Raw genomic sequence first — 144179 nt, forward strand, 5'->3', positions numbered from 1 at the left:
GGTACTGCACCCAGTGTGCTGATCACCACTGGGACCACCTTTACTGGCTTGTGACAGAGTCTTTGCAGTTCAATATTTAAATACTCATATCGTGTCAGCTTTTCCAGTTGTTTCTCTTCAATCCTGCTATCACCTAGGAATGCAACATCGACAATCCATACTTTGTTTTTTAACATGATTGTGAGGTCAGGAGTAGGCTTGGGCGGTTTCGTTCGTTAATTTCGTAATTCGTTATTAATTCGTATTTAAATTAGCTTACGATCCAATATTGAGCCATGCAGGACTACTGTGAGGAGTAATTAAAAACTGAAACAATTTTTCCAATTTATTTCGTATTGTTTCGTAATTGTTTCGTAATTGGTTCAAAATTTTTTCGAAATTGTTTCGTAATTATTTCCGTATGTCTGGTGCAGGTTTTATAGTTGTTTGTTTTATCAATGATAAAAAATAAATTATCACACCAACAGTCAACAACAGAGGGAGAGGGAAGCTTCAGAAGTTCCCCCTGTCCCATTTGGAGGGTTTTTTAGCATATTGCGCAATCGCGTCCGCCATTAACGAATCGATTCGTAATTTTACGAAATTTCGTATATTTCAAACTTTTTTAAAGGAAAATTTTGGAATTCTTTAAAAAAACAAAACGCAAGGGCACCCCTAAAAACGAAACGAGTTTAGAACCAAATTTTTCCGTTCTTACCCAAGCCTAGTCAGGAGTATTGTGCTCCAAAACTCTGTCAACCTGAATTCGGAAGTCCCAGAGGAGTTTGACGTGTTCATTTTCCATAACTTTTTCCACCTTGTGATCCCACCAGTTCTTTGTCGCAGGCAGATGGTATTTGTGGCACAAGTTCCAATGAATCATCTGAGCAATAGTGTTGTGCCTCTGATTGTAGTCTGCCTGCATGATCTTCTTGCAGCAGCTGAGGATGTGATCTATTGTTTCATCTGCTTCCTTGCAGAATCTACATTTGAGATCTGTCGCTGACTTTTCAATTCTGGCTTTGATGGCATTTGTTCTAATGGCTTGTTCTTGGGCTGCCAGAATCAGGCCTTCCGGCTCCTTTTTCAAAGTTCAAATAATAAAATAAATTATTATTATTATTATTATTATTATTATTATTATTATTACATTTCTACATAGCCACTGTCATCCTGCGATCATTTCTATTAGCTGGTTATCCAAGTTTTCATTGCATTTCAAAAACCTACAAATCCAGTTTGACCAGAGTCAAGAGAGAGGCAGGAAAAAATGTCCATGTGTGTACACCAAGCAACACCATACCACATTCAGCTCTCAGTAGTTTTGTTGTTGTTCATTCGTTCAGTCGTCTCCGACTCTTCGTGACCTCATGGACCAGCCCACGCCAGAGCTCCCTGTCGGCCGTCACCACCCCCAGCTCCTTCAAGGTCAGTCCAGTCACTTCAAGGATGCCATCCATCCATCTTGCCCTTGGTCGGCCCCTCTTCCTTTTGCCTTCCACTTTCCCCAGCATAATTGTCTTCTCTAGGCTTTGCTGTCTCCTCATGATGTGGCCAAAGTACTTCAACTTTGTCTCTAGTATCCTTCCTTCCAGTGAGCAGTCGGGCTTTATTTCCTGGAGGATGGACTGGTTGGATTGTCTCGCAGTCCAAGGCACTCTCAGAACATTCCTCCAACACCACAGTTCAAAAGCATCTATCTTCCTTCGCTCAGTCTTCCCTAAGGTCCAGCTCTCACATCCATAGGTTACTACAGGGAATACCATGGCTTTGACTAGGCGGATCTTTGTTGCCAGTCTGATGTCTCTACTCTTTACTATTTTATCGAGATTGGACATTGCTCTCCTCCCAAGAAGTAAGCGTCTTCTGATTTCCTGGCCACAGTCTGCATCTGCAGTAATCTTTGCACCTAGAAATACAAAGTCTGTCACGGCCTCCACATTTTCTCCCTCTATTTTCCAGTTGTCAATCATTCTTGTTTCCATAATCTTGGTTTTTTTGATGTTTAGCTGCAACCCAGCTTTTGCGCTTTCTTCTTTCACCTTGATTAGAAGGCTCCTCGGCTCCTCCTCGCTTTCGGCCATCAGAGTGGTGTCATCTGCATATCTGAGGTTGTTAATGTTTCTTCCAGCAATTTTCACTCCAGCCTTGCATTCATCAAGACCCGCACATCGCATGATGTGTTCTGCATACAAGTTAAAAAGGTTGGGTGAGAGTATGCAGCCTTGCCGTACGCCTTTCCCAATCTTGAACCAGTCTCAGTAGTTGTAATGGAGAAATATATTTTTCTCCTTCAGCTGGTTTTACCATCAAAAATGCTCATGATTCTCTCAGAAAGTCTTATCCATGAGTTTCATGCCTTACATAAGAAATGGCCCATAATTCCCTTAAATGATGCTTCTGGGATTCAGCATGCATAAAATGAGGTTTCTTCATGGCATATAGAATATGCTCACCACCCCTTCTCTCACCCTTTCAGCTTTTCAAAAGAGACTGCCACTGCAAAGAACAGATAGATAGCTGTCTTCCTCGATATAAATTTCTAAAAAGAGATTTAAGGCTGTGCATGTTACATTTTTGAGTGCCACTACCTGAGATAAAAAGGAAAGGGGAATTTATAGTCACGGTTGTTGAAGCTACTTCAAGAATACAAAAGACAGGAAGTCTTTTTAAAAAAAATCCCACCCTTTTACTAGCCCTCAGACTTTTCAAAAGTAGGGTTTGTTCCAAATGCCAAATACCTGAGAGCAGGCCCGTAGCGAAGGGAGGGGGGGTTAGGGGTTGAACCCCCCCCCCCCGAAATGTTTCAGATTTTTTTTAAAAAACCTGGTTTACTCATGAATTTTAACTGGTTAACCAAATCCCCATGCTAAGTCTATGAGATGCAAAAAATCAAGAGTCCCTCCAGAACTGCAAGCACTATCTCAAGCAAATATTAGCAATTTATTCACACTGTCATTACTTGCAGCAATAGCCGATGTAGTTGTTCTGGTACAGCTGTACCAGGAGCTCCAACTTTATTTGCTTTGTATTAAATGTTTGCTTGCAGTCCTAGGTTTCAGGGACTCTGCAGATAGGTGGCTTCTTTGGTTGCAGTCATAGGGCAAGTCACCTGTCCATCATTGTTAAGTTTTGGTTCCGCCCCTTGCTCAGGGCAATTGGGAAGGGAAGGGAGCCATTTTTAGTTAGTCTCAGCAAGGTAAGCTTATGTATAGGATGTGTGCAAGCTTCCCCTGTACAAAAGCTTCAACCCTTAAGACCTTCCGGGGAAGAAAGGTCTTAAGAGTCTCCAAAGAATTTCAACAGCCCTAAAGACCAAAGAACTCCAGCTGGAGAACATCTACTGCCTTGCTGGTAGGTCCACTCGGCGTTCAAGACGCAGTTTAACCCGGTAGCGGAGCCCACATCAGTAAGGGTTAGATTACAGTCAGCCTGGGAGAAGTTACAAAGGGGATTTTCCTTTAAAGAAGAAGTTATTGAAGACAGTTGCCTGTTCTTCGTGGGTAAGATTAGGAATTCACCAGTTGCCTAAAAGCTTGGAATCATTTGCTTAACTTTACTGAAGACAAGAGAAGTTTCTGTTTGATTGTTCATTAATAAAAAACTTTGTTGTACTTCTCAAGCCATCTAAAGACTGTTTGTGGTGGAAACCTCTGAGAACTTCTCTTTAGCCCCTGGCTTCCCGCTGGGCAAAGGTTGCACATCCTGTTCTAAAGACAATTATTTACAGGCCCAGCGTGCGACAGAACAGTAGTGAAGCAACCAAGTTTGGGGGGGGGGGGGATGTTGAATGCTCTCATTAAGGAGGCCAGACTTGGTGGAGGTGGTTGACAAGGGCAGAGCTGCAGGCTATTAAAGGCTGCTCTGCCCCCTGCTGTGCTCTTTGCTTCAGCGTGAGCTAGGAGGCAGGTTTCAACCCCCTCCGTGAAATTTTCAGCCCCCCCCCCCCGAAAATTTCAACCCCTCCCGAAATTTTTTTCTGGCTACGGCCCTGCCTGAGAGCTAGCCAAACTACATTTGCTTATTGCTGCCACTTTTATTTTGAAAGGGAAACACAGCCACATATTTCCTTTCAAAATTAAAATAATGGTTTTAAAGAAACAACATGAACACAGATTTTTTAAAAAGAATCGTGTGTTGATCATCTTTTGATGTAGGCAAGATGGAACAAACCAGTGGAAATATGAGTCAAAAAGTGGTGAAGCACAATGTGGGGAAAATATGGTGAAGGTTGGAATTCTATTCAACTAGGACTGGATTGACAATGCCATATCTTCTTACTTACTTACTTACTTAGGCAATCCCTCGTAGTCTGAGAATGATGGTCCTCCAAGTTCGGTGTCCTGGCGGTGGGTTCATAGGTGACTGTGGAGCCCTATTCTTGATCTGCATCTTCTTCCACAGTGAGGGCATTGGTTTCCAGGTGGAAGGCGGTCTCGGACGGGGTTGGCTTGACACGCCTTCCTCTTGGCACATTTCTCTCTTTCACCCTCCATTCATGCCTCTTCAAATTCTGCAGCACTGCTGGTCACAGCTGATCTCCAGGGCCAGGGCTTCCCAGTTCTCAGTGTCTATGCCAGAGTTTTTAAGGGTGGCTTTGAGCCCATTTTTAAATCTCTTTTCTTGTCCACCAACATTCTGTTTTCCATTCTTGAGTTCGGAGTAGAGCAACTGCTTTGGGAGATGGTGGCTGGGCATCCGGACAACGTGGCCGGTCCAGCGGAGTTGATGGCGGATGGCCATCACTTCAATGCTGGCGGTCTTTGCTTCTTCCAGCACGCTGCCATTTGTCTGCCTGTCTTCCCAAGAGATTTGCAGGATTTTCCAGAGGTAGAGGTGATTAATTGTTCCAGGAGTTGCATGTGACGTCTGTAGACAGTCCACGTTTCACAGGCATATAGCAGGGTTGGGAGGACTATAGCTTTATAGACAAGCACCTTGGTATCCCTACGGATGTCTCGGTCCTCAAACACTCTCTGCTTCATTCGGAAAATTGCTACACTCGCAGAGCTCAGGCGGTGTTGTATTTCAGTGTCGATGTTGACTTTGGTGGAGAGGTGGCTGCCAAGGTAGCGGAAATGATCAACATTTTCTAATGTTACACTATTAAGCTGTATCGCTGGCATCGGAGAGGGGTTGGCTGGTGTCTGCTGGAACAGCACTTTGGTTTTCTTGATGTTCAATGACAGGCCGAGCTTCTCATATGCTTCTGCAAAGGTGTTTAGAGTGACTTATAGATCTTATTTGGAATGCACACAGACGACGTTGTCGTCAGCGTACTGGAGTTCTATAACAGATGTTGTTGTAACCTTGGTTTTGGCTTTCAGTCTGCTGAGGTTAAACAGCTTGCCATCTGTCCGATAGATGATTTCCACTCCGGTGGGAAGCTTCCCATCTACAAGATGAAGTATCATAGCAATGAAAATGGAGAATAAAGTTGGGGCAATAACACATCCCTGTTTGACACCTGATTTCACCTTAAATGGGTCACTTTGGGAGCCATTGCTGTCCAAAACTGTAAGGCCATATCATCAGGATTATGAAAAGAGATAATCCACATTATCTGCTTTGAACTGGATTATATGTGTCTGTCTACACTGGGTTATCTGAGTCCATACTGCCATATATTTATTTATTCAAAACTTTTTTATCCCGATTTTCTCTACCTCCGTAGAGGGACTCAGACCGGCTAACAGCAAGGATTCAAGGCTAACAATACGATCTAAAACATCATAACATCAACAATAGATTAAAATACATATAGAATAAAATACATAAAAGCCAGTTCATCAAGATAAAATCATGTCCCACTCAGTCCGCATATGTAGCCAATAACTTTAGTCAATTGCCAGTCTCCGCCATAATTCTGAGAATGCCTTGTTCCGTAGCCAGGATTTCACTAGCTTCCTGAAGGTCAGGAGGGAGGGGGCAGATCTGATCTCAATTGGGAGAGAGTTCCATAGCGGGGGGGGGGGCACCACTGAAAAGGCCCTGTCTCTCGTCCCCACCAGATGCAATCGTGAGAGTGGTGGGACCAAGAGCAGGCCCCCTTCAGACGATCTTAACAGCCTTGATGGTTCATAGGGGAGAATACGTTCGGATAGGTAAACTGGGCCGGAACCGTATACCAGTTCAAAGCAGATAAAAGTGGGATTTTATCTGCTTTGGGGGCTGGATTCCTTCACCTCCCAGAACACATTCTGCATGGATAAGTTTAATATTCTAGATCAGGAGTGAATTCTATATAAGTTGGAGCTTCTCTGCTTTCCTATTTTACAGCAGTTTCAGGAAATTTCAGCAGTTGATCAAATGCAACAGGTCCAGCATTTCAGTAATACGAAGATACAAAGTGGTGTCAGAGCTGTAGCTATTGATAATCTGCCTGTTAGGCATCTGATTCAGCTACAAAGCCCTCTTATGAGTCAAAAGAATGAACTATAGAGGTTTAAGGGGAAGCAGAAGCGGCTCATCTTATCTGGCATAACTTTTCCTTATTAAAGCTCACAACCTTGTGCTTTTATCAGTCTCCAGAAAGCACAAGATCCTTGAGGCATGCTGCTAATAATAATAATAATGAATACCTTTTTTAGTTTTTCCCACCAATTAGAGCCGTGGTGAAGGAATTCTGTCTCATGGGCTTCACACAGTCCACAGTGATCCTCCATCTAGCTTCAGCCTTTTTACTGATCTAATCAGTGGTAGGAGATAAGAAATCCTTTAAGTTTAGCTCTGGGGAATAGAGCTCCGCTTTGCCTGAGAAACTGGTGCATTGGAGTTTACTTCTGATCAGACATGCATAGAGTTGAACTGCACTTTGTATGGCTGTTGAAAAGAAAAACCCACCTTAATTAAGAATTACATCTGCCATTTTCCATTCTTGCAGAAGCCTAGAAATCTTCCTAGCTTTGGAATTCAGACTGTGGACCAAAAAGAGTTAGGGGAAAGTGCTTTACTTACTTCCTGGTTGTCCGAGTAAGATTGTCCTCCAAGTTCAGTGTACTGGCGGAGCGTACGTAGGTGAATGTGGAGCCCTATTCTTGCCCTGCATGTTCTCCCGCAGTGAGGGTATCAGTTTCCAGGTGGAAGGCAGTCCTGGTCGGGGTTGGCTTGACATGCCTTCCTCTTGGCACGTTTCTCTCTTTCACCCTCCATTTGTGCCTCTTCAAATTCTACAGCACTGCTGATCACAGCTGACCTCCTTCTGGAGCACTCAAGGGCCAGGGCTTCCCAGTTCTCAGTGTCAATGCCAAGTTTTTAAGGTTGGTTTTGAGCCCATCTTTGAATCTCTTTTCCTGCCCACCAACATTCCATTTTCCATTCTTGAGTTTGGAGTAGAGCAACTGCTTTGGGAGACGGTGGTTGGGCATCTAGACAACACGGCCAGTCCAGCAGAATTGATGGCGGAGGACCATCGCTTCAATGTTGCTGGTCTTTGCTTTTTCCAGCATGCTGACATTTGTCCGCCTGTCTTCCCAAGAGATTTGCAGGATTTTTCGGAGGCAACGCTGATGTTGCATGTGACTTCTGTTCCAGGAGTTGCACGTGATGTCTGTAGATCAGTGGTTCTCAACCTGGGGTCCCCAGATGTTTTTGGCCTTCAACTCCCAGAAATCCTAACAGCTGGTAAACTGGCTGGGATTTCTGAGAGTTGTAGGCCAAAAACATCTGGGGACCCCAGGTTGAGAATCACTGCTGTAGATAGTCCACGTTTTGCAGGCATATAGCAGGGTTGGGAGGACAATAGCTTTATAAACAAGCATCTTGGTATCCATACGGATGTCCCGGTCCTCAACCACTCTTTGCTTCATTCGAAAAAATGCTGCTCTCACAGAGCTCAGGCAGTGTTGTATTTCACTGTCAATGTTAACTTTTTTTAATGTTACACCATTAAGCTGTTTCTCTGGCATTGGAGAGGGATTGGCTGGTGACTACTGGAAGAGCACTTTGGTTTTCTCAATGTTCAATGGTAGTCCGAGCTTCTCGTATGCTTCTGCAACGATGTTTAGAGTGGCTTGTAGATCTTCTTCTGAATGCACACAGATTACGTTGTCATCAGTATATTGGAGTTCTATAACAGATGTTGCTGTAACCTTGATTTTGGCTTTCAGTCTGCTGAGGTTAAATAGCTTGCCATCTGTCCGATAGATTATTTCCATTCTTGTGGGAAGCTTCCCATCAATAAAATGAAGTATCAAAGCGATGAAGATAGAAAATAAGGTTTGGGCAATAACACATCCCTGTTTGACACCTGATTCCACCTTAAACAAAATCAGCCTCTGTACATGGCATTCATTGACCTTGCAAAGGCATTCAACACGGTAAATCGCAGTGCTCTCTGGACCTTCGTCCAAAAAAACTGGGTGCCCTAACAAATTTGTGAACATCCTGCATCTCCTCCATGATGACATGATGGTAATAGTCTTGGACAGAAATGGCTCCCAAAGAGGAAAGTGCATTTGTGTATCAAAGACTGATGAGTGTTTTTAGCCATTTTCAGGCAATGACTAGTTGATATAACATGGAGCTACCCTGTAGAACAAATGCAATTTAACACCACATTAACTGCTATGGCTCAATGCTATGGATACATGGGAACTACAGTTTTACCAGATTTTTAGTCTTCTTTCTCAAAGAGTGCTAGTGTATCACCAAACTACAAATCCTAGGATGCCATAACATTGAGACACAACATCTAAAGTGGAGTCAAAAGGGGCAGTAATTCTATAGTGTAGGTGCAACCATAGTAACTGGAAATAAAACTTAGCTCTAGTTCCTGTGCACCGACAAACTACAGAGCCTTCTTCACGAAAACATGTCCAGAGAATGGAAGAAACCTTCGGAACACTTTCTGAAGAAATTAAGAAATGTGCTTCCTTTAAAAAACAATGGGAGCAGTAAGAGAGGCTCTACTAGGTTTGAGGATTAGACTACATGTCTGGAGGCCAGGGTTTGGTTCCCCCTCTCAGTGATGAAGCCTACTGGGTGACCTTGGTTGAGTCACACACTCTCAGCCTCAGAAGGTCCTGTGGTAGTTTTGTTTTGGGATCCCCAAAATTCACAGAATTGCAATTCATAAAAACTTTTAACATTTCCAGCCTATGGATATACTACAGTCCTGATGTGATTACTGCTGTGATTACTGCTGTTGTCACTGTTCAATAGGACACAGTAACCATTATTATTGTTGTTATTATTTTTTACTGACACAAAAACACAGTATGTCACAGCAAATGAGATATAAATGCTGAATTTCACATCACAAAATGACAAGTCAAAGACTTCCCAAGCATCTAGGACTATGTGATGTATTTTTGAAAGATGTGTGCAGATCCAAGTAAAGTGGCCTTTTGCAATTGACAGATCGTGGTTTTGTGAATGTTTAATGTTTCCAAATGCCAGCTGAGATGTTATTATTATTGTTGTTGTTTTTGTTATTGTTATTGTTATTATTATTATTATTATTATTATTATTATTAGATACATAACAATATTAATACATAGCAGACAAGATCACTGTGCTGGCTTTTGTATTTCATCTCATGTCAGACACTTCCCAAGTGTCTAGGACTGTGTGATGTATCAGCGAATAATGGGTGTGGATCCAAGTAGGGTGGCCTTTTGCAGCTGACAGGTGGTAATTTTGTCAGCTATTGTTTTTAAGTGCAGGCCAAGGTCTAATAATAATAATTGCTGTGACATACTGTGTTTTTGTGTCAGTAAAAAATAATAACAACAATAATAATGGTTACTGTGTCCTATTGAACAGTGTGCCAATCACCACTGGAACCAACTTTACTGGCTTGTGCCAGAGTCTTTGCAGTTCTATCTTTAAATACTCATATCATGTAAGCTTTTCCAGTTGCTTCAATCCTGCTGTCACCTGGGATTGCATCATTGACAATCCATACTTGGTTTTTTTCCCTATGATCATGAGGTCAGGAGTATTGTGCTCCAAAACTCTGTCAGTCTGAATTTGGAAGTCCCAGAGTAGTTTGACGTGTTCATTTTCCATAACTTTTTCAGGTTTGTGATCCTACCAGTTCTTTGTCACAGGCAGATGGTATTTGTGGCACAAGTTTCATTGGATCATTTGGGCAACGGTGTTATGCCTCTTCTTGTAGTCCATCTGTGTGATCTTCTTGCCGCTGCTGAGTATGGGAGCCATCTTTTTGTCTGCTTCCTTGCAGAGTCTACACTTGGAATCTGTTGTCGACTTTTCAGTGACTTTGATGACATTGGTTGTAATGACTTGTTCTTAGGTTGCAAGAATCAGGCCCTCAGTCTTCTTTTTCAAATTTCCATTTGCGAGCCACATCTATGTTTTTCCCTTGTCAATTTTGTTCTCAATTTTTCCCAGGAACTGTCCATGATTATTGTTGTTGTTATTGTTGTTGTTATTTGAAACACAATAAGATGAATCCACAGCAGACAAGATCACTCTGCTGGCTTTGTTGTTGTTGTTGTTGTTTATACCCTGCTTTATCTCCCCCAAAGGAGACTCAAAGCAGCTTAACATAAAAGCATTAGCATACAATTTCAAATCTACAAATATGCAAACATTAAAACAGAATTAAATATACAGTATTAAACATTCACAGTTAAAATCCATTGAAACAGATTCAAAGTTTAAAAACACAGGACCCCCTGACTTGATTTTAAAAACCTTCATCTTTAAACCAAGCTATCGCAAAGTTAAGTGTCCTTAGACCCTTGGATTTCGGTGAACTTTAATCATACATTATTTGACGGTGGGCAAGGGCTCTGGGGGTCAGTCCTCAAAGACTCTATTATTTATCCCAGAAAAAAGAGCCCGAATCTATTTCCTGCCTGGACTCATATTAATGCTTTCTGAATCTGCTGCATCATCAGATTTATGTTTTAAGCATTCATGTGTAGCATCATGTAATTTTTACTTTTATTTATTTATTTATGCATTGCTTTCAGAAAACAAATTTATTAAAGGAATCTTTCTGACGGCTCAAATTAAATAATGTGGCATTAACAAATAAAGTTTTATATCTCAGGGTGCCGCAAGAAAGGGATCGCTGTAATACAAATAGCTATTTAATGCTATAACAGAAGGGGACAAAGTCCATTTTTCATCAGCTTACGACAGCCATTTGTTATCTTCTCCGTGGCCTCCCCATCGCAAATCATCCCGGTCCCCTGGAGCAAAAATATCACAAATGTAAAGCAATATAATGTCATCTGTTCCCTGAGATATGTAATAATGCATTTCTCAGACAAACAACCTCCCCCGGCTTTCTCAGCAGCACCATGTAAAGAGCTGTATCAGGTTCTTGCCCAACTCTCTCACCAAATTCATAATCCATCTCTATTGTGCTTATTTCAGGATAGTTCTGATCTAGGAAAAGAAAAGGTGGACAGAAGGAGGAGCTGAAAAAAATTACTCAGCTCAATTGGAGATAGAGGAGACTGTGGCTGCCGACCAGAGGCTTGAAATACTTGAGTTGTTTGATTCTTTCCAATCAATAGGTTAAGTTTAGCTGTTGTCACCTCTGTGGACCCAGAGCTTATATACCTTTTCTTCAAGGATCTCTCTTCTATTTCACTTCACCTCCTGAGACCTTTTAAATCACAAAACTATAGCACAGGGTGAGGCAGTATAACTTCCTTTTTTAAAAATGCATGCCATTCAGTCGGTTGAAGACGTAGCAGAGCGCTAGTGGTCTCGTTCGAAAGGCGGGAGTATAAAGTTTTGTCGTTCAGTTGCCATCATGCGTTGGAACAGTGAGGAGCGTGCTTTTGCCGTTGAGGCCTACTTTTCGAGCCTGTGAAGGAGGTGTGAGCATGAGCAGGGCCTCTCAAGATGATTGAAGAGATCGTGTGGGTTCATACACAGAAATGCGGTCACGCAGGTAGGCGGGTCGCAAACCGTTCAGGGCTTTGTAGGTGAGAACATGCACCTTGAATTGGGACCGGAAGATGAACGGCAGCCAGTGGAGCTCCTTAAACAGGAGGGTTGATCGCTCCCTGCAAGAAGCACCAGTTAGTAACCTGGCTGCCACCTGTTGTACCAGTTGAAATTAGAAGGGTTTGGGAGTTGTAGTTCACCTACATCTAGAGAGCACTGTGGACTGAAACAATGATGGGTCTGGACCAAACTTGGCACGAATATTCCATATGCCCAAATATGAACAGTTTGGGGGAAATAGATCTTGACATTTGGGAGTTGTCGTTACTGGGATTTATAGTTCACCTACAATCAAAGAGCATTCTGAACCTCACTAACGACTGAATTGGGGTAAACTTCCCACACAGAACCCCCATGCCCAACAGAAAATACTTAAGGCCACCCAGTCCAACTCCCTTCACCACAGCAAAAAAACATAATCAAAGCCCTCCTGACAAAGAGCCATCCAGCCATAGGTATAGATAGATAGTAGGCCTGGGTAACAACGGAAAAAAATGTTTCTAAAATCGATTTGTATTTGGGGGTTTTTTTTGTTTCGATATTTAAAATAATTACAAAATTTTCCTTTTAAAAAGTTCGATATTTACGAAATTTCGTAAATGGTAAAAAATTAACGAATTGATTTCCGAAACAATAACGAATTGATTCGTTAATGGCGGACGCGACCGCGAAATACGCTAAAAAACCTCTAAAACCTTCTGAAGCTTCCCTCTCCCTCTGTTGTTGACTGTTGGTGTGATATTATAATTTTTTTTCACTAATTAAACCATAAAACTGGCCCAGACATGCGGAAATAATAACGAAACGACCTCAAAACAATAACGAAATGAATACAATATCGAAATACGAAGCATTTACAAAACGTTTTTGAAAATTTGTTTTTTTTAATAATTGCTCCAGAATGGTTCGTTGTCGTTTTGTAATTGAAAAAATTAACGAATTATTAACGAATTACGAATTAACGAAACGAAACCGCCCAGCCCTAATAGATAGATATTATTGACACACACACACACATGATAGATGTGAAAGGGACCCTTAAACAAGGACAATTATATGTTGCATGTTCCAGAGTAGGCCAACCAGACAATCTCCACATCAACACAAGCATTACAAAAATTACATATATTAGAAACCAACATTTTCTCTTTATTTTCCAGATCACCAGACTGGGCCACAGCACCGCGTGGCAGGGGACGGCTAAACAAAAATGTAAATAATATACAAGAGTCTTGTATTGACAAAATGTTTGCAATTCAGGATTGATTCTGTAAGCCTCTATGTGTTTTCTGTGAAAGAAAAAAAAACCAGAAAATTATGTGCAATTTTTTGCACAGAATAAATCTCAAATTGCAAATAGTCTGCTAAAACCACAATTTTTGAAAATTTTCATGAAACAGGAAGAAAATTGCTAAAAGTTGTTTCTTCCTTTGAGAAACCATCAGCGAAGAATCACGTCCCTTGATGGAACCAAGGCAGTTAAAGTGAAATCATAGCATTTTACATATGTACTATGAAAGAGTCCTTATTCAAATAAATGAATATGATTCAGTCGAATCATAAGATGCTGTGATATACTAATTCTGGCTATTTCTTCATTCAGCTGAGTATTGCTTTACTCTGATTTGTAGTGACTGTTCAAGGTCTCAGGCAGAGGAATTGTACATTATTTGTTACCTGATCCTTTAAACTGGGGATGGCAGGGACTCCAACTTTTGCCGTGAAAAAACATGTGCTTTACCACTAACCGAGGGTTCCATTCCCCATAAGGTCCACCTAACATTTTTGAAATTTTAGATACATGCTAGACATGTTAAACTATTTCGGCTAATTGGCTCATATAGTAGGGGGTATTGACGTTTATAAGCTCTTATTAAAGGACAATTATTACAATACACTCATAGGCATGGGAATTACTTCCACGTATTCAAGCCTAAAGGTGCCAAGTAAGGACTAGCTCATACCCTGAGTTTTAGGAACAAAACATGAGACCAGTAAATGAAACCTGGTGATGTCATTAATATGGCATTTTTAGAAAGGTCATATTGCAAAATAATGTTAGATGGGACATGTACAAGGGGGAATCTTTGATGTCATAAAGGAGAATATCTTAAGGTTTCAGCACAATTGCATTGAGTATGCCATTTAGATAAAAAGCAACAAGTCTAAATGAGAAATATCTACCTAGCTAGTAGGGTTGGGCGGTTTCGTTCGCTAATTTCGTAATTCGTTATTAATTCGTATTTAAATTAGCTTACGATCCAATATTGAGCCATGCAGGAGTAATTAAAAATCGAAACGAATTTTTTCAATTTATTTCGTAATTGTTTCGTAATTGTTTCGAAATCGTTTCGTAATTGTTTCGTAATTATTTCCTTATGTCTGGTGCAAGTTTTAGGGTTGTTGTTTGTTTTATCAGTGATAAAAAATAAATTATCACACCAACAGTCAACAACAGTGGGAGAGGGAAGCTTCAGAAGTTCCCCCTGTCCCATTTGGAGGGTTTTTTAGCATATTGCGCAATTGCGTCCGCCATTAACGAATCGATTCGTAATTGTTTCGAAATCGTTTCGTAATTGTTTCGTAATTTTACGAAATTTCGTATATTTCAAACTTTTTTAAAGGAAAATTTTGGAATTCTTTTAAAAAACAAAACGCAAAAAAACCCTAAAAACGAATTGAGTTTAGAAACAAATTTTTCCGTGGTTACCCAGCCCTACTAGCTACTACACACTCACTCTTGCACACTTTTCCAGACAGTGCTCTTGTCTTGAGATTTCGCCTTCTTAAGACTGGAGAACTGAGTCCAGGCCCAGAAATCTGGGTACCTTATTCAAGCTCCACAGTAACATCTATATACATAATATCTATATAGAGAAGAGAAATAAATATTAATACAGTGCACATTAGGCTTGTTTGATCCACACAAAAAATGGTTCAAAACTCATTTCGGATGTAGCAGGTGCTGGTGGTTTGGATCTAAAGTCAAATCTGATTTTCACAGGAAAAAAAGTTCAAAACTTTTCAAAACTTCCAAGACTCTCAAATCCTTTGTTAATGGTTTGAAAGTGTTATTTCCTGTTTCATTGGGTGGTCTTTACTTTGAAAGTAGTTGTTTTATTCCAGAAAGGGGGGGAGCAAAAGGAAGAAATCCATCCACTCTGGGTTAAACTGCTTCTCTTGCCTAAGACTGACGTAGGAGGGAAAGGAAACCAAAGGGAATCCATCCAAACTGGGTTAAACTGCTTTTCTCGCCCAAGCCAAGACTGACGCGGGAGGGAAAGGAAACAAAGGGAATCCATCTAAACTGGGTTAAAGTGCTTCTCTCGCCCAAGACTGACACAGAAGGGAAAGGAAATGAAGGGAATCCATTCAAACTGGGTTAAACTGCTTCTCTCACCCAAGACTGACATGGGAGGGAAAGGAAATGAAAGGAATCCATCCACACTGGGTTAAACTGCTTCTCTCGCCCAAGACTGCCGTGGGAGGGAAAGGAAACGAAGGGAATCCATCCACACTGGGTTAAACTGTTTCTCTCGCCCAAGACTGCCGTGGGAGGGAAAGGAAACGAAGGGAATCCATCCACACTGGTTTGAAAAGCTGAATCATTTACTGATTCATAAGATAAATGGTGGAAAAAGCTTCGGAAGGGCAATGGAACTTCCAGTTTCCTTAAAAACTTCAAAATTGCTTCAAAAAGGAAATATTTCTGAATTTATTCCGAATTATGAAAATTCTGACCAAACCTAACCATGCCTAGTGCACATTTATACATGTTTACTGACAAGTCTCACTGAGGTCAATAGGTCTGCTTTCAATCTGAATATGATTGGTTACTAGCAATTAGAGCAGACATGCTAAATCAAATCTTGAATGACAAGTTAACATGTAAATAAATTCCATGATTTCAATGGACCTCCTGTAGCTGGGAACAAACAATGGGATACAGGACTTTCTTTCCAAGGTTTTCCTTTTCTGTATTTTCCACCACTCCAGTATCTCACCCACTCTCCTCCATGCAATGCTATCCACCAACTCTATTTCTCTGAGCACAATATATAAGCCTCTTTGGGGGGAAGGAAAAACATATCTATCTCCATAAAAGCTTCCATTTTTATTATAGTTAGTTCACACTTTTTGCCCTTTGTAACAAGTGTAAATCTTTGGGAAATAGAAGTTTTGGATTCTCTCTCTATTTTCTTCCTGGTTTCTCTATAACATACTAGAAAGGCATAATAATAAAACATTTCACACATAATGCCCTCCTTTTTTGCTGTCTGTTCATGGCAATCCGTCTGCAAGCTTAAATCCAGCTTGCATTTCAGTTCTCTCTTTCAGAACCAAACTCTTTTACTGTTTTTTTTTATTGTAATGATAATAGGAAATGTAGAAATTCCCAGGGATTTTTGAGTTGTTTCAGAACAGCTGAAAATATTCTTCCAAAGCTCTCACTGCTGCTATTTAATATTTATTGAGTTTAAAAATATATTATTTCTATGACAGAGTTTGCTTTCCTTAGCAACCTTTGTTCTTACTCTTATTTTGCTATTGTAGTTTGTCTTATGGAGTTTGTTTCCTGTCCATCCCGAATTGACAAAGTTCAGTTTTGCTTTAGGGGGATTTGTACTGCCTCTGAAGTGAAATAACTTGTGGGTTGTTGTAGGTTTTTTGGGGCTATATGGCCATGGTCTAGAGGCATTCTCTCCTGATGTTTCGCCTGCATCTATGGCAAGCATCCTCAGAGGTAGTGAGGTAATAACTTGTGTTGGAAACCTTTCTACCCATTCTAGCCAAAGCTTTGATGCCTACTTGAAGAATGTGGAAGATGGATCTCGGCTATTAAGATGAGTATATTACCCAAGATGATTTTCCTATTCCAAATGATACCAATCATCAAGAATAGTGCATGCTTTAGAAAATGGAATAAGGACATCTTGAGGTTCATTTGGGATGGGAAGAAACCGAGGGTTAAATTTAAAGCCCTAACGGACGCAAAGGATAGAGGAGGTTTAGCAATGCCGGATCTCCAACTCTATTTCGAGGCATGCGCACTAGCCTGGACCGTGGCATGGGCCAATCTTGAACCCAAAAGGATGCTAACCATAGAAGGATGGAATATAAGAAGAGGATGGCATGCATACCTTTGGTATGAGAAAGATCAAGTAGAAAGAACATTTAATAACCATTACATAAGATCAGCCCTTCTAAAAACATGGAAAAAGTATAAAAGCTACTTTTACTTTAAAACGCCCAGATGGATATCACCATCAGAGGCCTTCCATAAGAAGGAGCTACCAAGGGAAAGATGGCTCAACTACAACCAACTTTTAGTGAGAGACAATACTCAATGGCGTTTCAAATCCATGGACGAACTTAGAGAAACAGAAGAAGAACCGAGCTGGTTCCATTACCTGCAAGCAAAAGAATGCTATAAGGAGGATTGTAAAAAAGGATTCTCCGAGACCGAGTCTATATGGGAAAAAATAATGAAAAAAGAAAAAAAGTGATAACGACATTATACAGATGCCTATTAGAATGGAATAATGAAAAGGAATTAATAAAAGATAATATGAATAAATGGGCGAGAGACATCGGCAGGATCATAAGGCTCAGAGAATGGGAGCAAGTTTGGAAAAAGAAAACCAAACTTACAAAAGCCACATCTGTTATAGAAAACTGCCACAAGATGTTTTACAGATGGCACCTAACACCAGACCTGCTATCCAGAATCAACAAGAATCACAGCAATACGTGCTGGAAGTGCAAGAGGGAGACAGGGACCTACTTCCACATGTTTTGGAAATGCAAGAGAATCCAACAATTCTGGTCGTCAGTCCATAAACATGTACTAAAAATAACCAAAACAAAATGGGAAATAAAGCCTGAATGCTACCTCCTTAATATGGCAGTCCCCGCTCCAAAGGGAAATGAGGAAAAAATCTTCTTCTACCTGGCATCCGCGGCAAGGATGCTTATAGCCCAAAAGTGGAAAACACAAGAGACCCCCTCGGTGGAGGAATGGAAAAAAAAGGTGATCGAGTTCATAGACCTGGACAGACTATCGAGCCTAATGGAGAATCAGAATAAGGAAAGACAGACCAACTGGAGCCATTGCAAAGAATATCTAAAGAATATTTAGAAATAAAAGAGAAACAACAATAGCTGCTAACTAAACAAACAAAAGAAAATTAAGGAACCAAAACTAACAAATGTACCTAATAATACCCATCCATCTGTGGACCAAACGGAAGTGTCAAGTTTCCCCCAACCCTTCTTCCTAACACCCTCCCCCACCCCCTCACCCCACACACCCTTCTTCATCCCCCCATGTTCTACCCTCCCTAAATCCCTAGAAACCCATTGTCCTATTTTTTCCAAGCTTTCCTATCTACATATTGTTCCCCTTCTTTCGATGTCACAAACTAAGAAAACTCAATAAAGATTATTGAAACAGAAAGAATGTGGAAGATGAACCGTTTAAATGAGATGTTCATAATTGTTTTTGAAAATTGTATTTTTAGATTTTACCTAAATCTAAAACAATCTACTTTTGTATTTATTTATTTCATACACTTCTACCCTGCCCTTCTTCTCCCAAGGGGGACACAGAACAGCCTCAAACAAGCACCGTACGATGCTATCACCATATAAACAATCAATAAATACATTAAAACAATTCATTAAAACAATAGATTAAACACACCCATTAAAACCAAATCCAAGTCTGCTTTAATTCAATGTTGCGGGTATCCTAAGTCTTCTTTCCAGTTGCTGCTGTCCACTAATCGAATGCCTGGTCCCAAAGCCAAGTCTTAAGTTTTCTTCTAAAGGACAGGAGGGAGGTGGCCAACCTGATGTCCCTGGGGAGTTCCACAGACAGGGGGCCACTGCCGAGGAGGCCCTGTCTCATTGCGTTTGCGATGGTGGTGGGATCGAGAGCAGGGTCTCTCCTGAAGACCTTCAACGTCGTGATGGTTCATAACAGGAAATACGTTTGGACAGGTAGTCAGGGCCAGAACCGTTTAGGTCTTTAAAGGTTAAAACCAACACTTTGAATTGTGCTCGGAAGCTGATCAGCAGTCAGTGGAGCTGGCATAACAGGGGAGTTATATGCTCCCTGTCCGTTGCTCCAGTAAGCAACCTGGCTGCTGACTGTTGGACTAGTTGAAGCTTTTGGGCAGTCTTGAAAGGCAGCCCCACGTAGAGTGTGTTGCAGTAGTCTATTCGGTATGGAACAAGAGCATGGACCACCGTGGCCAAGTCAGACTTCCCAAGCAATGGTAAGTCTTGTAAACACCAAGATGAGTGCAAAAGAAAATTAATCTATTCATGCAGACGGTTCTTATATTGTTAAAGTTTACTCTGTTTTGCCTTTGCAATTGTACAACCTATTGTTCAGGATTAAACATGTAGTTATGTGTTCTCCCACATGCAAAAATAACAGCATAGTTTTGTTCAGTTGCTAATATGGATATAAGTAAACATGGGAACAGGGCCTCAAGCAAGCAATGTTCCCAGTCTCCATTTGGTCAACGAGAATGGTGCCTTCATGAAAACGTTGTATGCACTTGAATGCTCTGGGGGGCATACTTTGGCACATTCTGAGATCTTACAGAAATGTATGTGAATGAAGACTCACTAAACACCAGCTCCTCAAGCATATGGAAGAGGGAAATGAGACCAGACAGCACAGCACTGATTACTGCATTCCACACATGCTGTGATTAATTCCTTGGAAACTAAGAAGGCCTCTGCTGATATCTTTTCAGGACTCTGCTACACGATCACCCATGACAATCATAATGTAGTAGAGATAGGAGCCCAAAGAAAGTCCAACATCCTACCAATTGTTATATCAATACTCTTTCCAGCAGATTTGAAGGATGCCACCATCATCACCCTCTTAAAAAGGGGGGGAATGGACTGACTTCGGAAACTATCGAAGTATGGGACGTCCATAGGGATACCAAGGTGCTTGTTTATAAAGCTATTGTCCTCCCAACCCTGGTATATGCCTGCGAGACATGGACAGTCTACAGACATCACATGCAATTCCTGGAACAATTCCATCAGCGCTGCCTCTGAAAAATCCTGCAAATCTCTTGGGAAGACAGGCGGACAAATGTCAGCGTGCTGGAAGAAGCAAAGACCACCAGCATTGAAGCGATGGTTCTCCACCATCAACTCCGCTGGACTGGCCATGTCATCCGGATGCCCAACCACTGTCTCCCAAAGCAGTTGCTCTATTCCAAACTCAAGAATGGAAAATGGAATGTAGGAGGACAGGAAAAGAGGTTTAAAGATGGGCTCAAAGCCAACCTTAAAAACTCTGGCATAGACACTGAGAACTGGGAAGCCCTGGCCCTTGAGCGCTCCAGCTGGAGGTCAGCTGTGAGCAGCAGTGCTGTAGAATTTCAAGAGTCAGTAATGGAGGGTGAAAGAGAGAAATGTGCCAAGAGGAAGGTGCATCAAGCAACCCTGACTGGGACCACCTCACTGCAGGAGAAGATGCAGATCAAGAATAGGGCTCCACAGTCACCCACGGACCCATCGCCAGAACACCAAACTTGGAGGACCATCATCCTCGGATTACTGGGGATCGCCTAAGTAGTGTGCATGTGTGTATGGTTTTGCGCATGTGTTGCAATGTATTTTTTATTTTCTTTTTTTGCTTTTTAAGTTTTTTCTGTTGTGTTTTTCAGTGTTTTTATGAGTGATGGTTACTCGTTGTCCTGATAGGTGTATTGTGTCCAAATTTGGTGTCAATTCATCCAGTGGTTTTTGAGTTATGTTAATTCCACAAATGAACATTACATTTTTATTTATATAGATTTACTATATATCAAACAACACAATAATATCAATAGCTTAAATAATAATACAACAATTGTTAGCCATCTTGAGTCCCCACAGGAAGGGCATAAATAAATATTATGATGATGTTGTTGTTGTTGTTGATGGTGAAGATGATGATGATGATGATGACAGTAATGCTTAAAAACATCTGAAACATCTGCAAAAAAAACCTGAACAACTACCTCCTTAGGATTATTTATCTAGAAATCCTGCATTGAGCTAGGATTAGATTTGATGGTTCCAACAATCACTCCCAATTATATGATTCCATGACATGTTTCTCTCCATCAAGATGTACCACTGATTTCACTGGTCCACATAGAATGGGAAGGAGGAGCAGATGTTATTGGTTATTGTGTGTCTTCAAGTTATTTTTGACATGGTGAACTGAAGGCAAAGATCTGTTCATAGTAGGTTTGCCTTTGCCTTTCTTTGAGGCTAAAATGTGAGACTAGTTCATTGACCAACACTTAAACCACCATATCAAACTTGATATCAGAGGATCTAAAGATGGTCTTGTTGTTGAGGAGTGGTGGTTAACGAATATATTATTGAGATGGGTTGCTCTTCAGAGTCCTCTCTTCATTCTTCATTCTTTGACCTGCCAACTGAGACCGTACCTCGTAAAGGCTGATCTGTCCATGGTTATGGTTGGGACAAAACCTCTCATTCTCATTGAAATAGAGAGACTCGTGCGCCAACTGCAACTGTACCTCGCGAAGGCTGATCTGGCCAGGGTGGTCCATGCCTTGGTCACCTCTAGATTGGACTACTGTAATGCACTCTATGTGGGGCTGCCCTTCAAAACGGCTCAGAAATCTCAGCTGGTCCAACGAGTGGCAGCCAGGATGTTAACTGACGCTCCTTACAGAGAGAGGTCAACCCTCCTGTTTAAGGAGCTTCATTGGCTGCTGTTCATTTTCCGGTCCCAATTCAAGGTGCAGGTGCTCACCTACAAAGCCCTGAACGGTTTGGGACCCGCCTACCTGCGTGACCACATCTCCGTATATGAACCCACATGATCTCTCCGTTCATCTGCAGAGGCCCTGCTCACGATCCCACCTGCGTCGCAAGCGCGTTTGGTGGGGACGAGGGACAGGGCCTTCTCTGTGGTAGCCCCCCGACTCTGGAACTCTCTCCCCAAGGACATCAGACAAGCCCCAACATTGGCAGTCTTTAGGAAGAGCTTGAAGACCTGGTTGTTCCAGTGTGCCTTTCCAGAATAGGAAACTCCCAGCATCATGTCCCAAACGTACTTTACCAGAGATTTAAGATTGCCTGCACATTGCACCTACCCTAAAATCCTTACATTTCACCTGTCATGTCCAGCACTTTTAATTTATTCATTACATTTGGCCCGGCCCTTAGTTTTAAATGTGTCATGATGTATTGTTTTGATGTTTTACTGTTATTGCTTTAATGTTTATTTATTTGCTTTATGAGTTTTATTGTTGTATTTGTTATGCTGTTGTTTTATTGAGGGCCTTGGCCTTTGTAAGCCGCACCGAGTCCTTTGGGAGATGTGAACGGGGTACAAATAAAGATAATAATAATAATAATAATAATAATAATAATAATAATAATAATACAAGACAGCTCGGAAGCTCCAACTAGTCCAGCGCTCGGCAGCCATGATTTTAACAGGAGCGGAGCGCAGGGAGCATACAACCCCCCTGTTGTGCCAACTCCACTGGCTACCAATCTGCTACCGGGCTGAATTCAAAGTGCTGGTGTTGGCCTTTAAAGCCCTAAACGGTTCTGGCCCAAGCTACCTATCCGACCGCATCTCTGCCTATGAACCCACCAGGACTTTGAGATCTTCCGGGGAGACCCTGCTCTCGATCCCGCCTGCTTCTCAAGCTCGGCTGGCGGGGACGAGAGATAGGGCCTTCTCGGTGGTGGCTCCTCGGCTGTGGAACGCCCTTCCTACAGACATTAGACTAGCACCATCTCTAATGGTATTCCGCAAAAAGGTGAAGACCTGGATGTTTGTGCAGGCGTTTGAGTAATTTAGTGCAATCTGGTAATGGAACATAGGAATGGAACAATGGACGACGAACCTGGACTACGCTCGGATGATGAGAAGATTGGGAACTGTTGTTTTTTGTAATAATTGTGCATTGTAATTGCTTATTGGTAATTTATGGATAATGTGTTAAGTCAATTGTTATATGTTGTATGGAACCACAGCTGTTTCTACTGTTTTTACTGTTTGTGAACCGCTGTGAGTCGCCTTTGGGCTTGAGATACAGCGGTATATAAGCAAAGTAAATAAATAAATAAATAATAATAATAATAATCTGTTCCTTTCTTTCCTTTTATTTCTTCCCATTTCTTTCTTTCTTCCTCCATGATCCCAATGAAGTAATACTCCTGCAGTTCCCAGTTTTGGGGAGGGGGAGGCAATCACAACAAAGAGAGAAATGACTTTATATTTAAGGTATTCGATATTTTTGTTTTTTAAAATAATCACTTATAGGCTTGGATCTGAGATTAATGAGGCCAAAGAAGTTTCCAGGGGCAATTCTTGCCTTCTGGATACCTTTGCTGCCACATTTGTTCCCCACTGGTGCTCCCACTCTTTCCTTCAACCTTTGTTTTATTTGTCTCCCCCCAGCTGGAATCCTGCAGTGAGAAGACGCTCTCCTTTGACTTTGGCGTGTTAGAGTGTAAAAGAGCTGACCTGTCCAAGGATCAAACTTGACCCTAAACTGATGGGGGTAAATGTAGACAGTCTTATGTTTCCTCTCCCAGCCGTTTAGCTCTTTCACAAGACCTGGGAATGTTACCTCTGATCTTTTGAAGCAATCAATCTGCCTTGCAGTCAGGCATCAGGCTGTTGGTTGAGGGATTTGGGTTAGCTGTAATTTGTATCCAACTGAGAATCAAGGGAGAGACAGATCAAAAATTGTGCTGGGATAAGGTTAAAGATATTAACAGTAAAGTAGCACCATTAATATCATCGGGAGTACTCAAAAGTAATCCCAACTAAGTTCAGTAGGTCTTGCTTCAATAAAAAAAATATCTATAGCAGTGCAGTTGTGTGACTCAAGACCGAATAGGAATGCCATAAGACTCCACAGTTTTCTCAACCTTACTCTGGGGTATGGATGTAATTCTTCACTATTTTTATTCTCAAAGAAGCATTCAGTAGTTTCAGCCATTTTTCGTGTTCTAAGAAAATCCTCAAAAACTACAGATCTTTTAAAGAACAGTATGGAAGTTATTCATAGAATCATAGAATCATAGAATCAAAGAGTTGGAAGAGACCTCATGGGCCATCCAGTCCAACCCCCTGCCAAGAAGCAGGAATATTGCATTCAAATCACCCCTGACAGATGGCCATCCAGCCTCTGCTTAAAAGCTTCCAAAGAAGGAGCCTCTACCACACTCCGGGGCAGAGAGTTCCACTGCTGAACGGCTCTCACAGTCAGGAAGTTCTTCCTAATGTTCAGATGGAATCTCCTCTCTTGTAGTTTGAAGCCATTGTTCCGCGTTCTAGTCTCCAAGGAAACAGAAAACAAGCTTGCTCCCTCCTCCCTGTGGCTTCCTCTCACATATTTATACATGGCTATCATATCTCCTCTCAGCCTTCTCTTCTTCAGGCTAAACATGCCCAGTTCCCTAAGCCGCTCCTCATAGGGCTTGTTCTCCAGACCCTTGATCATTTTAGTCGCCCTCCTCTGGACACATTCCAGCTTGTCAATATCTCTCTTGAATTGTGGTGCCCAGAATTGGACACAATATTCCAGATGTGGTCTAACCAAAGCAGAATAGAGGGGTAGCATTACTTCCTTAGATCTAGACCCTATGCTCCTATTGATGCTCCTATTGATCCTATTGTGATTCCACACAAAATTGTACATGGTTTGTGGGAGAAATGGTACCAAAGAAAACAGCATTTTCTGAGCACATAATAGTGTTTTCCGCAAATAAAAATTGTATTTCTGCACAGAAAATGTTGTGGTTTTTTTACACAAAAAAATCTATAAGTATATTTGGCACAAAAGAAGAGCCAAACTGTGAAGATTCTTATCAGTCTGGGATCATGACATTTGAAAAGCACAGCGTTTGTTTATTTGTTTCACCATTTTTAAACCACCCTGAGTCCCTTCGAGGAGATAGTGCAGTCTACAAATATTGCTGTTGTTGTCATTGTTATTATTATAGCACATGTCAATAAAGATTTCACGTTCTGAATTTCCATTTTGTCAAACAGCTAAACCAGGACAAATAAGGTACTGTTACATGATGTGTAAATGTGAGGCAACCTAGTCATGAGTAGTTTCATAAAGGTGCTTTAAACTCCCCAGGTGATGGAAGGTGACAGACAAATGCAACAAACTAATCAATAAATAGAGTAGAGACATCACACTGGCAATGAAGATCTGCATAGTAAAAGCAATGGTATTCCCCGTAGTCACCTACGGATGGGAGAGCTGGATCTTAGGGAAGGCTGAGTGAAGGAAGATAGATGCTTTTGAATTGTGGTGTTGTAGGAAAATTCTGAGAGTGGCTTGGACCATGAGAAGATCCAACCAGTCCATACTTCAGGAAATAAAGCCTCACTGCTCACTGGAGGGAAGGATATAAGAGGCAAAGATGAAGTACATATTTTGGCCACATCATGAAAAGACAGGAAAGCTTAGAGAAGACAATGATGCCGGGGAAAATGGAATGAAAAAGGAAGAGTGGGGTTGCCTTTGAAGACGGCCCGGAAGCTCCAACTGGTCCAACGGGCGGCAGCCATGATACTAACAGGAGCGGCACGCAGGGAGCATACAACCCCCTGCTGTACCAGCTTCAAGGTGCTGGCATTGGCCTATAAAGCCCTAAACAGTTCCGGCCCAAGATACCTAACTGACCGCCTCTCGACCTATGAGGCCACGAGGACTTTGAGATCTTCCGGGGAGGCCCTGCTCTCGATCCCGCCTGCGTCACAGGCACAGCTGGCAGGGATGAGAGATAGGGCCTTCTCGGTGGTGGTTCCTCGTCTGTGGAACACCCTTCCTGTGGACATCAGGCTAGCTCCCTCCCTGATGATATTCCGCAGGAAATTAAAGACCTGGCTGTTTAAGAAGGCATTTGATCAAGAAGTGCAATGACTGGTAATTTGACCATTGGAATGGAACAACGGAAAATGATACTGGATTGTGGGTTTGACGATGAGACGACATGGAATGGCTTTTGTAGTAATGTTGATGTTTTTGATGAGGATGTTTTTTTTTTTTTTGATAATGATGAATTGTGGATTATTTTACACTATGTCTTGTATTTTGCACCTGTTTTCTATGTTGTACACCGCAGTGAGTCGCCCCTGGGCTGAGAATTGCGGTATATAAGTGAAGTAAATAAAATAAATAAATAAAATAAGAGGGGCCGACCAAGGACAAGATGGATGGATGGCATCCTTGAAGTGACTGGCTTGACTTTGAAGGAGCTTGGGGTGGTGACAGCTGACAGGTAGCTCTGGCGCGGGCTGGTTCATGAGGTCACGAAGAGTCGGAAGCAACTGAACGAATGAATAACAACAAATAAATAAATAAGTACAATAGAGCACCACCAGAAATTTGTTCAGACTCAAAGCTCACAACACCCAACTGTGAACCACTTTGTTTTCACTCTGCGCTTTAAAATAAATTCCAGTGCATGTATATACACAGGAGGAAGTCCTAATATGCTCAGGGAGGTTTACATCCAGGTAAGCATTTGCAGGACTGCCTCTGGGAATCTTGCACATAAATAGAATTATTTATTTATTTATTTATTTTCAGCTTTTATATTCTGCCCTTCTCACCCCGCAGGGCGGATTACATTGGCGGAGTACATTGTACACATATATGGCAAACATTCTATGCCAATTTTGACGTACAGACATATACAGACTTACACAGAGGCTATTTAACTTTTTCTGGCTGCCAGGGGAGCTGTCGCTTTCATCGTCCATCTGCGACACTGATGAAGTACCTCCGCATTCCTTGCATGCTTCCCCACAGGAGTGCTTCTTTATGGCCTCATAAATTAGTTAATTTTAGCCTCCCCACACTTTTAAGGTGGTACCTTATTTTCCTACTTGACAGATGCAACTGCCTTTCGGGTTGCAAAGGTCGACAACGGGCTACACAATGGTTGGAAACCCACTCCAACCCGGGCTGGCTTCGAACTCATGACTTTTGGTCAGAGTGATCTTAATGCAGCCGACACTCAGCCAGCTGCGCCACAATCCCGGTGCATGAACCACAGTTCATTCTGGTTTCCTTGTTTTCCTCATTTTTTTTTACCTTTACACTTTGTATGCCACTTTGTGAAGAGTTATCCCAAAAGCAGTTTATAAACCTTCTAAATAATGTTTAAGAATCAAATCAGAAAAAAAATAAATCTGAATATGAAAAAGACAGTGGCAAGTTTCTGAGGAAATAAATAAAGGTGTGTGTCTTTGGAAATTCTCGGTAGATGATGCAGCCCATGCTGGAGAAATACCTCCTTTGTGGCTAATACTTCTCACGTTGGATTGGGCCTTCCTTGGTCACCATCACACCCAAGCAGATGGAGAGAGTTTTTAATCAACACATCCTCTGTGTGCATCTCTGTGTTTGCAGTGGTGTTTTTCATTAGCTCCTTTTTCTCAGCCACTCTTGCCAGAAGTGAGAAGAGGGTGAGGAGCGCTTGAGCCTTTGGCCATGTGGCTCCTTTTCCTCCTCATTATCTCATGGATTCCCCTCTTCGCTTTCTGCACTTTTTCAAGGACCCCATTACTTCCAATCCCCTTCACACGTCAAAAGTAATTTGGGAGCTTATTGTTATTATTAAGGCAACACAGCCCCTGACCTCCTCAACCCCCGTGGGGGGAGACCCACTTTCTTCTTTCCAACCTTCGCCCTTGCTTTTCCATTCACACTCCTTTCCCATCCTCCAGACCTTCCTGCCTTTCCAGCAGCCAGGACCCCAGCCCCAATTAGCAGCCTTCCCAAAGGGACAGGAATTTTAATTAGTAGACTAGTCAATTATATCAACCGACAGCCTCACCCTCTCATGTCTTTCCTCAGGAATTTTGTTTTTTAGTCTCTCTTGATTTTTTTTTCAAACAGAGTACACTAAAATGATTGAACTTCCCTGGAATAACAACAACCTCCTGGTCACATCCCAAGAAAATTCATTTTCTTTTAGCTTTTGGCCTCACTGTGGCTTTGAAGTGGCACGTACTACAGCCTTAAATTGTTGTAAGAAGACAAGTATTTTTATGAGAGAGGAAAGGAGAATGACAGAGCAATTGCTACCTTATGTTTTTTCAGACTTCTAGAAGTTCAGATGCATTTTCTAAAGGAGGCACTTTTCACTCGTATATCTGAAAAGATTTGCCTTTACTGTCAGTGCACAGTCAACACAAGACACAAAAGGAAAACTACACATACAAAAAGTCACAGTGAATTGTCTCTCAGATTGGCCATGTTATTTTGGCACCCAAGGCAGAAAAATTCCACGAGTTCTTCTCCCTTGGAAACAATTGCCCCTTTCATACAAAACAATGGCCACTTCCACACATGGGGGCCAAACCTCGCCTCACTGGCAAAGGTGGCCATACATCCCTGCCATGCTAATGCAGTCTTGGCATAGGCGGGCATGGGCAGTATCACTCTTCCCTCCCTGGCCACATTTCTTCCCCTAAACAAAGAAAGCCTGCTTAACTATTCCTGGGGGCTTCCCTGTAGCTCCATCATGCTCAGTAATGATACAATAGAGCTTTGGAGAGGGGATGTGGGCTTCCCTGTCCAAAGCTTAGTTGCATCATTACTGATGGTGATGATGGAGCTACAAGGAAGCCACCAGGAACAGTTTAACTGGCTTTCTCTTTGTCTTGGGAGAGAAACAAAGGTCAGGGAGGGAAAAGTTAGATTTGACACAGATGACCAAACAGTGTATTTTAATAATGAGATAAATGTTTTTAATGTTGCATATAATTAATTCTTGTCCCGGCATTGAATGTTTGCCATTGTAAGGAATGGGGATCCGAAGCAAGAGTCTAAACAGTTAGAAGGCAAAACACAGGTTTATTCATATTGCGCAATAAGAAGGCGGACAGACAGCATAACGCAGTCTGCCCCGACTTGGGACGAACGCCCAACTTATATATCCCACTTGTTGACAACTTCCAAAGTTCCCCTTTTCCCTTATTTGGCATAGCATTAAGCAAACATTTCCTTTAGCATAAACAACCCCCGGAATAGCCCACTACAAGACTTCCCAAGATTTCCGTCATAATAAACAAATCCGAGGTTGTGTACCATATATGGTGATATTGCATACATCTTCCAGTAACTGGCCGACCACACTGGCCACAGCCATTTCCTATGTAAGCTGTGTAACACTTACTTCCCCTTTTTGGGAGGCAGGCTGCATCTTTGAATAGAAGTTAATAATGTGCCTTCTCTGACACCCTCTAATGACAGACTGACAAAATGGAGTTACTTTGGTTCACTGTTCCTCTCACTATATATCTGCTGTGCTCCGCCTCAAGTCCCCATCAGGGTGAGAAGGGCAGAATATAAATGTTTTAAATAAATAAATAATAAAAGTGGCACATTAGCCTGGGGAGTGCAAGATGGCTGTGGACACAGAAGGTGAGCCCATGTGTCTGTCTCCCCAAACCCAGTCCCTGCAAAGATGTGGACATTTAACCCAGAACCCTTCCAGAATTTCCTCTTCATTGTGGGAGTCCTATGTGCCAAGTTTGGTTCAATTCCATCGTTGGTGGGCTCCAGAATGCTCTTTGATTGTAGTTGAACTGTAAATCCCAGCAACTACAACTCTCAAATGACGAGATCCAAGTTTTCTGAGTGATGGTCACTGCTTGGGCTAGTAGGTGTATTGTGTCCAAAATTGGTGGCAATTCATCCAGTGGTTTTTGAGTTATGTTAATCCCACAAACGAACATTACATTTTTATTTATATAGATGGAGGCATCGAATTGTTGCCGGCTGGAAGCTGTCCTGAGTTCCCCCCCCCCCCTCCCAGGAGGTTGAGAAGAGCGGGGTACAAATATCCAAAATAAATAATAAATAAATAAAATGAAGACAAAAATCATTGTCCAAAAATGGGAGAAACCCTGTGTAATTTATTATTTATTATTTATTTAGAACTTTTGTATACCAGTCTTCTCACCTCCGTGGAGGGACTCAGACCAGTTTCCAACAATAATATCACAAGCAATCATTTAAAAACATCACATTCCATAATACACTAACACATTAAAATACCAAAAATACAATCATATAATTACAATGGCCAAGTCGACACAATAAAATCGTTGTTCATCACCATCCATCCATATAGCCATGAGTTATTGACTCACTCGTCAAATGCCAGTTTCCAGAGCCAGGTTTTCACCTGTTTTCTAAAAGTCAAGAAAGAAGGGGCAGTTCTAATCTCCAGTGGGAGGGAGTTCCAGAGCCGAGGGGCCACAACTGAGAAGGCCCTTCCCTTGTCCCCACCAGGCTCGCTTGCGAGGCTGGTGGGACCGAGAGCAGTGCTCCTCCAAACGATCTTAACAATCTTGATGGTTCATAGGGGAGAATCCGTTCTGACAGGTAAACTGGGTTCCTTGAAGCCAAAGAGAAGTACAAGTAAGAGATCTAAATGTTACCCATCCCACTTTAGCACGTGTAGCAAACTTGTTTTGAAATTGAGCAAAACCTCTTTGTGAGAGGACATGTAGATCAGATGTTGCCAAAGGAAAATACTTTTAAAACCTACTTTGTGTTAGAGAGAGAGAAAGAGATGGAAGAGACAAGCAGCAGGTGCAGTGTATTTATTTACGCACTGCCCCCTTCTCATTGGAGTAGTCAGAAACTAGTACAATGTGGTAATGAAGTGGGACTTTGTGGTTAGGGGGCAGATATGCTACAAGAGAAAATAATCTTTCTATTGTCCTTTGTATTCATATCCTCAGGTTGTTTTCTCTTCTCACACACCTGAACAATTTTGTCATGTGGAAGCGCAAAATACCCATTGACACCTGAACCCCACCAGCTCTAGGAAATGTGAAATATCACCCCTCCGTAAAAACATTGATCTTTGTGTGCTCTATTGATTGCATAAATCTGGCATTTGAGCTCATTATCATTTAACATGGCTGCTTTATTACCCTTTCATCTTAAAGACTAACAGTGATTTTAAAAATATATGTTCATATAATGATTTCCACTTTTCATGCTCATGATACCGTGGCATTGAAATTGCTTCATTTAGGAATTTGCTATTGTAGCATTTTCTGGCAGCTGATGTAGGCTGATGTAGACTGATCAGCAAATAAAGAAATAAAGCAACACACTCTTCTGTTTATTCTGTAGCAAATCAGGTAGCATGGGTTGGTAGGATCACGCAAACTTCTTCATGCTCTTTTTATCAAGAACACCACATTCCTAATAAACTAGCTGAAATTCGACTCAATTATAATTAGTAGATTCAGCGAATTTCCTGGCCATGGGATAGTGAAGTCACTCTGGATTACTCCTGATTTTCTCCCTTTTTGAATTTAGAACGGCTTACTATATATATACACACACACTATATTATATTATTAGCATAGTACAATATCAGTATTATATATTACTATATTTATCTAGACCATTATATTGTAATATTATTAGTAATATTACATGTAATATAAAATATATAATTATAATATCATGTTATTATAATTATAATTATAATATCATGAAGTTCAGAAACTTCAACTGGTCCAGCGAGCGGCAGCCAGGCTGCTCATCGGGGCGACATACAGAGAGAACACTACCCCTCTGCTGTGTCAGCTCCACTGGCTGCCGGTTCAGTTCCGAGCCCAATTCAAGGTGCTGGTTTTGATCTACATGATTCCGGTCCAGCGTATCTGTCCGAATGTATCTCCCTCTACGTCCCACCATGGAATTTAAAATCATCTGAGGGGGCCCTGCTCTCGACTCCACCGCTTTCCCAAGCGAGGCTGGTGGGGACGAGGAGCAGGGCCTTCTCAGTGGTGGTCCCTCACCTGTGGAACTCACTCCCAGTGGATATCAGGGCATCGACATCACTCCTGTCCTTCAGGAGGAAGGTAAAGACGTGGTTGTGGGACCAGGCCTTGGGGCAAAAACTAGGAAGGACAACCAGACAAATAGGACTGGCAGGACTGATAAATGTGGAAGGAAACTCTGAACTATGAGATAGCGAACATTGACCGGCAATAAGGAGTAATTGGTTTGTATCAGTTTGTATGAAATTTTATTGGTTTTATTGGTTTTAGCGGGTATAGATGTAATGTGTTGTTGCTAATTTGCGTTATTCTGTTTTATTGCTGTTGTATGTTACGGGCATCGAATTGTGCTTTGGATGTGTAAGCCGCCCTGAGTCCCCTTCGGGGAGAGAAGGACGGGGTAAAAGTAAACCAAATAAATAAATAAATAAATTAGTATTATTAGTATTATATTGTATTACGTTATAATATTATAAATATTATATGTATATACAATATATTATATTATTAGCATAGCACAGGAGACAAGGTGGAACTGTCCCCTGCCTGCCCCCTCTCTTCACTCTGGCCCAGAGCAGCAGTTAGTGCTGGGGGAGGGGTCCCCAACTGATGATATATGCAGGAGTCAAGGTGGAATAGTCTTCTGCCCCCCTCTCTCTTCACTCTGGGCCAGAGTGGCAGTTAATGCTGGGGGGAAGGGTCCTCAACTGATGGCATATGCAGGAGACAAGATGGAACTGTCCCCTAGCCCCCTCTCTCTTCACTCCGGCCCAGAGCAGCAGTTGGTGCTGAGGTGAGAGGTCCCCAACTGATGACATATGCAGGAGACAAGGTGGAACTGTCTCCTGGCCCCCTCTCTCTTCACTCTGGCCCAGAGCAGCAGTTGGTGCTGGGGTGAGAGGTCCCCAACTGATGACATATGCAGGAGACAAGATGGAACTGTCCCCTGCCCCCCTCTCTCTTCACTCTGGCCCAGAGCAGCAGTTGGTGCTGGGGGGGGGGGGTCCCCAACTGATGGCATATGCAGGAGACAAAGTGGAACTCTTCCCCTGGCCCCCTCTCTCTTCACTCTGGCCCAGAGCAGCAGTTGGTGCTGGGGGAGGGGTCCCCAACTGATGACATATGCAGGGGACAAGGTGGAACTGTCCCCTGGCCCCCTCTCTCTTCACTCTGGCCCAGAGCAGCCGTTGGTGCTGGGGGGGGGGTCCCCAACTGATGGTATTTGCAGGAGACAAAGTGGAACTCTTCCCCTGGCCCCCTCTCTCTTCACTCTGGCCCAGAGCAGCAGTTGGTGCTGGAGGAGGGGTCCCCAACTGATGACATATGCAGGAGACAAGATGGAACTGTCCCCTGGCCCCCTCTCTCTTCACTCTGGCCCAGAGCAGCAGTTGGTGCTGGAGGAGGGGTCCCCAACTGATGACATATGCAGGAGACAAGATGGAACTGTCCCCTGGCCCCCTCTCTCTTCACTCTGGCCCAGAGCAGCAGTTGGTGCTGGGGTGAGAGGTCCCCAACTGATGGCATATGCAGGAGACAAGATGGAACTGTCCCCTAGCCCCCTCTCTCTTCACTCCGGCCCAGAGCAGCAGTTGGTGCTGAGGTGAGAGGTCCCCAACTGATGACATATGCAGGAGACAAGGTGGAACTGTCTCCTGGCCCCCTCTCTCTTCACTCTGGCCCAGAGCAGCAGTTGGTGCTGGGGTGAGAGGTCCCCAACTGATGACATATGCAGGAGACAAGATGGAACTGTCCCCTGCCCCCCTCTCTCTTCACTCTGGCCCAGAGCAGCAGTTGGTGCTGGGGGGGGGGTCCCCAACTGATGGCATATGCAGGAGACAAAGTGGAACTCTTCCCCTGGCCCCCTCTCTCTTCACTCTGGCCCAGAGCAGCAGTCGGTGCTGGGGGAGGGGTCCCCAACTGATGACATATGCAGGGGACAAGGTGGAACTGTCCCCTGGCCCCCTCTCTCTTCACTCTGGCCCAGAGCAGCCGTTGGTGCTGGGGGGGGGGTCCCCAACTGATGGTATTTGCAGGAGACAAAGTGGAACTGTCCCCTGGCCCCCTCTCTCTTCACTCTGGCCCAGAGCAGCAGTTGGTGCTGGAGGAGGGGTCCCCAACTGATGACATATGCAGGAGATAAGATGGAACTGTCCCCTGGCCCCCTCTCTCTTCACTCTGGCCCAGAGCAGCAGTTGGTGCTGGGGGGAGAGGTCCCCAACTGATGGCATATGCAGGGGACAAGGTGGAACTGTTCTCTGCCCCCTTCACTCGTACACACAGGGGGATATTTCATTGGTCACTAATCATATTTTTCATGACATATTTCCTCTATTCATGCACAGCCATGCACTTCATTGCAATAATATCCCTCCAGCTCATTTTAGACTCCATTTTATTTGTTTGTTTTCCATATAGAATAATCCCAATGCCTGGAGATCTATAACAGCAGCCGAGGCCTTCCTATGTCCAAGTACTGTTGATTCATGTTTGATGTACTTGAACAGAGCAGAATCGGAGACAGGGAGCTTTCCTTAACAATTCATCTCCTTAATGTTGGCTTCTTTTCACCATTCAAGAGTCCAGGAGCTGTGTGTGGCGTCCTGTGTCTAGGCACTTAGCAAAAGGCAGCCAACTAAGTGATTGCTTGTTCTGACATCCCGTGGGCATATCTGCACACATAAAGTTGAGTTAGCTGGAGGCTGAAGAAGAGAAAGTAGGGAACAGCCTATCATAATTGCATTTTCATTTTCTTTTCTTATAAACACCTAACCTCAAGAGTTGTGTGCTTTGTGAATGGGTTGCATATGTGCTCTCAGCAGCAGCCAGAAGTTAAATTAGTGCAGTTTGTTCCCCATCTCACAATTTATTCCATGCTGAGACATACATATCCACCCTACACAGTCATATCATTTTGATACCACTTTAACTATTACGGCTCCATCCTATAGAAGCCTATGATTAGTACTTTTGCGAGATACTTCAAGTTCACAGCTACAGAACTCTAGTGCTATCATTCAAGGGAGTGGACTAGAGCTCTCTGGCACAAACCACTGAGTCAGTGCCTGCTTATATTTTAGAGGGAAATTTAGAGAAGCCATTCAAGGTTCTCAATCTGTTACATGGCACACTTAAAAGTTAAACAAGTGAATCTACACTGTAGAGTTAATTGCTCAGTATGGTAGCACAGTGGGTTAAAGCGCTGAGCTGCTTAGCTTGTTGACCAAAAGATTGCAGGTTCAAATCTGGGGAGCAGCGTGAGCTTCCACTGTCAGCCCAGCTTCTGCCAACCTAGCAGTTCGGAAACATGCAAATGTGAGTAAATCAATAAGTACCGCTCCAGTGGGAAGGTAACGGCGCTCCATGCAGTCATGCTGGCCACATGATCTTGGAGGTGTCTATGGACAACGTCAGCTCTTCGGCTTAGAAATGGAGATGAACACCACACCCCAGAGTCGGACACGACTGGACATAATAATAATAATAATAATAATAATAATAATAATAATAATACTTTATTTATATCCCACTCCATCTCCCCTAGGGGGACTTGGTGTGGCTTACATAAGGCCACGCCCATCAGTACAGTACGCAACGATATTTATTTATTATTTTATTTATTTACAGCTTTTATATTCTGCCCTTCTCACCCCGCAGGGGACTTGGGGTGGATTACAGTGTACACATATATGGCAAACATTCAATGCCAATTTTGACATACAACATATACAGACATAGACAGAGGCTATTTAACTTTTTCTGGCCGCCAGGGGAGCTGTTGCTTTCATCGTCCATCTGCGACATTGATGAAGTACTTCCGCATTCCCTGCAAGCTTTTTGCTGGAGTGCTTGCCGGAGTCTTTTTTTTATGGCCTCATAAATTAGTTAATTTAGCCTCCCCGCATTTTAAGGTGGTACATAATTTTCCTACTTGACAGATGCAACTGTCTTTCGGGTTGCAAAGGTTGACAACAGGCTACACAATTGGTTGGAAACCCACTCCAACCCAGGCTGGCTTCGAACGCATGACCTTTTGGACAGAGTGATCTTAATGCAGCTGACACTCAGCCAGCTGCGCCACAAAACATACAAATCCAAAAAATAAAATACATAAAATGCAAACCAATATAATAAGCAACACAACAATATCAAATCAAACATTAAAACAAAAGATTTCACTGGGCAGGGCCAAATTCAAGGATAAAATTTTAAAACACTGGGAGATAGGACAATGTAAAAACATTGGGAGGAGGATCCGGGAATAAGGAAGGATTTAATTGCATGAAACCATAAAATAAAGTGCTTCTGAGGTCATTTTATGCAAAGTTTGGTCAGGGAGTATCTTACATTCAATCACTGAAGGCACATTGGAATAACCAGGTTTTCAGATTCCTCCTGAAGATTGCCAGCGTGGGGGCTTACCTAATATCTTTCGGGAGTGAGCTCCAGAGCCGGGGGCCACTACAGAGAAGACCCTCTCTCTCATCCCCGCAAGTCACACTTGCGATCCGGGTGGGAGCAAGAGAAGAGCCTCTCCGGAAGATCGAACAGATCGTGTGGGTTCATAGATGGAAATGCGGTCGCGCAGGGTAGGCAGGTCCCAAACCATTCAGGGCTTTGTAAGTCAAAACCTGCACCTTGAATTGGGCCCCGAAAATAAACGGCAGACAGTGGAGCTCCTTAAACAGGTGGGTTGACCGCTCTCTGTAATTCGCACCAGTTAATAATCTGGCTGCCGCCCATTGGACCAATTGGAATTTCCGAGCTGCATTTTGCAGCTCTAGCCAGCACAGCTAATTTTGAACAATTCTGGGAGCTGTAGTCCAGCAGATTCTGAAGTATCTAATGATTTCAGCTTCTGATTTAGACCCATATCTGTACAGACACACCAGTAGGACATGTCACAAATCTGGCTACATTTATGGACTCTGGTTGTTTATCAGATTGCTAACAAAAACTTCTCATATCTTGGGAACATTCTGGGAAATTGTGTGCTTCCTTGCTCAATACATTGCAGTATAAGATTTTTTAGTATCCTGCTTTAAACATAGACCTAGCCAAGTGGAGGCTGTCCACCAAGCCAAGCGGAGGCTACCGCCTGTTGTTTCGGCCTGGGAATCAAAATTGAAGAAAACCAAGGGGGGTGCCAAACAGCTGGTAGGATATGATAAATCATTGGCAGGCTGCATTTATTATGCAAAAGTTTGCAGACTCATTTACAACATTCGTTTTCTGTACCAATTTGTTTGTGAATTCATGCCCTTGCTCAAACCTTCTCCTTATTGATTTGCCATGTGCTGGGCACCTCATGGTCATGTGCATATGTGAATGCCTCCATCACCCACTGGTTAGTTATGGGCAGACCAGAACCATTTAACAAGAGTTGCAAGGGACCACAAGGACCATCCAGTCCAACTGCATCAAACAAGAGAATACAATCAAAGCTCTTCCAATAGATGGAAATCCAGTCTCTGTTTTGAAACCTCTAGAGAAGGAGACTCCATTTCAACATGTCCTTTATCTGAGCTCCTCCTTTTAAAAAAAAGTTTATTGGTTATAATGGATTATTTACAATATAATTACATTATCAGAGCTCCTTTTGATGAGATACCATACAATCAATAACTGAAAAAGATATTGGACTCCTCGTAGACAAGTTGAACATAAACCAACAATGTGATTCAGTAGCTAAAAAAAGCCAGTGGGATTTTGGCCTGTATATATAGGAGTATAGTGACTAGATCCAGGGAAGTCATGCTGGCATTCTATGTTGCCTTGGTCAGATCACACCTGGAATTCTGTGTCCAGTTCTGGGCACCACAATTGAAAGGAGATGCTGACAAGTTGGAATGTATCCAGAGGAGAGCGACTAAAATGATCAAGGGTCTGGAGAACAAGCCCTGTGAGGACCAGCTTAAATTGTTGGGGATGTTTAACCTGCAGAAGAAAAGGCTGAGAGGACACATGATGATCGTGTATAAATATGTGAGGTGAAGTCATAGGGAGGAGGGAGCAAGCTTGTTTTCTGCTGCCCTGGAGACTAGGACATGGAGCAATGGCTTCAAACTACAAGAAAGGAGATTCCATCTGAACATTAGGAAGAACTTCCTAACTGTGATAACTGTCCAGCAGTGGAACTCAGAGTGTGGTGGAGGCTCCTTCTTTGGAGGCTTTTAAACAGAGGTTGGATGGCCATCTGTCATGGGTGCTTTGAATGCTCTTTGACAGGAGATTGGACTGGATGGCCCACAAGGTCTCTTCCAAATCTATGATTCTATGATTTTTTGTGAAAGAGCCGTGATGGATTCAATCTTCCATTTGTTCCCTCTGCTTCATTGGCATGCATTCCTTGTTTCCTCCTTAGGCCTCTTCTACACTGCCATATAAATCCAGATTATCTGCTTTGAACTGGATTATATGGCAGTGTAGACTCAGGCCCCAAGCCGTTCTCCAAGATCCCCTTAAGCCATTCATTTTTAAAAATTACACAAAACCTTGGTGGTTTGCCTGGAAACTATCCCAAATGCATGAAGCCCATGTAGAAAAGCAACCATTTCATTTCCGGATTGTTGTAGGTTTTTTGGGCTGTATGGCCATGTTCTAGAAGCATTCTCTCCTGATGTTTCACCTCACCTCACAACCTCTGAGGATGCCTGCCATAGATGCAGGAGAAACATCAGGAGAGAATGCTTCTAAAGCATGGCCATACAGCCCAAAAAACTTACAACAACCCAGTGATTCCAGCCATGAAAGCCTTCAACAATACAAGCACCGGGATTGTGGCGCAGCTGGCTGAGTGTCAGCTGCATTAAGATCACTCTGACCAAAGGTCATGAGTTCGAAGCCAGTCCGGGTTGGAGTGGGTTTCCAACCAATTGTGTAGCCTGTTGTCGACCTTTGCAACCCAAAAGACAGTTGCATCTGTCAAGTAGGAAAATAAGGTACCACCTTAAAATGTGGGGAGGCTAAATTAACTGATTTATGAGGCCATAAAGAAGACTCCAGAAAAGCATTCCAGCGGGTAAGCATGCGGTGAATGCGAAATTGCTTCATCAGCGTCACAGATGGACGATGGAGGCGACAGCTCCCCTGGTAGCCAGAAAAGGCTAAATAGCCTCTGTGTATGTCTGTATATGTTTGTATGTCAAAAAATTGGCATTGAATGTTTGCCATATATGTGTACACTGTAATCTGCCCTGAGTCCCCTGCGGGGTGAGAAGGGCGGAATATAAAAGCTGTAAATAAATAAATAAATAAATTTCCCTCTACAGCTCAAAATGTTTTTTGTGCATGAACAAAAAACAATGAGCTAGTGTGACATCACCTCCCACCTCCCTCCTTCTTTGGAGGCTTTGAAACAGAGGCTGGATTACCATCTGTTGGGGGTGCTTTGAATGCAATTTTCCTACTTCTTGTCAGGGGGTTGGACTGAATTGCCCACGAGGTCCCATATAACCCTATAATTCTATATACCACAATATTTTCATGTGGCTTGCAGGGGATTGGCAGGGGAGTGGGGGGTGGAATGGTTGCCATCTACTATGTAGTTGTCCACTCCATATTATTATTAAAGCCATAAAGATCTAAGACTATATATTTAAAGTTTTCCATTTCCATTATCCATTGTTCATCTGTATCTAGTCCAACAACCAACAATTCTGTGTTCCTGTTTGTTTGTTTCTTTCTTTCTTTCTTTCTTTCTTTCTTCTTTTAATGCTCTCATCTCAACTGCCTCAGTTTATAAAAATGTATGTATCTCCTTCCCTGCCGCAGCCTCCTCCCCCCTATTCCGGATGCATACACATTTAAGCTTTCTTCAAGCCATAGAACAAAAGTAATAATAATGTCCAATGGTAGCTGAAATTACAGCTCAAATTACAATTCACACTTGAATCATAAGAATAACAAAATCTGAAAACCATATTTCCCAGTAATGAATACATTCAAGGCAATCGTGATGTGTTTACAGCTATAAGGAGAAAAGGGAGACAAAGCGACTGGATAAGTTATTCACTGTGAAATATTTGCTTGCTTCTTGTAATAATGGTGTTATACAAGTGTCAATGGATTTATTTTCACAAGCAGGGACTAGATGGGTTGATTCCTAAAGGTTAGTTGAAGCAAGGGCACAATTTTAATAAAACGTGGCGGAGAAAATAAGACACTGTTTGTCCATAAGGACATAAAAGCGAGCCCACTATATGGTTCAGATATGTGGATGACACTTTCACCATTTGGAGCCATGGAGGAGAAGAACTAAACAGGTTCCTGGACCATCTTAACAGCATCCACCCAAACATCCAATTCACCATGGAAAAAGAAAATGAAGGAAGACTGCCTTTTCTACATCTCCAAGTCATCCGTAAACCAGATCAACAATTGGGTCACACCATTTACAGAAAACCCACACACAAAGACAGATATTATCTACATAAAAAACTCCAACCATCACCCAAGTCAAAAAAAGACGTACCATTAAAGACTTGGCAGACCATGCAAAAAGAATCTGCGAACCCCACCTCCTCCAAGATAAACTGAAGCACCTCAACTGGGCTCTACAGGCCAATGGATACTCCACCTCAGACATCAGAAGAGCTGCAAGACTGAGAACAAGCCACGAGAGTCAAGACAAAGATCCACCCAAAGGAAAAGTGTTCTTTCCATGCATCAAGGGAACCACTGACCGCATAGAGAAGCTGATGAGGAAACACAACATACAAACTATCTACAGACCCACCAAGAAAATCCAACAAATGCTACGTTCAGCAAAGGACAAGAGGGATCCTCTCACTTCTGCAGGAGTCTACCGAATACCATGCAGCTGTGGACAAGTCTACATAGGGACCACCAAACGCAGCATTGCCCAAACACGAATCAAGGAACATGAAAGGCACTGCAGACTACTGCAACCAGAGAAGTCAGTCATAGCAGAGCACCTGATGAACCAACCTGGACACAGCATATTATTTGAGAACACAGAAATGCTGGATCACTCTAATAACCACCATGTCAGACTACACAGAGAAGCCACTGAAATCCACAAGCATGTGGACAATTTCAACAGAAAGGAGGTAACCATGAAAATGAACAAAATCTGGCTACCAGTATTAAAAATTCTAAAATTAAAACAGCAAAACAACAGAGAGGAAACAATCAGGGATGGCTAATCACCTCTCAACAAAAGATTGCCCCAGGTACTAACAAGCCACACCAAACAACTGCCAGGCCATCAAATGCTAATCAAGGTGGTCAGTTGAAACATACACACCTATCTCCAAAAGATATACTAATTTTAGGGATTTTTTAAAAAAATGTTTTGACAAAAACGGGAGGGGGGGGGGAAATATTCTGTCTCTTCTCCTGATTGGTGCATTCTCATTCTGATGCTGTAGTGAAATCTACCTTTTAGGCGAACAGGCCGAAGCCTGAATATCAGTATTTTTCATCTTGAAAGGCAGGCAGAAGCAGGAGGAGGAGTCAAGCCGACTCCTGATTGGGTATAGCAATTGGGGGAGGAGTCGGTTGAGAGAGGGAAATAAGCTGTCAGCTCTTGACAGAGTGAGAGAAGTGTCTTGACCTGAGACACAGAGGGATAGGATTTTAAGAGAGGAAGCTAAAATAGGGTTCTGACAGGAAAGAAAGCTAGAAAGTGAGCCTTGAGGTTAGGGAATAAGGTTGAGACAAAGGCTAGAGTTTTACTGAGTTTAGAGGATCAGTAAAAGAGAGTTTTGTCTTATTAAACTTAGGAGAAGTTTAAGATATCTTATCGCCCTGTGTGTGAGACAGACAGGAGTCTGTTCTCTAAGAGATACTGTTTCTAAGGATAGAACAGTGTGTTTAAGGAAACTCACAGTTTCAAAAGCTTTTTGGTCAGTAGAACTAACTGTTTAATTCAACTAAGTCTCTGCAACTGAATTACGCTACTGTACCGCTCATTCCATGAGTAGATGTTTGTTTAAAGCTCAATAAACCTTTTCTAGTTCACTTTTAACTGGTGTAAGCCTCAGTCTGTCAAGCACTTTTAAAGTCCAGTCAGCCAGTTAAGGAGTAATAGAAGATACCCAGGGCAAACACACCTTTACCTACAACACCTTTGGTTCCTCAGACCAATAAAGCTGAGGTGGTGGCAGCTAACAATACCAATAACATCGGTCATTTATAATACTTTATCATCCCTTGCTTTGGTGGCAGAGGTGGGATTCGTTGTCCCCCCTGCCCTAGATATTCTTCTAATTTTACTATAGATGCATACTGGGAATTCTTTGACATAGAAAAGGGCTCCTCCCCTTCCCAAATTTAAAGGCAACATGGTGGCCGCTCTGCTCCACCTCCCAGTCCCTCCTCTGTCAGCCCTGATTGGCTGAGAGGCATGCCAACACATTTGGCTTCACCTCTCAGCAGGGTTTGCTTGGCCCGTGAATTTTAACTGTGTCAGAGACACTTACAAAGGAATCGAAACTTAAGAATCAAAACAACAAAAAGGTTCAATTTCTTAATGTTTGGTGCGCACCGTGCGTGTGCATTAGAATACGTGTTGTAAGTGTAAAACATAAGAAGAATATACGAGAAACAATTACTTCCGATTCATTTGCACAAGTCTAATGAATAGGGATGCAGCCACCTATTTTGTTGTTACTTAAAGGTGCTGAATCAGGAAAGTTCAGAAACCTTTGGATGTCCCTGTAGATCAGTGGTTCTCAACCTGTGGGTCCCCAGATGTTTTGGCCTTCAACTCCCATAAATCCTAACAGTTGGTAAAATGGCTGGTATTTCTGGGAGTTGTAGGCCAAAACACCTGGGGACCCACAGGTTGAGAACCACTGCTGTAGATGGATGCATCCCATCATTCTCCAACAAAGTGAAATGGTCATGTTGAAGAGGCAGCTTTGCATACAAGCTGTGTTTTGAGGGGCAATTCAATCATTGTGGGGCTGCAAGACCATTCTAATCTTTGCAGAACAAAAACAAAACAAAAACAAAAAAAGTAATGGTATAAGTCTAACTGAAGCCATCATAATTCATGAACAGGATGCCAGCCATTGGTTTAACTATTTTGTTTGAATTTATATTGTAAACTCCTTTGAATCCCATATTGAGAGAAAGAGAAAGAGAGGATATAAATCAAATAATTCTTCATTGACTTGTGTGAAAATGGAAGTATTTCCTTCACTTTCATTTAAAGATTTTTTTTGTTTGTGCGCCTCTCTGTCCGTGTTAAATTCAGCAAATTCCAAAGACCTGCAGTTAGATATATTTTTAAAAGGCCTGTTAATAGAATTTGTTGTGATTGCTTAAGCAAATTAACTAATAATCTCACTCCACTAGAGACTCCTCAGTAAGGCTTTACTGCTCCCATAAATTATTTACTTGCTTCTCATTCTCACTTGTAAGGCTTAGAGTTCAGTTCCCATTCATCTTACATTCAAACTCGAATTACTTGTAGCCTTAATTGCTCCTAGATTAGGGAAAACAACCACTAGCTAGTATATAAGATACCGTGTGTGGGAAGCAGGTATTGGTTTTAGGACCATGCTAAGAGCAGAAGGTTGGATCTAATGCTCTTTTTTCCAGGATGCTGGCAAACAAGTTGAAAAAAGTTGGAAAAAGAGGAGCAGAGAGTATTAGGGCAACCCTCTACTGAATTCTTGTTTCATTAAATGGACCCATTTAGAAAGTCTTCTGTGATTGTCAACTAGCCACATATGTGATTGCCCCACTACAACATCCTCTTTCTCCTGTTCCTTTTGTTGGCTAAATATATTATGAGCTGCTCCACCGTTGAGGTCTTTGGGTCTTCGGACTGTGCTTGGTCTGGAACCTCCCCCGTGGCCACTCCTGAGAGTGCATGGCTCCAGGCGTTGTGCCCACAGGTTCATTGGAACACGCAAGCCCCCTCACCACGACAAGATGACAATACATCAAGCCAATCCCTCTCCAATGTACCATTAGAAAATGTTGACCATTTCCGCTACCTTGGCAGCCACCTCTCCACAAAAGTCAACATTGACACTGAAATACAACACTGCCTGAGCTCTGCGAGAGCAGCATTTTTCTGAATAAAGCAGACAGTGTTTGAGGACTGGGACATCCATAGGGATACCAAAGTGCTTGTTTATAAAGCTACTGTCCTCCCAACCCTGCTATATGCCTGCAAGACGTGGACTATCTACAGATGTCACATGCAACTCCTAGAATGATTCCATCAGCGTTGCCTCTGAAAAATCCTGCAAATGTCTTGCGAAGACAAGCAGACCAATGTTGGCATGCTGGAAGAAGCAAAGGCACCAGTATTGACGTGATGGTCCTCCGCCATCAACTCCACTGGACTGGCCACATTGTCCAGATGCCCAACCACCGTCTCCCAAAGCAGTTATTCTACTCTGAACTCAAGAATGGAAAATGGAATGGTGGTGGACAGGAAAAGAGATTTAAAGATGGGCTCAAAGCCAACCTTAAAACTCTGGCATAGACACTGAGAACTGAGAAGCCCTGACCCTTGAGCGCTCCAGATGGAGGCCAGCTGTGACCAACAATGCTGAAGAATTCGAAGAGGCATGAATGGAGGGTGAAAGAGCAAAATGTGCCAAGAGGAAGGCGCGTCAAGCCAACCCTTACCGGGACTGCCTCCCACCTGGAAACCAATGCCCTCACTGTGGGAGAACATGCAGATCAAGAATAGGGTTCCACGGTCACCTTCGGACCCACCGCCAGTACACCAATCTTGGAAGACAATCCTACTTGGACAACAAGGGATCGCCTAAGTAACTAAGTAAGCAAGTAATATTATTAGCTGTGTTCTCAAAGTGGGTTGCCATATACAATTGAGTATGAAACCATGTTAGTTCCTTGAACAATGTTAGAAGAAATTAATTAAAATTCAAAAAATGATATATAATATCGGTCAGCAAAGCCAGAGAGAAGATGTCTTAAAAGTAGACATGGGGAATGCCAGCTATATATCTCCTCTGAAACAACAAAGTAAGACCCCAGTATCCATGCAGCCGTATTTGCTATTTCACTTACCTACGCAAATAGGCTCTCTATGAATCCATGTGATTCTATAGTATGCTTCCCATGGAAGTTACCATAGAGTCACCCATAAGGATATAGCAAATTCCTAGACATGATATTCCTCTAGGAATTTCTAGGTCCTCCAATAATACTCTATGGCAGTGTTTCTCACTGCCTAATCCCGCGATCTCTTAATACAGTTCCTGATGTTGTGGTGACCCCCAACCATAAAATTGTTTTTGTTGCTACTGCATAACTATTTTTTCTACTGTTATGAATTGTCACATAAATATCTGATATGCAGGATGTATTTTCATACACTGGACCAAGTTTGACACAAATACTCGATACACCCAAATTTGAATACTGATGGGGTTGAAGGGAAGATTGATTTTGTCATTTTGGAATTGTAGTTGCTGGAATTTATAGTTTACCTACAATCAAAGAGAATCTGAACTCCATCAACAATTGAATTGAACCAATCTTGGCACACATAACTCCCATGTCCAACAGAAAATACCGGAAGGGTTTGATGGGCATTGACCCTGAGTTTGGGAGTTGTGGTTCACCTACATCCACAGAGCACTGTGGATTCAAACAATGATGGATGTGGACCAAACTTGGCTTAATATGCCCAAATGTGAACGCTGGTGGAGTTTGGGGAAAATAGACCTTGACATTTGGGAACTGTAGTTAATGGGATTTATAGTTCACATACAAGCAAAGAATACTCTGAACCTCACCAATGATAGAATTGGGCCAGACTTCCCACACAGGACCCCCATGATCAATAGAAAATACTGTGTTTTCTGATGGTATTTGGTGACCCCTCTGACACCCCCTCCTGACCCCTCCAGGGGTCCTGACCCCCAGGTTGAGAAACACTGCTCTATGGTATACTGGGATTGGAAGTGTCCAGCCATATCAACGGTTTCAGGTATGCACAGTCTGGCTTGGAACATATTCCCCATAGATATGGAGATCCTACTGTACCATAGAGTAGGGCACACCACTGGGAAGGATCTCCCTCTCTCTCCAAAAATGATGTGAAAGTGATGTCTGAAATCTCATGGTGCACCTGGCATGCCAAGCTCCAGAGTCAGAGACTGCTTTATATCTGCTATTGGCTAAGGATGGATGCCAGAGGAATTATCCCAAATCTGACATTTCTGTCATTTACAGACATGGACATACATTTGTGAACAACAGACATTGCTTTGATTTGTAGAAATTACAATCCGCAGTTTCATTGGTTCAAAAGTATATTCATTATTGTCATATTTACAGCTTGTGATTGGTGCACTGGCCCTTTTCTGGCTGAGTCCATTATGTGGTGATTATCTGAACTCATTATATGTTGGAGGAAAGGAAAGGGAATGTTGTCAGTGCCATCATTTTGGGGAATGATGTCTGAGACCGGCAATTGACCAAAGTTACTGACCACAATATATGGACTGAATATACAGACTGAGTTGACATGATTTTATCTTGGTGAACGGCTATTATGTAATTTATCCTATATGTATTGGTTAATTTTAATGTTGATGTATGATATTTTAGATTTTAGTGCTAGCATTGAATTTTTGCTGTCAGCCAGTCTGAGTCCCTCTACAAAGGGAGAGAAGATCGGGACATAAAAGTTTTAAATAAACAAACAAATAAATAAATAAATTCAGCTAGGGGTTGTTTTCCTGTTTCTAAAGCCGAGTGAGGTAACTAAAGGCTCTTCTACACAGGCCCTAAAAATCCAAGAGAAACTGGGTTAAAAGATGAGGTGGCTGAAAATGCATACTGAATTGCTTCATTGGCTGAAAAACAAAGGTTTAAAAGGTGCATTTAAAATCTAAGATTGGCCAAGATGAACATAAGAGGGGCCGACCAAGGGCAAGATGGATGGATGGCATCCTTGAAGTGACTGGACTGACCTTGAGGGAGCTGGGGGTGGTGACGGCCGACAGGGAGCTCTGGCGTGGGCTGGTCCATGAGGTCACGAAGAGTCGGAGACGACTGAACGAATGAACAACAACATATCCCTGTACTTCTCCCCCCAAAAAACAGGACTTCATTGTGATATGCTAGTGTGAAGTGCTTAAGTACATGTGCACACTTTAAAATCCCAAAACAGCTGATGAGGACTTTAAACAGATGAAGCCACAGACATATATATGGCTAAATGGAAGCACAAATGGAAAACAATTCCCATGAGAACTTTTTGCAGCCATTCCTTTGTTCTCATATTTATGAAATTGAGTAGAGCTTGAATTTACACTGTGGGCACCTGCATGGCAGCCAAGTGATCCCAAAGGGAAGCAGAGTTTAAGAGGGCAAGTGTAAAGGCAGCTGGAGGATAAGGAAAGATAATGACAAGAAATCTGCTTGTGTGCACATTCATATATCTGCATCAGCACTTTATACATTCAAGTGGATCTCGGAAGGTGGATTTAAAAAAGGAAAAGAAAACTTCCAGCAGATGTCCTATGTCCATTTTGTGGATTTCTAAAATCCGCAACCAAAGAAACCTTTCAGAATGACAGGGGACTTTTTCCCAGGATGACACGAGGGTTGAATGAAAAGTAATGCCTCCACCTTTGTATCTCCTCAACAGATGGCAGTACTGGTATGTGGCAGGTACTGACTTGTTCAGTAGACTCTCCTCTACAGTTCCATTTTGGTGGGAAGCCTTAGCATTGAATGGTTGTGTTGAGAAAGTGCAAAGTATGGAACCCTGCTTAGATGATTGGTCAATGCAACTTAAGCAATGTGCAGTCATTGAATTCTTGACAGCAGAAGATGTCACCCCAAAGCGGATTCATCAGAGAATGCAAGCTGTTTATGGTGATTGTGTTGATTTGAGTACTGTGCGTCGTTGGGCGAGTAAGTTTAAAGATGTTGAGGTGGGAACATCTGACTTGCGTGACAAACAAAGAGTTGGACGTTCTGTGACAACAACCACCGAGTTTCGCAAGCAAAAGGTTGACAGATTGATTCAGGACAATCGTCATATCACTCAGAGAGAAATTTTAAGCATAATCAGAATTTTACAAGAACATGTGGGTCGCATTATTGTTGTGCTTGGCTATCAGAAGATCTGTGCACAATCTGTGTTCATATTTGGGCATATGGAATATTTGTGCCAAGTTTGGTCCAGATCCATTATTGTCTGAGTCCGTGGCGCTCTCTGGATGTAGGTGAACTACAACTCTCAAACTCAAGGTCAATGCCCACCAAACCCTTCTGGTGTTTCTGTTGGTCATGGGAGTACTGTGTGCCACATTTGGTCCAATTCCATCATTGGTGGAGTTCTGAATGCTCTCTGAATCCCAGCAACTACAACTCCGAAATGACAAAAAAAAAATTTTTTAGTGATGGTCACTCCTTGCGTTAGTAGGTGTCCTGTGGTCAAATTTGGCAGCAATTCGTCCAATTGTTTTTGAGTTATGTTAATCCCACAAACAAACATTACATTTTTATTTATGTAGATGATTCTATGTGTACTCCACCAAGAAAAAAATGCTAGTTTTCAGCAGAGATATTTTACACAAATTGTAGCTCATGCAACCAAAAAGAAACCCCTGTCATCTCACTCTGTTACTGAAGGTAAGAAATCTTGAGTAATACGATGCACATTATTGCTAAGCTGCCTTAACAGGATTAGACAACCTATTTCAATGAGGTTTTGTCCCAATTATAACTATGACCCAACTGCCCAGCTCCAATAAGGTTTAAGTATTTTCTTTTGAAAATATGTTTATTATAATTTTGCTTACAAATATTTTAAAAGCAGAAAAAGGTCTTTAAGGGAAGGGTCGTTGGGAATGGTTGGGTATGGGGGTGTGCAAAGATGGGTTAGGAGTGAATTGGGGAGTGGGGGAGGAAGTGACTGAAAATCAGAAATAGAGGAAAGAGAAGAGAAGAAAAGAGAGAAGAAAGGAGATAAGGAAAGAGAGAGAGGGAGAGACAGATACATAGCAGTTAAAAAACCAGATTAAAGACAGTTTCTTATTGTTGACTTCCACCTTTATCTTCTCTGGGTAATTTTAGTTTTCACACTGGTGCCGTACTTTTGTTTGGTGTTGGTCACTTATTTTTGGATGTTTCAGATCTCTAATTTCTTGTTTTCAGTTCTATAACTTGCACTCACTTAGGAGTATCAAGTCTTCGTGGGCTTCGTTGTGATTCCTTGTAATTTTTGTAAAGGGTCCAGTCTGTTGGGTTTATTGGTTTGCCCTCCGGGTCTTTTAGATAGTATGTTAATAGGTCCATATCCATTATTTCGGATACTTTAGCTTCCCATTCTTCCTTGGTTCGCAGTTCCTTTAGTTTCCACTTCTTAGCGTATACTATCCTTGTGGCTGTTGTCAGGTAGGTGAATAGTTTGTCTTTATTTTTTTCAAGCGGTATGTCTTCATCCGTGATGCCGAGAAGGAAATATTCTGGTTTTAATTGTATTGTTGTTTGCAGTATCTTCTGAGAGGCTTCCTGTATTGTTTTCCAGTATTTTCTAGGTTTGGGACATGACCACCACATGTGGTAAAATGTTCCTATTTGAGTTTGATACTTCCAGCATTTGTTTTGGATGTTTTTGTGCATTAGGCTGAGCTTCTGTGGGGTCATGTGCCATCGAAAGAACATTTTGTACCAGTTCTCTTTCAAGTCGGTTGAGTATGTGTATTTTAGTTTCAATTTCCATGATTTTTCCCATTCTCTTAAGTTTATCGGTCTTCAAATATTTCTGGCCCACTTGATCATGCATTCCTTTATTAGTTCAGTCTCAGTGGACCATTCTAGTAGTTTTGAATAGATCTTAGTTATTATTTTCTTTCCATTCTTTATCAGGGATTCCCAGAAGTAGTCCTTGTCTGTAAATCCTATCTTTGAGTCTTTGTTGAAATGCTCTTTGATTTGCAAGAATTGAAACCAGGATATGCTTTTGTGTTGTGATGTTATCTCCTCCCATGATTTTAGTTGTATTTTCCCTTTTTTCTTCGTTAACAAGAAAGGTTTAAGTATTTACCATATCTTAGATTAGCTTGTCCAATTTGGATCCTTCCCATTTGTGTTGCCTACAACTCCCACTGTCCTGAACTATGATCATGCTGTCTGTTTGAGGATGAGGGAAGTTATAGGTTCAATCTGGAAGCCACCCTTCTCCAGTGTTCTGATCAGCATGAGCTGCATTCATCACATAAATCACTAATGGAAGGCGGCTGACATGCTTTGAAAGTGTAATGTATAAATCATGGCTTAAGACCTCGGGATACTGAATTTTGATGCATTATCAAGAAAATATGAACAATGACTGACTTTTAAAATCTGTATGTTGTGCAAGATCTACAATGCACATTTGTTATGAGAATACTTGCCCAAACCTATGCAAAATTCTGAGTCACCCCTTCAACATGTAATATATCTCAAATTGGTAAAATACATGCATAGTTCCATTGGGAAAGAAATCCCTGAACACATACCATGAATCAAAATTCTGTGTCCTGAGGTCTTGGAGCCACAGAGAGCAGGAATACAAGCTCAACTAATTTTTAATACTTTCATTAACTATGAAACAGCCGGTTTTGTACAGAATCTTTCAGAGAGGACAGATTTAAGATTTTACAAATAGTTAACAGCAGATTCTTCACCCACAGTGAATATGCATTCTGGATATACATACTAGGAAACTAGATCGGATCACATTCTCATCCTTTCTCTTAGGAATCAGATATAATCTGAGGCGCATATGTAGGCTGGCGGGCAAGTTTCTAAAGCTTCTAGGCATGATGGAATAAATGAAAAAAAACCAATAATGGAAAAACATAGTTCTGTGTATGCTTTTTGGGTATGCTAATGAAAGATGTTCTTATTGTTGTGTGCCTTCAAGTCATTTACAATTTATGGCAACATTAAGGTTTTCTTGGGAAGATTAAAAATATCAGTTAATTGCAAAATGTCATCCTCTGCTCTATATCCTATCTTGTATTTGAGAATATATCAGCAAGAGTGAAACAACTGAAAAGCGGATTTTAAAAACCCGCTTTAGCATAGATTGTTGTTCTGTGTGGAAGCACCCCTAAATTTCAGAATAAGTTCACTTCTTCAAACATAGAGTTCAGAGACAGTCCAAATCTTTCAGAAGTAGCTTTTCATTGTCTCAGAATTCTGCCCTTTACTTATTTATTTATGACATTTATATGCAACTCTTCTCACCCTGAAGGGGACTCAAAGCGGCTTACAAGATATATATACATACAATATATTATATTATTAGCATAGTACAATATCAGTATTATATATTACTATATTGTACTATACCATTATATTGTGGTATTATTTGTAATATTACGTGTAATATAAAATATATAATTATAATATCATTTATAATAGCCGTCCCCTGCCACTTGTTGCTGTGGCTCAGTCTGTGAATATGTGTTTTGTGTGTGTATATGTGTATATATGTGTGTTTGCATATATATATATATATATATATATATATATATGGTTTTGCACATGCATTGTAATATATATATATATATATATATATATATATACACACACACACTAGGGCTGGGCGGTTTCATTTCGTTAATTCGTAATTCCTTAATAATTCGTTAATTTTTTCAATTACAAAACGATAACGAACCATTCTGGAGCAATTATTAAAAAAAACGAATTTTCAAAAACGTTTTGTAAATGCTTCGTATTTTGATATTGTATTCGTTTTGTTATTGTTTTGAGGTCGTTTCGTTATTATTTCCGCATGTCTGGGCCAGTTTTATGGTTTAATTAGTGAAAAAAAATTATAATATCACACCAACAGTCAACAACAGAGGGAGAGGGAAGCTTCAGAAGGTTTTGGAGGTTTTTTAGCGTATTTCGTGGTCGCGTCCACCATTAACGAATCGATTCGTTATTGTTTCGGAAATCGATTCGTTAATTTTTTACCATTTACGAAATTTCGTAAATATCGAACTTTTTAAAAGGAAAATTTTGTAATTATTTTAAATATCGAAACAAAAAAAAACCCCAAATACAAATCGATTTTAGAAACAAATTTTTCCGTTGTTACCCAGGCCTAATATACACATACTAGGTGTCCCCTGACACATGTTGCTGTGGCCCAGTCTGTGTATATGTGTTTTGTATGTGTATATATGTGTGTATATATTTGTGTATATGTGTATATATGTGGTTTTGTGCCTGCGTTGTAATGTAATTTTTTTGTTTTTTGGCTTTTTAAATCCCTTCTGCTGGTTTTTCAGTGTTTTTATGAGCGGTGGTCACTCGTTAGCCTGAGAGGTGTCTTGTATCCCAATTTGGCCTCAATTTGTCCAGCGGTTTTTGAATTATGTTAATCCCACAAACGAACATTGCACACACACACACACACACATATATATATACACTAGCCATCCCTTGCCATGCATTGCTGTGGCCCAGTCTGTATATATGTTCTTTGTGTGTTTATATATGTGTGTTTGCGTGTATGTATGTGTGTGTGTGTGTGTGTGGTTTTGCACATGCGCTGTAATGTATTTTTATTTTTTGGCTTTTTAAGTCTCCTCTGCTATGTTTTTCAGTATTTTTATGAGTGATGGTCACTCATTGGTCTGATTCGTGTCTTGTGCCCAATTTGGTGTCAATTCATCCAGTGGTTTTTGAGTTATGTTAATCCCACAAACGAACATTACGTTTTTATTTATATAGATATATATATGGGCCTTTTAAGTCCCTTCTGTTGTGTTTTTCAGTGTTTTTATGAGTGATGGTCACTTGTTGGCCTGATAGTTGTATTGTGTCCAAATTTGGCATCAATTTGTCCAGTGGTTTTTGAGTTACATTAGTCCCACAAACAAACACATCATTTTATTTATATCAGACTAGCTGTGCCCACCATGCTTTGCTGTGGGCCAGTCTGTGTATATGTGTTTTCTGTGTGCATATGTGTGTGTATATATTTGTGTATATGTGTATAAATGTGAGTTTGCGTATATGTGTGTGTGTGTGTGGATTTGTGCATGCGTTGTAATGTATTTTTTTTTTGGTTTTTGGCTTTTTAAGTCTCTTCTGCTGTGTTTTCCAGTGTTTTATGAGTGATGGTCACTCACTGGCCTGATAGGTGTATTGTGTCCAAATTTGGTGCCAATTAATCCAGTGGCTTTTGAGTTATGATAATCCCACAAATAATCCCCATTACATTTTTATTTATATAGATTATATTGTATTACATTATACTATTACAAATATTATATGTATATTCAATATATTATATTATATTATATTATATTATATTATATTATATTATATTATATTATATTATATTATTAGCATAGAACAGAAGACAAGTGAAACTGTCCCCCGGGCCCCTCTGTCTTCACTCTGGCCCAGAACAGCAGTTGGTGCTGGGGAGAGGGGTCCCCAACTGATGACATATGCAGGAGACAAGGTGGAGCTGTACCCCGGCCCCCTCCCTCCCTTTAGTAGTAGAGCCTGGACAGTTACTCTTAAGGAAAATGAAAATAAGGCTGTGGGCAATTGGTCTGTGATAGGTTAATGATCTGGAACCCCAGTTCTCAGTTATGGATGCTTTTATCACATCAGTCATTTGTCTCACAATGAACTGTGTCTATCCTCTTACTGGTGGTCAGAAAGAAATGAGTGATAGATGGCCTTGTATTAAAAGATTTCAAGCAAAGGAGAGTTATTTTTCAAGTCCTTGCCTAGCTCCCATATTCTTCTCCTTCCAAACATTGATTACAACTGGTAATTGTCTTCTAATTGGCCTGAAGCTGCTTATCTTCCTCACCTAATTAAACTAAAGAAGAAAAAGGGAAAGAAAAAGGGCGCTTTTATTCTAAAGCTCATTGACTATTCTGATCAATAGGAAGGAGGTCACTTTATACAGAGGAGAACAGAGAGCTGTCCTTGTGTAGTTACAGGACAGACTAAAAAACTTTTAAAGTGGAATAGGAACCTCTGACCACCTTGTCATCTTAATAAGCAAACTGTTTTTGAGACCAGGGCTTCCAAAATACTCCAATCAGCATGGCCATACATTGTTATGGAAATTGTAGTCCAAAAAAGTAATGCTTAAAATGTTCCGGTTTGTGTACCGCATTTCCAGCAACAATCTTTAATGTTTTTATAAAATTTGGCTAATTTTTGTGGTGTGATGTACCACTGGTACATCATCTTATACCAGTTTTCTTGAAGGTCGAATGAATAAGTGTACTTTGTTTCCTTCTTCCATATGTGGTGGGGGTGTAAAAATGCTAAAAATTATTGGGAAATGATTCATGGAACTATACAGAAAATTTTGAAAATAAAATTCCAAATGAAACCTGAATATTACTTACTGGGAATAACAGATAGGAATACAAATAAGAATCAAGATATCCTATTTAATTATATGATAACAGCAGCCAGAATAGTATATGCAAGAAACTGGAAGACTAAAGAAAATCCAACAGAAGATTGGAAATTAAAAATAATGGATATAAAGAACATGGATAGCTTGACTTATTTTTTGAAAGACTATCAAAGCAAAACCAAATATCCTACGGATTGGACTTTATTAAATGCTTCTTTTTCTTCTTTGAAAACAAAAGGAAATGAAGTAGGTATGATAAGATGGAGAAATTAACTACAATTAATATTTAAAAGACTAATACCCCAGACAGGAAAAGTTTCGGAAGTCAATAATATTTTATTTTTACCTTTTGATTGTTTTGCTTTTTTAAAATTTTCTTTTCTTTTTATTTTTTAACTCCCTTTCCCCTTTTTCTTTCTTTTTTTCTTTTTCCCTTTCCTTTTTATTCTATTCCCTTCAACCCCTTCACTATTACCCCCATTAGTAGGAAAACCCCTTTATCCTTTTTCACCCCAGATAGATCATTCTTCCCACACCCAGATACTCCTATACCTCCTGTAGTGAGATTGCTACTCTATGTTAAAGTTTTGGTGTATAGCTCTATGTTTACATGTGGCAGATAGGGAAGAATAGGCACAGACAGGGTAGCAAGAGCAGAGATAGGATTCATTTGCATATGTGAAGCCAATTGGTCATATGCAGATTAGTGTAGGCCCAGGATTTGAAAAGGCTGTTAGGCCAAAATGACAGTTGGGGAGAGCAGAGCTGAGCATTCCAAAGGGACAGAGCCAAGGTCCTGAAAGAGACAGTTAAAGTGAGGGAGTTTAAAAATGGCAATTAGGAATCTGTGTGTGAAGAGGAGAGTTGGTTTTTGAGTTGGCCTGATAGAAATAAGCAGTTATGAAGATGTGTTAAAGACTTCTGATATAGAGAAGCAGTTAGTTAAATAGAGCTCAAGTTTTAAGGAACATGAAGAAGGCTAGTGTTGCCTTAGTTCAGAATATAATTCAGCCAAGAGTGTGTAAAGCAAGTAACATGTTTGTGAATGTGAAACATTGATAGTTTATTCAGAAAAGTTAACCAAGTAAATGATACTGACTGTAAGCCTCAAGATTGCAACAAAACACAAATGTAACCACAAGCGTTGGAGCCAGAAGTTATAAATAAACTGTGTTACTTCGTTATACACAAGAGTGTTTCATTGCCTGCAATATAAAGTACAAAGGTTTAACAGCACATAGAAAGTCCCAGCCAATATAAAAGAAGAAACTGAATCAGTATAAGGCAGCAAAGAGGTTGTTAAAGAGGAAATACTCTCTCTCCCTCACCTCACCTGCCCTACCATTTTTTTCTTTTCCCCCACTAATTCAATAAAAATATTTTTTTAAAAAAACAAAAAAGTAATGCTTAAAAACTCTAAAAATAAGGGTGGGTAGAGTGCATAAAGTTTGAAGCCTAGATAGAGTAAATCATCTAGCCACCCTTCCAGCCTAGAAGGCTTTATAATAGGTGTGGAAAGTGAATTCACGTTTCTGGAAAAAAATACTAATTTCACTCTCCTAAGACTGTCAGTGAAGGGCATCTTCCTTTAAAAAACCATGCCTTTAAGAAATTCGTCAAGTGTTTAAGTGACTACAATGGACATCAAAATGTGTTTGCTTAAAAAGTATTCCTTTAAAATGACAAAGTAAGTACATTTGGGATTTATGTACATTCTTCACCTAACGTAAGACAGCTACAGATATGCTCAAGTATAGAAAACTATGTTTACTGAGAGAAGGATTTCAAAGTTATTAATCATATGACCATCTTTGTACAGGCCAGAGAAGGAATATAATGAGTAATCCCCTCTCCTTCTTGTCATTGTCATGATCATCATTTTTACCCTGTCTGAAAGTGATATTAGAATATCTGGCATTTATACTAGCAGAGTGCAACCTGCTGGTGCTAAGATTTGGACCATTAAATGGGAACAACTACCCTGGAAGCTTTTAATTAAGCCAAAAGGGAGACAAACTTCAAATATTGCTTCAGGAAATCCATTCAAGGATATTGCAGGAGCAGGGAGGGAATCTTAAACCTGCGCCTTTTTGACATTGTACAGTTTTCATGCCATGGTGCCATCTTAACTGCAAAGCATATTCCTGGGGTATGTAGTTTAATACACTGAAGATACAAAATTCATCTGAATTGGAAGCGAAGTAGGGGAATCCTTAGTACTTGGATGAGAGCCCACCAATGGAAATGATGTGCTGTCTGCTATACTGCAGAGAAAGGAACTGGCAAAACACTGTCTGACTATTCCTTGCACATAAGAAATGTTGTGAAAACTTCATAGGGTTGTCATTAGTCAGCAGGTGACTTGACGGCACATACACACAAGCGCATTTTCAGTTCTTATTCTATGTGCCTTCCCAAACATAAATAAATCATAGAATCATAGAATCATAGAGTTGGAAGAGACCTCATGGGCCATCCAGTCCAACCCCCTGCCAAAAAGCAGGAAAATCGCATTCAAAGCACCCCCAACAGATGGCCATCCAGCCTCTGTTTAAAAGCTTCCAAAGAAGGAGGGAGGAGGGAAGTGATGTCACACTAGCTCACTGTTTTTTGTCCATGCACAAAAAACATTTTGAACAGTAGAGGGAAATGAAATTGTATTGTTGAAGGCTTTCATGGCCAGAATCACTGGGTTGTTGTAGGGTTTTGGGCTGTATGGCCATGTTCTAGAAGCATACTCTCCTGACGTTTCTCCTGCATCTATGGCGGGCCTCCTCAGAGGTTGTGAGATCACCCCCGACAGATGGCCATCCAGCCTGTTTAAAAGCTTCCAAAGAAGGAGCGACTAAAACACTCCAGGGCAGAGAGTTCCACTGCTGAACAGCTCTCACAGTCAGGAAGTTCTTTTTAATGTTCAGATGGAATATCCTTTCTTGTAGTTTGAAGCCATTGTTCCACATCCTAGTCTCCATGGCAGCAGAAAACAAACTTGCTCCCTCCTCCCTATGACTTTCTCTCACATATTTATACATGGCTACCATGTCTCCTCTCAGCCTTCTCTTCTTCAGGCTAAACATGCCCAGCTCTTTAAGCCACTCCTCATAGGGCTTGTTCTCCAGACCCTTGATCATTTCAGTCACCCACCTCTGGACACATTCCAGCTTGTCAATATCTCCCTTCAATCGTGGTGTCCAGAATTGGAAACAGTATTCCAGGTGTGATCTAACCAAGGCAGAATAGAGGGGTAGCATGACTTCCCTGGATCTAGACACTAGACTCCTATTGTTGCAGGCCAAAATCCCATTGGCTTTTTTTTTTTGCAGCTGCATGACATTGTTGGCTCATGTTTAACTTGTGGTCCACATGAACTCCAAAATCATTTTCACACTTTCTGCTCTCGAGCCATGCATCCCCCATTCTGTATCTTTGCATTTTGTTTTTTTCTGCCTAAGTGGAGTATCTTGCATTTGTCACTGCTGAACTTCATTTTGTTAGTTTTGGCCCATCTCGCTAATCTGTCAAGATTGTTTTGAATTCTGCTCCTGTCTTCTGGAGTATTGGCTATCCCTCCCAATTTGGTATCGTCTGCAAACTTGATTATCATGTCTTCTAACTCTTTGTCTAAGTCATTAGTAAAGATCCTGAAGAGGACTGGACCCAGGACAGTACCCTGCTTATGGGACTCCATTCGTCACTTCTTTCCAGGATGAAGAGGAAGCATTGGTGAGCACTCTCTGGGTTTGTCCGCTTAACTAATACAGATCCATAATAAACAAACAAACTTTCCTATGGGTTGACAAATGTATCTACTGTATTTGGGACAAACTAATAAGATTTAAGACTTTGTATGTTACTCCTGATTTTAACAAAGGGAAACACCAGTCATAATGGAAAAGAAGTAAAGCCAGTGAATAGCAGTCTACGTATCAAATAAGTGGAGGACAAAAGCAGGGAAGATGCTTTGGATTACCTGGCTGGTGCTCTGTTCCCAACACAACCGCCTCAGGTTACTTCTTACATGTGTCAGTCCTTTAGCTTCCAACAACAGACATTTAAAAGAAAGGAAAAAAAGAGCCTCCTGGGTTTATGCATTTACTGAGATTTACAACTGGTTGAGATGTTTGAGGTGGTACATAAGTCACCACCTGGGCAAAGTCATACATGCTGTCACTGTGCAGTCTTTTCATGAAATGTTTTGGATCTCCTTTCTGTGATCCCATTTCATTATTTTCTCCTGTTTTGTCCCACTAATGGAATTCCCCCATTTAAATTCAAAGAGGGCTGAGGTCTCCATCTTTACTGAACCGTCCTTTCCTGAGTTGTTGCATTTCGGTAGCTCTACATGCAGAGACGATGCATCTAGCTGTCATCTTCTGCTATACTATGACCTCCTTGCATGCTTGGGTTGCCTGGTAAAATAAACTCCACCTAGATGATAGGGAAAATTGCATCCATCTCTTTGTTGTGGCAGCTATTAATATTGTGCTCTTTAGTGTTTTGGACAGAAGCAAACTAACTGCATCAGAGACAACTATGTTTTGCCAGCCTTAAAGTCAGGTATAAATAGATTGGCTGACAGCATGGGCTTAAAACAGGGTTCAGAAACCTAGAGTCCTCAAGATGTTTCTGGACTACAGCTCCCATCATCTCTGGCTACCAGGCATACTGGAATGAAAGGAAATTGAAGTTCCAGATTACCTGAATGGCCACAGGCTCCCCATTTTAGCTTGTTGTTGTTTTGTGCCTTTACATCATTTCTGATTTATGGTGACCCTAAGGTGAAACTATCACAGGAGTTTGCAGGGCTGAGAGTGGGTGACTCACTCAAGGTCACATAGTGAGTTTTCATGACTGAATGGGGAACTGAACCCTGGACTCCAGAATTGTAATCTAATGTTCTAACCAATTTTCACCCCAAGAATAACACCGGAAAATGTAGAGCAGGGGTCTTCAAACTTTTTAAACAGAGGGCCAGGTCATAGTCCCTCAAACTGTTGGAGGATTGGATTATAATTTTTTAAAAAAACATAAATGAATTCCTATACATGTTGAATATATCTTATTTGTAGTGCAAAAACCCCACTTTAAAACAATATAACAATTAAAATGAAGAACAATTTTAACAAATTTAAACTTATTAGTATTTCAATGGGAAGTGTGGGCCTGCCTTTGGCTGATGAGATAGGATTGTTGTTGTTGTTGTTGTTGTTGTTGTTGTTGTTGTTGTGTGCTTTCAAGTCATTTCAGACTTAGGTTGACCCTTAGCAAGGACCGGGTAAATGACCTTGGAGGGCTGTATCTGGCCCCTGGGCCTTAGTTTAAGGAATCCTGACATAGAGTCTCATAAACACAGCCATTTGTGTCTCTCCCCACAAAGGGGAGTAGATGGAATCATCTTCTTTGCATGGCATTCCATGGTGTTTCAACTCTAAAGAAGACAGAGAATTTACTCACCTCATCACAGAGGATTGTTTCATCATGTTTCTAGCATTGAGGAGCATTATAATACCACACTGAAATGTAACAAAATGGAGTGTAAACAAACAAACCCACCACTTCCCATTCCAAGGAAAAATGCCTGTTTCGAAGTGATTCCTGCCCATTGTTCAAATCTAACAGTCTAAATGCTTTGGAGACGGAATCCCACGGGCAACCCACGGAACGGATCAAGCATTATTTGATGGGATCCATGGGATTCTGTCTTTTAAGTGTATAGAAACTAGGGCTGGGCGGTTTCGTTTCGTAATTTCGTAATTCGTTAAAAATTCGGGTTTTTTTATAACGAAGCGATAACGAACCATTCAGGAGCAACTAAAAAATGAAACGAATTTTTAAATTCGTTTCGTAATTGTTTTGGATTTGTTTTGTATTTGTTTCGTTATCGTTTGAAATCGTTTCGTTATTATTTCCGCATGTCTGGGGCAAGTTTTATAGTTGTTGTTTGTTTAATCAGTGAAAAAAAAATATAAATATCACACCAACAGTCAACAACAGAGGGAGAGGGAAGCTTCAGAAGTTCCCCCTGTCCCATTTGGAGGTTTTTTAGTGTATTGCTCGGTCGCGTCCGCCATTAACGAATCGATTCGTAATTGTTTCGTAATTGTTTCGTATTGCTTTGTAATTTACGAAATTTCGTAAATATCGAACTTTTTAAAAGAAAAAGTTCGGAATTCTTTAAAAAATCGAAGTGCAAAACCCCCCAAAAAACGAATCGATTTTAGAAACAAATTTTTCCGTGGTTGCCCAGCCCTAATAGAAACAGATGAAAACCTTCAGCTGATGAGTTTTAAGGTCCTCCAGTGTTATTCTGTGATATCCTTATGCCTATGGATACTGTATTTGCCCATAATGGTAGCAACCCTTCAATTACTTCCTCTGGACTGAAGGTGATCAAAGTAGCAAGTGAATTCTTGCATCTGTACTCTAAAAGTAACTTTTCTGGGCTCTGATTTGGAAGCTTTTTCTTATCCAGGTGGATCTTGCTCCTAGAATCTCAGTATGTATTATATATATATATATATATATATATATATATATATATATATACACATATATATATACACACACACACATACATACACACACACACACACAAAACACACATGCACACACACATATACATATATGAAATAAAAAAATTAAAATAATTCTCCCTGCGCATTACAGCTCCACTTGAAGAATGAACTTCATAGGGTGCTAGAATTATTAGTGCCTTCTAATTCCAGAAAATTATGGATTCATTGCATTTGCCAAATTATAAACACTGAGAGATAGGGAACATTTGAATTTGAAGACTTGGACAAATGGGTGCAAATTGCTGCAGAATGAAGAATAGTGTCATGGTGTTCACACCACTCTCAGATCTTGCCTCTTTGTCCAAAAAGAATGCTGTGTGTGGAGATAACCTCTTCCCTATTTGTACAATTTATTAGATAATCTGTTTCTAATCGAGAACTAATTAAATGAAGTGAATGCTTGGTTGGAAGCAGGGATTAAACATTGGATAATTATTATAAATGCTACATTTCTTGTTCCATGTGGGCTTATTCATTCCCCCGTGTTCCTTTCCCTTCACCTCATACAGACGGTTCTGATAACATACAGAGTTTCTCACAGGGGAGCTTGTTTTTGCAAGCCTCAATTCTTCATTTTGCTTTATTAACATTTGTCCATGTGTTCCATTTGTCCGAGACCATTAGCAGGAAGTGTTTTCCTTCTCTTTTTTTTTGCAAATTCATTTGGGCAGCTGCAACAGAAGGTGGGGAGGTGTCACCAGCATGAAAATTAGAATGTTAAAGCAAAGCTTTATGAATTATTTCATAACAGACAATTCAAATCTTGTGACATTTATGATCAAGACGTTCCCCTCTTGTATTTTTATTCTTTCGCTCTAGACTCTCTTGAATAGAAGACATTGAGGCATCTGAGTACAGGTCCCCTGAGATTACATCTCACCCATGTTCAACCCTTCTGCATCACTTGCTATTTGCTTTGCCTCTGGAATAGCTCGGTCGTAGCTCCAGGAGTAGATTTAGATCACACCTAGAGATGGCTTGGGAAAAAAAGCAGTCATTGGGGAGGCAGCTGCTCAGCTCAGGCAAGGGTAAGGGCCTTTCCTCGTTGCCTCCACCCCCAAATTATTATTATTATTATTATTATTATTATTATTATTATACTTAGTTTGTACCCCGCTAACATCTCCCGAAGGACTCGATGCGGCTTACACAGGCCAAGGCCTCAATAAAACAACAACATAACAATACACATAACAATATAAAGCAAATCAAAACATAAGCAATAACAGTAACAATATATCATACCACAATAAAACTAGGGCCGGGCTGAATGTAATGGGTTCAGATTAAAAAGTGCTGAGTATGACAGGTGAAACATAGGATATTAGGGTAAGTGCAATGTGCAGACAATCTTAAATCTTTGATAAGGTGCTTCTGGGACATATTGCTGGGGTTTTCTATTCTGGAAAGGCACATCGGAACAGCCAGGTCTTCAAGCTCTTCCTAAAGACTGCCAACGTAGGGGCTTGTTTGATGTCCTTTGGGAGAGTGTTCCAAAGTCGGGGGGCCACCACAGAAAAGGCCCTGTCCCTTGTCCCCACCAGACACGCCTGCGACGCAGGTGGGATCGCGAGCAGGGCCTCTCCGGATGAATGCGTGGGTTCATAAACGGAGATACGGTCATACAGGTAGACAGGTCCCAAACCGTTTAGGGCTTTGTAGGTGAGCACCTGCACCTTGAATTGGGACCAGAAAATGAACGGCAACCAATGAAGCTCCTTAAACAGGAGGGTTGACCTCTCTCTGTAAGGAGCATCAGTTAACATCCTGGCTGCCACTCGTTGGACCAGCTGAAATTTCCAAGTCGTTTTCAAGAGCAGCCCCACATAGAGCGCATTACAGTAGTCCAATCTAGAGGTGACCAAGGCATGGATGAGGATGAGGGCGAACAAATTGAAATTGAATCCAGACAAGACAGAGGTACTCCTGGTCAGTCGTAAGGCCGAACAGGGTATAGGGTTACAGCCTGTGCTGGATGGGGTCGCACTCCCCTTGAAGGCGCAGGTTCGCAGCTTGGGTGTGATCCTGGATTCATCGTTGAGCCTGGATCCCCAGGTCTCAGCGGTGACCAGGGGAGCATTTGCACAGCTCAGGCTCGTGCGCCAGCTGCGCCCGTACCTTGGGAAGTCTGACTTGGCCACGGTAGTACACGCTCTGGTCACATCCCGCCTTGACTACTGCAACGCTCTCTACGTGGGGCTGCCCTTGAAGACGGCCCGGAAGCTCCAGCTAGTCCAGCGCGCGGCAGCCATGTTACTAACAGGAGCGGGACGCAGGGAGCATACAACGCCCTTGCTGTACCAGCTCCACTGGCTGCCGATTTGCTACCGGGCCCAATTCAAGGTGCTGGTGTTGGCCTACAAAGCCCTAAACGGTTCCGGCCCAAAATACCTGTCTGACCGCATCTCAGCCTATGAGCCCACGAGGACTTTGAGATCGTCCGGGGAGGCCCTTCTCTCGATCCCGCCTGCCTCACAGGCACGCCTGGCGGGGACTAGGGACAGGGCCTTCTCGGTGGTGGCCCCCAGGCTGTGGAACACCCTCCCTGTGGATATCAGACTGGCGCCCTCCCTCATGACATTCCACAAGAGACTAAAGACGTGGTTGTTTGAGAAGGCGTTTGAGTAAGTGCTGCAACAATTGGCAATGACGATTGGAACGGAACATGGATAATGAGATTTGGATTGTGATTCAATGATGAGACGTTGCGAATGATTTAGTATAACTGTATTATTGATAGTGTCGTTGTTTACTGTTGATGTGATATTGTTTATGTTGTAAATTGTACCTGGTTTTATATGTTGTACACCGCCGTGAGTCGCCCTAGGGCTGAGAACGGCGGTCTACAAGTGCAGTAAATAAATAATAAATAAATAAATAAATGGACCACCCCGGCCAGATCAGCCTTTACGAGGTACGGTCACAGTTCGCACACGAGTCTCAATTGTGCAAAAGCCCTCCCGGGCACCGCCGACGCCTGAGCCTCAAGCATAAGTGATGAATCCAAGAGGACTCCCAAACTGTGAACCTGTGACTTCAGGGGAATGTAACCCCGTCCAGCACAGGTTGCCACCCTATACCCCGATCCGGTATAGGGTGGCAAATCCCTCCTGTGGACCACCATGTCCTCCTGCTAAGAGGAGGGTGAGGGTTCAGAGGAGAAAACCAAAGGGTCTGCATCTGGCCCATGGGCCTTAGTTTGCGCATGCCTGATTTGGAGTCTGGAAACATTTCCACAGTGCAATTTCTGCTGGGAGCAAAGCTGAAATTTGCAAATATTATGAGAAGAAATATTCTTTTCCAAACGCTACAAGGATGACAAAACAACCATGCCAAAGGTGCCCTAAAGACATTTTAAAATACTTTAAGGAATTGAATGATGAGGACCAGGATGAAAGAGCAAGTAGCTTTTCCTTTCAGAGTTCTAATTCCAGAAATACTATTTCTGGTGCTTCTGGATCATTACAAAGTGTTCTGTCGCTGCTGGGCCTGTAATTGGTTGGCTTTAAAAATAGGGTGTGTAACCTTTGCCCAGTGGGAAGCCAGGGGCCTAAGGAGAAGTTCTCAGAGGTTTCCACTACAAAGAATCTTCAGATGGCTTGAGAAGTACAACAAAGTCTTTTATTAATGAACAATCAAACAGGAACTTCTCTTATCTTTAGCAAAGTAAAGCAAATAATTCCAAGCTTCTAGGGAACTGGTGAATTCCTAAACTTGCCCACGAAGGACAGGCAACTATCTTCAGTAACTTCTTCTTTAAAGGAAAAACCCCTTTAAAACTTCTCCCAGGCTGACTGAAATCCAACCCTCACTGGTCACTGGTCTGGGCTCCGCTACCGGGCCGAACTGCTTCTCGGACGCCAAGTGGACCTATCAGCAAGACAGTGGATATTCTCCAGCTGGAGTTCTTTAGTCTTTAGGGTTGTTTCCTGGAAATTCCCAAAGCTGAGGAAATGCTTCCCTGGAGTTCCTTGGGAGTCTCTTAAAGCTGTTCTCTTAAAGCTTGAAGCCTTTGTACAGGGGAAGTTACACACATCCTATGCAAAAGTTAACCTGGCTGAGACTAACTAACAAAATGGCTCACTTCCCTTCCAAAGCCCAAAAGGGGGGCAGGACCAGAACTTAACAATGACAGGTGGCCTGCCCTATGACTGCAGCCAAAAGAAGCCACCTATCTGCAGAGTCCCTGAAACTTAGGACTGCAAACAAACATTCAATGCAAAGCAAACAAAATTGGAGCTCCTGTTACAGCTGTACCTGCACACAAAGTGTTCCTTCTCCAGCACCCCCATCAAGTAAAGGAGTGTTGTAAACAGCTGCCTTACAAAAATACACAATACCTGCATTTATAGATAAAATGATACCTGAAAGTCAGGAGAAAATTGATCATGCCCTTGAAAGAGCAATATATGCTTCTGGATCAGCATTGTCAATAACTAAAAATGCTTATAGGCAGGAAGCTTTTAAATTATTACAACTATCATATCATTTGCCAAGCAGATATTCCTTGGGCAAGCCTTTTTTTGGAGTCAGAATATGAGCATGTGATAGAAACTGTACAAGGAAAAATCAGTGAAGCACTATGTCTTGCTGATGGATGGACAAATGTTTGGGGAGAAGGAATCATCAAGTTTGTGATAACAACACTTCAGCTACTCTTTCTAGCTGTACCTACCATGCATTTCTGTGGCCAGCCTTCCCTCCCTCTTTCTCTTCTTTCTTTCTTTCCTTTCTTCCCTCCCACTTTCCTGCCTTCCATTTTTCTTTCTTTCTCCCCTTTCTTCCTTCTCTTCCTCTTCCCTTCCATTCCCCCCATCTTTTCTTTCCCTTCCTCTTTCTCCCCTTTCTTCCTTCTCAACCTATTCTTGGACTGCAACTCCAAGCAATCCTCCTGATCCATCTATCTATCTACCTACTCATCCATCTCTATCTAATCTATCTATCTGGAGGATTGCTGGGAGTTGTAGTCCAGGAATAGGAAATTGGAAATATGCAGGGATTGGAATGTTCTCAAAGAAATCCAAGGAGACGAAAGCTTGCAACTTGGAAGCTGTGCATTTGGATCATCTTCCTCTCCTAAAAGGTCTGGTCTAGGGGATGCTGGGAGCTGTAGTCTGGAAGAGAGTGTGGATAAGCGATTGTGTGTTCTGTTTGCCAGGGGGAGTCATTTTTGTGCATGTGCTGTAGCGTCTTTTGGCTTTTTTTTTTTTTTGGCTTTTAAGTGTTTTTCTCTGTTTTTATGAGTGATGGTCACTTGTTGGCCTGATAGATGTATTGTGTCCAAATTTGGTGTTTCAAGTTATGTTAATCCCACAAATGAACATTACATTTTTATTTATATAGAGAACAGACATTCTGCAGAGTATATCAGCAGTGAAATATGTGCAGTGGGGTCATGCCATCTTGCCAGCAGTCATCAGCAAAAGAGCAGGTGCATGGGGTGTCTCGTGGTGCCCCACATGCCCTCTCTCCTTCCCCCATAACATAGTGGGGACTATCCCTGTCCCCATCAGATGGGTGAAAGTGTTGCAACAAGTGTTGTCATGTTGCCCTTTTCCGCCATCAGATGGAGGAAAGGGCAAAAAAAAATGTGGGTAGCTCTATTAGAGTTCCCAAAACCACACTTACTTCTCCATTGAGGCAAAGGAAGCATTTTGCAATGCTTCCCCTCCATTTCTGGAGGAATGGGGGTAAGGCCAAGCCAGCGTCACCTGATGGAGCCCCATCTAGTAGAGAAGGAAGAGGGCAAAAAACCCCAATGTGATGAAATCCAGTTGGGGGTAGTAAAGTATTTGCTTTGATGACTGACAATGCAAGTAATATGAAAGCTGCATGGGATATCGTAATGGACAAGTATCTACATATTACTGCAATAGAATGTGCCTCTCATGGACTAAACTTACTTCTTGGTGATTTCATGAAACTGGACACCCTTCAAAAGATTTATGGAAGAGCTAAAGAAGTTATCAAATATGTAAAGGGTGCTCATGTTGTCTTCAAGAAGAAGCAAAAAGAAAAATGCACAGACTAAAATAGTGACACTGAAGCTCGGTAGTAAAACACGTCGGGGTGGAGTGGCGATCTAATAGGCAGTAAGAGCACCTAGAGCTTTGGAAAGCTTCTGTTCTACCATCTCAAAGCTCCCTGCTTGAGCAGTAATGGCACGATCATCAGCATAGATGAAGCTCTCTGTCCCTTCTGGCAGTGGCTGGTCATTTGTGTAGATGTTGAACATGGATGGAGCAAGCACACTCCCCTGAGGTAGGCAGTTCTTCTGTTTCCGCCATCTGCTTCTCTGGCCCTAGAACTCAACAAAAAAGCTCCTGTTTCGTAGCAGGTTTCCTATGAGGCAGGTGAGGTGGTAGCCCTTTGTGATATTATACATTTTTCTCAGGAGGAGGCAGTTTTGCTTATATGTGTAGATTACTTATATTTTGATGAGATGTGTTTATTGTTTACCTGTGTGGCATTTTGCTGGATTTGTAATCCGCCTTGAGTCCCCTCTGGTGTAGAAAAAGGTGGGCTAGAAATGAAGTAAATAAATAATAAACAAATGTAATGCAATTTGTAAAACTACTCCACACTGGGGTTTTTTCCGGTTTTGCTAAAATTTCCATTTTTCTTCATGGCTTCAAAATTTCCTGAAACTTTAATTGTCTAGTCACACCTGATAGCCAAAGCCCGCAAAGCTGGAGAAATGTTGCTTATATTTCTGCAAAGTCTATCACAAGTTCCCATTTGGCAAAAAAAAAAAATCAAAACAATTCACATCATAGAACAACCGATAGTCTTCAGCCTCAGGAAATGAAAAGGTTTCATTTTTAGGACCAAGAAAATTGCTTAGAACAGACAAAAAGAGTCATAAAATGTCCTCATTTATGTTTATGACTTGAGTATTTTGGTCCTTTAAGCTTGTCAAGAGAACTCATTACAGCTACAATTTTCTGTGGTGGTGTAAGGAGCTGATTTAGAAAAGCAAATAAATATATGCTTATGTTTGTGGGCTTTCTTTTAACATTAAGAGCTTAGCTAAATTTGGTCTTCCTGGTCCTTCTTTAGTGGCTTTCTTCCTATTCAACATTTGTCAAAGTGCTGTGGATATCCATCAGAAGTACATATAGCTCAAAGGGTAGAGGGCATTCAATTACCCGAAGAACCATTTGGATGCGAAGGAGTGCTGTCAACAATAGTCACAATAATTTTGCAACAATCATTACAAAAATATTATATTGTCGAAGGCTTTCATTGCCGGAATCACTGGGTTGTTGTGGGTTTTTTCGGGCTATATGGCCATGTTCTAGAGACATTCTCTCCTGACGTTTCGCCTGCATCTATGGCAAGCATCCTCAGAGGTAGTGAGTCACTACCTCTGAGGATGCTTGCCATAGATGCAGGCGAAACATCAGGAGAGAATGCCTCTAGAACATGGCCATATAGCCCGAAAAATCCTACAACAACCCAAAAGTATTATACTAGTGTTGTAATATGGGCAATGTGCCAGGAAATCATGGTCTTTGATTAACCCCTTGTCAAAAGACTGAGGTTTGTCACTATATTGGGGAATTCAGAAAAAGCAATCCTTGGACAAAATAACTACAAAGGAAGATTGGAAAGAGAAACAGCAGAGTTTGAAATACAGTGTTCCCTCACTGTTTCGCGGTTCGCTTTCTGCAGACTCACTATTTCGCGGTTAGGGTTTAGAATTAATAGTCTGTGGCTGCCGGGGCGAGGCGGGGAAGCCGGCCCTGGCTTATCCAGGAGTGGATCCTGCTGCTGATTGGATCAACCAGGGCTGGCTTCCCTACCTCACCCCTGCAGCCTTTGCAGAGCTGCCCTGGGCCTCTGTGGCTGCCGGGGTGAAGTTGGGAAGCCAGCCCTGGCTGATCCAGGGGCAGGGCCTGCCGCTTGGTGGATCGGGCAGGGCCGGCTTCCCCACCTCACCCCAGCAGCCACGGAGCCCTGTGGAGTCCCAGGGCAGCCCTGCAAAGGGGGGGGGGGGCTGCCACTGGTTGGCCAGCTGGCCAAGCCACAGGAAACTTCCTGCCATGCTGGGGGCTTCTGGGAAGAAGAAGCCCCCTGCAAGAAGCATGGCCAACAGGAAGATGCCCACCGCCACAAAGGCCTGCTCAGTAAGTTGGGCAAGGCATTTCCGATTTTATGCATGACCGCATCTCTGTGTACTGACCCACCCAATTTCTTCGTTCATCTGGAGAGGCCCTACTCACGATCCCACCTCCATCGCAAGTGCGATTGGTGGGGACAAGGGATAGGGCCTTCTCGGTGGTGGCCCCTCGACTCTGGAACATTAGCCATGCCCCAACTCTGACAGTTTTTAAGAGGAGCCTGAAAATGTGGTTGTTCCAATGTGCCTTCCCAGAATAAGGAAACCCTAAGCAACGTATACCTAATCGCACTTTACTAATGATCTAGGATTATCTGCTCGCTCCATCTCTCTCCAATACCTATCCTCGTTATATGTCACCTTGTAATGCCCAGCATTTTTAAAATTTTAATTATAACATTTGGCCCTGCCATAGGTTTTTAATGTGTCGTGGTGTTATTGTTACCGTTTATTGCTTTGTTTATGAGTTTATTTATTGTTTGTATTGCTGTTGTTGCTTTTTATTGATGTACTTGGGCTCGGCCTCTTGTAAACCACACCGAGTCCTTCTAGAGATGGTAGTGGAGTATAAATAAAAATAATAATAATAATTATTATTATTATTATTATTATTATTGTGTCCCTACTTCATGGATTTTCACTTACTGCGGGTGGTCTTGGAATGTAACACCCATGATAAGTGAGGGAACACCGTATATCCATAAACTTCAGTACATCAACAGTGGGTTCAACAGACAATGCTTTCTTGAAATGTTACACGTAATATAACACTAGTTAACACCTCAGTTTACTTGGGGTGCTCTCGGCCAGTTTATCCCATCTCTTTTTGGGTTCCTAGCCAGCATCACATCTAAGAGGATGTGACTTGTGGCAAGTTTCAATAGGTCAGCATTGAGCCCCCAACCCAGAAATCTTGCACACACCTGCATGAGTTTGTGCATGCCAATATAATCTGTGACAGACCAGATTTCCTATGTGGCCTTTAGCAATGCATTTAATTTCTTTTTAGGCCATGCTGTTCTTTCAGGGGGGATTTTTTTTATCAAGGATGGATTTGTCCCTTGCTTTTTCTGAATTCTAATTCTTAAAACAGACTAATAAAACTTGCCAAGTTGCCTTGCAGGAATATTCTGGGGATTAATTAGTTTATGTTTCTCCAGTGCTTTGAAAATGCAAAGCCGTATACATGTTAAGCACACGGCCCTAATACATTACTATTTTTTATAATGTAAACAAAGTGTGCTATATTTCACAAGGATGTATAACTGCTCCGCTTGTAATTAAATCCCTCTTTCCAGTGTTTTGTTCTGGCTTGCAAGGGAATCTAAAAGCCAGGATTCACCATTGAATAATCAGAAAGGCAAAGAAGCCAGGGGATATATTTGCAAAGTCCAAGCTTCAAAAAGGTAGTCTTTGGTGCTTGACATTTCTTTGATCAAACCCAATGGTCAGCACTCTTATGATCAATTACAGTGGTAGTCTAGTGGCCTACCAGACTTCTTCGTGTCAAGTGTCACAATGCCAGAGCTTTGCCGTATTCAGGTAGAGATGAATCAAACAAAACCCAGTTTGTGCTAAACAATTTAATTAAAACAGCACTTACTTCCTAGCTGTTTTAATAGTCCAAAATATAAAACATAAAGATAGCACTCAGCCACAGAATAAACAAAAACTGACAGCAAACACTGTTGAAGATTCAAGATAACACCATAGTTGAAAGGTCCAGTCCAGCAGTCAAATGCCGAGAGTTCAATGAGCAAGTCCAGGGATCAAGAGTCTATACTGTAGTCAGAAGCCAGTCCAGAGATTCAAGGTTCCAGGATTCTAAAGGTTCAGGAGACAGGTCAGGATACTAAAAATCCATAAACCTGGGAAACCATGTATAAATATGTGAGAGGAAGCCACAGGGAGGAGGGAGCAAGCTTGTTTACTGCTACCATGGAGATTAGGACAAGGAACAATGGCTTCAAACTACAAGAAAGGAGATTCCATCTGAACCTGAGGAAGAACATCCTGACTGTGAGAGCCGTTCAGCAGTGGAACTCTCTGCCCCGGAGTGTGGTGGAGGCTCCTTCTTTGGAAGCTTTTAAACAGAGGCTGGATGGCCATCTGTCAGGGGTGATTTGAATGCAATATTCCTGCTTCTTGGTAGGGGGTTGGACTGGATGGCCCATGAGGACTCTTCCAACTCTTTGATTCTATGATTCTATGAAACCATCAGCATCTACCACCAAGATAAAACAAATACTTTTATCCCAAAGATCAGTCCCAAGGCTAGCTCCTTACATCCAGAAACACCCAGCTACAACCCATCTCTTGCATACCTCCACCCTTAATTGCTTTCACCCATGAACTCTTACTTACAGATTACTAAACCCTTTAGAACTAAGACTTACATTAACCCTTCCATCATCAACTGCTAGGCCTACCACCACCAACCACCTTCAGCTGCAGAACATGATACTTGACATCAAGAAAGCATCTCATACCATCACCTACTTCCCACGGAGACTAAACTTTTAAAGGACATGCAGCAGTAAAAATAGCCAAAGATTTTAACATAGTATTTGAAGGGGTCAGATGGTGGATTGAAATATAGAAATCATCTCTACTATTCTGTCTTAGAATCCTTGAAGGATCTATGAACCAGAGAGGTTCTGCAAAACACAAATCAGATGAGATTTGGCAGGTAGTTGTAGAATGATTTGCTGTTTAGCAACTGTAAGAAGGGAATATCTCCTCTCCAGTGACTGCATTCAGACATCACAATAAACCATAATTTATTGGGCTGGAAGCAAACCTAGCCTCCTTCAAGCTTTTTCCTTCCCATCTCCTCCTAAGAAATAAGAACAAGTTCAAAAGTGTTCACTTACATGTTTGATTAACTGCATCTTGTTGCATCAGATGTACCTAACAAACCAGAATGGATCTTGATTATGGTCCTGAAGCTGGTGTGTTTCAATGAAGCATAGTTCATGTTGAGCACAGTTTAGATATCATGGTCTTCTTGTCGTGTCAGGAGCGTCCTGTTGTGAGAGAATTGGCCATCTGCAAGGACGTTGCCCAGGGGACACCCGGATGATTTTGATGTTTTATCATCCTTGTGGGAGGCTTCTCTCATGTCCCCGCATGAGGAGCTGGAGCTGATAGAGGGAGCTCATCTGCCTCTCCCCGGATTCGAACCTGGGACCTGTCGGTCTTCAGTCCTATTGGCACAGGGCTCTCATGTCCCCGCATGAGGAGCTGGAGCTGATAGAGGGAGCTCATCCGCCTCTCCCCGGATTCGAACCTGGGACCTGTCGGTCTTCAGTCCTATTGGCACAGGGCTTTAACCCACTGCACCACTGGGGACTGTATCATGGTAAACTATACTTAATCAAACACAGAAACAGAAACTTCTGGTTTCTTTGCCAACCTCCAGAGAAAGGGATCGCAACAACTGCTCCCTAAAAATCCACCTTTATATTATAAAAGTTTTGGTCATGTTAACATTGATTTTGATTTTTGCTTTTCATTCTGTTTATTTTGCTTGTGCTCTGTTGATAGATTTTTCTCCGTATGTTAAATTCTTTAGTAGTTCCACAATGAAATTCCAGTTTAGTCTATTAAAGGCCTTTTCATGATCCCATAGTAAAAGTGTACCCTTTTTAAGTTTTGCATTTTGAATATGCTCAGTTATGTTTGGAATTATCCTTGTGTTGTCTTTCATTAGCCTTCCAAGTAGGAAGCCTCCTTGATCAGATTTAATCCAATTGCTCAATATTGTTTTTAATTTGTTTGCCAATATTGCTGTAAATATTTTATAATCTATATTTAACCCTGAGCTAGTCTGTAATTTCAAATCAATTTTTAGTCTTGATATTCTTTGGGGACTAAGATAATGCTGGCCTCTTTCCAAGTCTCTGATATTGTTTTGTTTTCAGTACAGAATTCATAATATTTTGTAATATCAGTGTTATTACCTCTTTCATCATCTTGTAGTATGTCTCCGAATAACCGTCTGGGCCTGGAAATTTATCTGTTATTAAATTCTGAATTGCCTCATCAGTTTCCTTTATTGTAATTGGTCCGTTCAATCATTCTTGGACCACGTCAGAAATGGTTGGTCGCTTTTGGTTTTTGTATATGTTCTACTACTTATTCTGTTGACGTCTCTTCATTTTTGTATAAAAGATAAAGGTAGTCCCCTGACATTAAGTCCAGTTATGTCTGACTCTGGGGTGTGGTGCTCATCTCCATTTCTGAGCCGAAGAGCCAGCGTTGTCCATAGACACCTCCAAGGTCATGTGGCCGGCATGACTGCATGGAGCGCCGTTACCTTCCCGCCAGAGCGGTACCTATTGATCTACTCACATTTGCATGTTTTCGAACTGCTAGGTTGGCAGAAGCTAGGGCTGACAGCGGAAGCTCACGCCGCTCCCCGGAATCGAACCTGCGACCTTTCGATCAACAAGCTCAGCAGCTCAGTGCTTTAACCCACTGCACCACCGGGGGCTCCTTCATTTTTGTATAGATCCTACTAAAATCTTCAATAAGCTATTTTAATTTTTGGTCTTCCTTAATTTCTTTGTCTTCATGTTTCAATGAGATTATACATTTATGTTGATGGTTTTTTTAAAGAAAAAAATATCTACAAGCCATCTGCCTGATTTATTTGCATGTTGGAAAAAATGCTTACTAAATTTTAGTATTTGTCCATTTGTTCCACCAAAATCATTGATGCTTGAACTCTTAATAACTTTAGTTCATCAGCCAGTTTTTTATCTATTGGTTGTTTATTACGTTCAAGTTCCTTTTCTTTGATTTTCAATTGAATTTTGCACAGTTTGGCCTGTTTCCTTTTCTTTTCTGTCACATTGAGTTGCATTCATTTAATTCTCATGTAAGACTTTGACATTCCCGGAGTTGTAATTAGTTGTGCAAAATGTAAAAGACTTTTTTTTATGTTTCTTTAAGATTTCTTCCTTCTTGAGCAAATTGTCATGAAGCCTCCATGCCCATTTTTCTATCTTGCCATTTTAGTTTCATTGAAATGGGGGCATGGTCTGACACTGTCCTTGGATGGATCTCAGAATTTAATAGTTGTGTAGTAAGGCTTTTTGTGGCCCAGACTATGTTAATCCTAGAAAATGAACTGTGTCTGTTTGATTACAATGTAAAGTCCTTTTCGAATCCATGATGAAATTGCCATATTTCTATAAGATCCAAATCATTTGCCAACTCCCAAAAACTTTGTGGGAGTTCTCTTCCTTTGTTTTGTTTTTATTCGTGGATTTTCTGTCTATATTTTGTTCTGCTACTGCATTGAAGTCTCCTAGTATGATCGCTTGTCGTAGTTTAGGTTTTCTATTTATTTGTGTATTTTAGTAAAGAAGGCAGGCTTTTGTTGTCCAGATGGATTGTACTCAACTAATAATAATAATAATAATAATAATAATAATAATAACAACAACAACAACAACAACACTTTATTTCTACCCCGCTACCATCTCCCCAAGGGACTCGGTGCGGCTAACATGAGGCCGAGCCCAAACACAACAATACAAGCAATAATTGCAACAATACAAGCAATTAAAATAAAAAACATAGACAATAAAATACAACATTATCAATAAGACAACATATAATTAAAACTGTGGGAAGGCTAAATGTAAAATTAAAACTGGAAATAATGCTGGAGCATGGACGAAAAGGTGATAGTGGCGTGGGATAGTGCTATGGGATCATTATTCTGGGAAGGCACACTGTAACAACCACGTCTTCAAGCTCCTCCTAAAGACTACCAGGGTTGGGGCCTGCCTGGTGTCCTTAGGGAGTGAGTTCCAGAGTCAAAAAGGCCTTTTCTCTCGTCCCTACCAATTGCACCTGCGATACTGGTGGGATCGAGAGCAGGGCCTCTCCAGATGAACGAAGAGATTGTGTGGGTTCGTATACAGAGATACGGTCACGCAGGTAGGCGGGTCCCAAATCGTTCAGGGCTTTGTAGGTAAGAACCTGCACCTTGATTTGGGTCCAAAAGCGCCCTTCTTGATCTGCTTTTATTTCAGTAGGCAATAGGTTTTCTTTTATATGTGTTGCTATCTCCCCTGGCTTTTTCTCCAGAGAACCACAAAGAACTCCCTCCCAAACTCATTTAAACATCCCACATTGCCCCACCTACAAATCTCTGAACTCCCCCATTAATAACCCTGTTTTCCTCTGCAATCCCTTTCAAAATACCAACAACTATTCCTATTGCAGTTGCCCACCATGACTTATGATGTTAATACAAGTATTACATTCATTTTGGGTTCTCCATATAAATAATAATGCATAATTTAACTGTGCAATTTATTTCTAAGGAAACTTCTTTAAACAGCATAATTTTAGATTTTTTTAAAAAAAAAAAGTTTATTTCCTTGCCTTTCCATTGATCTATCTTGTCTTTACTATCTTTTTTGGTAGTTTTAATATCTATTCATTCTCTTCTGTATTGAACCCAGAATAATAAACTGGAAGATTTCCCATAGTTACTTTGGTGGATTAAATGGGAAGAGTGATGCTAGCAGTATGAAACAGTGTATTATTTACAAAGATTGAAAGTGCTAATGCTTTGGGTTTCAAATCTCAGAATCCCTCAGCTAACATGAAACTAACTGCAGGCTGAGATATTCCAGGAGCAGAAAGGGATCTTTTTCAGACTCTAGTTAATAACCAGAAGATACTTAGCTTCTCACAGAAAAGCCATTAATTTGACATTGTGATCTTGATGAAGAAGTGATAAACAACACTGACAGAGGAAAATAAACCAGTGCAAATTGAGTAGGAGAGATACTGTTTTGCAGGCTGGCTCACAAATTCACATTCTAGAAGCTTTCCTACACTTTCTTTCACTTGAAAGATAAGGAGGTTTTTTGTATTCTTTTGTATTATTTATAATGAAAGATGTATGAAAATATATTGTTTGTTCAATCTGGCTGCTGTAATTGCTATTTTGGTAAATTTTGTGATCAATAGGCTGGTTAATACATTCAACGGAAACGGTATTAATAGGAGTACAGCCATACCCAAAATTACAAACATCTAACTTACAAACAATTAATAGTGAAGAATGGGGGTGAGACCACAGGAAGTGAGAGAAATCTACCCCTAGGAAGGGAAATTCACTCCTGAGTTATCATGGGAAAAAAGTGTCTCCACTGAAATTTTCTCACCAATCCTTCTTTCCGCAACAAGTCAATTTTTTCAAAGTTCAAATATCACAGGGACAGAAAGTGAGGTGAAATGTCCTGAACAGGGGTACAGTCAGCAAAACAAACACCATGGGTGTGTTAACCCTTCCCTATACTATACAAAGCACATGTGTGTGCACGCACGTGCTCACACACACACATAGGCTGGAGTTCAACTTTTTTAATGTACTTGTTCCAACTTACATACAAACGCTCATTTGTACATGGAACAATCAATTTAAGATGCAGCAAAAGATATTCCACCTAAATATTAGGAAAGATTTACTGATGATAAAAATTGTTCAATAGGCTTGTGCATTTCAGCTGAACCACAATCTGTTTCTGCTGGCTGAATTTTGGAGACCCTCAGATTCATTTTTTGCATTCCTCCTGGAAACAGGCAGGTAGCCAAATTTTAGTCCACAGAAGAAAAATGCAGCTAGATCTGGCCCGTTGGCGGCAATGGGGGAGCTGAGAAGACTAAAGACGATAAGGCTGAGGAGGAGAATGATAGCCATGTATAAAGTATGTGAGAGGAAGTCATAGGGAGGAGGGAGCTAGCTTGGAGACCAGGACACAGAACACTTTCTTCAAATTACAAGAAAGGAAATTCCACCTGAACATTAGGAAGAACTTCCTTTCTGTGAGAGCTGTTCAGCGGTGGAACTCTCTCTGAGTGTAATGGAGGCTCCTTCTTTGGAGGCTTTTAAGCAGAGGCTGTATGGCCATCTTTCGGGGAAGCTTTGAATGCAATTTTCCTGCTTCTTGGCTAGGGGTTGGACTGGATGGCCCATGAGGTCTCGTCCAACTCTATGATTCTATGATTCTATCTTAAGCTCCCCTTCCCGACATTTTTAGGACCATTGGGATGAAAATGACCACACTTGGAGGACACATCTACCACTGTTAGCCCACCAAGTTTCATAACATTTGGGTCATCTACTAATTTTTAGGAATTTCTTTTCTTTTTAGAAAAAAATCTCCTTTCAAAATTCCCCAAAAGGTACCCCCCCCCCCACTGGCCCCGCTCTGTAACTTCTCTGGAAACAGAAGATGAGCACCATTCCTTCCTGCCAAATATCAAAGATGTGCTTACACATCACACATCCCAGTGTCTCACTATTACACTTACTTATTTACTAACAAAAAAAAGTAAGCAACTTTTTCCAAAGCTTTTGCATTTTTGTTCACACTTTCCCAACTCCCAGTACCACTAAATAAAAGGAATCAAGGAAAATCAATCAATTCAATGCTAGAGAGAGGTGAAGCCAAGCCAAAAAAATGCTGAGAGCAAGCAGCAAGGCAATCGGACTGAAGCACCTCTCTAAAGTCAGGATGCAGCTGAAAGCAATGAAGGTGCTCACTTCATTACGTAAGGAATCTTTCAGGAGTGCTTTGATTGCGTGTTCCTGCATGGCGCTTGTGGTCTCTTCCAACTTTATGCTATTATTTTGTGGCAATAGATGTGTTGTACATAGCAGGGACTTGTTTAAACCCACAGTGGGATCCTGAAAGTTAAAAAAATGCAGCTTACTTACCTACCTTTTCCTCAATAGATGTATTGACACTCAGAAAAACAGGTCCCAGAACTGGCAAGATGCAAGTGACTGCTGACCACAACTTTCTCTGGACACAATGGGCTGAAAAGGTAGCAAGACAGGTAGGGGATTGCTATTATTTCTGATCTTCTGGGGAGGTCCTGCCACCATCACAGGTGCGTTTGGCAGGGACGAGAGGCACGGCCTTCTCAGTGATTGTCCCTCAGTTATGGATCTCCCTTCCTGGCAATATTACATCAGCCCCCTCCCTCCTGTCCTTTAGAAGGATGGTGAAAACCTGACCTGACTGTGGGACCAAGCCTTTGGGGTAGTGCAATGAGGCAAAATGGTGTCCTGAGATGGTTTTTAAGCAACTTTTAATCTCAATATAAGTGATCTTAGTGTTTTTATATATGTATGGTTTTATGTCCCAGAAATGAATGTTTGCTGTATATATGTTGTGCTCCGCCCTGAGTCCCCTGCGGGGTGAGAAGGGCAGAATATAAATGTTTTAAATAAATAATACATTTCTTCTCACATAAAAATGGCAAGTGAACAACTAAAAACAGCAAAATAGAGGTGCAGGGTCAAGGGCTTGAAGATAAGCTAATGACCCTTGTTAGGTACGTATTTCACTTGGTGCCAGGCAGTGCCAAGCATGAATGTCAGTCCTACTTATACAAACCTGTCACATACAAATGGAAATAAGTGCATCATACTAAATATCAGAATACCATTCAAACTCCAGATAATGTAGTTAGATTTAGTTAAAGTAGACTAGATAAAAGACATTTGTGAAGGCTATTCTTTCCCACAGGAACAAAACAATACTATGCTATTATTACCAGATTCAATATGGATAATGAAATCTAAAAGGATCAGATATTGCGAGAAAGATAATTTAATAAGAAATGCTTTCTTAGAAACATGTGCTGAAGAAAGAAATATGAAAGTCACAGATCCGTTCCCAGTGGCATTAGTGTTGAGCAATGTGCTCTTTAATTTAAACTACTCTAATGTTATTAAAGAGCTGTTTAAATTAAATTAAACAACTCTTTAATTTAAATAGCTCTTTAATCTGGGAATTTATAAATACTGAAAATGTTCACCTTTGAATATTATGGAGACTTTTTAATGAAAAATAAGCCATTGTACTGTACAGTGAAGCACAGAAATAATTAATAATAGATCATACAGAGATATAATCAACCTTTTTCACTATTTTCATATTAGTATTGCTTTGTCTTTCAGAAGTCTTGTACAGAAACAACTGAATGAAATAAAATTCAAAGTCTAATAAAGCTGTTGGACTGGCTTAGCTTGGTGAAGTTGGTGACCTATCAAAGATTCCAGTATCATCATATAAAGGTTAGATAGTGTCTAATTATATGTTATGTTGCAGAACCGTTAATTAGTTCCAAGTATGAGAGTACCTGTCTGATGTGAGAAGGTCTATATGTCTTCTTTTTTACATTGAAATTAAAATGAAAGGCTAAATAATATGTTTCATTCATAGAAATGGAAGGCTTAGATGAGAGGTGAGGTCCGCAAGTGCAGCCCCAGAAGCCTACAGATCACTTAAAAAATAGAATTACAAACTTTTCCACCCCTAAAATAGCTAAAACACACACAAAGCAAGTTTTATTTAATTTATTGGAGCCACTGTGTTTTAACTAATGTTTTATATTGTTTACTGTCTATTTTGTCTACTCTGTTTTTCTTTTATACTAATTCGCCATTTATTTTGTATATATTATTAGAATCAAAGAGTTGGAAGAGACCTCATGGGCCATCCAGTCCAATCCCCTGCCAAGAAGCAGGAATGTTGCATTCAAATCACCCCTGACAGATGGCCACCCAGCCTCTGTTTAAAAGCTTCCAAAGAAGGAGCCTCCACCACACTCTGGGGCAGAGAGTTCCACTGCTGAACGGCTCTCACAGTCAGGAAGTTCTTCCTCATGTTCAGATGGAATCTCCTGTCTTGTAGTTTGAAGCCATTGTTCCGCGTCCTCGTTTCCAAGGAAGCAGAAAACAAGCTTGCTCCCTCCTCCCTGTGGCTTCCTCTCACATATTTATACATGGCTATCATATCTCCTCTCAGCCTTCTCTTCTTCAGGCTAAACATGCCCAGCTCCTTAAGCCGCTCCTCATAGGGCTTGTTTTCCAGACCCTTGATCATTTTAGTCGCCTTCCTGTGGACACATTCCAGCTTGTCAATATCTCTCTTGAATCGTGGTGCCCAGAATTGGACACAATATTCCAGTATTCCAATATTCCACAATATTATTTATTGTATACTAGCCATCCCCTGCCATGCTTTGCTGTGGCCCAATCTGTGTATATGTGTTTTGTGCATGTATGTGTATATATATGTGGTTTTGCACATGCGTTGTAATGTTTTTTTATTTTATTGTTTTGGCTTTTTAGGTCTCTTCCACTGTGTTTTTCGGTGTTTTTATGAGTGGTGGTCACTTGTTGGCCTGATAAGTGTATTGCGTCCAAATTTGGTCTCAATTCGTCCAGTGGTTTTTTAGTTATGTTAATCCCACAAACTAACATTACATTTTTATTTATAGAGACTAGCTGTACAAACCACACATTGCTGTGGCCAACCTTCCCTCCTTCTTTCTCTCCTTCTTTCTTTCCTTCCCTTTTTTTCTTTTCTCCTCTCCTTCCTTCTCTTCCCTCTTTTGTTTCCCTTTCTCTTTCTCCCCTTTCTTCCTTCTCTACCAATACTTGGACTGCAACTCCCAGTAGTCCTCCTGATTGATCTAGTTACCTTCCTATCTCTATCTAATCTATCTATCTGGATGATTGCTGGGAGTTGCTGTCCAGGAAAAGGAAATTGGAAATATGCAGGGATTGGGATGTTCTCAAAGAAATCCAAGGATAAGAAACCTTGCATCTTGGAAGCAGTGCATTTGGATCATGCTCCTCTCCTGAAGGGCCTGGTCAGGGGGATGCTGGGAGCTGTAGTCCGGAAGAAAGTATGGATATACTATTGTGTGTGGGATTTTTTTTTTTTGGCCAGGTGAGTCATTTTTGCGCATGCACTGCAGCATTTCATATGTAGCTGGTAGGCCTGTTTGATCAAGAAAAAATTTGTTTCTAAATTCGATTCTTAATTGGGGTGTTTTTTTGTTTCGATATTTAAAATATTTACAAAACTTTCAAAAAAAATGTTTTGTTATTTACAAAATTTCGTAAATATATTTACAAAACATTTTAGAAACAAATTTTTTCTTGATCAAACAGGCCTATGTAGGGCAAATAGACAATGTTTGTGTGCTGGGGAGGGACTGGGCTGGCATGGCTGCAAATACTGTTTCTTGCCATGGGAAAGGCAAATTGCTTCTGCTGCAGTGGCCCATCCAAGGCCCAGAGAATAGGCCTGCCTTCCTGGCTCTCTCCCTGCGAGGCCCGGCCAGCCTTGCTTCCCCTCCCATTTGCGCCAAGCCCTTCCCTGCTGGGTAGAGGGGCCCCTCCTCACCTTCTCCTTCTTCAGCTTGTAGGGCATCCCGGACCGTGAAGGGCTGCCTGTGGCCCCGCGCTCGGCCTTTCTCTCGTCTCTCGCCCGCTTCTCCTCCTCCTCCTCGCCGCCGCCTCCCTCCTCCTCCTGCGCCCTCCTCCTCCTCCTCCTCCCCCCCGCACTTCCTGCAACACAGCTGGGAGGAGGAGGAGGAGGGAGCAGCAGCCGGAGCGGATCGGATCGCGCGCGCGCTCCTGTGCCCTCTTCCTCCTCCTCCCAGCTGTGTTGCAGGAAGTGCGGGGGGGAGGAGGAAAAGGAAGAGGGCACAGGAGCGCGCGCGCGATCCGATCCGCTCCGGCTGCTGCGCCCTCCTCCTCCTCCTCCTCCCCCCCGCACTTCCTGCAACACAGCTGGGAGGAGGAGGAGGAGGGAGCAGCAGCCGGAGCGGATCGGATCGCGCGCGCGCTCCTGTGCCCTCTTCCTCCTCCTCCCAGCTGTGTTGCAGGAAGTGCGAGGGGGAGGAGGAGGAGGAAGAGGGCACAGGAGCGCGTGCGCGATCCGATCCGCTCCGGCTGCTGCGCCCTCCTCCTCCTCCTCCTCCCCCCCGCACTTCCTGCAACACAGCTGGGAGGAGGAGGAGGAGGGCGCAGCAGCCGGAGCGGATCGGATCGCGCGCGCGCTCCTGCGCCCTCCTCCTCCTCGCGCCGCCCCTTCGCCCCGCCCGCCCCATTTACTGCTGGGGTGCTTGGGAGCGCCGGATTGGCTCCCAGCACTGCAGCACAGCGACAGCAGCCTCCATCCCATTAACGAGCGGAGCTTCAGCTCGTAAAAAAAATGGGGCTGCTGCTTCGATATTTTCAAACCCTTCCGGGTTTGAAAATATGTTTTGATATCGCTTCGGATATGCAAAAAATAACGATTTAAATACGAAATAACGAATTAACGAAACGAAACCGACAGGCCTAGTAGCTGGATTAATGATAATGATAATGATAATATTTATATCCTGCCCGATCTCTCCAAAAGAACTCAAGGCGGTTTACAGCATAATCTATATAAATAAAAATGTAATATTTGTTTGTGGGATTAACATAACTCAAAAACCACCGGCTTTTTAAATCCCTTCTGCTTCATTTTTCAGTGTTTTTATGAATGATGGTCATTCATTGGCCTGGTAGGTGTATTGTGTCCAAATTTGGTGTCAATTCATCTGTTGGTTTTTGAGTATGGATTGTCGATGTTGCAATCCCAGGTGACAGCAGGATTGAAGTAAAACAACTGGAAAAAATAACACGATATGAGGATTTAAAGATCAAACTGCAAAGACTCTGGCACAAACCAGTAAAGGTGGTCCCACTGGTGATCAGCACACTGGGTGCAGTGCCTAAAGACCTTGGCCTGCATTTAAATACAATTGGCGCTGACAAGATTACCATCTGCCAGCTGCAAAAGGCCACCTTACTGGGATCTGCACACATTATTCGCTGATATATCACATAGTCCTAGACACTTGGAAAGTGTCCGACGTGTGATCAGATACAACAGCCAGTAGAGTATCTATTGTAGACTCATCTTGTTGTGTTTCAAATTATAATAATAATAACTTTATTCTTATAGCCCACCTCCATCTCCCGCCTCATGTAAGCTTAAGCCAGCTTACATGGGGACCAAGCCCAATATAAACAAAAGTTACAAAGTAACACAATTAAAAACATATAACAGTCACCAAATTAAAAACAGTAAAACCAATAAAATATAAAACACCATAAAACATGAACCACACAACAAACAAACAACAGCCAAAAAAGTGGGCATGTGCAGATTTGAGACTAGTTGGGCAGGACAAGGACTTGGTTCAAAGTCTATGAAATGGAAGCACAAACAAAATAACCAGATAAAAATGAAATAAACAAGTATGTTGGTCTGTCGATTCGCTATAAATAGATGTAACCTGTCTTCTGCATTAGTTGCTGTGGTGACCGTCAAAGACACGTCTCCCCAGCACTTGCCTAGACTACGATGAAGGGGACAGACCCAGGGGAGAAGAGAATGTGAACAGCAATCCCTTTGACTCATTTTAGCCAAAATGATAAATGCTCTCAAATCCCTGAGGAAAGCTGACTCACGCCTTCAAAAAGATGTGTCTGAATACGCACTAATTGTAATAAAGGTCACTAATGTAATTTTTCACATTTAAGAGTTATCGGTATTGATAATGAAGCATTTCACTAAATTTACCACTTTCCTCTCCAGACTCTCAGTGCTATCATCACCATGGCCGCTGTCATCATCGTCCTCCTCCTCCTCCTCCTTTACCTCCTCCTCCTTCTCCTCTAGTGTAATTTTATTTTTTCTTCCCAAACATATTTCCTCTATCTACTTTCCCTGAGGGTTCCCTCCTCTGAGGGTTACTGAAGTGACCTGCTCTTATCAATTAGTATCCAAAGTTAAAGACTTTTCTCTCTGTTTAGAATGGACATAAAAGGAGCAATTTATTTCTTAGGAAGAGATTTAAAGCTCCTCTACTAGCATGCACCAGGCTTGATTTAAAATGTGTCACTGTGTGATACTTGCAACTAAAGAAGAGAGAGGGGCTGAGAAAGAAAGGCTTAATTTTATACTAGTACTTCATTTCACTTGGACCTTCATTTCTTTTTTATCTTTATTGAGAATTTTCCTTAAAAACTATACATATATATATATATTAGGCCTGGGTAACAACGGAAAAATTTGTTTCTAAAATCGATTCGTTTTTTGGGGGGTTTTGCATTTCGTTATTTTAAATAATTACAAAATTTTCCTTTAAAAAAGTTCGATATTTACGAAATTTCGTAAATGTGAAAAAAAATACAAAACAATAACGAATCGATTTCCGAAACAATAACGAATCGACTCGTTAATGGCGGACGCGACCGCGCAATACACTAAAAAACCTCCAAATGGGACAGGGGGAACTTCTGAAGCTTAATTAAACCAAAAACAACTATAAAAACGCTTAGAAAACCAAAAACAACTATAAAACTTGCCCCAGACCTCAAAACGATAACGAAGCGAATACAATAACGAAATACAAAACATTTACAAAACGATTTAAAAATTCGTTTTTTTAAAAAATTGCTCCAGACTGGTTCGTTATCGTTTTGTAATTGAAAAATTAACAATTTTTTTAACGAATTACGAATTAACGAAACGAAACCGCCCAGCCCTAATATATATATATTCCAAAACAGGAGAAAAGTAGAGGAAAAGATAAGAGAAGGAGAAAAAAAGGAAAGAAAGGGGGAAAGAAAGTAAACAAGAAAAGAAAGGATATGTGAGCTTGTTGACTTTCTAGGTGTCTTCCATGTGGGTTCTTCCTTTCCCTTCTTATATCTTTTCTTCTGTTGTCTTTTCCTCTCTTCTTACTATATCAATATGTTTCTGTTGGGAACTAAACTGGAATACCAAAATAAAATACACATATTCACTGGAGTTGCAGGAAAATTGCTACAAAATGCAATACCAGTGGTACCTCACACCAGACAAACTAGCAAAGTTTTACAAGAACCAGGATGCAAAGTGTTGGAAATGCAAAGATGAGAAGGGCACATTCATACACATGTGGTGGAACTGTAACAAAGTAAGAAAATATTGGAAAATAATCCACGCTGCAACTCAAAAAATAATCCAAGAGCAAATAAATTTCAACCCCGAAATCTTCCTGCTGGGAATAACAAACAAAAAATTAGAAAAAAATAAAGATATCCTCCTCACTTATCTAACATCTGCCGCAAGAATTGTCCTCGCAAGACATTGAAAAACATAAGAAATCCCTTCGAAACAAGAATGCCTAACAAAAATGAAAGAGATCATGAAAATGGACTTACTAACCCAACAATTAGCTCATAATCAAAATAGAACCAGAAAAGAGATGGACTGGTCTCAACTAACCAATTTTTTTTTGCAACAAGAGAAGATGAAGTATGTGTTATGAAACAGAATAAAGAATGATCCAACTATGTGGAGCAGACAAACAACTTAGGAAACAGCAAAGAAAATCCCAACAATCCTGACCCACGGTTTAGAGGAAGGAAGAACTGTAAATAAACCCACTACCCCCTTTTTTCCCCAATCTGGTTTTTTTTTCTTTTTTTTCACCTTCTTTCTCTCTCTCTCTCTCTCTCTCTCTCTCCCCCCCCCCCCCTTATCTATATAGATCCTCTTGCTCTGCAGAAACAGCTATGATCTCAATGTCCTTTCAAGTCACAAAAGATGCCGGGGATGATCCTGTAATATCAGCACTACAATCTAATGTTTGTCTACACAAAAGAGTGTTCCATTGTGTTCAGTAGGAATCACTCCCAATTTAGATTCATTTTAAGATCACCATAAGTCAAAAACAACTTGAAGGCACACAGTAGCAGCAGCAATAATGGGTTTAGAGAGCCTAGTTTGGTATAGTAGTTTGAGCATTGGATGATAACTTCAGAGACTAGGGTTTGAATACTTGGTTGGCCATGGAAACCCACTGGGTGATCTTTGATGAGTCACATACTCTAAGTCTCAAAAAGCCATAAGGGTTGCCATAAGTCAGAAACAACTTGAAGGCCCAAAACACCAAAGGGTTTATAGGATTGAAGTCTTTAGACCAACAAGCTAGACATATAGATAAGATGTGTGTTTGTTTTGTTTTTTTTAATAATTTTTATTAAAGGGTTTTTCTTACAGTTGTTGATTAAAACATAAAAAAAACAAAAGAAATGAGGGTAAGGTAAAGTAAGGGAAAAAGGAAGTGGGCAAAAGGATAGAGGAATGGGGTCTGGGGCTTGTGCTGGATAGGGGAGCAATGGGAAAGTTTTGGGAAAAAATAAAAGGTATCTGGGGAGGAAAAAAGAAAGAGGGTATAGAGGTTGTGAAAGGGTTTTCTGACGTCCCAATCTTCTTCTCCATGGTTCCAGGTCTTATATCGTCCTGTCTTGAAAAGTTTTAGTCTTCTAACATTGCTTCTTCCTCTTCTTTTGTGTCTTTATTTGGTTTTCATTAATGCTAAATATTCTTTGCATAGATTCCAGTCTGTTTTTTTCATTGGTCTTCCATATGAGTCTCTTAATGCAAATGTTAGTTTATGCATGTCTTTGATTTCAATTACTTTATTTATCCATTTTTCCTTCGTGGCTGTTTCTCTCTGTTTCCATTTCTTTGCAAAAACTATTCTTGCAGCTGTAGTAAAATAATTAAACAGAATGTCTTTATTCTGGTCTAATTCAATTTCTTCGTCTATTATCCCTAATAGAAAGTACTCCGGTTTTAACTGTACTTTTGTTTTCAAAATCTTCTTGCATGTTTGCTGTATCATCTTCCAAAATACTTTAACTACTGGGAATGTCCACCACGAATGATAGAATGTTCCTGTTTGTAATTCGCATTTCCAGCATTTATTACAGGCGTTGCCATACTTTATGCCTAATTTTTGTGGTGTCATATACCACCTATTGTTGCAATCCAGAGCAGAGAACGAGGCCTAAGATAACTATCCACCACACTTGGCTGTGAAAAACAATCCTTTTTTATTGAAGAAAAATGGTTACAAAATAAGGAAAAATGCAAGTCAAAAGCCACAGCAAAATCAGCAAACATGAATTTAAATGGACAAAGCAAAACCAAAAGCCTCTCTGAGAAATACTTGAATCTGTTAGCAATCCACTAACCGTACTTGATATCCTAGAAATCTTTCCATACTATGGCCAGGGAACCGGGAGAACTGCCAAGGTCTTCATCAATTCTGAAACGATGCCTGAACTGAGGGAATCAGCCTGGCGTATTGCAATTAAAACTCAAGAATCAGTTCCGTGAACCGCCCTTCTGTCTTGAGGCCAATGTTTTTAATTCTTGAATTCGGGAGGATCGACGCAAACTGAGTGTTTTATTTCTGTCTTCCCAGATTTGGCTCCTTCTGTTGTCATTACAGTTAACAGGTGCAGAAGGGAGGGAAAGTTCAAGGTCTCCCTCTGCAACATTCTCATTAATACTGGTACTTTCATTTTCCAAATCTACAGAAGTTCCTTCCTCACTAATTTCAGGAACATTGGCATTTTCCAAACCTACAGCAGATTCTTCCTCACTAATTTCAGGAGTATTGGCATCAAAAGGTACATTTCCACTAGCATCAGTAAATATACTTTCATTAGCATCAGGAGGAACAAACAGAGAATCAGGTTCAAGTTCAAACTCAGGCTGAACCCCAACACCTATAACACATTTTAAATCAATTTTCTTGTAGGTCTGTTGAATAAGTATATTTGATCTTTTTTGTCAAAATTTGTTCCCATTCTTTGTATTTTATTGATCTATCAATATTCTTTGCCCATTTAATCATTCTTTTATTACTTCTATTTCTGTGGCCCAATCTAGTAATTTGTTATAAATTATAGTTATTTTTTCTTTTTTCTCCATATCTGGTCCCATGTATCTTCTTTACCCATGAAACCTAATTTTTTATCTGAATTGTAATACTCTTTGAGTTGCAAATATTGAAACCAAGATACGTTTGCAAACTGTTTATTTATCTCTTCTCTTGTTTTCTGTTGTGTGTTTGTACTTATAGGGGAAGTGCTTTCAAAATTCTTCTAATCATAGCATAAACTTGGCAGGTGCCACCTTCCTATTCTTCCTGCTTTACTAGTTTTCTATGTTCTTTATGACATTAACTACTTCATTTATAATGTAACTACATTGGTTTATGGGCAACCTCTCAATGTCATGAAACGCATGAAGGGAAAGGTACAGCAGGGAACAAGAAAAAATTCAGTAGAGTGTTCAAAGAACATTCCCATGGAAAAGAGCACAAAGTAGAAAGGGATATCATGGATTTGCTATGGAAACATGGGTCTAGTCTAATTGAGCATAATACATAGTTCTCATGAAGGTCAATATATGTTACTCAAATCTAATGCACATCTTTATTTTGGCTCAATTGTTCAGCCAAAATTGAAGTACGCATTAGATCCAATGTCACATTACAATCACACACCAAAAGGTGCCTTTACCCTTCCATCAGGATGAGACTAGCAAACTCCTAGCCTCCGCCTGATGGTGGAGAGGGGCATCTCTCCCCAAGTCTTTCTCTTTCATCTCCCAGCTGAGAGGTGAAGGAGAAATGGCTCCCTTTCCTTCTCAATCATTTCTTGCTTTTGAAGCAGGAGAGTTTAAGCAAGGAAGTGCCTCTGTGTAACAGCAGCAGCTTTGAGATGCTTTGCTCCCCCTCCCCAAGTAATCATTTCTGCATCATTTTAATTGCTATCAGCATGAAACTTGGGACACTTGTAGGACTATGTTATGACTGTTACCCTGCCAAGTTTCAGAATGTTTCACTCATCCACTGAAGTTTTGGAAATTTCTAAAGTTTTTTCAAATATATTTTTAAAAAACTACAGGAGAGATCTTGAATTTCTGGACAATGAGTCAAGATATTTAGGGCATAATTCCTCCCAAGTTTCTGAACATTGCACTCATACACTTCAGAAAACTCTTAATTTTCTCTCTCTCTTACTGAGAAAGAGAAAAAAACAGTTGCATAAAAAACACAGATGCAGCTGCCATTCTGCAGCTGGTGCAAGGATTTCTGGGACTTGAAGTCCAGAAGAATGGAAAGTAAAATCAGCCCTGTGATTGGCTAAGAGCATGCATGTGATGCAGCAAATATGGTTGCACTCAACCCCATCAACCCCATAGAGAGATTGCTTGTTTCAGCTTGGAACAAGCAGATCAGGATAATGGAATACTAATAAACTTTTTTTGGAATTTAGTGGGGATCTTGTTTTGTTCTGTTTGGGTTGCGGGGGGTGGGGTGGGGCTTCCCATGATTTATTTTGGCGATTCATATCTACAAATCGCCAAATTTGTCCAAAACCCAAAATGACATTCAAAGTTTTGCACACCTCTAATGGATAATTTCCTGAGTTTCTGTAGAGAAAATATGATCAGCTCTCCAAATTTGCAGGTTTCAGTTTTGCGGATTCTACCTTAGAAGGCTTTTGAATTCCTAGAGTGAATACTTTGCTAGATATTTGGTAATCCTCCAGCATTATTCTATGGTAAACATTTAGCAGAAATTAACCAAAGAGTTGGACTGGAGGATCTAGAGAGTCTTAGGTTTTAAAAAAAGGGGGTGGCGGGGGGTGTTCCATGAATGTGAAGGACGGACTGTACTTCAACAGTACCTTAACAATTGGTTAACAATTGGTTTCGGCGGTGACCAGGGGAGCATTTGCACAGCTAAAGCTTGTGCGCCAGCTGCGCCCGTACCTTGGGAAGTCTGACTTGGCCATGGTAGTCCACGCTCTGGTTACATCCCATTTAGACTACTGCAATGCTCTCTAGCAGATCGGTTGCCTTTGAAGACAGCTCGGAAGCTCCAACTAGTCCAACGCTCAGCAGCCATGATTTTAACAGGAGCGGAGCGCAGGGAGCATACAACCCCCCTGTTGCGCCAACTCCACTGGCTACCTATCTGCTACCGGGCTGAATTCAAAGTGCTGGCGTTGGCCTTTAAAGCCCTAAACGGTTCCGGCCCAAGCTACCTATCTGACCGCATCTCTGCCTATGAATCCACCAGGACTTTGAGATCTTCCGGGGAGACCCTGCTCTCGATCCCACCTGCTTCTCAAGCTTGGCTGGCGGGGACGAGAGATAGGGCCTTCTCGATGGTGGCTCCTCGGCTGTGGAACGCCCTTCCTATGGACATTAGACTAGCACCATCTCTAATGGTATTCCGCAAAAAAGTGAAGACCTGGCTGTTTGAGCAGGCGTTCGAATAATTAGTGCAATAATTGGTTAATGAACACTGGAATGGAACAATGGATAATGAATCTGGAACATGTTTTTGATGACGAGATGACAGTGAATGGGTATTGTAGTAACTGTTTATTAATTGTGTAATGTGTTAGGTTGTTAACTGTTTCTATACTGTAGCACTGAATTTTTGCTGTTCGTATTTGTTGTGAACCGCTGTGAGTCGCCTTCGGGCTGAGAACAGCGGTATATAAGCAAAGTAAGGTAAATAAATAAATAAATAAATAAATAAATAAATAAATTGGGTGGATAAGAAAGTATTATAAACAGTGATGCCTGGGTAAGGTTTGTACAACATATTTTTCTCGTGGGGGTGACCGTTGTTGGATTGCATATGCCTTCATCTTGCTCTACTTTAATCATACTTCTTTTGGAAAGTTAGTTTTGAATGTCAGCCAGAGATCTATTTCTATAGTCCCTAGCAAGACTTTCCTGATTTGCTTGGTTTCAGGGCGCAAGATAAAATATGTTTTATTCACAGAGAACTTTAAAGATATGATTTTAATTCTACTCTTGCATGCAATCCCCAAGTGAATGTATATGTCAGTTGCATAGCAGAAAGTGTGGGAAAAACGTACTTCTGCTAGTCTTACTGTGGTCAGTAGTTTAGCTACTGCCCCCTCTACTACTTTTCAGAGAGAAAAGAAATTATCTCCAGATACTTAAAAGATCTGGCTTTTACTTCATGCAAGATAACCGGGCTATCCAAAGGAGGCTAAATGCAACCTTCAATCTTAGATGTGTCCTAGCACCTCATTAAAGATGAACTTTGTACATTCTTCACATTACTGACTTTTGTTTGAACTTCAAGAGAAAAAAAGAAAAGTGCAGAATGCAACGAACTATGTCAGATTAGAAGCTTCCTGCTTTTGCAGGGATTATTTCTAAAGTAATGAAGACAGTTTGTTTGTCTCATATGATGGCCAATCATCCATCCATACTTGCCAAACATACAAAGACTGAAGATCCTACCTGATGGGAAAGCATTATGTGAATTAGATAACTTATGGGGGCAAATATCAGATCGGCAAAGATCTGAGTCTCTCACGAAATCTCGTTGGATTATAATATGGATACTGAGGCATTGTTACAGAAATAAGATCTCTGACAATTTAAAAGCTATGGAGTGGAAACTGCATTATTTCCTCTGCTACATTGTTGTTGTGTGCCTTCAATTGGTTTCCAGCACATGGTAACCCCAAGATGAACCTATTATGTGGTCTTCTGGAGCTGAGAGTGTGTGATGCACCTAATGTCACCCAGTGGGTTTCCAAGGCTGAGCAGTGAATCACTATGTATAATGTATTGCTTTTGTACTGTTTGACAGATATACCAAAATGTTATAAACAGCACTCTAAACCTGAATATATCAAGCTGACTAAGAGAGCTATCTCTGGGTGGGAGGTTTTCTACTGTTGTTGGATTGCTGTTTCCCTCAGTTCACACTAGCATAGCTAATTGTGGGGGGTGATAGGAGCTACAACTAGGGCTGGGCAACCACAGAAAAATGTGTTTCTAAACTCGATTCGTTTTTAGGGGGTTTTTGCGTTTCGATTTTTAAAAGAATTCCGAAATTTTTTCTTTAAGAAAGTTCGAAATTTACGAAATTTCGGAAATTATGAAACAATTATGAAACAATTACGAAACAATTACGAATCGATTCGTTAATGGCGGACGCAACCGGGCAATACACTAAAAAAACCTCCAAATGGGACAGGGGGAACTTCTGAAGCTTCCCTCTCCCTCTGTTGTTGACTGTTGGTGTGATAATTATATTTTTTTTCACTGATAAAACAAACAACAACTATAAAACTTGCACCAGACATGCGGAAATAATAACGAAACGATTTCAAAATGATTTCGAAACGATTTCGAAACAATTACGAAACAATTACGAAACGAATTGAAAAATTCGTTTCAATTTTTAGTTGCTCCTAAATGGTTCAATATCGCTTCGTTATCAAAAAAAATAACGAATTAATAAAGAATGACGAAATTAATGAACGAAACCGCCCAGCCCTAGCTACAACCAATAATAGGAGGACCACACAGATTCCTCACCCATGGGCTATTGGATTCTACAGAAACTCTATGACATGGAGAAGTTAGAAGAAGACAATTCTATAGGGGTGTGCAAAATGGCAAAAATCTGTTCTGTTTTCATTTGGAATTTCAGGTTCTATTTTCTGGAAGATTCTGGGAGATTAGGAGGGGAGCCATTGGGATTTGTAATTCAGAATCCAGAGTTCCGTTTTCATTTTGGTAAGATCAGTCCATTGGCACCAATGGGGAAACTTTAGAGGCTCATTTCTCCATCATTTTTGGGTAAGCACAGATTTTTTTTGAATTTTTAAAAGTTTTTACCAATAATTTTAAAAATAAACCAAAAGCATATTTTTTATTTACACAGTGAGAGAACATGAGTAGGACATCGTTCCTACAAAGTTTCAGAAAGCTCCATCACCCATTTTTAGGAAATTTTGTAATTTTCTCTCTCTTCTACTGAGAGGAGGAGACAACTTGCAGGACAAAAAGCAGGGAATTCTGGGACTTGAAATCCAGGCAATGGAAAGGAAAATCAGCTTGTGTTTGGCTGAAGCAGACCATGTGATGCAGCAAATATGGCCCCAAGGAGAGATAATGCTGCATCTATTATGGACAAAAATGGTCAGAATACACAGGAATCTAATGAAGTTTTCCTGGAATTCTGTTTGGGTGTGTGTGTTTTGTTCTGTTTTGGTTCTGTTTTGGCCTTGCAGTGTTTTGTTTCAGTAGTTCATATCTACGAATTGCTGAATTTGGCCAAATTCCAAATTGACTGCCAAAATGTATAACACCCCTTAAATTCTATCAATTTTTCTTTATTTTTCCTCAGATTTCTTTTTTCTATATATATATATTAGGGCTGGGCGGTTTCGTTTCGTAATTTCGTAATTCGTTAAAAATTTGTTATTTTTTTTGATAACGAAGCGATATTGAACCATTCAGGAGCAACTAAAAAACGAAACGATTTTTTCCAATTCGTTTCGTAATTGTTTCGGAATTGATTCGTTATTGATTCGTTATTGATTTGTTATTGATTCGTTATTATTTCCACATGTCTGGTGAAAGTTTTAGGGTTGCTGTTTGTTTTCTCAGTGAAAAAAAATATAATTATCACACCAACAGTCAACAACAGAGGGAGAGGGAAGCTTCAGAAGTTTTTTTAGCGTATTACGCGATCGCGGCCGCCATTAACGAATCGATTCGTAATCGATTTGTAATTGTTTCGTAATTGTTTTATTATTTCCGAAATTTCGTAAATATCGAACTTTTTTAAAGGAAAATTTCAGAATTCTTTTAAATAACGAAATGCAAAAAAACCCCCTAAAAACGAATCGAGTTTAGAAACAAATTTTTCCGTGTTTGGACAGCCCTAATATATACATACATACATATATATATATATATATATATATATATATATATATAATGCTCTGTACATAATGAGTGCCTTAAAAACAAAAGAACCAGTGAACAAAATCACACCAAATTTGGCAACAAAACATCTCACAACACAAGGAGTGACCATCACTCAAAAAATTATGATTTCGTCATTTGGAAGTTGTAGTTGCTGGGATTTATAATTCACCTACAATCAAAGAGCATTCTGAACCCCACCAAAGATTGAATTGAACCAAACTTGGCACACAGAACCTCCAAGACCAACAGAAAACAGTAGAAGGGTTTGGTGGGCATTGACCTTGAGTTTGGGAGTTGTAGTTCATCTACATCCAGAGAGCACTGTGGACTCAAACTATGATGGATCTTTACCAAACTTGGCACAAGCACTCAATACGCCCAAATATGAACACAGATGGAGTTTGGGGGAAATAGACCTCGACAGTTGGGAGCTATAGTCACTGGGATTCACAGTTCACCTACAATCAAAGAGCATTCTGAACCCCACAAACAACAGAATCGGGGCAAACTTCCCACACAGAACCCCCATGACCAACAGAAAATACTTTAGGCCATCTAGTCCAACTCCCTTCATTAGGGCAAGAAAACGTAATCAAAGTCCTCCTGACAAAGAGCCATCCAGCCATAGATATAGATAGATATGATTCACACACACACAAATATAGTATCATAGATTTGAAAGGGGCCCCTGAAGAAGGGCAATTATATGTTGTCTGTTCCAGAGTAGGCAAACCAGACAATCTCCACATCAACACAGACAAAGAAACAGCAAGAGATACTGTTGACCCACAAGCATAAAGAAATTACATATATTAGAAACCAAGACTTTCTCATTACTTTATTTTCCATATTAACAGACTGGGCCACAGCAACGCGTGGCAGGGGACAGCTAGTCATTTATAAAAACAATAATGCATATACTGATCTTATCAAAGCATCAAACCCAGTGAAATTCTCAACAGTGAGCATCAGCCAAGTTCAATAGGTATGCACGTTGGCAGCACAGATCACTGTGTTCAAATGTTGTAACCTGCCTGGCAATGAAGACATGGTGACCCTCATTCAGCATTACAAATATGGCTGAAAGCTTTCTCTCATCTGCATTAAAGATACAGAAACCCTACCCTATTTTTACCTTGGAACCCAATGGCAAAAACAGCCAAAAATAATTGCCTGCCTTACCAAATCAATGCCATTAAGGATTACAGTGGGCACTTGATATTCACAGAGGTTTGGCTCCAGGAGAAACCCCCATGGATATCAAAATCAACTCCTATAACGTGTAATCGTATAGTAAAATGGTATTCCTGTTATAAAATGGTCACATTAAAGTTAGCTTTTGGGGTTTAATTTTTTTCCCATATTTTTAAACCATGGTTTAATCTGTTGCGTATTGAGGCCTGACTGTATTGCAATAATATCTGGGCACATTTATGTTCCAAACTGAGATGCTCAAATTTCATTTATCTCTGCCTAGAAAAAACACTTCATTTCTGAGGTGAGGTCCTTGATTTACTATTGGAAAAAGAAGTAGGTAGCAGAGTAGGATTAAAAAAAGGCAAACATGCTCCAAATTTTAGTAAATTTGACATTATATTATAAAATGGTATTCAAAGGAATAAAAACATCTATAAAAGAAACCGTTGGAAATACAATTCTATTTAGAACCTTGCCTTTTCAGCAAGATTTATGACATCATGAAATGCATTGATTATTTATTTATTTATTTACTTTATTTATGTACCGCTTTTCTCAGCCCTCAGGCGACTCAAAGCGGTGAACAACATCAATACAAAACATCACAAGACAAGTATAGGGCAATTAAAAACAATTGTAACATAAATCATTATCCGTATAACAATCATTAGCGTCTCAACAGTAAAATCAGAATCCAGTCTCATCATCCATTATTCCATTTCTATGTTCAATTACACTGTTTAATCAAATGCTTGTTTGAAGAGCTAGGTCTTCACTTTCCTCCGAAACGCCAGCAGGGAGGGGGCAGATCTGATATCTGCAGGCAGGGCGTTCCACAGCCAAGGGGCCACCACTGAGAAGGCCCTGTCTCTCGTCCCCGCCAAGTGCACCTGTGATGCAGGCGGGACAGAGAGCAGGGCCTCCCCAGATGATCTTAGTGTTTTAGCCGGTTCATAGGAGGAGATGCGTTCGGAGAGGTAAGAACCGTTTAGGGCTTTATAGGCTAACGCCAGCACTTTAAATTGTGCCTGGTAGCAAACTGGCAGCCAGTGGAGTTGGCGCAACAGAGGAGTAGTATGCTCCCTGAGTGCCGCTCCTGTTAGCAACCTGGCTGCCGAATGCTGGACCATTTGAAGCTTCCGAGCAGTCTTCAAAGGCAACCCCACGTAGAGAGCGTGGCAGTAGTCTATACAGGATGTAACCAGAGCGTGGACTACCATAGCCAAGTCAGACTTCCCAAGGTACGGGCGCAGCTGGCGCACAAGTTTTAACTGTGTGAATGCTCCCCTGGTCACCGCTGAAACCTGGGGTTCCAGGTTAAGCGACGAGTCCAAGATCACACCCAAACTGTGTACCTGCGTCTTCAGGGGGAGTGTAACCCCGTCCAACACAGGCTGTAACCCTATGTCCTGTTCGGCCTTACGACTGACCAGGAGTACCTCTGTCTTGTCTGGATTCAATTTCAATTTCAATTATGCTGAATATTCATTAAGAAACTCTTTAGAGAGAAGCAAGGTATAAATATATTTAAAATTTCAAATTCTTCACAATGAAACCTCAGCTTCTGATCTTTAAAATAATTGTATCGATTGATCCTCTCCCCATGAAGCCAAGACTGATGACAACATTTGGAGATAAAAAAGGAACAAGAAATAGAAGATGCCTTGGATTCATTTTTCAAATCACTAGGCTGTGATGGGTGACTCATCAAAGCTGGGTCAGTGTTTGTTTAGTTGGCCTCTCAAAAGTGCAGTATGACTGGGAATTAAACTTCATGTTCAGAACTTGTTTCTAGACCAATCAATCATTTGAACATTTTGTAATACAGACTCCTTCACTCCAGTACTTCCAGGGGGAAAGGAGCAATGTGCCTTAACTGAAAGAAATTAAGAATCATTTCTGCAGGATGAAAAATGGATTTGATGAGTTGCCACATGTTATGTTCATGTTCAGCAGTGGTTCTCAACCTTCCAAATGCCTCGACCCCTTTATATAGTTTCTCATGTTGTGGTGACCCACAACCATAAAATTATTTTTGTTGCTATAATATTGCTACTGTTATGCATTGTAATGTAAACATCTGATATTCAGGATGTATTTTCATTCACTGAATGAAATTTGGCACAAAAGCCCAATACACCCAAATCTGAGTACTAGTAGTGTTGGGGAAGGGGGATTGATTTTGTCATTTGGGAGTTGTAGTTGCTGGGATTTATAGTTCACCTACAATCAAAGAGCATTCTGAACTCCACCAATGATGGAAATAAAGCAAACTTGGTACACAAAACTCCCACCAGAAAATACTGGAAGGGTTTGGTGGGCATTGGCCTTGAGTTTTGGACTTGTAGTTCACCTACATCCAGAGAGCACTGTGGACTCAAACAATGATGGATCTGGACCAAACTTAGCATGAATACTCAATATACCTAAATGTGAACACTGGTGGAGTTTGGGGAAAATAGACCTTGACATTTGGGAGTTGTAGTTGCTGGAATTTATAGTTCATCCACAATCAAAGAGCATTCTGAACCCCATTGATGATAGAATTGAGCCAAACTTCCTACCCAGAACCCCCATGACCAACCAGAGGAAAAGTGTTTTTGCCATACATCAAGGGAACCACTGACGGCATAGGGAAGCTGATGAGGAAACACAACATACAAACTATCTACAGACTCACCAAGAAAATCCAAAAAATGCTACATTCAGCAAAGGACAAGAGGGATCCTCTCACTTCTGCAGGAGTCTACCGTGTACCATGCAGCTGTGGACAAGTCTACATAGGGACCACAAAATGCAGCATTGCCCAAACACGAATCAAGAAACATGAAAGGCACTGCAGACTACTTCAACCAGAGAAATCAGCCAGAGCAGAGCACCTGATGAACCAACCTGGACACAGCATTTTATTTGAGAACACAGAAATGCTGGACCACTCTCACAACCACCATGTCAGACTACACGGAGAAGCCATTGAAATCCACAAGCATGTGGACAATTTCAACAGAAAGGAGGAAACCATGAAAATGAACAAAATCCGGCTACCAGTATTAAAAAAACTCTAAAATTGCAACAGCACAACAACAGAGAGGAAGCAGGCAGGGACATCTAATTACCTCTCAACAAAAGTTTGCCCCGGGCACAGTCAAGCCATTGTATGTTAATCAAGGTGGTCAGTTGAAACATTCACACCTACCTCCAGCAGAGAAGAGTCCTTTGTCTCACCCTGGTCATTCCACAGATATATAAACCCTTTTTCCTAGTTCCAACAGACCTCACTACCTCTGAGGATGCTTGACATAAATGCAGGCAAAACATCAGGACAGAATGCCTCTAGACCATTGCCATATAGCCCGAAAAAACCTACAACAACCCAATGATTCCGGCCATGAAAGCCTTCGACAATACAGAAAATGCTGTGTTTTCTGATTGTCTTTGGCGACCTCTCTGACAACCCTTCACAACCCCCCCAGGGGTCCAGACCCCTAGGTTGAGAAACGCTGTTGTACAGCATCTAGATAACAGTCCTAGTAAAGACTAAACAGCACTTGTACACAAAGCCCAAATTTAATTTTATATAAAGTTTCATATAATTTTGTGTATAAAACTAAGGGTGCATCTATATTGACACCACTCAGTTTTACAAAATCATGGGAGTTGTAGTTTGTAAAGGCAATAGCACTATTTGACAGAGAAGGCAAAAAGGTGGATGTGCCAAACTGTGTGGACAGTGCCCTGATTTGCATCAAGTCAGTCTGATTTCACACTCTGCACAAAATGCAGGTCTGCTCTGGAGTTTCAGCAAAACTGAGAAGCCTATCTCAACTTTCCTAAGTGTGGAGCTAAACCAGTTCAACCCAGTTTAGCCCATGTCAAAGACCAGAAGTCTCTGGGCATTGTGAATATTATTTATTTATTTATTTCCTATATTTATACCCCACCCTTCTCACCCCCGAGGGGGGACTCAGGGTGGCCTCACAAACACCATGCGGTATCATAATAAAACAATCTACAATACGTTAAAATACAGGGTTAGTCAAAATGAATAGGCCAATAAGAAAATTAATTTTAGACGAATGTATGTTTATTGTAACCAAACTACAGCTACGTAACGACAGATAAATTATCAAAGTTTTGTCTCACCTTCAGAGATGTTCGATATGGGCGCCCCGTGTGACACGGCAGACATCCAAGCGATAGTCCAGTTCATTCCACATCCGTTGCAGCACATCCGACGTAATGGCATCGAATGCAGCACATATGCGCTGTTTTAAGTCGTCCAAGGTCAGCGGTAATGGAGGTCGGAACACAGTGTCTTTCACATACCCCCAGAGAGAAAAGTCGCATGGTGTGAGGTCGGGGGACCTGGGGGGCCACAGGAGGAATGGAAGATCAGTCACTCCAGCACGGCCAATTACTGACATTGTTTTAGCAAATGTCATCACACAAAACGCCTTCTCTTTGCCTGATTCCGCCATTTTGAAAACAGCGACTCCTAGCGACGCCTAGCGGCATTAACGTACATGTGTGTTGCTCAAAAAAAACTTTGATAGTTTATCTGTCGCTACGTAGCTGTGGTTTGGTTACAGTAAACATACATTCGGGTACAATTAATTTTCTTATTGGCCTATTCATTTTGACTAACCCTGTATTAAAAATATTGAAACAATAATTAAAACAATTGATTAACACACGCCTATTAAAATCAGTCTAAAATCCAGTCCAGGTCAAATCATTGCCATATGTGTTAAAATCTTCTTTTACTTGCTGCTCACTAATTGAACGCTTGGTCCCAAAGCCAGGTATTGATTTTTCTTCTAAAAGACAGGAGGGTGGTGGCCATTCTGATGTCTCTGTGGAGAGTGTTCCACAGGCAGGGGACCACTGATAAGAAGGCCCTGTCCCTCGTCCCCACCAATCGCGTTTGTGATGTCGGTAGGGTCGAGAGCAGGGCCTCTCCAGATGATCTTAAGTTTCGAAGTTTCATATCAGGAGATATGTTCTGACAGGTAATCTGGGCCAGAACCATTCAGGGCTTTGAAGAAGAGCGGCTTTTGGGGTCCTTTAGATTTTGTGGCTGGTGTAGACATACCTGTAGCCTTCTAATCAAGGTGAAAGAAGAAAGCGCAAAAGCTGGGTTGCAGCTAAACATAAAAAAACCAAGATTATGGCAACAAGAATGATTGACAACTGGAAAATAGAGGGAGAAAATGTGGGGGCCGTGACAGGGTTTGTATTTCTAGGCGCAAAGATTACTGCAGATGCAGACTGTGGCCAGGAAATCAGAAGACGCTTACTTCTTGGGAGGAGAGCAATGTCCAGTCTCGATAAAATAGTAAAGAGTAGAAACATCACACTGGCAACAAAGATCCGCCTAGTCAAAGCCATGGTATTCCCTGTAGTAACCTACGGATGTGAGAGCTGGACCTTAGGGAAGGCTGAGCGAAGGAAGATCGATGCTTTTGAGCTGTGGTGTTGGAGGAAAGTGCTGAGAGTGCCTTGGACTGCGAGAAGATCCAACCAGTCCATCCTCCAGGAAATAAAGCCCGGCTGCTCACTGTAAGGAAGGATACTAGAGACAAAGTTGAAGTACTTTGGCCACATCATGAGGAGACAGCAAAGCCTAGAGAAGACAATTATGCTGGGGAAAGTGGAAGGCAAAAGGAAGAGGGGCCGACCAAGGGCAAGATGGATGGCATCCTTGAAGTGACTGGACTGACCTTGAAGGAGCCGGGGTGTGGTGACAGCCGACAGGGAGCTCTGGCGTGAGCTGGTCCATGAGGTCATGAAGAGTTGGAGACGACTGAACAAATGAACAAAGAACACAAAGTAGACATACCTAAGTTAATATCTGGTACAGACTGATAAATTTGAGAAGGTGTGGCATAATGGTTAAAGAATTGGAATCAGACTTGAAAGATCTAGGTTCAAGTCTCTTCCAAGTCATAAAGCTCACTAGATGACCTTAGGATCCTCTCTCCCAGCCTCACCCATCTTGTAGGGCTGTTGTGAAAATATCTCTGTATATGAACCCACATGATCCCTTCGATCATCCGGGGAGGCCCTGCTCTCGATCCCACCAGCATCACAGGTGGGGACGAGAGAGAGGGCCTTTTCAATGGTGGCCCCTCGACTCTGGAACTCACTCCCTAAAGACATCAGAGAGGCCCCAACCTTGGCAGTCTTTAGGAGGAGCTTGAAGACGTGGTTGTTCCAGTGTGCCTTCCCGGAATAATGATCCCATAGCACTTTGTCCTTCAAAGCACTTTACATTTTTTAGATCTGTTCGTATGCCCTTCCACAAATGCCACTATCACCTTTCGTCCATGTCCCAGCATTATTTCCATTTTAACTTTACATTTGGCCTTCCCACTGTTTTTCATTGTGTGTTGTCTTATTGATAATGTTGTATATTTTATTGTCTATGTTTTATTTTAATTGCTTGTACTATTGTTGTTTTGCTTATATTGTTGTATTCAGGCTCAGCCTCATGTTAGCCGCACCGAGTCCCTTGGGGAGATGGTAGCGGGGTACAAATAAAGTGTTGTTATTATTATTATTATTATTATTATTATTATTAAAATAAAGCAGGGGAAATAGAGCTGTGTGTACTGCCTTGGTCTTATTTGAGGCAAACTTGGATATACATTCAAACAGTAACGAAATAAACAGTTCCCTTGGCTCACTTTCACCTATGGCCAACTTTCATTCCAAAGCATTTATTAAGAGGAGACATTTCATACTTCATTCAGAACTCATGAATCAATGAAGTCCTTAGAAGCATCTTTATGATAAAGGAGGAATAACGGCCTCCTTTTTTGGAATGGAAATGTTAAAAGATGTGTGTGCAATGATACCATAAAATTTAATGGCTCATCCCTCTCCAAACAACAGAACTCTGGGTTTATGCTTTTTTTAAAAAAATAATAATATGAAAGCTCAGCTATAAATATTGAAAAACTGCAGGTTTCTTGCATGATTGTATCTTTCTTTCCCACTCTTTGTATCAGAGGAACCAAATGTCCTTTGAATATTTCCCACTCTGACATTTTACATACTGATGCCTGCTTTTTCCTTCTCATGGAATAAATAAATAAAAGACGGGTTCTTGTGTCAAATCCTCCAAGCTCCAGCCTATTATTTTGTGTCCTCGGTTAATTGAGAAATTCAGTATAATTTCCAAATTGAGACTGCTTTTGAGCTCATCACTAGTAAGCCTCTCTCTAGTTATTTATTTATTTATTTATTTATTTACTATACTTGTATACCGCCCCTCTCAGCTCGGAGGTTACTCGAGGCGGTTTATATTTGGCAATCAATGCCCCACAAGATAAAATACAGTCAAAAACAATTGCATATGGTATAAACCGTATAAAAACAATAACAATAAACAATTAAAATCATAAAATATAGCTCTCAGCATCTCATCATTACAAAAAAAAAATCCATCGCATTGTCCTGTCGTTTCATGAGTCTCAATTAATAAGTTATACTGCGTCTGCAAATGCCTGCTTGAACAGCCAGGTCTTAACTCTCTTTCAAAATGTCAGAAGGGAGGGGGGCGATCTAATGTCCCTAGGGAGGCCGTTCCATAGCCGAGGGGCCACCGCTGAGAAGGCCCTGTCTCTCGTTCCCATCAATCAGATCTGCGAAAAAGGCGGGACCGAGAGCAGGGCCTCTCCAGATGATCTTAAACACCTAGATGGTTCAAAAGAAGATATGTGTTCAGACAGGTAAACTGGGCCAGAACCATTTAGGGCTTTAAAGGCTAAAGCCAGCACTTTGAATTGTGCCCGGTAGCAAACTGGCAGCCAGAGGAGCTGGCGCAACAAAGGAGTTGTACGCTCCCTGAGTGCCGCTCCTGTTAACAACCTGGCTGTTGTCCGTTGGACCAATTGAAGCTTCCGAACAGTCTTCAAAGGCAGCCCCACATAGAGAGTGTTGCAGTAGTCTATACGGGATGTAACCAGAGCGTGGACTACTGTGGCCAAGTCAGACTTCCCAAGGTATGGGCACAGCTGGCGCACAAGCTTTAACTGTGCAAATGCTCTCCTGGTTACCGCTGAAACTTGGGGTTCCAAGCTCAGTGATGAGTCCAGGATCACACCCAGACTGCGAATACACATACTTGAATACACATAATGAAATATTTATTTATTTACTTTATTTATATACTGCTTTTCTCAGCCCTCAGGCGACTCAAAGTGGTGAACAACATCAATACAAAACATCACGACAGTGACGACACAAGTACAGGGCAATTAAAAACAATTGTAACATAAATAATTAAACATCCGTATAACAATCATTAGCGCCTCCAAGATATCTTGGAGATGGGACCCAGGTTTTAATTTATGTTTCATAAAAACCTTATACACCTTGCCTAAAGGTAATTTTTTGCACAATATTTTAATAATATTTTCGACAAAGGTGATCCCCTGCCTCCTTTGATTCTAAATGGTTTGGGACCTGCCTACCTGCGTGACCGCATTTCTGTATACAAACCCACACGATCTCTTCGATCTTCTGGAGAGGCCCTGCTCGCGATCCCACCTGCATCGCAAGCATGATGCAGGTGGGGACGAGGGACAGGGCCTTCTGGGTGGTGGCCCCTCGACTCTGGAACTCACTCCCCAAGGACATCAGGCATGCCCCAACACTGGCAGTCTTTAGGAGGAGCTTGAAAACATGGTTGTTCCAGTGTGCCTTCCCAGAATAAGGAAACTCCAAGCAATTTGTCCCGAGTGCACTTTATTAGAGATCTAGGATCGTCTGCACACCCCACCTATCTTCAAAATACCTATCCTATTTCACCTGGTCATGCCCAGCATTTTTTAACAATTTTAATTATTACACTTGGCCCTGCCATAGGTTCTTTTAATGTGTCGTAGTGTTATTGTTGATGTTTACTTATTGTTGTATTGTTGTTTTTGTTTTACTGATGTATTTGGGCTCGGCCTCTTGTAAGCCGCACCGAGTCCTTCGGGAGATGGTAGCGGGGTACAAATAAAGGATTATTATTATTATTATTATTATTATTATTATTATTATTTGATTCATGAGCTGCCCATAGATCTGAGCGTAGCCTATCCAAATATATTCTATCAATAATCAAATAACCTTAGCCAATTTCCCTGCAGTGACATCAACAATTTAGCCTGGGTTGGAGAAAGGCAAAGAAAGGAGGATAAAAGAGCACCCAAACAATATATGTATTTATTTCCAGGCTTGGAATTAGTTCGTGATTAATTCTTCAACCTGCAGTTCATTTGTGCCTATTCATTTCCTGCTTAGCATTTAGAGGAGTGCACATTAGTTTAGCCTGATGGAGAGAACTTTCAGTATAAAATCTATGTAATGTAGAGAGCAGGCAAGTAATTGACTTGAAAGGGAAAAATTCAAAACAAAACACCCATACACACACACAAAGAGAAGCATCCACGAAGAAAATGAACCTAATCTGAAACCTTTTAAAGATGGGAAATGGCTGTAGCTTCCTATCATCATGAAACTAGAAGTTGCACAACATAATGAAGAAGCATTACAAGTCCAGCTCACCACTAAACTGCAAATATATGTGTGTATGTGTGTGTTAAAAATAGTCATAATAATAGTAAGAGAGCTCCACATATAAAATGCAGATAGAGATAAAGAACTAAAGTGAGCTTGCAAATTGTAGGCTTTCATAACTCTCTATTTTATAGCACAATACATTCCATATTAATAGGACAATATATCATTACAAGAGAATACTGGCTAGCTGCTTTTAGAAGTGGAGTTTCAAGTATTTTCAGTATATTCTTCAATAAACTTTGTATCCCCTTCCATGCATAGTGTTTATTAAGTGAAGGGTTTTGGGGTTTTTTGTTTTTTCTTTTCATGTCAGGAGTGATTTTGAGAAACTGCAAGTCGCTTCTGGTGTGAGAGAATTGGCCGTCTGCAAGGACGATGCCCAGGGGACACCCAGATGTTTTGATGTCTTACCAATCTTGTGGGAGGCTTCATTCATGTCCCCACATGGGGACATGGAAATGAAGAGGGAGCTCATCCGCACTCTCCCCATATTCGAACCTCCGACCTGTCGGTCTTCAATCCCACCGGCACAAGGGTTTAACCCATTGCACCACTGGGGGCTCCTATAATAATAATAATAATAACACTTTATTTGTGCCCCGCTACTATCTCCCCAAGGGACTCAGTGCGGTTTACATGAGGCCGAGCCCGAGCACAACAATACAAGCAATAATCACAATAATACAACCAATTAAAATAAAACATAAACAATAAACATATAACATTATCAATAAGGCAATATACAATTAAAAACTGTGGGAAGGCCAAATGTAAAATTAAAATTGGAAATAGTGCAGAAACATGGACGTAAAAGTGATAGTGGCATTTGTGGAAAGATATACGAGCAGACCTAAAAATGTGAAGTGCTTTAAAGGGACAAAGTGCTAAGGGATCATTATTCCGGGAAGGCACACTGGAACAACCATGTCTTCAAGTTCCTCCTGAAGACTGCCAGAGTTGGGGCCTGCCTGATGTCCTTAGGGAGTGAGTTCCAGAGTCGAGGGGCCACCATCGAAAAGGCCCTCTCTCTTGTCCCCACCAATCGAGCCTGTGATGCTGGCGGGATCAAGAGCAGGGCCTCTCCAGATGAACAAAGAGATCGTGTGGGTTCGTATACAGAGATGTGGTCATGCAGGTAGGCAGGTCCCAAACCTTTCAGGGCTTTGAAGGTAAGATTTGGGTCTGGTAAATGAATGGCAGCCAGTGGAGCTCCCTGAACAGGAGGGTTGACCGCTCCCTGTAAGGAGCCCCAGTTAACAACCTGGCTGCCGCCCGTTGGATCATCTGAAATTTCCGGCCCGTTTTGAAGGGCAGCCCCACGTAGAGTGCATTGCAGTAATCCAATCTAGAGGTGACTAAGGCGTGGACCACCTTGGCCAGATCCGCCTTCCCAAGGTATGGTCGCAGTTGGTGCACGAGTCTTAGTTGTGCAAAGGCCCTCCCAGCCACCACCGATGCTTGAGCCTCAAACGTAAGTGAAGAATCCAGGAGGACCCCCAAACTGCAGACCTGTGATTTCAGGGGGAGTGCAACCCCGTCCAACTCAGGTTGCCACCCTATACCCCGGTCCGGTTTACAATCGACCAAGAGGACCTCTGTCTTGTCAGGATTATTCTTCAGCTTGTTCGTCCTCATCCAGACGGCCACAGCGGTCAGGCACTCATCCAGCACTTGAGGGGCTTTCTTGGACTTAGGTGGAAAAGAGTAGTAGAGTTATGTGTCATCTGCATAGAGATGGCACCCAACTCCAAAACTCCGGATGACTTCTCCCAGCAGTTTCATGTAGAAGTTAAAAAGCATGGGAGACAGAATTAGATGCAGTGATCTGTAAAAAAAAACAGGAATCTTACCTTACTTCAAACTGAAGTCCTACATAAGTAGAGATATGCAATCGTTTGAGATGAATCTTGAAGTAATCTTACCTTACTTCAAACTGAAGTCCTACATAGTAGAGATATGCAATCGTTTGAGATGAATCTTGAAGTAAACTGGGAGGATTCAGCGCTTCTTTTCCAAAATGAAGTCAAGGAACTCAGACTTCCTTCCACACAACTGTATAAAATCCACATTGAACTGGATTATATGGCAGTGTGGACTCAGATAACCCAGTTCAAAGAAGATATTGTGGATTTTCTGCCTTGATATTCTGGGTTATATGGCTATGTAGAAGGGCCCTCGGGAGAACAAAGGTTACTGCATCATGCAAAGTATATAATCCTGCACCTCTTGATAGAGCTAAAAATTGTGAAAGGCACAGATGGAGAAGACATGCATCTGAATATAATATTTTAATTTGATTTATCGTGTCATCAGCAACCAGACATTTGTAATACATTTTTAACAAAAACAAACAGACAGACAAAACACAGAAATTGCAAGCTTGATGGTTGATTAAATGTCCTCTGACCTGTATCTGGCCACATGGAGTACCTCTGGTGTTGCCGCAAGGAGGTCCTCCATTGTGCATGTAGCAGGGCTCAGGTTGCATTGCAGCAGGTGGTCAGTGGTTTGCTCTTCTCCACACTCGCATGTCATCTATTCCACTTTGTAGCCCCATTTCTTAAGATTGGCTCTGCATCTCGTGGTGCCAGAGCGCAGTCTGTTCAGTGCCTTCCAAGTCACCCAGTTTTCTGTGTGCCCAAGGGGGAGTCTCTCATTGGATATCAGCCATTTATTGAGGTTCTGGATTTGAGCCTGCCACTTTTGGACTCTCGCTTGCTGGGGTGTTCCAACGAGTGTCTCTGTAGATCTTAGATTTCTTGATTTAAGTCATTGACGTGCTGGCTGATACCCAAACAGGGGATGGGCTGGAGATGTCACTGCCTTGGTCCTTTCACTATTGGCTGCTACTTCCCGGCAGATGTCAGGTGGTGCGATACCAGCTAGACAGTGTAGTTTCTCCAGTGGTGCAGGGCGCAGCCACCTCGTGATAATGCAGCATGTCTTATTAAGAGCCATATCCACTGTTTTAGCATGGTGAGATGTGTTCCACACCGAGCATGCATACTCAGCAGCAGAGTAGCACAGCGCAAGGGCAGATGTCTTCACTGTGTCTGGTTGTGATCCCCAGGTTGTTCCAGTCAGCTTTTGTATGATATTGTTTGTAGCACCCACTTTTGCTTGATGTTCAGGCAGTGCTTCTTGTAGGTCAGAGCATGGTCCAGAGTGACTCCCAGGTATTTGGGTGTGCTGCAATGCTCCAGTGGGATTCCTTCCCAGGTGATCCTCAGAGCTCAGGATGCTTGTCTGTTCTTAAGGTGAAAGGCACATGTCTGTGTTTTAGATGGATTAGGGATCAGTTGGTTTTCCATGTAATAGGCAGTAAGAGCATCTAGAGCTTTGGAGATCTTCTGTTCAACCATCTCAAAGCTCCCTGCTTGAGCAGTAATGGCACGATTATCAGCATAGATGAAGCTCTCTGTCCCTTCTGGCAGTGGCTGGTCATTTGTGTAGATGCTGAACATGGATGGAGCAAGCACGCTTCCCTGAGGCAGGCCGTTCTTCTGTTTCCGCCATCTGCTTCTCTGGCCCTGGAACTCAACAAAAAAGCTCCTGTTTTGTAGCAGGTTTCCTATGAGGCGGGTGAGGTGGTAGTGCTTTGTGATATTATACATTTTAATGATTTTATATATTTTAATGATTTTATTTAATTCATGGTCAATGAAATTGTTGATGACAGTGTGCTTCTTTCTTTTTCTTTTTCATGAGTGAGATGGTTGTTTAATATAATTTGTTTAAAATAATTTAAACAAATTATATTAAAATATATAAAAAGTATATACGCAGCTCAAAATGCATATCTTTGAAAAATGTGCATCAAAATATTTTAGACAATGTACATTTGCCTACTTGTAGAAAATGCATTAAATGTGAATACAAAAATATACAGATATTTCCATATTGAGGAAAGCACTCAAAATCTTGGAACTGGATAAATGACAAGGCTAAGCAGAGAAGTACAACACAATTGAGAGTGATAAATTTTCACCTACCCAAGAGGGGTGGGGAAGAGATGATCAGCTCTGACTGATGGAGATGTAAAAAATTTGCATGAATTTATCTTTACTGAGAAAGAATGTACTGACATATCAAAATAGACAATCAAGAAAATGAACAGCCAGAGGTTGGGTTTTTTGTTTTGTTTTGTTTGGCTTCAATGAAGGGTTTGTTTGTTTCTGCTAGCTTTGTTTCATCATTTGGAATATCTGTGTGAAAAATTCATTTATGTAAAAAAAATGTAGTTTTGTGCAAAAAAAGGATACTTCTGCAAACATAACATTTTTGTAATGAAAACTGCATTTTCCACAAAATATGGTTTACATACAAAAAATTTCATTAAAAAATCTTAACATGTGAAAAACAGTTAAAATGTGCAAAAAAAGTTTATCCTTTCTTTTTTCTTTTTCTTTTTTAAAATAATCTTTATTGAATTTTAAGACAAATACCGGAGGGGAGGGGAGGTAGGGATTGTAGGGGGAGGGAGGCAAGGGGCAAGGAAGGGGATAAGGGGGGGGGGTATATTACAGATAAATACAACACACACATATCACACATAAACATACATCTACATACAAATCCATACAGGTCAACAGATTAAAAATGTGACTTCCAACCTATTTCCAAACGGTGTGTTTACCCGCTAATTCGTAATCTCCCCTCAAACTCGTGGGATTTATTTTTCACCCGTCTATTCTTATGACATACACCTTATACCTCTCCTTTTTCAAACCTACTTGTTATTGGAATTGTATTTATTTTTCTCGTAATTCTCAAAAGCAGTCCAATCCGTCTGTTTTACCGGTCCTCCCAAGCTATTTCTCAGGATAAACGTTAATTTGTCCATGTCCCTTATTTCTGATAATTTATCAAGCCATTCCATCACTGTTGGCATGTACTCGTCTTTCCAAAATTTCACAAGGATTATCCGAGCTGCGGTGGATATATATGTAAAGAGGATGTCTTTGTTGCTGTTTAGATCTAAGTTTCTGTCTGTAATGCCGAGTAGGAAGTATTCCGGGTTCTGTGGGATCTTTTTTCCTAAAAAAATTTGGGACTTGTTTTGTATATTTCTCCAAAACTTATTTACTTCTGGGCACGTCCACCACATGTGGTAATAGCTTCCTGTTTGTTTTTTACATTTCCAGCAGCGGTTTTGGTAGTTTTTGTACAACAGGCTTAATTTTAGGGGTGTCATATACCACCTGTGGAAAGTTTTCAGCCAGTTCTCCTTAAGAGCCGACGAGTAGGTATATTTTATTTTTTTTCTCCAGACCTGTTGCCATTCGTGAATCTTAATCGGTCTCCTTATGTTTTTAGCCAAAAGAACCATGCAATTTTTAATTTCTTTCGTTTCTGTTTCCCATTCTAACAATTGGCCATAAAGCTTTGTTATAGTTTTTTTCCCATTTTAATAATTTATCCCATGTTGTTTCTTTTTCTTCAAATCCAACTGTCTCATCCTGCTTAAATATTTCCTTAATTTGGAAATATTATAACCATGTTTAATTTTTATACTTTTGGGCCAGTTCTTTTTGAGATTTGAGTTTCCAGGTGTTATTCTTGTGGGGTTTTTTTCCAACAAGGTTGGCAATTGTTGCCAACCCAAAAGCCTTCTTTGCTTAGCCTCAATCGGCGATACCCACAGGGGAGTTTTTACATAGAAGAATTTTTTATATTTATCCCACACCTTAATTAATGCGGACCTGACGAAATGGTTCCCAAAAAAAATTTCTACCTTGGTCTTACCGTACCACATGTACGAGTGCCACCCCACTCTCAAGTTAAATCCTTTCTTGAGATTACTCGTAAACATTTGGGAAGAATGGTTGATCCTTTCCTCTTTCGTTGTTTGGTCTAGTTGCCAAAAGGCATTCATACCATTTTTGTTCTTCACCGCTACCTTTCCTCTGCAATCCTTTCTCTATGAAGGTTGATCATTTTCAATTGTTGAGGGACCCAGAAGGGAAAGTGTTCCATAGTATCTATCTTTAGTATAACATTTTTTTTCTAAATTAGTTTTATACACAAATACTTAGGCATTATTTTACATTAATCAAAGCTCTTTAGCCCCTTCATCCATCCTCTTGAAATATTCCAGGTTTCTTAATTAAGGGCATCTCTATGATGTATGAACATCAATTTCCCATGAATTTACATGGGGGAAGTGCACCCCTTTTTATCATTATCTCCTCAATCAACCTCTGAATGCATATTTTACATTTTTCAAGGTTCTTCCCGAGAAATCCTTTTATGTATTTCTGCATCCAAGGCTATTTTCTTGGTCGCTCTGACCTTGCCTGGTTCTGAGGATCCATAGACTCAGGCATTCAAGAAGTTTTCAGGTAGGCAACAGAGCCAACCACTGTAAACAACATTGTCCCTACCTTCTACATCTTAGGGACAGGATCCAAGCTAGATAATTCTCCGCTCTAGTATTGGCTGAGTTTCACATCCTGATGCTGGAGGAAACTTCCTAACCAAAGCAGACCTTCCTCAACTCCTCCCCCTCCCCCCCTCCACGCCACTGGCTTGTGTGTGTGCGTGCGACCGTGCATGTGCACCTGGCTTGAACGGCCGGCTGTTTCCCTGCGAGGAGGAGGAGGGTGCGTGGCCATGGGTCTCTGTAGACATGCAGTCTCCCCTTTGTGGACATGCAGTTTAGAAGTCCTTTCTGCTTTTTGTTTTCCTTGTTTTTTTGATTGGAGAACATACATTGGGTTGTTAGGGACATAGTGTCCAAATTTGGTGTCAATTGCCCCAGTGGTTTCTGAGTTCTGTGAATACCACAAACTAACATTACCTTTTTATTTATATAGATTGCTTTGGAGTATTTTTAGTGACTTTGATAGCATGCTTTTGCATCTTTATATGCCACACCAGACTGGCCCCAGGATCAGTGGTCAGTGTATAACCAACCAACCCTAGACATGCATTGCAGCACAGAAGTAAAGTGCTCTTGTTTGTCTTTTTCCAGTTATAAATCTTTTTTTGTGTGTGCTAGTATCTTTTCTGATCAAGAACTTTGTATCTGAAATAAGAATTCATAATATTACCATAATATTACTACTGATACAAAAGCAGTTGTAAAGAAATGGTGCTGAATGTATAACATATGTCATTTAAATAATAGGAATATTCATGTAGAATCATAGAATCATATGAGAGTTGGAAGAGACCTCATGGGCCATCCAGTCCAACCCCCTGCCAAGAAGCAGGAAAATTGCATCCAAAGCACCTCTGACAGATGGCCATCCAGCCTCTGTTTAAAAGCTTCCAAAGAAGGAGCCTCCACCACACTCCGGGGTAGAGAGTTTCACTGCTGAATGGCTCTCACAGTCAGGAAGTTCTTCCTAATGTTCACATGGAATCTCCTTTCTTGTAATTTGAAGCCATTGTTCCATTGCGTCCCAGTCTCCAGGGCAGCAGAAAACAAGCTTGCTTCCTCCTCCCTACAACTTCCTCTCACATATTTATACATGGCTATCATATCTCCTCTCAGCCTTCTCTTCTTCAGGCTAAACATGCCCAGCTATTTAAGCCACTCCTCATAGGGCTTGTTCTCCAGACCCTTGATCATTTTAGTCACCCTCCTCTGGACACATTCCAGCTTGTCAATATCTCCCTTCAATTGTGGTGCCCAGAATTGGACACAATATTCCAGGTGTGGTCTAACCAAGGCAGAATAGAGGGGGTTAGATGACTTCCCTGGATCTAGTCACTATACTCCTATTAATACAGGCCAAAATCCCATTGGCTTTTTTTTGCCGCCGCATCACATTGTTGGCTCATGTTTAACTTGTTTTCCATGAGAACTCCAAGATCTTTTTCACACGTACTGCTCTCAAGTCAGGCATCCTTCATTCTGTATCTTTGCATTTCATTTTATTTTTTGCCTAAGTGGAGTATCTTATATTTGTCACTGTTGAACTTCATTTTGTTAGTTTTGGCCCATCTCTCTAATCACTTTGAATTCTGCTCCTGTCTTCTGGAGTATTGGCTATCCCTCCCAATTTGGTGTCATCTGCAAACTTGATGATCATGCCTTCTAACCCTTCATCTAAGTCATTAATAAAGATGTTGAACAGGACCGGGCCCAGGACGGAACCCTGCTTATGGCACTCCACTTGTCACTTCTTTCCAGGATGAAGAGGAAGCATTGCTGAGCACCCTCTGGGTTTGTCTGCTTCACCAATTACAGATCCACCTAACCGTAGTTTTGCCTAGCCCACATTGGACTAGTTTGTTAGCCAGAAGGTCATGGGGAACCTTGTCAAAGGCCTTATTTCTGTTCTGCTGTTTTCTAGTCTCACTTAATCAAAAGGCAATATTTTGTTCATATGGTTTTTTATATTCATATATCTATTAAAGAGCACTTGTGAGCAGAAAAGCTCTGGAGTTTGCTGAGAAATTTATTTTATTTATTTATTTATTTATTTATGCGCTTGTATACCGCTAATATCTCAGCCTAAGTCGGCGACTCATTGCGGTTCACAACACTTAAAAAACAGTATTCAGTTTAAAAGCATAAAACACATATACAATACAAATTATTGGGCCACCAATAATAATCCCATGCATCTCGTAACTGGAATCGCAATCCAAAATTCATCGTCCATGATTACCAATCCTTTAGTCATCAAAATTCGTTGCAACGGCTTAACCGAATGCTTGTTTAAACATCCATGTCTTCAATCTATTCCGAAACACCATCAGTGAGGAGGCTGATCGTACCTCTATGGGGAGGGTGTTCCAAAGCCGAGGGGCCACCACAGAAAAGGCCCTGTCTCTCGTTCCCGCCAGCCGCACTTGTGAAGCCGGCGGGATAGAGAGCAGGGTCTCCCCAGAAGATCTTAGGGTCCTGGTGGGCTGATAGGCTGAGATACGTTCGGATAGATAAGTTGGGCCAGAACCGTTTAGGGCTTTAAAGGCCAACGCCAGCACTTTGAATTGAGCCCGGTAGCAGATCGGCAGCCAGTGGAGCTGGTGCAGCAGAGGAGTTGTATGCTCCCTGCGCCCCGCTCCTGTTAGTATCATGGCTGCCGCCCGTTGGACTAATTGGAGCTTCCGGGCTGTCTTCAAAGGCAACCCCACGTAGAGAGCGTTGCAGTAGTCAAGACAGGATGTAACCAGAGCGTGGACTACCGTGGCCAAGTCAGACTTCCCAAGGTACGGTCGCAGTTGGCGCACAAGTTTTAACTGTGCGAATGCTCCCCTGGTCACTGCCGAAACCTGGGGTTCCAGGCTCAGCGATGAGTCCAGGATCACACCCAAACTGCGAACCTGCGTCTTCAGGGGGAGTGCGACCCCGTCTAACACAGGCTGTAACCCTATACCCTGTTCGGCCTTGCGACTAACCAGCCTTGCGACTAAATGCTCACGGTATCTCTATTCTCAGCCCGAAGAGCTTCCACCTTGGAATACAGACTTTAAAATCTCTGCTGGCTGTTGAAATAAGTAGTTGAGACTGTATTACTTTAAAACAATTATGCTTTGACATTCTTTTTTACTCAAGGCATATGACTTTGATAATTATAAAAACCTTATTTCCAAAGCCACATGCTTTGTGAGGGAAAGAATCGGAATCAGAGGAAAGAAATAAGGGGATATGGTAATTTCATAACTCTCTTCATCATTGAGGGGTGAAATGAAAGAGGGGCATCACTAAAATGAGGATATTATTCTTGAAATGAAAATTCTGTCCCCCAATTTGATTTTCCTTTAGTCCTCAGATTTTTAGTATTGAAACTTCACTCAAGCATTTACAATTTGCTTGCCTCCCTCCAAAATGGGAAAGCAGACAGAATTACTAAGGAAATGCAAACTTAGCAAACAGAAGAACTTTGTTTCAGTATTGCATTCTTTGCAGTTCTAAGACATTTGAGAACATCTGAAAAATTTCAGACGGGAAAAGAATTCTTATTTGTGGAACAAGACTGTTGTTTTATCACCACCACTACATAGTTATTAGATCACATTTGTTAAATCGTACATATGATGTAATATCTGACATGTGGGCATGGCCCACACAAAAAACTTAAGAATCGAAATTTAACCAATACTTTTTTGTTTGAATTTTGTAAACCTCGGAAGCCTCCCAAAATCAGTTTCCTTTGCAGCGCAAGGAAGCAAAGCAAAGCCAAAAAGGCTGCCTTTCCTCTTTAAATTAATGGCCTCTTGCCATTAGGAGAGGGGAGCAGCAAGGAGAAAGCAGAGTTCGCTGGGAAAGAGACTGAGAAAGCACAAAATTCTAGGAAATGTTGTTTGAGGAGGTAAGAAGCCTATGCCCGAGAATTCAAAAGGCCCTGGCCTAAGTTACATTTCCCAGAATTCCACTCATCATCAGAAAGCCTCAATCGGGATAGGGGAGAAGGGGGTCTTCGACTCACAACTTTATCACAGGGTTGTCAAAATATACCCATAATCAAAAATCAAACAGAATTTATAAAATGGAAGAAAGAATTAGTGAAAATTGTGTGGAATGGGAAAAGACCGATAATTAAATATTTGAACTTAATTGATAAAAAAACGCGAGGGGGACTGGGATTCCCAGATCTGAAAACATATCATGAGGCTAGTGCCCTTTTGTGGATAAGAGATTGGATGACATTAGAAAATGGAAAAGGCTTGAACTTAGAAGGACATGATCTACGTGTAGGCTGGCATGCCTACACGTGGTACGATCGAGAAAAAAGGGGAAAAAATTGGAAACCATTTTGTAAGAGCATCATTATTAAGAGTATGGATGAAATACAAGAATCATTTTTATACTAAAACGCCTCTATGGGTTTCACCGATGGAGGCGTATCAAAGAAGATTACTAGGTTGGAGAGCGTGGCCAACATATAGAGATATACTAGTGAGGAATACTATGGAAATTAAATCCTTCCAGCAAATGAAAGAAATAAATGGTAATTTGACGTGGTTACACTACTTGCAAATGAAAGAATATATCAAGCAAGACAATAAGATAGGCTTTGCCTGGGAAGAGTCAATTTGGGACAAAATATTAAAGACGAATAAGAAAGTAATTTCAGTTATTTATAATACACTATTAACCTGGCTAACGGAGTGCGAGCAAGTGAAAACATGTATGATAAAATGGGCCGAAAACATAAGAAGACCTATTCAATTTAGGGAGTGGGAGCAGATGTGGAACAAAAAATTGAAATATGTATATGCAACAGATTTAAAAGAAAACTGGATAAAAATGTTCCACAGATGGTATACCACTCCTAAGAAACTATCTTTAATGAACAAGAATACTTCTGATAAATGTTGGAAGGGTTGCCATCAAACAGGTACTTTTTATCATATGTGGTGGACGTGTGAAGAAATAGAGAAGTATTGGACGAAAGTACATGAAGAGCTACAAAAAATTTTGAAGAGAGTTTTTAAGAAGAAACCAGAATATTATCTATTGGGATTTACAGATTTGGAATTACAATTAGATGAGAACGAAGATAGACTATTTACCTATGCTACAACAGCGGCAAGAATATTATTGGCGAAGTTTTGGAAACAGGAAGATATCCCTACCACTGAAGAGTGGTTAGGGAAATTAAGAGAAATAAGAGAAATGGACGAATTAACTTTTTTCTTGAAAAAGAATACCGGGAACCCGATAAAGAGGACAGATTGGACTCTATATGAAAATTACGAAAAGGAAATAAATAAATAAGAGGAATACTATGAAGTGGATATAATGGAAATATCATTGAGGACACAACACCTGATGGAGAGATGGAAGTCAATTTTTATTTTATATTTTTTTTCTTTTTTTCTTTTTTTCTCTTTATTTTGTGTGGCTTTTATATTTTTGTATTTTTTGGTGGACTTGGGGGTAGGGGGATGTATTTCTTACTTTTTTCCTACTTTCCTATCATCTTTTTTAATATTCTCCCTCTTTCGATGTTATTCTTAAAACCTTAATAAAAACTATTATAAAAAAAAAAACTTTATCACAGGGTTGTCACGATGTCAGAGCTCTGCTGTTATTCCAGCAGACATGAATCAAACAAACACCCAGTTTGTGTTAAACAGTTTAATTAAAACAGCACTTACTTTCTGGCTGCTTCAATAGTCCAAAACATAAAACATAAAGATAGCACTCAGACACAGAATAAACAAAAACTGATAGCAAATGCTACACCATAGTCCAAGGGTCCACTCCAGTGGTCAACCTCCAAGAGTTCAATGAACAAAGTCCAGGGATCTATGCCGTAGTCAAAAGCCAGTCCAGACGTTCAAGGTTCCAGGGTTCCAAGACTACAGGAGACAGGTCAGGATACCGAAAATCCAACAAACCTGGGGGGAAACTGGAAGACTCTACCATCAACATAACACAAAGACTTACATTAACCTTTCCATCACCAACTGCTAGACCTGCCACCACCAACCACCATCAACTGCAGAACATGATACATGACAAGGGTCTTCTTGGCAATATTTATTTGGAAGAGATTTGCTTGGCAATATTTATTTGGAAGAGATTTGCTCTGACCTTCCTCTCAGAGAGTGTGACTAACCAACCAACATCCAGTTCATTTTCATGGCCAAGTGAGGATTTAAACCCTGGTCTCCAGAGTGATAGTCTAATGCTTAAACTACTACAATATAGTAGTAGTTTAAACCTTTTTAAGCGAATCGGATCTTCTCTTACCTGTGTACTACACATCAATCAAGAATGAAAATGAATTTTCATCCTCATCTTTTAGTTCCACTGAACTTGATAGGTTAACCAAGGGTAAACATGTACATCTTTTTACAATGAAATCTGTTCTGCTCCAGGCAGAAGCCTTAGCTCAACCATCAACTCAGAAGGAAGGGTTCAAGACACTAGTTTGGACACCAGCAAGAGAAACAATGCAAAATTAAAGTCTATATTCAGCTATCGTTAGGGTCAATTACAAGCAAAGCAGGTTCTTGTAAGGCAAAATCCATGCAACAGTTATAATAAAGGCAAAGTCCAAGTTGACAGAGCAAATGTTCTAGTACATCCTGAAAAAATTCCATGTGAAGCTCAGTCAGAGGAGTCCTACAAGAAGGATCAACAACAATCAAACCCAGATAGGAACAAAATCCAAAATCAACAAAAAGTGATGGTATTTTAGGGTCAACTCCAAAATACATTATACATGCTTTCAAAGATTCATTGGCTACTTCATCAGGAAAAGATGTTAAAATCATATAGGAGAAAATGGCAATGATGCTAAAGTCACAGGCTTAGATTCAATATGAGATGTTGTCAGTTAAGATTGTATTAACGGGTTTCAATACACTGTCCTTCATGACTGCCTACAAGATAGGTAATAAAATTTCAACTTCATTAACAGAAAAGTAACTTATCTTAAGCTGTCCCAGACCTATACAGTTACTCCTTTCTTGAACAGAGAACACTGGATTTCACAAGGAGTCTCTATACTGTTCTGTTTGGAATACAGGTTTTATAGGGTTGTATTGGGATGACTTACTTTTCCTCCTGTGACTGCAGATGTTCCATCAATCAAAAAGCTGAACCTGTTGACTCTGATGGAGATGGTAAGCTCATGATTTTCCTGGAGTTTCTGGCTCACACTGGTATGAAAATAGCAATACAGTCAGCCCACATAGCAAAGAGATTCAGGTGAAAAGGTCAAATCTTGTATCATATAAGGCAGTGAGGATTTCCAAGGTTTAATACTAGAGACAAATATGTCCTCCAAACTCTTGTGTCCCAAAGATGAGAAGTATCTGGAATTGTGACAAAATCTTACATTCCAGCATGGGTTTCAAGACTAATTTGGTCTTTCATATTATCATCTGCAGAATAATATGACCTCTCAAAAAGCGCAACAGGTTAATTTTATGTTGGTTTTATATATGGGCCTAATGTTGTGTATATAGGCCCCTCCCTACATTTCCAATATAACAATCATGTGAAGTCTGTCTGGCTGAGAGACACTGTCTACTTGTCTAGTCCAAAATCACCCAATTTATTTATTTTATTTTATTTACTCTTTTTGTATCCCGTCTTTCTCTACCCCAAAGGGGACTCAAAGCAGCTTTCATATCGCAACTATTCACTGCCTTTGAACAATAAACAGAATGCATTAAGTTGAAGATTTAAAATTAAAATTAAAATGCACATTAGGTTTAAGGTAAAGGTTTTCCCCTGACATTAAGTCCACTCGTGTCCAACTCCGGGGTGTGGTGCTCATCTCCATTTCTAAGCTGAAGAGCAAAATGAGAGGGTCAGACAAAAATGGACCCAAAAATGGCAAGCCTTTTGGTCTGGATAAACATGCCTGCTGAAACCCATACCCTCAGAGGAGTGGTTTAAGAAAATGGGTATGTTTACCCACAAGAGGAGGTTAAGAAGGGATATTTAAAGGTAAAGGTTTTCCCCTGACATTAAGTCCAGTTGTGTCCGACTCTAGGAGTTGGTGCTCATCTCCATTTCTAAGGTGAAGAACCGGCATTGTTCATAGACACCTCCAAGGTCATGTGGCCGGCATGACTGCATGGAGCACTGTTACCTTTCCGCCGGAGCAGTACCTATTGATCTACTCACATTTGCATGTTTTCAAACTGCTAGGTTGGAAGAAGCTGCGGCTGACAGTGGAAGCTCACACCACTCCCCAGATTTGAACCTGCAAATTAAAAGCATATAAAACATTACTGGCTTGGGGGGGGGGGGGAGTTGAATCCACATCTTCCCAGACCCAGTCCAACACTCTCCCAACAGTAGCACACTGGATATCACCATACTTGCAAGCACATTTCAAAAACATTTTAGACATTATAGCTAATTTATTTTCTGTCTGGTTTGCCTATTTTTCCAAAAAGAGAGCTAAAATAAAGAACTACTGGTCAGATGCTATCAAATTTTGTTATGTTTTATTATATATATATTTTTGTAAGGTGCTCTTTGAGGTCTCAGGAGCAATCCTGGTGAAAAGATATTAATAATGTAACCAACATGAACCCAATAGAGGAGCTTATATTATCATTCCATTGTGAAAAATATTAGTGTACTTCTTTGGCATTAGCACACCATAAATAAGATGCACATATAAATGGAACCTGGCTATCTACCTGAATGCAGGAAATTTTTGTCTCAATTTATTTTGATTATGTAAAGCAGAACTGAGACAGCATAATGTAGTTACATTTGCTGAAATGTCCTTAATACTTTATACCAAGTTGCTTGCATTCTGGAAACGAAGTAAGAAACACTGCATCTTATAATGAAACTTTTGGATTATTTGCTGCAACTTTTTCAGGGGGAAAAAAATCCTCTTACAAAATATCACAAGACTTCCCAGACTGTTAGTCTGATATGGAGCTTATCGAAGCAAACTGTGGAATTTTGCTTCCTTTCTCAATGGTGAAATGAAAGGACTGACCTTAAGCACGATTGGACCTGAAGCAGGCCCATAGCCAGGATTTTGATTCGGGAGGGGCTGAGTTTGATTCGGGGGGGGGGGGGGCTGAGTCTGAATGAAAGAGGGTCTACCCTAGCAAACCTTTTGTATCATTACCCCAATACTGATATATTGAGCATGGTGATCAGATCATGATATGAATAAACATAACAGTTTAAATAACGTACCAGTAAGGCCTTCTCGTGGATCACCATGAGAATTTCAGGGGGGGTGAAGCCCCCCAAGCCCCCCTCCTCACATGGGGAGCCGGAGCTGACAGAGGGAGCTCATCCACGCTCTCCCCGGATTTGAACCTGCGACCTGTTGGACTTCAGTCCTGCTGGGACAGGGGTTTAACCCACTGTACCACTGGGGGCTCCTCATCAGGCGGGCCGCCAGAATCACCGAATCTGGCAGTGTCTGTTAGGGGGCATGGGAAACACGACTCACCCATCCCATGGGGGGAAGAGTCAGCAGCGCTGCTTCCCCTGTTGACTTCTATTCATCATGGGAAGCCTCCTGTGTTGCCACTGTGGTGGTATGTGCCAGTTCACCTAAGCTTTTGCATCTGAGCCTCACCAGAAGTTGTCTATGGCGTGGGGTGGGAGCTGGACTCCGTTGCAAAAGTATAGGTGAACCAACACATGCCACCAAAAAGTACCTCATGTGATGTGGTCACAATAATTTTCACTATGTGGTTGGACTATAATTCCCACAAGTCCCAACCAAAACTGTGAATCATCGGGGATAACAGACATTATGGCCCAATAAGAGCTAAAAGGAAAATGCTAGTGAGTTCAGGGTCCCATTTTTGTCCCCAGAACCAGCCAGCTTGAGGTTCCAAAAAAAGAATTCATATAAGTAGTTTTCATCAGAAGAAAATAACATCTTAGTGTTCTGGTACAGCTGTACCAGGAGCTCCAGTTTTGTTTGCTTTGCATTGAATGTTTGTTTGCAGTCCTAAGTTTCAGGGACTCTGCAGATAGGTGGCTTCTTTGGTTGCAGTTATAGGGCAAGCCGCCTGTCCATCATCATTAAGTTTGGTCCCATCCCTTGCTCAGGGCAATTGGGAAGGGAAGGGAGCCATTTTTTAGTTAGTCTCAGCAAGGAAAGCTATGTACAGGACGCGTGTAAAGCTTCCCCTGTACAAAAGCTTCAACCTTTAAGAATTTCCAGGGTTACAGAAATTCCAACAGAAACAGAAGGAAAAGAGTCTCCAAAGACTTTCCAGGGAAACAGCCCTAAAGATCAAAGAACTCCAGCTGAAGAGACTACATGCCTTGCTGGTAGGTCCACTTGGTGCTTTGAGATGCAGTTCAATCCGGTAGTGGTGCCCACATCAGTTAGGTTTAAGTTTCAGTCAGTCTGGGAGAAGTTAAAAATGGGATTTTCCTTTAAAGAAAAAGTTATTGAAGATAGTTGCCTGTCCTTCGTGGGCAAGTTTAGGAATTCACCAGTTGCCCAAAAGCTTGGAATCATTTACTAAACTTTACTGAAGACAAGAGAAGTTTCTGTTTGATTGTTCATTAATAAAAGACTTCGTTGTACTTCTCAAACCATCTAAAGACTGTTGTGGTGGAAACCTCTGAGAACTTCTCTTTAGGCTCCCTGGCTTCCCGTTGGGCAAAGGTTGCACGTCCTGTTTTAAAGACAACTATTTACAGGCCCAGTGCGCGACAGAACACTTAGCTACATTAACTTAGTTACATTTGCATAACTAAGCAATATGTCTTGCACTGGCATCTCAAATCCTACTTTCTCAAGTAGAAGCTGCATCAATCTGCCAATGATTGGGATGCTGGGGAAGGGGAGAGGAACAGTTCCACACCCATCTTTCCAATCTATGATAAGTTGCGATGAGAAAACATAATAGGGATTCTGCTTCTGAATTTTACTGCCTCATTCATTTGAGGGAAGGGATGAAAATGTCACCCGCAAACACCCAAATACCCAGCACAATGCATTTCCTTTTGGTGCAGTTGATGTCTGGGAAAATATGGGTTTAGGGGGATACTTATGGCTGTGGCGATGGTGCCAATGATTGTGACTACATAAGGATCAGAAATATAGAGCAGTTATTGATGTGCATATGGATGGTTGTGCATTTGTGACTGTGGTAATAAATGTCAATTCTTTTGAGTATAGGCTTCCTTCTTAAAGTAAAAAGTGAATATCTGAGTGCTACGACACTTCTGGAGTTCCAGGGTCCCCAATATTGGGTGGGAACACATGCAGCCTGTAAAGGTCACCATTTTCCTATCTCTGGATTTTATTTGTTTATTTATTTATGACATTTATATGCCGCCCTTCTCACCCTGAAGGGGACTCAGAGTGGCTTACAAGGTATATATTACATACAATATATTATATTATTAGCATAGTACAATATCAGCATTAAGCATTGCTATATTGCACCATACCACTATATCGTAATATTATTAGTAATATTACATGTAATATAAATATATAATTATAATATCATATTATTATATTGTATTGCATTATAATATTATAAATATTATATGTATATACAATATATTATATTGTATTATTAGAATAGCACAGGAGACAAGATGGAACTGTCCCCTGGCCCCCTCTCTCTTCACTTTGGCCCAGAGTGGCAGTTAGTGCTGGAGGGAGGGGTCTCCAGCTGTTGGCATATCCAGGAGACAAGGTGGAACTATCCCCTGGCCCCCTCTCTCTTCACGCTGGCCCAGAGCGACAATTGGTGCTTGGGAGAGGGGTCTCCAGCTGTTGGCATATCCAGGAGACAAGATGGAACTGTCCCCTGGCCCCCTCTCTCTTCACTCTGGCCCAGAGCGACAATTGGTGCTTGGGAGAGGGGTCCCCAACTGATGGCATATGCAGGAGACAAGATGGAACTGTCCCCTGGCCCCCTCTCTCTTCACTCTGGCCCAAAGCGACAGTTGGTGCTGGGGAGAGGGGTCTCCAGCTGTTGGTATATCCAGGAGACAAGGTGGAACTGTACCTTGGCCCCCTCTCTCTTCACTCTGGCCCAGAGCAACAGTTGGTGCTGGGGAGAGGGGTCTCCAGCTGTTGGCATATCCAGGACACAAGATGGAACTGTCCCTTGGCATTGATCAAGCATGGGCAATATTTTTTTGCCTTGGGGCTGCATTGTGGGCCCAACCGAGAGGGTGGGAGGGGGGCTACAGGCATGCAATGGGTGGGACAGACCCAGGAAGGAGATGGCCTGTGAGAAGGTGGGGATGGGAGGAAGTGTGACAGGGCCTGTGTCATCCTCAGGTCTATTTATTTATCGAGTCATCAGCAACCAGTTATATTACATTTCTAACAGAACAAAGCAAACAAACAGACAGAATACAAAAATACAAAATACAGAATACAAAATTTGTGAGTTTGGTAGTTGATTAAATGTCCTTTGACCAGTATCTGGCCACTTGGAGCGCCTCTGGTGTTGCTGCAAGAAGGTCCTCCATGGTGCATGTGGCAGGGCTCAGGTTGCATTGCAGCAGGTGGTCAGTGGTTTGCTCCTCTCCACACTCACATGTCGAAGATTCCACTTTGTAGCCCCATTTCTGAAGGTTGGCTCTGCATCTCGTGATGCCAGAGCGCAGTCTGTTCAGCGCCTTCCAAGTCGCCCAGTTTTCTGTGTGCCCAGGGGGTAGTCTCTCATTTGGTATCAGCCATTGGTTGAGGTTCTGGGTTTGAGCCTGCCACTTTTGGACTCTCGCTTGCTGAGGTGTTCCAGCGAGTGTCTCTGCGGGACATGAGAGAACCCTCCTCGCAGGATTGCAAGATATCCGGGCGTCCCCTGGGCAACGTCTTCGTAGACGGCTGATTCTCTCGCCACAGAAGCAGCCAGCATCCTCAGGTTGTCCTCCTGGCATAAGGATGGGGCTGCTTGCCTCATCCTTTTGCCATGAGGAAAACCAGGCATGCAGTAACTGCCCCGATCCTCCTCCCCGAACCTCCTCCCCCAAACTTTGGGCTCTCCTCTCTGCATTATGCTGGGAGGAGAGCAAGACAGGCAATTGCATAGAGCTCTCTGGACAGCTCTCAGCCACTGTGTGCCTTCCTCGTGCCATCCTCTCTGCATAAAAATGGGACCACTCACCCTGCCCTTATGCCAGGAGGAGGGCAAGACATGTGGTGGCTGAGAGCACTCCAGAGGGCTCTCAGCTGCTGCGTGCCTTCCTCCCCCATCCTTTGTGCATAAGGATGTTGTGGGCCACTGTGTCCTTATGCTGAGAGGAGAAGTAAAATGAGGAGGGCCCGAGGTACGCAGCCAGGGGGCCACGTCTGGCCCTCAGGCCTTAGTTTGCTCATGCCTGGTATAGATGTATCATAAGAATTTTCTCTCCAGTTTAACATTACACTTTATGAAACTGATGGCATGGAATCTGCCCAGCAAAACCTAATAAAATTGCTCACTTCTTTCATTATGTTCTTCTGTTGTTTTTGACTCCTTGGGGTTTCACACATCACCGAAGAAGTGTATGTTCTAAAGTAGTTGGCTGTAAACACACTGCTGGATTAGCCATCTCATACTTTATCAACATTTTTTTCCCATGGACAAATCCTAACAAATGAAATACAAATGGATTATATGTAACCGATTGCCAGATTTGGCCACAGTAGGGCAACCAACCAGACACAGAGGAAGAAAGAGCTCTTAGCTGTGAGGAAGAATAAATAAGCTGCAGCCAGATGCTCAAACATCAGGCAGAAAAGTTTTGTTGAAAATAACGAACATTTAGGCTGAAAAGACAAACATGAGATTGGGCCTTGAAATGCAGTATTGACGGTTGTAGGGTTTATTTCAAGTAAACATGTTTACAATCTTTATGTTGAACAATAGGACAAACAGAAAGGAGTGAATACTCATCAGTAAGAATTTTGTTTCTGTATTGTCGAAGGCTTTCATGGCCGGAATCACTGGGTTGTTGTAGGTTTTTTCAGGCTATATGGCCATGTTCAGGGGCGGCTCGTCCATTACGTGAAGTAAGCGGTCGCAGAACACTTTTTTTTGCCAGGGGCGCAGAGGCGCCTCTGTAAATGCCCCTCGACCACCACTTGAGGAGTGCCCCCCTCAGCTCACAACAGCCCTAGCAGTCCGGAGGGAGCCTCGGCTTTCTTGCTTCGCTACCGGGCGATCCTCTTCCCAAAGGGGCCGGGCCCTTGAGCCTCACCTCGCCCCTCTCATTCCTGCTCCACCTGGCCACCGGGTGCGCGAGCAGAGCCGGCGCTCAATTGTTCTTCGCGTTCGACACCCTCCCCATGACTGGCTCCCTTTCTCAATCCCCCGGCACTCCACCCGCCTCCTCTCCTCTCCCCAATCCGTGGGTGGGCCAAGGGGCGGAGCCGCCGTGCCTGGCCTGCTTTGGGTCTGGAGGCGTTTCTGAAGACCCCAGCTGCGCACCAAAAGTTGCCTCTTCTCCTGACTTTCTCTTCAGCCATTGGGACCGAGAGAGAGAGAGAGAGAGCGCCCCTCCAGCTGGAGGTATCTCCCACCTCCTCTTCCTCCTTTGTTTTTGCACCTACCTTCAGGAAAGGTGGGCATCTCCACCTCTGTCTCTCTCTCTCTGTTGGTCCCAATGGCTGAGGAGAAAGTCAGGAGAAGAGGTGACTTTTTGTGCACACGCCGGGGTTTTCAGGCACGCCTCCGGACCCAAAGCGGACCAGGCAAGGGAGCAAGTGCAGCAAGTGTAGTTACTGGGATGTATAGTTCACCTACAATCAAAGAGCATTCTGAACTCCACCAATGATGGAATTGAACCAAATATGGCACACAGAACTCCCACGACAAACAGAAAATATATATATCAATTATTGGTGGGGGGGGGGCGCCAAAATACTGTTTGCTTACTATTGAAAATTACCTAGGGCCGCCTCTGGCCATGTTCTAAAGGCATTTTCTCCTGACGTTTCACCTGCATCTATGGCAAGCATCCTCACTACCTCTAAGGATGCTTGCCATAGATGCAGGCGAAACGTCAGGAGAAAATGCCTTTAGAACATGGCCATATAGCCCGAAAAAACTTACAACAACCCAATTTTGTTTCTGTTTGTTACTGTTAGACAAAATTCAGGAAGGAAAACCCTTTCTAAACCAGAGTTCAAGATGAAAAAAAATGAGTTTTTAAAATGGCTGTGAGTTTCATCAATCCAGATCCAAATTTTTCATTGACATCTACAAGGATTTATATATTTATATCATTTTATTTTCTTAAAGGTTCATATTCTCTATTGTGTACATGTACAGTAAGAGATCCCTAATTTGCCCATTGAAATTAGGGGAGAAAGCTGCTGGTTTATAGATAATGTACAATAAAAAAAAAACAATGACTAACTTTCAGTAAGTGACCTACACAGACCAGGAGAACATCTATTTATTTATTTATTTATTTATTTATTTACAGTATTTATATTCCGCCCTTCTCACCCCACAGAGGACTCAGGGTGGATTACAATGTACATATACATGGCAAACATTCAATGTCATAGACACACAACATATATAGACAGACACTCAGAGGATATTTAACATTTCAGCTTCTGGCCACCAGGGGAGCTGTCGCTTCACCGTCCATTTGTGGCACAGATGAAGTACTTCCTCATTCTTTGCATACCTCCTGGAGATTTTTATGGCCTCGTAAATCAGTTAAATTAGCCTCCCCACATAAGTGGTACCTAAATTTCCTACTTGACACGTACAATTGTCTTTCAGGCTGCAAAAGTCGACAACAAGCTACACAATTTTGGTTGGAAGCTCACTCTGACCCAGTCTGGCTTCGAACTCATAACCTTTCAGTCAGCAGTGATATTAATGCATCTGTCTCCCAGCCAGCTGCGCAACCATCCCGGTGCATAAATCATAAGACAAAAGAGGGGTCTTGTTTGAAGTCATGAACCAGGAAAGAAACTATTCATATTGATTTGTCTGGTATATTTATATTCCTTTTCTTCCATTTTGCTCAATGGACACTATACACAATTGTCTTCCTTACTTCATAATGAACGTGATTTGTCTGGTATATTTATATTCCTTTTCTTCCATTTTGCTCAATGGACACTACACACAATAGTCTTCCTTACTTCATAATGAACGTGTGAGGTTAGACTGAAAGATTAACTAAATGTTTAAGTTCACCCAGTAAGACCATGGTGAAATAGGGATTTGAACCCTCATCTCTCAAGCCCTAGAGCCAGTGTGGTGTAGTAGTTTGAGTGTTAGACTTAGGACTCTGGGAGACCAAGATTCAAATCCCCACTCTGCCAAGGAAATCCACTAAGTGACCTTGGGAAAGTCACATTCACTCAGCCTTAGGAGAAGGTAATGGGCAGCTCACACTGAACAAATCTTGCTAAGAAAATCCTGTGATAGGATAACTCTCTAGACCAGGGGTCCTCAAACTTTTTAAACAGAAGGCCTGGTCACAGTCCTACAAACTGTTGGAGGACCAGATTATAATTTGAAAAAAGCATTTGCATACTGCACGTATCTTATTTGTAGTGCAAAAACCACTTAAAAACAATACAACAATTAAAATGAAGAACAGTTTTAACAGATATAAACTTACTAGCTGTCCCCTGCCACGCGTTGCTGTGGCCCAACCTGTTGATCTGGAAAATAAAGTAATGAGAAAGTGTTGGTTTCTAATATATGTAATTTCTTTATGCTTGTGGGTAAAGAGTATTTCTTGCTGTTTCTTTGTCAGTGTCGATGTGGAGAGTGTCTGGTTTGCCCACCCTGGAACATGCAACATATCATTGTCCTTCTTTAAGTGTGCCTTTCAAATCTATGATACTATATCTGTGTGTGTGTGAATCACATCCATCCATCTCTCTGTCTCTCTGCCTCTCTGTCTCTCTGTCTATCTATCTATCTATCTATCTACCTATCTATCTGTATCTATGGCTGGATGGCTCTTGTCAGGAGGATTTTGATTACGTTTTCTTACCCTGATGAAGGGAGTTGGACTGGATGGCCTTAAGTATTTTCTGTTTGTCATGGGGTTCTGTGTGGGAAGTTTTCCCTGATTCTGTCGTTCATGGGGTTCAGAATGTTCTTTGATTGTCGGTGAACTGTGAATCCCAGTGACTACAACTCCCAAATGTCAAGGTCTATTTCCCCCAAACTCCATTTGTGTTCATATTTGGGCGTATTGAAGTGCCAAGTTTGGTCCAGATCCATCATAGTTTGAGTCCACAGTGCTCTCTGGATATAGGCGAACTACAACTCCCAAACTCAAGATCAATGCCCACCAAACCCTTCCAGTATTTTCTGTTGGTCAGGGGAGTTCTGTGTGTCAAGTTTGTTTCAATTCCATCTTTGATTGAGTTCAGAGTGCTCTTCGATTGTAGGTGAATTATAAATCTCAGCAACTACAACTCGCAAATGACAAAATCATAATTTTTTGAGTGATGGTCACTCCTTGTGTTATGAGACGTTTTGTCGCCAAATTTGGTGTGATTTTGTTCATTGGTTCTTTTGTTTTTAAGGTACTCATTATGCACAGAGCATTTTTATATATATAGATTAATATTTCAGTGGGAAGTGTGGGCCTGCCTTTGACTGATGAGATAGGATTGTTGTTGTTGTTGCTGTTGTTGTTGTGTGTGATTTAAAGTCATTTCAGACTTAGGTTGACCTTGAGTGAGGGCCAGGTAAATGACCTTGGAGGGCCGTATCTGGCCCTCGGGCCTTATTGTTTATTTATTTATTTGGGGTTCTTGTACCCTGCCCTTCTCACCCCGGAGGGGACCCAGGGCGGCTTACAGCTGCAAGGCGCACTTAGACGCCTGCCAACCAAAACAATCATCACAAAAGTACAACAATACAAGTTCCCACAATTCAGCCATTATCCCAATAAAATCAATAAAATGATAAAATCAATAAAACAATACAAACCTAGTTCTTCCTCCTACCCATCAGTGTACACTAACTCAAAGATCTGTTTTGATTCCACTTCGACAATCCTGCTGATCTTACACATCTGATTGTCTTATTTAGTTGTCTTATTTAATTGCCTGGTTGCCCAAAGGCCTGGTTCCACAACCATGTCTTCACCCTCCTCCTGAAGGAGAGGAGAGTTGGTGATGTTCTGATTTCTCCCGGGAGTGAGTTCCACAGGTGGGGGGCCACCACTGAGAAGGCCCTGCTTCTCGTCCCCACCAGCCTCACTTGTGAGAGTGGTGGGGTCGAGAGCAGGGCCTCCCCAGATGATCTCAAACTCCAAGGTGGGACGTAAAGGGAGATACGTTCGGACAGATACACTGGACCAGAACCAGTGTAGGTTAAAACCAGTTTGAGGACCCCTGCTCTAGACCAAGTCTTTCTTCTCTGTGATCATTAGATTATTCATTTAGTCTGTCAGAAACTCTGACTAGTCACCACTCTACCTGCTGGGTCACAAATATAGCCTTCATCAAATCCTCAAAGCCAACAGTTGTGATTGTACAAATTCCTTGCTCTGAATGCCCAGGGCCAGGAGGGACAGCCAAATCCCCCTCTGGGTGACAATCAGAAGTTCAAACAAACTTGGAGAGTTTGTATATTCACAAGTATTATACTGATCTGAAGGTCCCCTTAGAGGAGCCCTGTGAATATGGAAATTTTGTTTTAAAATTTAGATCAAAGAATCCATGTTCCATAAAAGAAGAAAGTGGCCTTAAAGGGTTGCAATACCATCCCTTGTACAAAAAAGACAGCACACAGTGAAACAAGTGTGGGCTTTCAAAACTAAGGCTGGAAGAGAGAAAAGATTATTTTATAGAAAAAAAATGACCCGGTATATACTGGGAATGCTTTCTTGAAACACACATCGGTTTTCATAACTGTCTCTCTCAACCGGTGATAGAAAACTCTTTTTAGAAACACATATTAATAATACAGCTCATGTTATCACAGTTGTCTAGAGAACATGCCATGACATGGTGTATGAACTTCTTATAAATTAAGGAAACTGAACATTGCATTATTTGCACTGCATTCATTTTAATAAAGACCAATTTAAAGTCAGTACATTAATATGCATCACAGGGAGCTGTCTGTACTAGGCCTTAGGCAGCTTAGCACACCGGGAGCTGACAGGTGAGTCTTGGCAGGAAGTTAGATTGATGGATGGTAGGGGCAAATCCACAGAAACAACTGTAGATTGGGCTCTGAGCTGGAATATTTGTTCTATATCTATCTATCTATCTATCTATCTATCTATCTATCTATCAAATTGAGAATACAATCGCTCCTAAAGAGTATGAGCTTAAAGAGAAAAGCTGATACACAGCTTATTTTTCCATTATTTTACATAAAAAGAGTGGGAACAATCCATTAAGGAAAGCCAGAAAGAGGGGAAAAAACAGAATTAGAGTATGAAATAAACTTCCAGGTCTCCCCAAGTTGAAAATCTTCTCACTTAATAATGATCTAGGTATATATATATATATATATATATATATATATATATATATATTAGGGCTGGGCGGTTTCGTTTTGTTAATTCGTAATTCGTTAATAATTCGTTAATTTTTTAAATTACAAAACGATAACGAACCATTCTGGAGCAATTTTTTTAAAAAACGAATTTTTAAATAGTTTTGTAAATGCTTCGTATTTTGTTATTGTATTCGTTTCGTTATTGTTTTGAGGTCGTTTCGCTATTATTTCCGCATGTCTGGGGCAAGTTTTATGGTTGTTTTTTGTTTAATTAGTGAAAAAAATTATAATATCACACCAACAGTCAACAACAGAGGGAGAGGGAAGCTTCAGAAGTTTTTGGAGGTTTTTTAGCGTATTTCACGGTCGCATCCGCCATTAACGAATCAATTCGTTATTGTTTCGGAAATCGATTCGTTAATGTTTTGTAATTTTTTTCACATTTACGAAATTTCGTAAATATTGAACTTTTTAAAAGGAAATTTTTGTAATTATTTTAAATATCGAAACGCAAAAACCCCCAAAAAACGAATCGATTTTAGAAACAAATTTTTCCGTTGTTACCCAGGCCTAATATATATATATATATATATATATATATATATATATATATTCTCCGGTTTCTTATTGATGCTTCCCTTGAGTTTCTTTTATAATTCACTAATATAAATCTCTTTATTTTCTTTTTTAATAAAGTCCAAAAAATCTGTCCAGTCCATTTTTGGTAACCTCCATTGTTTTGTGTGATTCTTTGAGTAAGTCTATCCATGTTCAAAATATCTAGGACTTTCCGAGTCCATTGTTCCATTGTGGGTATTTCTTTGGTCTTCCATACTCTAGCTAAAATAATCCTTGCCACAGTTGTCAAGTAGAAGAAAAGCTTATATGTGTTTGTGAAGAAGCGTTTAAATCTCACTGAATGCCACCAAAAATGTAAAGACCGGATCAAGGCCACCAATAAAATGAAAAGACGTGGTGTTAATCCCACCAAATGGGATTACCAAAAATGTAAGGAAGTTCCGAGACTGCTAAATAAAACTGCCACCAATATGTATAGAGACGCTGGTATTATAGTCTCTGTTTAGTTGTTTGCGTTGTGAGGTAACTTTGGTAGAGTGGAATGCACCGAAGTAAAATCAATGGAGGAGGCAGGTTTAAAATACAAAGAGAACAAGTTTATTGTTGAACAAAGCGTAATTGTTGCAATATTGAGAGATTGAACTTGGCATATGCTTGGTGGTTACAATATGGCTTGGTCGAGATACATTCAGGCTTTAGATGTTACAATCTTATAAACTCCTTCTTCAGTGAAGTACTTTATTATTTCAGTGTTCCCTATTGAGAATATTCACACTGTTTGTCCTATACCGGATCAAACCACTGATCTCCAGTCTTACACTACTGGCGATCCTAAAACCTCCTCTGTTAGATTCTTTTTCCTCAAAGCAATCTAACTAGGTTTCCCTTCAGCTCCCTTGCTGAAGAAATATTCACAAACACTAAAACTAACTGAATCTATACTACTCCACACCACAGAGACCTAACTGTCTCTGCCCTCTTCTCAGGGTCTCATCCTCCTGACTGAAACTACTTTTCCAGAGTCCTTTCCCGACTCTGTTACATCTCCCAGAGCCCTTAACTGGCTCTGCTCCTCTTCTCAGGGTCTCTTCCTCCTGACTAAAGCTTAACTGCCACTTTCAAACCTTTTTCTCCTTAAGCTCCGCCCACCTCCTCTGCTGCCTTGTCACCATGGCAACCTATCCCTCACAGCTAGGCCATAGCAACAAATGTAAACCACAAATACAGTTTAAACACAGTATAATAAAAACTTTATAATAAACATTTCTCTACAGTGTTTTTATCCATTTTAAAGTCTGTGATTCCTAATAGGAAAAACTCAGGTTTTAATTCAATTTTTATCTGTAAAATTGTCTCCATTTTTTCCCTATTTGGTACCAAAAGTTCTTAACCTTCTTACATTTCCACCACATGTGGACAAAGTTACCTGTGTTTTTCTCGCATTTCCAACATTTCTCTTTAATTTTTCCCTTACTGATTTTTGATAGTGTTAGGTACCATCTATAGAATAATTTGTACCAATTCTCCTTTAGTTCTACTGCGTAAGTATATTTTAGTTTCTTAAGCCATATCCCTATTTGTTCTAATGTGAGACTGGAACAAAGATGCAGGATTCTACCATACCTCCCAACTGGATGGAGAATCTAGCAGATGAAGGGGCAAATAAGACGTATCTGGGACAACAGTATCTGGGGTAAGATTATACTGGAATAGTGGAGGCTCTAAATCATACCAGAAATGGCACATCTCAAGTTGGTGGGCAGCTTCCAAATATTGATGGTTATCCATGAATATCTGGATAATATCATGAATATTTGGACATTAATTATTATAGTTCTAATTGGTTTTTATATGGACTTTTATTATGTGATATGAAACATTTTAAATTGATATGTATGTATTATATGTATGTTTTTGACATTTGCCAATCTGTAAGCTGCCCTGAGTCGCCTTCAGGCTGAAAAGAGCGGGATAAAAATGCTGTAAATAAATAAATAAAATAATTAATAAATAAATTACAGCCCCAATTCTTAAGGTTGGCTCTGCAACTCGTGGTACCAAAGTGAAGTCTGTTCAGCACCTTCCAAGTCGCTCAGTTTTCTGTTTGCCCAGGGGGGAGTCTCTCATTTGGTATCAGCCATTGATTGAGGTTCTGGGTTTCAGCCTGCCACTTTTAGACTCTTGCTTGCTGAGGTGTTCCAGCAAGTGTCTCTGTAGATCTTAGAAAACTATTTCTTGATTTAAGTCATTGATGTGCTAGCTGATACCCAAACATCTTTGAGGATGATATGTTGCAAAAACCTGGCAAATGTTGCAAATAACATGGCACTTAAATGAAGCAGTAGTGTGAATATTCGGGCAGCTGGAGAGGCAGGCAGACAAGAGAGAGATAGTTTTTTGCCATATAACTGACACTCATCGGATCACCCAACATCGCTCCTATCCTCAAAGCCAATGTGAAATAACTCCAGCCCTTCAAGATGGTCACACCAAGCTGAAATGGGGCTTCTTTTAAAATGATTAACAATGACACATTTAAAATGATAGTGCAAATTAATTTCTGAATTACACCATTAGTACATAATTAATTTCTCTGCTCTGTGAAATAAAGATATCACTGACGAGTGCCCACTGTCTAAATCTATAAAAGAGAAAGAATGCTGAACTGAAGACTCCATTAATGTATAAATTGATTTTTCCATTTAGGTTCTGGTGAAGGATTCCCCCCTCCCCCGCCTCCATGCCTCCCACCTTCTCTGGAAAACATTTATTTTTCAAGTGAGGTAGGGAATAGGATGTGCGGCCTCATTTATACTTCCCTTGGTAATCAAAAGATCATGAATGCTCATTTCAACCAAATAATGTCATTATAAAGCCTGTTAACGCTGCAGTTGCCTTGGAAACATAAAAATAGTGATGCTTCGGTCATTTTGGCTCCTTTGGATAAGCACAATATTAAGGTTGTAAATGTTGCAATGCCAGAAGTGTGGTAGCATTTCTTTATATATGTATTTATGGATGGTTCTTTCTTTACGTTAAGAAATGACACTTAAAGTAGAAGTTGGATGGGCATTTATGCTAATCTCAAATCACATGAATCATTTGTACCATAAGTACCTCCGGACACTTGGAAATATGTGCTCTTTCTCCCTGACATGACCTATTCCTCGTTTAAAATACAATGGCAGGAATGACCTTGAAGAAGGACAGTCAACATTTAAGATTTGTAGAATGGAATTATAGAAGGTTATTCTACAATTAGGATCTCCAAGGTAGAATGAACTGATGTAATTTATAAATTAATCAAAATCTATACCTTATGGAGCCAGAAAGAGTCCAACTCTGTCACTCCTTTCCACCTGCTACTAAGGAGGCTGTCAAGGTCCTGAACCGGTGCCTGGCCACTGTAATGGTTTGGATGAGGGCGAAAAAATTGAAACTGAATCCAGACAAGACAGAGGCACTCCTGGTCAGTCACAAGGCCGAACAGGGCATAGGGTTACAGCCTGTGTTGGATGGGGTCGCACTTCCCCTGAAGACGCAGGTTCGCAGCTTGGGTGTGATCCTGGATTCATCTCTGAGCCTGGAACCCCAGGTTTCGGCGGTGACCAGGGGAGCATTTGCACAATTAAAGCTTGTGCGCCAGCTGCGCCCGTACCTTGGGAAGTCTGACTTGGCCACGGTAGTCCACGCTCTGGTTACATCCTGCCTACACTACTGCAACGCTCTCTACATGGGGTTGCCTTTGAAGATGGCTCGGAAGCTTCAACTAGTCCAACGTTCGGCAGCCATGATCCTAACAGGAGCGGAGCGCAGGGAGCACACAACCCCCCTGTTGCGCCAGCTCCATTGGCTACCGATCTGCTACTGGGCTCAATTCAAAATGCTGGCACTGGCCTATAAAGCCCTAAATGGTTCCGGCCCAAGCTACCTTTCTGATCGTATCTCGGCCTATGAACCCACCAGGACTTTGAGATCTTCCGGGGAGGCCCTGCTCTCGATCCCGCCTGCTTCACAAGTACGGCTGGCGGGGACGAGAGATAGGGCCTTCTCAGTGGTGGCCCCTCGGCTGTGGAACGCCCTCCCCACGGATATTAGACTAGCACCATCTTTAATGGTATTCTGCAAAAAAGTGAAGACCTGGCTGTTTGAACAGGCGTTCGCATAGTTAGTGCAATAAGTGTAATGATCATAGGAATGGAACAATGGATGACGAATCTGGATCATGTTTTTAGTGATGAGACACTAGTGATGGTTATTGTAGTTAGTTGTTATGAATTGTATAATGTGTTGTTAATTGTTTTTATACCGTATTATTGCCGCGTTGAATTTTTCCTGTTCTTGTTCTTGTTGTTAACAGCTGTGAGTCGCCTACGGGCTGAGAACAGCGGTATACAAATAATGTAAATAAAGTAAATAAATAAATTTATGTAGGAACACAGGAAGAGTTTGATATCTACAAAGAAACTTGGTATCACCCCTCTTTTCTGCACCATGCATTGAACTTCATCTAATTTATATATTAGTCAACTTTATATCCTGTTTTTGCTTTCTAATATACATAAACTGCATTTTCCCCAGTTTACTCTCTCCATTGATGTGGAATTTGCATGATCCTGCCCACTACCTCTCCCTTAATACTTTCCTATTATTTTTATGGCACACAGCAAACAGAGGAATTGATCAGCTACTGAACATACTAGAGAGGTTTGGGGAGAATTCACCATGATTTATAGGAGTTGTAGGTACTCGGATATATAGTTCACCTGCAATCTAAAAGCTCTCTGAACTCCACCAATGATGCAACTAGAACTAATTTGGCACACAGAACCTCCATGACCAACAAAAATGCAGGAAGTCTTTGGAGGGATTTATAGAAGTTATAGTTCACCTATATCCAGAGCACACTATGAACCCAAACAATTATGGATCTGGACCAAACTTGCCATACATACCCGAAATGCCCAAATTTGAATACTGGTAGGTTTTGGGTGGAATTGCCTGGACATTTTGGAGTTGTGGGCAATGGGATTTATAGTTCACCTGCAATCAACGAGCACTTGAAACCCCACCAAAGATGGAATTGGACCAAATTTGGCACACAGAGTCCCTATGACCAGTGTAATGAATCCCTTACCTTGGCAAGCTAGCTTAGGCCTAAGAGAGTGGGCCTGGTGAAGCCCCAGCATCCATTTTAGAAAAGGGAGATAGGGAGACACCATCTTAGGTTAAGTTTGCCTTAAGGGGGTGTGTTCTAGTCTTGGAGGAAAAGTTAGAAGGTTAGGATTGGTTAAAAAGATAAAAGTGATCTGAAGGAAAAAGTGACTTTTAAACTGAGGCTTGAGTTTTGCCAGTGGAGAGTTGAGAGTTGGAGCTTGGAAAAGGTGTTAGTGAGAGCAGTTTGGGGTTTAGAAGAAGGACTTTGGGTCAGTCTTTTGTTTAGTATTCAGGATAGCTATAGAGAAATATAGCTAAAATACTGTGGGGAGAAGCACCCTGTCAGTGGTCTGTTATTTTCCTTAAGGAAGGCTAGTACCGGTTTTGGCTAGATTCCTAAGGGGGTGTTTTTGTGGGAGTTACTTTCAGAGATTCAATTCCTGAAGTAATGTTCTGTGTGGAAACTGTAAGACTTGTAATCCAGAAGTTAAGATCTCTTCTCAAACCTAACCACAAGCTTTGTATACCAGATTTTTACTGAAACCATCAAGCATTTGTACCTGAAATATCCAAGTCTGTTCAAATAAAGTTCTTGTTATTTTTACCAACTTATACCAGCCTCAGTGTGAATACCTTTGTGGAAAATGGAGGGAGAAAATGTGGAGGCCGTGACAGACTTTGTATTTCTAGGCGCAAAGATTACTGCAGATGCAGACTGTGGCCAGGAAATCAGAAGACGCTTACTTCTTGGGAGGAGAGCAATGTCCAGTCTCGATAAAATAGTAAAGAGTAGAGACATCAGACTGGCAACGAAGATCCGCCTAGTCCAAGCCATGGTATTCCCTGTAGTAACCTACGGATGTGAGAGCTGGACCTTAGGGAAGGCTGAGCGGAGGAAGATCGATGCTTTTGAGCTGTGGTGTTGGAGGAAAGTGCTGAGAGTGCCTTGGACTGCGAGAAGATCCAACCAGTCCATCCTCCAGGAAATAAAGCCCGGCTGCTCACTGGAAGGAAGGATACTAGAGACAAAGTTGAAGTACTTTGGCCACATCATGAGGAGACAGGAAAGCCTGGAGAAGACAATTATGCTGGGGAAAGTGGAAGGCAAAAGGAAGAGGGGCCGACCTAGGGCAAGATGGATGGATGGCATCCTTGAAGTGACTGGACTGACCTTGAAGGAGCTGGGGGTGGTGACGGCCGACAGGGAGCTCTGGCGTGGGCTGGTCCATGAGGTCACGAAGAGTCGGAGACGACTGAACGAATGAACAACAACAAAAGTGTTATTCAAGTCAGCTTTTTACCAGCCTCTAAGAAAACTAGAGTAACACAGAGTGTGTTACTGAAAAACCTCTCAATAGTACCTCACCTACATTCAGAGAGCATTGTGAGCCCAAACACCAATTAAACTGGACCAAACTTGGCACACATATCTGATATACCAAAAAAATTTTTAAATATCTTTATTGACAGTTTTTTTTATATTACATCATACATCAGGCGTTACTTACTATTATAAGGAAGGGGTGGGGGTTGGGGGGAGGGGGGGACTGGAGTGGGAGTGTGTGGTAGGGATAAGAGAGGGGAGGGATGAGAGAGGTGAATCTATTTAAAAAACAAAGTTGACTTCCAATCTAGGTTGCGGGGCTATCAAGTTCCTGAGCTTGCTGTTGTGTTTCTTCTTTTCATTGTCACCTTCGCTTCACTATTCTGGTAGGGATGCATTTTTCCATTCTTTTAGAAACTTCCTTAGCGGGTGCCAATCTATCTTGTTTTTCTTGCTCTTGTCAAATACTAGGTTTGGTAGAGTGTCAGATTCCATCAGATCTCTGACCTTGAGTAGCCAGGTTTCTATTGTGGGTAGTTCTTTCTTTTTCTTTCTTTCTTTTTTTTATTAAAGTTTTATTATTACAATATAAAAAATCGACAATACAAGACTAGAACAAATTAAGACAGTATAGGACAGTACGACTATAAATGTATACAATAGACTGACTTGACTGGACAGACATAACAACATAAAGCCGGAGTCGCCTAAGCACACTTTTGGTCTTCATTTGTTATAACACTAACTTCCTTATAGTGCTTATGTTCTCCTATTACAAAGACATTAATAGACAAGAAATTTAAAAAAGGGGGAAAGAGAGGTTTACCACCTCTAATTCCGACTTCCTCTCCGTTCTACTCTGGTATTTTATGGGGGGTGAAAACCCTCTCTTATTCTGTTTCCTTAGGTAGTTTCCTTTTCTTTTCCTTTTTATTTCCACCTTGTTTATAGCATCTACAGATTCCTGCTTACTATTATACTGATATTAATTTCTTTATATCCCAGTATTTTGACCTATATTCATTTTATGCCTCTTATTGATTTGCTTTATTTGCTTTATTTAATCTTCCTCTTTTTCAATTCCTTATTCTTATGTTTGGATATATTGTTTGATTGTTTTCCCTTTTCTCGTGCTCTTGGTTTGTGTTTTCCTGTGTGTTGTTATCTTCTGATAATGTAAAATAGTTTGGTTTCCTGAATCGTGTTGTATTAATAAACCGATAGCTTCATCTTCTTTTCTCCGAGCCAATCCTTTACCGGGGTCCAGTTAGTTGCAGATATGGGTGTGTTACGTGAGGCCGCGAGGATGTACGATAGGTGGTCCATATTCATTGTATCAATTATCCTCTCTATCCAATCTATCTCTGATGGTATTTCTTTTAGTCTCCAAACCTTTGCTAGCAGAATGCGAGCTGCTGTAATCAGGTATACAAACAGTTTTTCCGTTTCTTTGTCCCATCTCTCATCTGATAGCCCCAAGAGAAAGGATTCCGGTTTCAGCGGGATACTTTTTTTGAGAATTTTTTGGCAGTTATCCTGGATAATCCTCCAATATTCCTTTATTTTTTTACACGACCACCACATGTGATGGAATGTCCCTTCTTCTAATCCGCATTTCCAGCATTTGTTGTTCATGTTTTTAGAATATTTTGCTAGTTTAGCAGGTGTTAGATACCATCGGTATATCATTTTAAACCACTGTTCCTTGAAACCATAGGAGTATGTTAATTTCATTTTCCTATTCCAGATTGTGTTCCATTCGTCCATCGAGATCGATCTCCCAATTGATCTCGCCCACTTAATCATGTAGTCTTTAACTCTTTCTTCCTCCGTTGCCCAGTTGAGGAGTAGTTTATATGCCTTTGTTATAAATTTTTTTTGTGTGTTTTCTAGGAGTCTGTCCCAGACCGATGAATTTTCCATGAATCCCTTTTTGTTATCTATCTTAAAATATTCTCTTAATTGCCAGTACTGTAGCCAAGTGGTGTTGCCAAGTTGTTCTTTTAGGGCTTCCTGTGGTTTAATTTTGATTTCCTTTCCCTCTCTTATTATTATGTCTTTATACGCAGGCCACGGTCTCCAGCCCAATTCCTTCCTCTGGTGGGCTTCCAGGGGGGAGTACCAAAGTGGTGTCTTGGAGTACATCCTTTCCTTATGTTGGTCCCATACTTTTAGAAGGGCCGCTCGGATGAAATGATTTCGAAAATTTTTCTCCACCCTGGCCTTGTTGTTCCACAGATAGGCATGCCACCCGGTTCTGAGATCGTGGCCTTCCAACATTAGTAGTTTTTTGTTTTTTAATTGAATCCACTCGGTGATCCATTCCAGACAGCATGCCTCAAAATATACTTTCAGATTGGGCAGTCCTAAACCTCCGCGTTTCCTGTCATCGGTCATATTTATATGATTGATTCTGGGTTTTTTGTTATTCCAAATGAATTTTGAAATATCCTTCTGCCAATCTATGAATATCTGCTTTTTCCTGATTATCGGAAGGTTTTGAAATAAATATAACATTTTCGGGAGTACATTTGACTTTATTAACGAGATTCTGCCTAACAGAGAGAAATTCATGTGTTGCCAGTTCTTCAGCTTTTCCCTTATCTCTCTCCACTTCGCCTCGTAATTGTTTTTAAGCAATTGTGAGTTTTTTGCTGTTATGTGGATTCCCAGATATTTTAATTTTGATGTAATCTGTAGTCCAGTAGATTTTATCGACTTCTCCTTTCTTTCTTTTGAGATGTTCTTCGTGAGTATCATTGTTTTTGATTTGTTGATTTTGAGACCTGAGACCTTACCAAATTCCTCTATTTTCTCGATCCAGAGATTGATGTTGTCCAGGGGGTCTTGTATCGTGCACACTAGATCGTCCGCAAATGCTCTGAGTTTATGGCATTCCTTCTGAATGTTTATCCCTTTCAATCTGGTATCCTCTCTGATCTCATTTAACAATATTTCTAGAGCTAAAATAAAGAGGAGGGGCGATAAAGGACAGCCCTGTCTCGTACCTTTTCCTATATTAAAACTCTTAGATTCCAGACCGTTGATCTTTATAGATGCCTTTTGTTCAGCGTAGATGGCGTTTACTGCATTTAGAAAGTAAAATCCCACATCCATTTCTTTAAGTATAGATTTAAAGAAGTTCCAGTCTAAGTTGTCGAACGCCTTTTCGGCGTCTACCGACAGGATCGCCAGTTCTTTTTGGCTGTGGACTTCGTGGAATTCAATGATATCCAGGATATTTCTGACGTTGTTCTTCATTCTTCTATTTGGCAGAAATCCTGTCTGATCCTCTTTAATCCATGATGCTAACACTGTTTTAAGGCGGTCTGCAAGAATTGTCGTGAAGATCTTATAATCACTGTTCAGAAGTGAAATCGGCCTGTAATTCTTAACATTGAGAGGGTCTGTTTGTTCTTTATGAATCATTACTATGTTCGCTTCCTTCCATGTGTTTGGCATCTTTCCGGAGTTTAAGATTTCATTCATTATTTTTCCCAATTGGGGAATTATAATGTCTTTTAGTTTTTTGTAGTAGACCATGGTCAGTCCGTCCGGTCCTGGAGCTTTCCCTGGTTTTAACTTCTTTATCGCGTGTTCTATTTCCTCGGGCGTGATGTCTTTGTTGAGTGTTTCTCTTTGTAGGTCTGACAGTCTCTCCATTTTTTGCTTCCCCAGATACTTATTGATTTCTTCTCTGTTTATCGTATCTTTACTATATAGCTTCTTATAAAATTTGTGGAACTGGGCAACGATTTCCTCGCTTTTTGTGTATATCTTGTCTCCATCTTCAATTTGGGTGATGTTCTGTTCACATTTTTTCTTTTTGATTTTCCTTGATAACCACTTCCCTGCTTTATTTCCGTTCTGGAAGTGGTCTTGTTTCACGAAAGCTAGGTTTCTTGCCATTTGTTCTAGTTCTAAGTGTTCTTTTTGCTTAATTAATATCTTCAGTTCTGATTTGATGTTCTCCTTCTTTGGATGTTTTTTAGATTCTCTCTCTAGCGCCTCTATGTTATCATTTAGATCTTTCTCTTTCTGTTTTTTCTGTTTATATTTCCTGCTATTTTGTTGTATAAATAGCCCTCTCATGTACGCTTTACTAGCGTCCCATATGATGTCTTTGGGCATGTTCTCCTTATCGTTTAATTGGAAAAACTCCGCAAGTAGTTCCTTATTCTTCTTGATGTCCTCCTCTGTTCTCAGCAGGTGTTCACTTAGCCTCCATCTTTTTCTATCTCTTTTATGGTTTATTATCATTTCAATTGGACAATGGTCAGAGTAAACGCGGGGTAGAATCTTAATTTTGCTGACCCTTCCCAGTAGAGTCTTTGTGGCCCAGACCATATCTATTCTCGTCCATCTCTTGTGTCTGTCCGAGAAATATGTATAGTCTCTCACCCCTTTGTTATAAGTCCTCCACACATCCTGTAGGCCTAGATCCTTTTGCAACTTAAATAGACTGGCTGGGATTTTCCCTCCTCCCTCTTCGTTTTGTTGTCTCTTACATTTTTATCTAAATCAATATCCACAACGCCGTTAAAATCCCCCAGAAGAATAAGTTCATCATATTCCTGTTCCAGCAAAAAGCTTTTCAATTTATTTACACATTTACTTTTAGCATCATTTGGCATATAGACATTGCATATAAGTAAGGTCATTCCTTCTCTTTCAATAGTAACCCCCAGTATTCTACCCTCTGTATCTTTGAATGCCTGTTTCGCTATTATGGGTTCTCTTACATACGTGACTACTCCTCTCTTTTTTTTCCGGAGCTGAGGAATAAAAGACTTTGAAACCTTTCTGGGTGAGATGTGACACATGTTTCTGTGAAATGTGTGTTTCCTGGAGTGAGATTATATCGTACTTTCCTTTCTTCAGGCTGTTAAATATCATCTTTCTCTTGTTCGGGGAGTTTATCCCGTTGATGTTATTTGAGATGCATTTAATGTTCCACTCCATCATTGATTTTAGTTGTGTCCTCTTCCTTGTTCTTCCCTTCCTTCGCATCCGGTTCCCAACCCTTCAGCTCTTTACTGTAAGATGTTCCTCCTGGTGATGTTAGTCTTGCCCTTTTAACTCCTTGTTTGTAATCTTGGGTTGTGTTATTTTCTGTTTCCTTTTTTAGTCTTTTGTAAAAGTTTTGTGCTTTTTCCTCCGATGTCAGCCAGAAGCGTTCTCCTCTATATGAGACCATCACTCCTTCTGTTCTCTCCCACCGGAATTTTATGTTAAGTTTCTTTAATTCCTCTGTTAAGAAGAGGTATTTCTTTCTCTTAAGGAGTGTGGAAGGGGGTACTTCCTTCAGAATGGTAACTTTCTTCTCTTTGTATGTAGGTTGGCCCCGGTTGTTCTTCTTAAGGACCCCATCTCTGGTCGTTTTTTTCGTGAAATGGACTATGACATCTCTATCCACTTTGTTCCTCTTTGCGTAACTAGTGGAGATGCGATACACACGATCAATCTGGTTTTCTAGATCCACCTCTGGTTGTTCCATTAGTTTCGCCGTTATTTCGATTACAATTTTCCTGATGTCTTCTTGCGGTTCTTCTATAATGTTTCTGTATCTTAACCGGAATTCCAGTTCACTCGCTTCTAGTCTTTCCTGCTGTCGTTCTAACATTGTACTTTTGCCTGCCAGCTCTTCTAACTTCTTCTCACATTGTTCTTGTTTGTGTGTCATGTCCTGTTTTTCCTTCTTCATTTCTTTCATTTCTTGCTGAAACATATGGATATCCTTTTTCATCATGTTTAATTCCTCAGTCATTTCCTTCCGCATCTTCTTTAGTTCTTCTTGGTATGCATCTTGTTTCTCTGACAATTTTTTCAGGTCTTCCTGATGGGCGTCCTGCTTTGCCGAGATGCCTTGAATTCCCTTTAGTATTTCTTTCATGGTGGTATCTTCTGATAAAGAGTTTTTTTGTTCGTATTTGGAGCCCCTAGTTGTTGTGGTGGCTTCTTCTCCCCCTCTTTATCCTTATCTTTATCTCCTTTTTCTCCTCCTCTCTCCCCCTTATTTTTGGGTGTTGTCATCTTTATTTTCTTTGAGTAACAGTCACTGGTCTATTAATTGTCCTCGTCGGGAAGATCTGAGCAATGTGTCTAAAACTCTAAGTTAGACTGTGGGGTATCTACTTTATTTTTGCTCAGAGGGACCACCACGCATTGCTGCTTTTGACTTGACTAATATGCGGCGTTCTCTATTCTAGATTTGTAGGAAAATGTGGACGGGAGGTAGTGGGGGGGGGGGAGAGACAAATGGGGAAAACAATGTATCTGTATATATGTGTGTGTATTGTTGTCGTGGGGGGGGGAGTTTATTTGAGGTGGAAGGTGGGAGGGTTTAATTGAGGGGTAGGGAGTGTTTGTCTGTTCCCTCCTTTTTCTTCCTCAGACCATCCCCTCATGGGCTTCAGCGTACAACAATTTGCCTTGTAACAATTCTTAACCCCCGCTCCCTTCTTCACATATATAGTTCCCTTAAGTCTCTCGTCTTTATTCTATGTACACTTCGTAGTCTATACAATGATATGCCTTTTACTATCTATTTTTCCTATCTCGTGGTTCCTCCCGCCTCCCGCCTCCCACCTTTCCCCTCCCTCCTGTAGCCCTTTGTATCCTATAAAAATTACAGAATTATATAAATTTTAATAGCTTAACATTCGAAAAATCTATACCCAAGTAATCAAGTCCTTCAATGTCTTCAGATATTTCGTGGTTTCCCTTACTTCCTTTCTTCAGTCGCCTTTAATTTAATTAGTTAGAGCCCGGCTCTCCAAAGAGGGAAAGGGAAAGTTCCATCTAATGGCTCTACCTCCTATCTTAGGCTGTTTAAGTTTTCTTACTTTTTCTTATTTGCTTTTCCTCTCGGCTCGCTCGGCACTCCTTCTCCACGTAGCGTCGTCCTGCTCCACGAGCTCTCCTTGGGTGTCTTTCTTTCTTGTTTTCTCCCTCTGGGTGTCCGAGTGTCCTCTTTTTGGGGACTTGTCTGTCTTCTACTTGATCTCCTTTCTTCTTTCTTCTTTCCTATTCCCCTCGAGCCCAGTCTCGATCCCAAGTCTCGTGCTATTCTGCGCGCTCGCTTCCTCTCGCGTTCTCCCGAGATTTGCTACGTCTTCTCGCGCTACTTCGTTGTCCCTCCCCCTGTGCTTGCGCTAAACGGTGGAGCACAAAGGGCG

Source organism: Anolis sagrei, chromosome 3 (genome assembly GCF_037176765.1).
Source record: "Anolis sagrei isolate rAnoSag1 chromosome 3, rAnoSag1.mat, whole genome shotgun sequence".
Classification (NCBI taxonomy): Eukaryota; Metazoa; Chordata; class Lepidosauria; order Squamata; family Dactyloidae; genus Anolis; species Anolis sagrei.